Source organism: Dicentrarchus labrax, unplaced genomic scaffold, assembly GCF_905237075.1.
Source record: "Dicentrarchus labrax unplaced genomic scaffold, dlabrax2021, whole genome shotgun sequence".
NCBI classification, from domain to species: domain Eukaryota; kingdom Metazoa; phylum Chordata; class Actinopteri; family Moronidae; genus Dicentrarchus; species Dicentrarchus labrax.
In genome coordinates, this window is record NW_026136723.1 from 23,441,699 (window position 1) to 23,585,877 (window position 144,179).

A 144,179-nucleotide genomic window follows, 5' to 3' on the forward strand; every position below is an offset into this window, starting at 1 on the left:
ATAACTAGAAGAACAAAATATAAAACTATACAAGAGAAATTACATATACATATACATATACAGTATATTTGCTCCAGTGTTTCATGAATACTTAATGTCACTGCAAAGTTTAATTAACTTTTAACCCAGATTTGGCCCAAATATGATTTAATGTACATTTTTATTTTTTATTTTATCCATATCAATGAGGTGAGGCTACATCTGTATAATGCAACACAGTTCAACAGCACCACAAAACTCCGCTCATCCAAAATGATCTTAAAGTTGAATCAGCACCGTTTCAACAAAATATATTAACCGTCATGAAGGTTTTAGTGCAGAACTGTTGTATTAGACTGCATTAGTTTTAGCTAGGTGTACCAAATAAACTGGCAAGTAAGTGTATTATTAACTTTTATTGTCTTGAGAACAAATCTCAAAATTGGTTTATAAGTTTAATCTAAACCACCGAGCACTGATTTATTACTTTTGTTGTATAATTAAAGTTTTTCTGACTATAAAACTGTCTGTTCAGACACTATATCTTGGGACCTGTTTAACATTGAGATACAGTCATTTTAAAGGTCCAGTGTGTAACATTTAGGAGGATCTATTGGCAGATATAGAATATAATATTCACTGGGAATGTCTTTATTAGTGTATAATCACCTGAAAATAAGAATCATTATGTTCTAGCTACCTTAGAGTGAGCAGATTTAAGCAGTAATCGAGAACGGACAAACCAAACACTGGCTGTAGATGGGGGCTTTCATGTTCCTCTTGGACACTGTAGTTTCTCACCTCACAGCCCATTCATATTCCTTGGTCGACAATACAGACGCGAGCAGTGTTCAGTTAGTGGCAATCTGCAACTTCACCACTAGATGCCACTAAATCCTCCACGTGTCCTTTAATGCTGTTGAAACATTGATCAGATAATAAATGTCTTTACTTTTATAACCACATTGAGCTCAGTTTTAACCGAGACTCGTAGACGTCTTCTGACCTTAAAAATGATCTTACTGGGAATCACAGGAAACCCAAAGCAGAGACTATAAATAAAAAGTCACTAAAGTTTACTCAACAAACAGAAGGACTAACAAGTTCCTTCCCTTGTATGTCAGGGCTTTGAGCCTGCTGCCATCTGACTCCACACAGAGGATTTCCACTCTAAAGCCTCTAACAGGCTGCGTTTACCAGAGCAAACACAGAGGTCAAGATGACGAGACATCACTTTTGCCCTCGACTAAAAGCAAACAAGGGAGACAAGTGTTGGAATTATATCGGGTAAACATTTCAGAGGCGAGTTTTTTTTGTCTTTTTCGAGATTTCTGGGACACCACATGTTTCTGTGCGTCAGGAGATATCTTATTCCAGATCTCTGTGCTCATTCCTGATCCCTTCTTAGCTTTCTTTTCCTCTTGACTGCACTCTGGACATGTGTGAAACATTTAACATCACAGAAAAACTCAGCGAGAAAACAGAAAAAACATGAGCTCCGAATTATTCCCCCCTTCTGATAACAACTGCTGAATCCTGCACTCGATCTACACCCGGCTTTGTTTCCCCTGCAAATATTCTTTTTCTCCATCTCGCAGCAAATCTGCCACAGTGAGACACAGTGCAGAAACGCCTCCGTACGCCGCTATAGAGACGGTACATTCCAGCCTTTTGTCCTCCGCTGGCTGTTCAGAGCAGCTGCTTCAACCCGACCGCCCCTTTTTTATATCTCACCTTGTTGTTTGGGGAGTGACAGCGAGGCCCTCAGAGAGCATCACACACATTCCTTCCCCTCGCCCTCCTCCCTCCCCTCTTGATTGCCGCCTTCTTTCTAAGGGGACGTGTACGTTGTTTAATGTCCACAGCCCCCAGAGACAATGCCCCACTTGACCTTTGACCCCGGTGAGGAAAAGGCAGGCTTAATCTGATGTTGAGATCCTCCACTGCCATTGTCTGAGAGGCAGGGGACCCAATGTGGCTCTAGACTAAAAGGGAGCAGGGTGTGGTGGGGGGGGTCAGTCACTACATCTGCCTACCAATTTGTTTGTCACATATTGCCCCCCGACCTCCAACACACACAGAAACACAGCCCACCCAGAGAAGATGGCGCTCTTTCCTGTTGTCTGCTGACCCTGTTTTCACCCTGCAAACTGTCACTCACCCTCTTTAAGGTGCACTGTACCTTTAACAACGAAAGGTCAACAACAAAAAAACAAATAAATGCACTGATACCAGAAGCCAGCGGGATTATTAGTGAGTCCACACTTTCAGGCATTTATATTTAGATGCATACTTTCCACCACTTAAAGGAATGGTTTGACACACAAACAGCTAGCTTTGCTCTGTCCAACTTCCCAAAAGAATTCACAAACAGCACCTTTAAAGTTTGTTAATTATGGGGCGGCTGTGGCTCAGGAGGTATAGAGCGGGTCAATCAGAAGGTCGGCGGTTTGATCCCCGGCTCCTCCCACTGCTTGTCTTAAGTGTCCTTGAGCAAGAGCATCATTGTATGAATGTGTGTGAATGAGTTAGTTTCTGTTTGTGGCAGCCTTTACCATCCATGTGTGAATGTAGCATGTAGTGTAAAGCACTTTGAGTGTTCAGAAGACTAGAAAGGTGTTATATGAGTACAGTCCATTTACCACAACACATTATATTTGTTTAAAAAAACATTAAAACATAATTTATATTGGGGAATATATGCTGGAGTACTTTTTAAACCCGGGAGCTATACCTGGTGATGACACTCTTTGTACAAATTAAACCAACAATATATAACATGCTAATCGGTGAGATTTATTGCTGCCTGTAGGCAGATTTTATTACCGTTGGAGAGAGCAAGGCTAGCTGTTTCCCCCTATTTCCAGTCTTTGTGCTAAGCTAAGCTAACTGGCTGCTGGTTGTAGCTTCATATTTAACAGACAGACATGAGGGTTGTATCAATCTCCTCATCTAACTCTCAGCAAACTCAAGTGAATACAACAACACAAAACAACATATTTCCCAAAACAGTTTCTAAAATAAAATATCTTTTTCTTCTTTGTTGCTACAGTTGGATGTTTGTTGTTCGAGGTTGACACTAAAAGGATGTTTTCACGTTCATCTGCTGAAAGTGGAAAGTTTCTTTGTGCTCATTGAAAATCAGATTTTTAAGGGGGCGGGGCCTATGAGCATGATTTGTGACATCACTAATTGTTTGTGAGTCAGCATGGTCCAGTATGACACTTAAACAAGTGTGCTGTAGAGACTTGAAGCCCGGGTGCACAAACACTGAGAATGGACTTTACAATGAAGTAGGAGACATCTTGTGTCCAGCAGGAAAACTCTCATTTGCATATTCATAGATTCTGTAATGAGTTAGAAGGAGTAGTTGCCTTTTTAAGGATTTTTATGTGGAAATTATAGTATTTATTTTGCAGAAAAAAACACATTAGACACATATTATTGTTCCAAGCAGACTATTTTATGTTGTAATACATGTCTGGAGGGGATCTTTGAGGTACTTTAAGATAGAGGTGTAGACTCCTCAGGTGTAATCGATCTAAGTAGTCCTTTTTTTTCACTTGTGAGCAGCAACACGCTCTTGCTTTCTTTTTTAGTTTGCTGGTTTTTCATTTATTTTTGGTTATTGATAACATACTGTTATTTTTCTCCCTTTTCCCTTTTTTATTCAGTTTTTACTGAGTTTGTTTTTCGATGTCTGTTTTTGTTCTGCTGCAAGTCAAACTTCAGGCAGGACAATAAACACTGAACTGAGTTCTTGAATGAACGCTTTAAATTCAAAGTTCACCAAATATTCCGACTAAATTGACCTTATAGACGTGATTGATAAATAACTGACCTGCAATTAACTTAATAAGTTAAATAAAAAGTATTGTGACACAAAAGGTCAAATTAAGAGCAGGCACCATAAACAACAGTTATAAACAAACAAAAGTAAATTCCACACTTTACCAAGGAAACATTTTAAGTTCAAGACATTTTAATTTGCCTGTTACTCTACATATCTTACAGTTCACACAGTTTATAAGAATAGATTAATTTGGTTAAACAATTTTTGCTTTGATTATTTTACTCTGTAAAAATACATTATCAATTCATTTTCTGCTGTAATTATGTGTCACGGTTGGATGCAGGAGAGCAAAGAGAGGGTCCAATAAAATATAAACATTGTGGGATGACACTGAATTATCCATTTCATCTTACTGACAGTCAGTATAATATATTATTTTCAGATTCCAGTAAATAATGCAAAAACAAAATATATAAGAGACAAAAATGTGCTACTAATGTTTGAAACAACAGTATAGCCTAAAAAAAAAAGAGTTCACCAAATACAAACAATGTTTTTTCTTTGGTGAATAATTATTTTCTATTTATATATACAACAAAAACATGATGATACTACAGTATTTCACAGTCTGTGACCAAAGATATCTGTCACGTTTCGTTACCAAAACATTACCCATATGTGTTTATTTGAACCTGAACATCCAGATGTGTGACTCATGCCGTCTGGAAGTTGTAAGGGAACAAAGCGGACAATAAAAATGAAATAACTTATTCGTAGAACATAAATTATTATTTCCGTATCAAATATTTACACATGGTACCTTTGAAACATCAGTGCATCACAGACAAAATTATGTAACTCCTCAACAAAAAAAAAAGATGGTTAGTAAACTGATGAGGAAAGTTTTTGGTGGGAATATACTGATGGTGGTTCAATCTGAAAAAAAAAAAGGACTTTACATTCTCTCCAACACTCGAGTTCCCTGAGTCATAGGCCATGTCAAGTGCTGAAAATCTGCTTTTTAATCCTGACAGAGACGTCACTCAAGACAAAAAAAATACCTGAAGTAGTAGAAGAAACAAAGCCACAGAGGTGTAATCACTCAATTCAGCTAAGTCATCAAATGTTCTAAAACAGATAGACTATGTTTGATCTTTAGTACCTTGTAATGAATGTCACAATTATGTTGTTGGCCTGCCAGACTGCTTTGAAGACAGGGAGACTATGAAGGATGAACGTAGTGCTAGCGCCCCACTGGCCAAACAATGGGAGGTAAGGAGATTAAAAGGGGCACCAGTTGTTTTGCACTGGCAATAAATTTATAAGAGCAGAGGAATTTTTTTCCTTAAAGGTGGGGGTCAGCTAATGTGGAGAAATACCATGACAAATACCGTGATTTAGTGCGAACAACAACACAGAAAGTAATGTAATCAATGTTGCTGAAGTTGCTGCGGTGCTGCTTACATTGCAGAGAGGACGAGTTTCCCAGAGCCAGAAAACCATCATCGCAACAAAAGCATATCTCGGTAAACTAGAAAGTAAACTGAATATCTGTGGACGAGTGATTTAAGGTTACACACAAATCCTGACTGGAATAACAAGTTAGTGTTGTGTGGCTAAGTCTTGATCCACTTTGTTTCCCATTTGCAGAGCCAGGGCTGCGTTTTAAAGTACACACACAGAGCAGTGAGGAGATATTCGTTGAACTTGAAAATAAGTGAACTCGATTAGAATCGCTTCCCCCTCCTTTAAAGGCCCCGATGATATGTAATGTGTCTCATTTTAAAGAAATAGTTTTGGAAATGATCAATATATAAGATCAATACCGCTCTTTATTATCTTAAATGACAAAGAAAAGCAGCAAATGCGTCCTTTCATAGAAAAAGCTAGAATATTTTACATTTTGCTTGAATAATGACGGAAACAATCCATTATCAAAGTAGCTGGCAGCTAATTTTCTTTCGATCGACTAATCAATTAATCGACTCTAGTACGGTACATATGAAGCTACAGTCAAGTTAGCTTAGCTTAGCACAAAGAATGGAAACAGAGGGAAACAGCTAGCGTCTCAAGGTATTAAAATCTGCACCTCTAAAGCTCACTGAAGAAAACATTATATCTTGTTTCATGGTTTGTTACCTTCGGACAAAGCCGTGGCTAGCTGTTTCCCCCCGTTTCCAGTCTTTATGCTAAGCTATGCTAAACTAACTGGCTGCTGGTGACAGCTTCATGTTTCCCATTCAGACAGATGAGTGGTATTGATCTTTTCTTCTAACTCTCAGAAAGAAAGAGAATACGTTTATTTGTCAAAAGGTTCTTTTTAAACTTTTGTTGATTTGGTGAAAAAGAGATGAGCTTATCTTATAAATCCATGAATAAGACATCAGTGTGGCGTTGAAGTGGCTGGACAGGAATGTACAGAAAAAAGCAAGAAAACAAATGTTTGAGGTATTAAACATGACCTTGTTGGGTGCATGGTTAGAAAAATGCATCCGTAAGTCTCCATCCATTTGCCACCACACAGACTGCAAAGCTGTTTGATTCCCACTAAACAGAGAGCCTGACGAAGATGGAGGTCAACATAAAGCACTACACCTGCCAGATCTACTACCTACAGCCACAAGACTCCACCACCATGTCCTCGTACTGTTTGTAGACCACATTGTTTCCTGAGTCGATGTAGAGGATGCTGATGGGGCTGAGTTTGGACGGGGCGCAGCAGCTGGGCGGCATGTTGCTGGGGTTCATTGAATTCATCAGAGTCTGGATGATGGCGTGGTTGGTGGGCTCCAGGTGGGAGCGCAGGGGGAAGTCACAAACCCCCTCGCAGTGGTACGCTTCGTAATCCAGTGGGGCGATGATCCAGTCGTCCCAGCCCAGATCTCTGAAGTTGACGTGCAGCGGCTTCTTGCTGCACCTGGATTTGGACTTCTTGCCGTGTCTCTTCCCATGGCGGGTTTTGGACGCAGCCGTCCTCCTTCTCCTGCTGGCTTTAGCGCCTGGGCCCCTCTCTTTGGCCTTCCTCTCTAGGCCCAGCAGCGCCCTCCCCTCTCTCCTCTCACTGAAAAGGGTCTGCCTCTTCTTAGACCTGGTAAAGACCACCAAGATGGCTTTCTTCTGTTGAGGCCTGCCGTGCCTGTGCAGGCCCAGAAGGTGCAGGTCCAGCTCCCTCTCTGGGTTGTCCAGCATGGCCCTGAGCTCCAGACAGAAGTGCTTCCCCTGGCTCAGGTGCTGCTGCTCTTTGAATGTTTCCCACACGTCCAACACCTCCCACTTCGGCCTTTGGGAATCCTGCAGGTCGAGTGTTTTGGAGTCGAGCAGCTGCTGGTCGTGGCAGGAGAGGAGCTGGATGTCAACGGGCTCCGTTTCCGATATCCTGAAATTCCCAGACACTTTGGTGTATATCCTGAGCTCGGCTCCCAGCACCTCCGCTTTTTTGGAGAGGGTTGAGACGTCGAACAGATACTGCTGTCTCCTCAGAGGCGAGAGTGGGAGGTCATCTGTGGAAAGCATTAAAACAGAAGGGTCAGACGCATTCTCACGGAGATGATGTGCATACCACAGAGATGTGGAATCTGACAGGAAAAATCCCACTATTGTCTGCACTGAATTAATCTGGGAGAGAAAGTATGAGTCATGGGTCAATCAATCCTACCTGCCACACACACACACACACACACACACACACACACTCACTCACTCACATATAGCAAAGCTCCACATACCTTGTCCAATGTCCACAAAACTTGCAATAGTGTTTGCAGCTTTTGAAGACCGAAAGAAGCTGGCGTTGAGTCCCAGTCTCTCCGCAGTGGAGAAAGTCTTGTAAATAGACAGCATGTAATCATGAGGCTCAATCAGCTCTGTAGACGTCGCTTTATTGTTTCTGTCGATGGATGGCGGCGCGTAAAACTCCTTGAAATATTTAGAAGCTTCTTGTCCATCAAAAATCCTCGCCACCTTGCTGCTCTTCTGGACAGCTGGAGGGAAAATCACAAGAGTCTGACAGCAGGGGATTTCCCAAACAAACGCAAGAGCCCCGCAGAGAAAAGTGAAGTGATAGAAATCCATCCTCTGGTCTCGTCCTGATATCAGAGCCGGAGCCTGAGCTGTGGCCGGGCGGTGGGGGGGGGGACCACGGGCATCCACTGTGCAGCAAGTGGCTGCTCCGCAAAGTGCGCACAGCTCCGGGAGGAGGACAGGCGGTGCAAAGTTAAAAAAGGGGGCGAGAACACGCCCACATTGTACTGTTAACGTTGAGGCTAAATGGAGGGCGCAAATTAAGGCTGTAAAACTAATTGTTCCTCTGTCGGCCGTCGCCTCCCTCCTGGGAACACAGATGTGAGCTGAAAAGACGCTCGTCAGCTTCTGCTGCGTTTGCTGATACTTTTGGTTGCCAACACAGAAAAACCCTCTTGTACCAAACCAAAATGGCTCTTAATTTCGAGTTTTTTTGTCTCCATTTTGGAAGTTTTCTCTCAGTTTAAGCACGACTTTAAATATCACTGCAACTGAAATTGAGTGAGCATGAGTTTAGGATTTACCACGGAGTCTCCTGCCCTCTAGTGAAGCGCAAACATATTACCCTGGTTTAAAAAAAGAGTTAAACATTCAGCCAATCAGCTTCCTTCAGCACCATGGACAGCACAGCACTCAGAATTAGACAGTTATTGGATTAATAAAAGAAAAACACGCAATAATAATAATAATAATATTTTGTGGATGTGAATTTATTGAAAGGAAAATAAAGCTTCAAACAATCATTAACAAAATACAAACTTCATGTCTTCCTTCACCTTGTTACAGATTCAAGTTAAACCCTATTGCACCTGTTTTAAAATAGAAAGTCTATATTATAGGACATTTATGATAATCATAACAGACATTTACATATAACAAAACCAAAGAACTCAAAAAAACCAAAAAACAGATGGAGGGATAAGTGCTTTAATTTGGCTCATTGGTTTTCCTCATCAATCTTTTAACCCCAACCCAATAAATCTGTTTAACTGCTTATATAAATTGATATTAAAAGGAAAAAACACCATGTTCATAATATTATCAACAACTACATTCCTTTCATTGAGCAGATTTGTTCAAGTTAAAGTGAATAAATGTTGAGATATCCTTCATAAAACCCTCTTAGCTTCACAGAACTATCTAGCATATGGGGGTGCTGTCTGAGCAGCAGGCTACAGCGTAGATAACGCTGACCAGACACAGACTGCCGGCAGCCACGGCCGAGCCACCGCTGAAGATGCTGTTGTCGGTGGTCTGCGGTTCGGCTGTGGTTAAGGTTGTAACGTTGCTGCTGGTCGTTGGGGCCTCTGTGGTTGGAGTGCTTTTGACCGAGAAGCTGCGTGACTCAGCGCCCCACTCCTTCAGAGTGAAGGCCATGGTGAGGTTCTCACCTTCAGGGAGAGGAAGAGGAATTGTTTGGTGATTCAAATAAAATGAAAAACAGAAAGAGTTGGCACCTGGGCATTAAACTCACTTCATCTGAGAGTAAATACGTTTGTACTGGTCTGTAGGATTCATTTAAAAAAAGACGTACCGCTGTTGAGAATGGACAGGTCGGTGAAGTTTCCCCAGCAGGTGCTGAACAGGATGGTGGTGTTTCCGTTCAGTCCGTCTATGCTGTTCCCGCTGGAGTCCTTCAGGCTGGCTGTTACAGTGAGACTCGTCACTCCCACAGAGACACAGTTACCCTGCAGACAACAACACAGGTCGGCCTTTAGAGACAGCAGCTACTTCCACATAATGTTAAATCTTCTGCTGTGTGTGTCTCCTTTACTTTTCAATATTTTATTATTTACCATCCTATGACTTCAACCTCAAACATGAGCCCATTAACTCCAAAGTTAATTTGATCCAGAATAGAATGGAAATGAGGAGGCCCAAAATAATTAGAAAATTACAGAAAATTACTTTTTGCATTGTATTCTGTTTTCATTTAATCAATTTAATTTCTCATTTAGAGTAAAAAGGCCCAGTAGGCAGTTTCTAAGATGAAATAAATTGAGCATTTTTGGACCAAAAAGCAAACAAAAATCTAAGAGATAAAGAAAAGAATCGAGCACACAGCTTAAAGAAATGAGAAACAAAGACTACACACTGAATCAACATAAAAAATAATGTGGTAGAGCGGTTCACACTGGAGCGGTTTAACCTAATATGACAGAACAGTAACATCCAATCCTGAGCTGATATAAAGCCTATTTTACGTCCTTTCTCTGCCTTCACAATATCAGATTTAGGAGCAGCCATGTGTGGAGATGTATCATTGCCTCACCTGCTCATCCACAGCCATGAGGCTGGGCTGCTGGTGCAGAGGACCCACAAACTCCCCGGCTATCGGATCCGCCATCAACAGCAGTTTGGACACGCCGGACACAAAGCTCACTTTAGGCTCCTCTCTTGTCACTTCCGCTGTGGCCTCCTGAGATTTTAGAGTAGAAAGTCATTGAACCAGTGAGCGCTTATGTCAAATGACACATCATTTCTTTCAGTGTAGTTTTCATGAAGCAGACATCATTATGATTAAGTCTTGAAATCACCTTATTCCAGTCGGGGTCAGATGCTGGAGGAGGAGGAGGGATGACGCCCATCGAAGACACGTTGAAGCCGATGGACTGACTGAGGTTTCCAGAAACTGCTGCCTGACCCAGATTGTCAGCAATGCTCTGCAACAAAACAAAGTCCTCCTCATCTGAGAGGACAAAGGGAACAGAGAGATGTTATATGTATGACTATTAGAAGGCTGGATCTGAATTTATAGGCCAATGTTCACATGTTAGACTCATATTAGATTCCTCCTCCCACTGACCGTTGGTGCTGTTGGTGGTTTGCTGGACTGGAGGTTTCTTAATCTCCACCTCCACCGTCAGGCCAGTGGATCTCTTCCTGCGTCGCCCGCTTCCATCCTCCCGGATGATCTTGGTGATTCGGATCATATTCGGGGGAACTTTGAGGAAGGTAGCGAGGTTCTGGACCAGGCTGTCTCCGAAGAACTCATCCTCCGTCATGGCGGGCAGCTCGAAGGCGAGGAAGAGAACCGGGGAGGTTCGGATTTCCACCGGTTTGGATCCTCTCACCAAGACCTTCAGCATCTTGTTGTCCTGGTCGAAGTAGTTGGTTCCCAAAGTGTCATTCAGTTGGGGGAAAGTATTGACCTGGAGGGATAAAAGAAAGAAATTTGAAAATATGATCCATAAAATCAAAAAATAAAATCTACGTTTTTACTAAGAACTTTGACTCATTTATTATTGAATGCTTTAAATGCAGAAAATCAGGCAGCAATGAGTATTTGTCAGTTACTGTTGCTGCTTTTACAGTACATACAAATTAGCAAACAAACCATTCTGACAGATTCCCTTATCACACATACATACTCCTGCGTCCATCACACACATAAAGCTATAATTTGAAGGTAAAATGAAAAAGAAGACTGTAATATCATGCTCATTTAGTGGGCATTCATTTTGAAAAAACACAGCAGAAAAGACCAGAAAGATCTTAATAAAACTTTCTGGTTGAGCCAAGAGTAGAGTGCTGTTCAAGCTTAAGACAAACATGAGGTCCATCTGTAAAACCAAACTAAATCGAATGCAATGAAACATGACCAAGCCATGTACATGTTCTGGCCTACTCCACATATGTGATTAAACTTAATAGGAGATTATAATGTTTAATAGATACTGTTGGCCCTAACCTGCTTTTTTGCCTGAACTGATTTAAAGTCACATTACTATTAACATTAGTACCTGCTACGATGGGCTTATTCAGGGTATAGTCAGTTTCGTCATTGTTCCACTTAGCGTTAGTCGGAGCGACCAGTTTGTTGTCAACATACACATCCAACCGCTGCGGCTTGGAATAGAAGACCGACACCACGACGCTCTGCACAAAGTAAAAAACAAAAGTGAAAAAGAGAAAAAAATAACTGAGGTGAACCTAAACTGAAGAAGTTTGACTTTTATGTGTAATATTTAGAGCAGAGAGAGATCTCCAGGTTGTGCACTGACCTCAGACGGATCAGCGTTGAGCATCATGAGGCGAAGTTTCTGCGGGCTGACGCTGGAGAAGTAGACGTCGAAGGAGTGACCAGTGGCCACGATGCTGTGGAAGAGAGACACTCTTTTCTGGCAGGTGTAGCCCGAACACCAACCTTGATCCTGAGGACCTGGACACAAAGGCACACAACTAAATTAAAGAGGAATTCTGTTGTTTTTTTTAGAGAGATCATTCAGATTTTTCTGTAGAAATCGTCTTACCGTTGAGAAGATCCACAAAGCCGTCTCCGAGGACGGCAACGGGGGACAGACGTCTGGTCTCTGTGTCAGAGTCAAGACTCTCGATCACCAGCATCCTGTAACTGAGCCCGAAACACTTGTAGCTCTGCCAGGTACTCATGTACGTGCAGTCTTTCCTGATCACACCTAAGGACAAATAAAGCAACAAAGTTATTGTGGAAATGTTCTACTATACTCGTCCACAGAAGGGTCAAACAGGACAGTTAAATGTGCACTTTTAGTAGCTATTATTTATTTGCGGAGGCTGATCTTTTTTACTCCCTCCACTGGTTACCTTTGTGTGGAGCGATCTGGTCCACAGGGATGCGGCTGCCGTTGGGGAAAGTGAGCATGACTTTGGGGATGCGGTAGTCGCCCAGCCCCCTCCTGGCATCACCTCCCCACTCGTACTCAGACTGGGGCACAACAGTTCCCACTGCACCCAGGAACGAGCCGTCCAAGTCCTTCAGCAAGCTCTTCTTCTTCGCATCGCAGTCCATGTCCACGCAGTCAGATGGGTTCACTTTACTGGGGAACAAATACATGAAGTTTATTTTAGCATTCACAACTCAAAATATGAAAATTAACATTATATATATATTAAGATTTTCCTCTGAAAACTATTTTTGCTGTTGTTATTGCATTGCAGACTTATCCAGCTGTATAATATTCAATGAACGTCTTTTTTACTTTGTTCCTGTGGACATTTTTGATTCTTTTCTCACTGTTTGACGTCTGTAGAAATGACCACAGATTTTGCAAGCCTTATATCTGTTGATGTACAATTATTTACCCTAAATCAGCCCTGTGGATGAAGACTTTGGCCCCTTCTGTGCTGTCAACTGTCTTTATGCCTGAAACCTGCACAGGGTGCTGCAAGTCCTCGTTGAGCGGGTTGGTGATGAACATGAAGTTCGTCTCGCTGGAGCAGACGTTACGGAAACCCACAAATGTTGTGTCTAGAAAGAAAAATGAAAAATACGGAATAAGTTCTTCTTTAAATTGTTGTGAAGATTGTTTTCAGAACGTCACTCCGGGATCATAATAATATAACATTTTTTTAAAACCACTTCAGAGCCTGAACTCACCCTTGACTGTCATCAGTCCTTTGATGGCATTGTAGTTGTTGTTCACATGATGAGGCTTAGCTGGAGCGGTGTTGTGCCTAGATCCAAAAGTTGGCCAACAGAGTCCAGATCTGCCACCTGTACAGAGTAAATAAAAGATGTTCAGTTTAACCAGCCTGCATTCACGTGGAAAAAAGGATCAAATTCCACCACTTCTCAATGGAGTTCAAGTTCTTGGTGGTCAAACACAATATGAACCTCCTTTTTAATTTATTCACCTCATGCCTAGAGCTAACCAATCAAACCAATGAAGGCAACAGGTACTAGCCAATCAGAGCTGGAGCAGGGCGGGTCATGACTTTCCTGGGAAAAATATATTGACTTATGATATGCTATCTAGTGATAGGCTCAACTATGTTGAAAAGACAACCTAATTTTGATGATGGTCAAAAAATAAAAGATACATATAGTCACATCTTAGCTAATGCTAGTTAAATGTTACAGGAAAGGAGGAAGTTGACCGAGGTTCTGACCAAAGCTTGCTCAACTGTGTTTGTTTGTTTGTTTGTTTGTTTGTTCATATTTATTCTGAACATATAAAGGAAAAGAGAAAACAAGATAAAATAACATTAAAATGAAATTAACAATATCCTTATACACAAACTCAATGAATAAATCCTCATAACAACACAGTAGTGTAAGTGTAAGTGGTGGTTTGGCAGCATCAGGGAGTTTGCACTGTACCATTGAGAGGTCTCGGTGCTCGATGGTCCTCACTGTTGACAATATTAAAGTCAGTGGCGGGCACAGTGTCTGAACAGTTGAAGCTCGGACTGCTGCCAACAATCAAGGCATTCTGGGAAGAGATGAGCGGGAGGAATATGAAATCTGTTTACTAGTATATAACTTAATGATATGTGATAAGTATGAAAGGAATAACTAACCGAGCAAATATAAAATAAACCTTCCTCACCTGAATATGTACGCTTTTATCGGCGTATGTGTGGGAGACCGAAGGAGGAGCGTAGATGAGAGGCATCACACCCAACCCGTTGTCCACCAGCGTCACGTTGGAAATAACAATATTCATGATGGTCTGTGAGAGGGAGAGGAAGAAGAGGAGGATGGTGATATGTTCTATCTGGATTATGTTATTTCTTATTTGCTAAGGAATCATAAACTCAGCTCTTATAAATCTGTACGGTAAACAAAACTTAGTGATATGGAGAATTATTATTTGAGTAAACATTAGCTTTTACACCCACATGTATTTTAAAAAGACAGCAGAAACAGAATAAACTTCAGTCACTTCTTTCCAGTTACACACAGACTGTAAATGGTGGCAGCGTCACGTTTTATAAATGACTGTTGCCCAAAAACTGCAAATAGATTTGACATTCCTACAAGACTTTTCATTTGTCATTTGTTTTGATAAGTAAACATTTGTCAAAATTTCCTCTCACAATTTTCCTGGCCAAAATAACTGACAATATACTTTAAAAATATACTTAAAACTCTTCAAAATGGCACTGAAACATACTGAAATCACTTTATCTAACAGTTTATTAAGGAAAAAAATATTTATATTGCATCACAGCTAGGACACATCATCTCTCTGTAGTTGGTTTTTTTTGGAATCAAAGTATTCGGTGGTGGATTCAACGGGCAAGCTGAGCCTGTCTCTTGCTGCAGTCAAATGAAGTCAGAACATTGTTTTTGTGGATGAATGAAGCACATTAATAAACTCAAGTGTCAAGAAAGACAAGAAGTTCAGCATAAGAAACCTGGAAGTAGATGCCGTAGTCAAAGCTCCTCCAGATGAAGAAGCCCCTGATGAGGCTGCAGCCGGGCAAACCGTCTTTGTTCATATAGACTCCGTACAGACCGCCGTGCGCCTCGTTATGAATCCACTTCTCATTCTCGTTCAAATAACCTGCGCAGGCAGAAACCAGGGAAGAGAAACACTCTGAGCACACATTGCACACTCAATGAATGGACAGCATGGGGAATTAAGGTGAAACATCCACTACCACTTTGGTTAAATCACTTCCGTTACCTGGACACGGTTCGCCGTCGATGCGATAAGCGACCCTCTCGTAACCTGCCACGATGTTATGTTGCAGCACAACATTTGTCCCCTCGTTGACCTGAAGCAAACAGTACAGATTACACATGCAGCTATAGATATTTAAAGTGGTTTGTCTTTGTATTTTGAGAGGACGGACCTCGATGGCAGCGTTCCAGGCGTAGTTGAAGGGCTCCTCTCTGTCCTGATATGATCCAGGCCACAGCGTCATCATCACCAGGTTCCTCCTCACTGTTATCTTGTCGCCCCAGATCCTGATACCTGCGAACAGAGATACATTTGAATACTTTAAAGACTTCCTGTTCAGTGCTCAGGAAGATTAGGTTAATCTGGCCCCATGTGTAGATTGTACAACATTTGTAAATCATGGTGACAGTACAGTGGTTACCTTCTCCCACAGTGTGATGGACAATGTTATCGTCAACGTTCAGTCCTTCGGTCCCAAAGACTCCAATGGCTGGAGAGAAACCGTCATGGAAAGCACAACCCTGAATGTACGAGTCATCTTCCGAAACCTTTAAACACAAAAACAAACATTCAGTTTACATTTTACAAATATAAAAGATACTTTCTCCCTTTAGTAATAAACTACATCAAGTGTTAACAGCACCTCAAAATCGTGCTCGTGCTGTTACAGATCAAATATAAAAGTTTTTTCCAACTCTGTGATCCAGTTAGTTAGTTTTGCTGTGTTGTTCTGATGTAAAAACTTTAGTTTTTAAATTGTTGTATTTAAATTCTATTGAAACTAAAAAGAGCCAGAATCCTCCATTGTCATCTATTTCTCCAGCAAGAGTGATAGGAAAGTGGAGAGAGAGAGAGAGAGAGAGAGAGAGAGAGAGAGAGAGAGAGAGAGAGAGAGAGAGAGAGAGGATGACATGCAGCAGGTGGTCCTGAAGGTTATTTTCACTCCCTTCATTCTAAAGAACCGTGTGTGTAAATACATAGCATTGTGTTTGTGGTTGTGTATATTTGTTTCTGTACCTCTTCCAGGTTGAGGAAGGCCACGGAGTAACGAGGGTCACTGTCATCGTTCCAGCCTTCCTGACCAGAGTGGAAGAACTCCACGTTCCTGATCTGAGCTTTGCCTTTAGGAATAAAATATCAAACAGTGATAATGTGTAATGTGTAAATAATGTAAATGAGTGTGAAAACAAAGCCATACCAGGGCTGTATAGACAGTAAACAGTGTATACACATCTATGTACTTTGTATTGTTGAAACAAGGAATAATAACAATAATGAATCTTAATTTGATAAAATATATGTAGTAAGAACATGAATGATGATTTATATAAAACAATGAATAAATTATGATTATAGAAGGAAAATGTTAAAAGTCATTACGCTGCAACACTGTTTCACTCCCAATGTGTCACCTCAAACTCTAAAGTTTAGTATTTAAACACAGTATTCTTTATTTACCTTTATAGTCGATTCCTTCCCAGGAGTAGGTGCCAACCAAAAGTCTGGCTCCAAACGACTCCTGCATCATCTGTGCATACTCCTGACCGATGATCTTAATATTTCTGGTCAGGAGACCAACATCAGCCGCCAGAGTGTAGGAGAGCGATGTACCTGAGACAGAGTGAGTCCCACCTGAGGAGAGAGAGAGAGAGAGAGAGAGAGAGAGAGAGAGAGAGAGAGAAGTCAGTATCGATAGCCTGAGACACATAAATAAGTCTTATTCTGATAGCAAATGTTATAACTGGACAATAAGCAGAATAACTAAGGAGACATTTTAGTTGGCAAGCAGCAACATGGATATTAACTCAAATGTAAATGTTACAAATTCACATGTTATACAGACCAACGTGGGTGTGGGTCAAAGGCTGGTTCAGGGTCAGCATGAGGCCGTCCTCTGACACGGCAGTAATCTGGCGTTTTTCTGTCTCCCACGCGTTGTAGCCCGTGGTGGAGATGGCGACCTCTTCTCCAACCTGCACACAGAAGCAGTAAGTAAACAGAACACAAACAATCTTTACAATTCAGTACACAAACAGTTCAAGGTGTAGAGAAACTGCACTGACCTGCCAGTCGACGGACTGCGACAGGGTCAGAGTGTTGGATCCGGCGGCAGCAGTGGCAGCGAGTTTGGTGTGGTAAACGCTGTGAGGTAGCCCATAAAGCTCCAGAGTACCAAACACACCTGCGGCACAACAAAACACACACCGAGTCAATAAAATAACAGAGAATTAGAGTACAATCATCAGTTGCATGGAGCACAGTAGCAGCATTTTTTATTAAATTATCACACAGTCTGAGAAGATTAAAATGTAAACAAATATGCTGATTTATCATTAGTAATATAATGTAATATACTTTTGTACAATAATGCTTAAATATATTTAATAGCACACGAAGTCTGATGTTGTTTTCTCACCGAGGACTTTGGATCCCTGGTTGGGTCCGTCAGGCAGAGGCCAGTCAGGCGTTCTGTGGTTCCCTCTCAGTTTGATGTGCAGCTGACCTCTGAACGGCTCGTCCTTCTTTCCTGCCATCAGCCTGCCGCCCTAAAAACAGCAGGAAACATAAACATTGCCTCACTCAACAAACTGTGTGGGAAGTACTGTGATCTTCCTTTATATTGATTATCTACTGATTTAGTTTGATGTTCTGTGGGTGGCACTCTCTGTTCAGTCATGGTTAAGTGTTGTTGCTGATAGGAATTACTCAGATCTTTATCTAATATCTCCACGGAGTTGAGACATAAACTGACATTTATCAACACAAACCGTTAATAAAACCCTCCTGAAATACATTTTGGAGATAAATAACACTTCAGTCCACCTTTCTTCTTCACTTGTGTGCAGCATTAAGAGTGAGATTAAGTTAAAAATGACGTTAAAGTGAATTATTTTAAAGTGATAATCTTAGAAGTCAGAGAGATTATTGATCACACTAACCTGGATGGAGATATAGACAGCGTTTATCACCACAGTCCTGTATTCAGCTGTAGCCCGAGCCTGTCTGCTGGATGTGATGTTGGTGTCGGGGATCTCTAGGACTCCAATGATAGTCAGCTTGTTGAGGGGAGGAGTGTCGCTGTCCAAAATGACCCACTTTCCTGTGGTTTGACGGAGACACAAAGGTATTATAACAACAGTATATTACCATAAAGTCCAGTTCAAACTGAATATTCTTTTATAATCGAATTGTTTTCTTTCATATTATAGTGAAGGAATCAGACATAAAGTGGAAAAACTCATATGTAAGAAAAGATGCATGATGAAAATGTTCCCTTAAATTGTGTTTTTCTTTGGTTTAGTCAAGATTTTTTGTGTTTTTCTCAGACATTACCTGATGGGATGACCACATCAGCGCCCTCTTTTGGCGCAGAGAAGTTATTTTCAGCTGAACTTGTCCAGAACGAGACATTAGACCACAGACTGCAGAGAAACACACACACAAAAAAGGACATTTTAACTTTAGGAAGGATAAACCAGAATCAACAAAATACCTATTCAAACTTGTCCACTTTTGTCTAGTAGTAACCCACTTCAAATCAACACTGATTGTGTTTAAGAGGTTGGGTTAGTAGTTGGGTTATATGTATGTTTTTAATAGATAATAAAGTTTGTATAAAATCACTACACTACATTTCAGAGAGGAATATTGTACTTTTTACTACACTGTAGATTCTGGTTATTTTCAATACAAAACATGTCAATATGCTGCTTTTAAAACTATATTTACTGTTGCAATGAAACAAATCTCCCTCTTATTAAGTCATATTTAATCTAGAGTTTGAGTTTTATTTTCTATAAAAAGTAGTAGTGGTAGTAGTTTTAGTGCCAGGGCCTGCCGACACTCATTTCTGGAACATTTTTGAAACATTTAAATAAACGGATTGAAATATTTAGTCCATGCTGCAAAAGAAGTCCTTTAAAATTCACTTATAGAGAAATATGTTTTATAAGTTTGGAGGTTTTTTTTTTTTAGCAGATTTAACTACCCAACAAATAATAAAGCATTTAAAACCACACACTACAAAAATACTGCTCACATGTTAATGAATCAGTAATAATAACCCTGTAATATATTTAACGTTGTAACACTGTGAAATGAGCCATTCAATGTAATGAGTACATTTCATCTTTACATCGCAGTAGTATGTTAGTAAGAGAGTAAGTGGTGGAATCACATAAGCTGAAGTTACTATAGCTTGTGAGTTTGGATTAGTTTTCTGGTCATGGATAACATGTTGCAGTGCGGGTTAAACGTACATGAAATCTTCAGGCCGGCCGGAGGGCAAGGGGGCGAGTGTGGCTGGAGGCGGTGGCGTCGGTGTGAGGCAGTCGGTGTAGAAGCAGCGGTAGACCCTCAAGTTCACCTCAGAGTCGGTCATGGAACGGTCAACGCTGGCACGCCGCCGCCGCTGGTTGGTCTTCCCAGAAACTGCAGACACAGAACGATGTCAAACAAATGAATAAGTCAGTCAATCAATTACTGTGATTTAAGATGTGGCTAATAAACAATAATGGTGATAATGAGGCAGGTTTAACTAGTGTTTATGTTAAGCATTATACTGTATATAATGTAAACAAAAGACAAAAAGTGCATATCAGATTAAACAGTTTCCACTTTTTAAAGAAAAGCTCCCTTATTGTGTCACACACAGTCAACAGTCAAAATCAGTCAAATCACAAAAACAAAGTCATTTATTTTTTATCTGCACATTTTTTTGTCTATAAAATGACAAAGAAATCAGTGATCATAAGTTTTTGTTTTGTTTGACCAACAGTCCAAAACCAAAAGAAATTCTAATTCAGTAATAAAAACTGAGGAAAAACAGCAAATCCTCACATTTGAGAAGCTTCAATCAGGCATTTTTGCTCAATGAACAACTTAAAGGATTAATCAATCATAAAAATGAGCATTAAAATCAATAGACGCATATTAGAGTGTGTCTTACTGATGTAGTAGAGGTTGTTGGTGCTTTGGTCGAAGTACCAGTCTCCGTTATTGTTATCGCTGAAGCTCAGCGGCGTCACCGAGCCGTTCCTCTCATCGATGATGCGGAATCTGTCTGGACTCTGGGTTAAGTTGTGGTTGATGATCACATATTGATCGGGCTGTGTGGGGGTGAAAAAACACAAGACAGTGCAAATAGCCAGAAAGCTGGTTTTAGAGTGGTCATTATCATTATTATTTGCTTATATTATACTACGATGTGACGAATCTCTCTTGTTTACCTTGAAGCTGTAGAATTTTGCAGCATATGTGATGTTGGTGACGTGGTCCATGTCGGAAAAGTACCAGTTGTAGGTCTGTCCGGAGGGCAGCATGGCCATCCAGCCATACTTATGAGTCATTCTCTTCTTCAAATAGGGAACTGCACTGGAGCCTGTGACAGTGCGATTAAAAGCAACACTTTCAACAATATAAATGACAGACAAGGACAGTTTATATATTTATATTACAGCAGATATGTTAATATATTTGGTTACACTTTTTTTAGTTAAAAGACAATATTGGAAAATTTTAAGACTTTATCAAAAGTATTTGCAGGTTTTTTTTTTTTTTTTTTACTATATTGTCATTTATTATTTGTTTATACACCAGCTTCTTGCAGCTTATGGGTATCCACAGGAGAAGTTATAGTTGTTAACAGATACATAAATAAATAGGGATGCACGATACTTATCAGGGGCAATAAATAATTGGTTGATAATGGGAAATGTATATTATTATGTATTATTCCACGATAAATTGGTCCCTAATAAAAAATATATTTTGAATTCCTATGCAAAACATTTATTTATAGGCTTTATGTTCTATGAAAGCCAAAGTAAATGTATAAAATTTTACATACATACATACATACATAAATGATTGGTTATATGATCAGTAACAGCCTTAAGAAGGGTTATTGTATCGGCTGAAGAAATATCCATATCGTGCATCCCTATAAATAAAAACTTCAGTTTGCTTACAACTACATTACAGTGTGTTTTAAACAATTTATTAAATGTTTATACACTGCTTATAATGCTAAATAGGGGGTTCAAGTATAGTGATACCATATATTTTATACAATTATTGGATAAGATATTACAAATTGTAAAAATAACTAAAAAGTATCTGTGATCCTTCCAGTGTGGGGGCCAACAGTTTACCAGATTATGTGAGGTAATCTATTAGTGTTTTGAAAGGTGTACAATAATTTTATCAAAGAAAAATTGAAAGAGGAGGGATCCATGAATGTACTAAAACTATTTAAGTGACATAATTATTATTTGTAGAGTAACAGAATTAAATCGCCATGTCACATGTTTCATTTAAGCCTGTAGTGTTACAGTATATGTTTACTAACTTCTCTTGTTTTTATCCTTTGTCATGCCTCCATTTTATACAATTTAACACATTGTTTGTGTTACATGTTATTTATGATCAATATTAATGCATTATTCATCCTGTCCAGAATGCTGAGTCTTTTGGCTGTCAGCATTTCCCACTAATCACCAGTAGAGGTCAGTAAAGGTTACAGATTACATTCAAAAAGTAATAAGACTGTGTATTTTCATACCATGTGAGTTGGTTAAGATGACATCCTTGGCCTTCAGAGAGGTTGGCGTTGGATTGTTGAATGACAAACGATGGAACTCGACGGTGTGGTCGCACACAGCACCAGGGAAACCCACACTCCACTCGTCACTCTGGGAACAGTGATCAGGGTCCAGCAAGGCGCTCATAGGCACAACTTTGTGGTTGATGTCTCCTGCAAACAAGGAAACATAGGTTACAGACTTTAGTTGGATGCAGGGATGGAGAATAAGGATTATGGTGATGCCTGACATGGCTTGAGGTGTAATTTGGAACAGTTATGTATATAAAGAGTACGGTCCAGACCTGCTCTATTTGAAAAGTATAAACACAGACTTTGTACCTGTGAGGGAGCCATCAGTGTCCACCAGTTGCACCTCATGCTCCCACCTGAAGCCGGCCTTGTTGGGTGAGTTGAAGTACTGGATACCACTAAACCTGACAGCCCAGCCACCACACCGATCCACACATGTCCCGTCGATTCTGGCTACCCCGATGGCTGCGCAAGAGCTGCGGTCGAAGTTGATGAACTTGGTGTTAAGGACACTCAGGCCATCGTCCAGTGGCGCGATGATACCTCGGTGCGTGCAGTAGTTATCACCCAGTCCGAGCTCATCCACGTGTCCCACAATGGTGCTGTTGGACACCGTCGCCCCTCCATCCTCTCCGAATCTGCTCACGGCCCACTGCATGATGCGCTTGGCTTCAACGCCGGCTTTCTCATTGTTGACCATGACGAAGCTGTTGAACTGCACGGCGCCCACGTTGACCCACTCAGCACCTTTCTCGCAGTTCCAGGTGGTGAGGGAGCGGAAGACAGCAGGCTCGGGGGTTTTGGAGTTGCAGCGTCCGTTCTGCATGGGGAAAAAGTCTTGGAAGATCCACAGGCCGAACCAGCCCTGAGAGTGCACGGTGTTGTTATAAAACTCACCCAGGGGAACCTTCTTTTGGCAGATGTTTGCGTCATAGGACGGGCCATCGGGGTGCTCGTGCATGCGGTACCAGAAGCCGAAGTGGGTGCCTCCTGCGGCGGCGTTGTGGCGGATGATGTTGTTGGCGTTGGTGACCCAGTAGGCGGCGGGAGTGACGTCGTCGTTCAGCAGGCTGGTGCTTTGTTTGACAAACACGGCCAGATTGTACTGCAGGATGTTCTCCGTCTCAATGCCGTCTTCAATGAAGAAGGCCCCGCCCATGATGTTGTAGATGACGTTGTGCTCCACAAGCAGCTTGTGGGTGTTGTGGATGGTTACGGCCCTGTTGAAGGTCTGATGGATAGCACAACCCCTAACATATGACTTGTAGTTGATGTCTCCCATCAGATGCCAGTGGATGGGATAACGTCCCAGTCTAAAGGCCTGTCCTGCATGGAAGACCTGTGGCATAAAAGCATAAAGCGTTAATCATTTATATTCTTTTCCATACACTAAGAAACAAAATTGAATTAAAAATGTATTAGATTGTGAGGATGCAGCGATCCAGGAGAGACAGGAGTACTCTGATCAATATAATTAACTGTAAAGAATAAGTTAAAGCGAGATGTTTAAGCACAGAAAGTTTTAAGCATTTCACCTCAACATATTCCAGTCTGCCCATTGCAAGATTCTCATTTGGTCTGGGTGCGTGGAACATGATGCAGCCTCCAAACTGATCGCTGCCGACCTCCTCTCCAAACCTTCCTTGGAAACAGGTTTGGGTGGTGAATTCACCTACAGCACAGGAACAGAAAGAGGTTAATGCTGCATCCAAATGATGCTCGGAGTGTACAGTGGGGGTCAAGCCTACAATACACATCATGTTTTTTTTAATATACTGTTTTGTGTCTTTGTTAGATTGCACACTGTTAATTTGTTTCAGAAAGGCTTACAGTCCTATTCAGTGCAAATTCCTGCTTGTTTAGTTGAGCTGAAACAATTAGTGATTGATTTTAAAGCAAAAATGCACAAGCTTTTCTAGTTCTAGATGTTAAAATGTGATTATTTGTTTGTTGCTCTTGGTTTTAGTCACCTCGGGCTCTGGGAGACCAGCAGGTTAATCAATAATGATAATAATGTTTAGTTGCAGCCTTCACCTTGAAGACACAGCAGTAACACCACTCCACGTTTTGTGAGCAAAGGACGTCAATTTCAACTAATGGACCAGTCTACAGCAATAAAAAATAATGTAACAAGCTCTTTCTAAACCAACTAGAAAATATGTAGAATACAGGTTGGTAAATCTGAAGTTGTTGTCAGGGATTTCACTTGACAGTAGAGATTTTAACTGGCTTATTCTTTACTTTAACACAGCATTTAGTGTAAAAATCATCCACTAAAACACAGTACCTGTGTTAAAGCCTTCGGGGCAGGCTTCGATCTTGTCGTTCCATTCTTGGTGTTGGGAGCCTCGTACCACGATGTTCCTGGTGAGGACACCCACCTCAGCTCGGCCCTCAAACACGGTGCCATCAGGCAGCGTGACAGTCACACCGAGGTGAGTGTACGTGAGGGGTTCGTTCAGGGTTAGAGTCTTTCCATCAGCCGACACGGTGACGATCTTCCTCACCTCGTTCTCTCTCTGGCTGTGCCTGGAAACAGAAACTAATGATTTCTACCGGCAGCTCCGTAATTTAGTGTGATCCATGTCAATCTATAGAATATACAGTAATATGTATGTATAAATATGTATAATATGCTAAATATTTAGCAGAAAAAAACATATCACATTATTGTTCCAAGCAGCCTATTTGTATAAGTCATATTACATGTCTGGAGGGGATCTTTAAATGACTTTAAACTTTACATAACTTGGTTACTTAACAGGATTTGGTTAATGTCAGGTATAATCCTCACATCTCCTCTTCAGGTGTTATTCCACTTCACACACAGTGTTATGAAACAACCTGTCACACATCAGCCTAGAGGTGTGTGTGTATGAGGTTTTTGTGTTCATGTACTCAATCACTGAACGCTCTTAGCCAAACAGTGTAACATGTTCAATTTATAAAACCTTCATTTTATGCGATTTTAGGCTGATTAGATACTAATAATTGTCACTAACTTTACATAAAACCTAAAAAAAAAATCTATCTAAAAGGCACTGAAGGCTTCAGCTTTCTTGCCCATTTGATTTAATGAGCTAAATTCATTAAAATGCTTGATTTAAAAGCTTAACCACATGAAACCATAAAAGCTTATTACCTTTTAGTGGGACTACCTTACTTATTTATTTAGCTACTGCTTTATTTATGCCCCATAACAAACTCAATTAGCTATGTCAAAATTGATTTTTCACATACAGGAAACAGGAAAAAGTAAAGGGTGAATTGGTTGTACCTAAGGTTATGTCACCAGCTAGCTGTAACTAGACGGAGGGCAGACACTGCAGTTTGATTTTTGCATGCTGATTCTATTGCATAATAAGTTTTATACGTTAAGGGAAGATGTCTTGTCTTAACTAAAGAGGTTATCACTGTACTTTCAATAACTGTGGCAATAACTCTGGTTTATGCTTAGACGGATATACATTTGAGACTTTGCTGTACCTGTGGCCGGTAGAAGCAATGACGATTTCATCTCCAACTTTCCACGTCACTGCCTTCATCAGGGTCACTGTGGAGGAGCCACTGGTCGCCGTCTGGGCCAAGTGGGTCCAGGGGACAGGAACTGGAATACCTGGAGAAACAGGTTGTCAACAATGATTTATACCTGAGGAGTTGAAGGTGAGGTGTCACTAATATTAACATACCTCCAGGACACATGACTCAAATTACTCTGTCAGCTTACCATTTTGTGACATAATGACATGTGATGAGGGTTTTTATTTTTACATTTGGGTCACGACTATCTCAGTCTGCTGTTGTGTGAAGTTTAACGGAGACGACTATAATTCAGTGGTGAAAGATTTAGTCTCATCCTTTACTGAAGTAAAAGTATTTATACAACAATAAAATACTTAATTACAAATCTTATTGAAGTAAAAGTACAGAAATGATATCAGCAACATTTTCTTAAAGTAACAAAAGTAAAAGTATTAATTAGAATTTAATAGTGTTATACTAGAGGATTATTATATAGTTGGTTGAGGTGGAGCTGATTTTATCTATTATCTATTATCACTTTAAAGTTTTGGGCAGTTTCTGTATCTTGTATCGAAGAACATTATTTTAAATTTAAAGATGTTACAGAAATTAGAAAGAATAAGGCAGGTTGCAGCAGAATAAAAAAAATTATAATTTTTTTTTGTTTTAATTTGCATTTTAAATAAGTTTGAATATTTACACTGGCAGATTTTTTCTCTTTTCATTGGGAAAAAAAGAACTTGAAAGACACTAAAAAGACTTGATAGCAGTGGGATCTTTTCATGGAACAATGTTTTAGAAGGTAATCAATAAAATCAAATACAAAATCAAAAAAGCTAAATGTGCAAAATAACGAGTAACAACAACTGTTTAAATATTTTGTGTTATACTGAGTACAAAGTAAAAGCTTTTCCTATAACTATTCCTTATACTGTTCACCCCTGCTGTAATTATACTATTGGGAAGTGTTGGACAGCAACATGCTGTTTGATGTTTAATGTGCAGCAGTAAATGTTAACAGTTTGTACATTAACAGAGACCATGTAGTAGCATGTTTAAAGGAATAGTTTAACAATTTGGGAAATAATGTCAACAATTTAGCATATTCTCATCTATTTGAATATGTTTGTGTTCATACCATGCATGTCCAGCACTCCCTCTCTGACAGCCAGCGTCTTGGTTCCATAAACGGGGAGTTCAGGTGAGCGCAGGTTTCCATGAAGTGTGATGATGGCTTTGTGCTGGAATGGCGCCCCCTCCTGGCCGATCTGAAGACGCCCGCCGTCTGTGATCAGGATGTTTTCTGCCTGCAGTTCGATGTCCGCTTCATCAAACACCAATGTCCCTCCTGAGCACAAAGAAACAGCAAGTTACAAACTAAATACTGTTGGAAAAATTTGTTTTTATGTTCTTGCACTGAGCAATTATGTGAGTAAATGCTCGTTTTTATCCTAAAAATTAACAAATTCTATAATTTATATAAACTTGAATAACAGGAAGATTAGAAAAAAAAGGATGCAAAACATAAATTAATCTAAAAACTACTGTTTGCACCTTGAATAAGGAGCATTTTCAGCACAGGGGTGCTGGAGTCCAGCAGGATGGTCTGGCCTTTAGTGATGACAGCGAACGAGCCCTTCTCAGGCGGAGACAGACCACCCCACGTGAACCTGGACGACCACACGTCAATGTAGAAGAAATCTGCGTCGTCCTAAAGAAAGAGACAAATACTGTATGAAGACAAGCATCTGATGATATGAAATCAGTCTGATTGTTATGTTGTTAGGTCTGACTGTCCTCTCTCACCATCTTGGCGATGCCTCTGTCTCCGATGCTGACTCTGACTTTGGTTTCCTGAGACTGTCGCTGAGCGTTTGTCACACAGATGATGTGTGTGTTGTTGGTGGATTGAACGTCACACACAGACCCCGCGATCGTCACGTTCACTTCATTCATGTTAGTGCTGTAATGAGTGAATGTGATGACATTAAAATATTAACTTAGACAATACATTGTATATATATGTATATAATAAAACAGAATATGATAAATATAAAATTACATAAAGTAATTGTATGGTATTACATTGTACAGTAATGTATCATATGTGATATACTTTAATATAATATAATATAATGAAATAAAATAGAATACATCTTACTTTAACCATATCATATCATTCTACAAAGCACCAAATTATTATTAATTACATATATTTTAATTCAATGTAATTTATATGAATCTGTGTTGAGGTGTAGCTATGCTAATATTTAAGTGGTTTATAATACTTTTATATATGGAAATAATAATATAATCACATGAAAAATAATCAAATTCTATATTATGAAACAATATACTATAATATAATAAAATACATAATATACCTCTATACTATAATGTATAGTTCAATCTCATGTTGCAATTTATTGTAATATAATACTATATAAAATATAACTATATTAAATTATATCAAAATTACAAAAATGAGATACGAGAGTCTTTGTGTTACTTATGTTTTGTTATTATTATTTAATTTATGTGGCATATCGATATAGTAACTATTCAAACTATATGATACGTTCATTGTACCACACTGTTCATTATAATGTGTTGTTAATGTGTTTTTTAACTATTTTGGATGCGTATATATAAAACTGTACATTGAGGCTTTATTCTTGGCACTTATATTGATTGTTATTGATAATGAACACATGTGGAAATACTGATATTGTTTATTATGTGTAAAATGAACACAGTATTTGTTCACGTTTGGAAACCACTACGTGCCAAAACCGAGAAAATGTCTCAAACCAAACAAAAGCAAAGACGTCTTGTGAAATAAAAGCAATTGTATTTTGTAAGTTGAGCATTTGATTCTCAACCAGTGGTCCAAAATCTGGGTGTGTCTCTTCCATTGTGTCATCTGTACACTGCAGAGTCTCCTCCTTTACTGCACCTGAAACCGGAGCCGGTGATTGTGAGCCGGGTGCCTCCGGCGGTGCCTCCTCTGCGTGGAGAAACCTCAGTGATCACCGGAGTCAACTGAGATTTGTAGGCGAAGCCATTTGATATGTTGACGGTATCCAGCTGGTTAATGACAGCAACCGCACAGCTCACCTCCGACTGAGTGCCTGAGAGCAGACAGCACACCCATACGCAACCGCAGACAAACAACAAAAGGAATGGGAACAATCAAGATGCGTTTTCGGAGATAACAAGCAGGTTAAGGTGTTTCATCGTCTGTGACAGGTTATTGTCTTATCTGATATGTCTGTCATTTTTTGTGTGATTAAAGGACAACAACATTCCTCGCAGAAGTCTCCATTAGAGCATTTCAAGTTCAACTAAAACAGGACTGGTTTGTTATAATGAGCCTGGAACTAAAAATACGAACCAGCAGGCCCACATTCTTTAAAAAAACCTTCAAAAAGAATATATGTAAACAAAAACAAATATGTATCTTTAGTTCCAGAAGTGATGAAATTAGATTAGATGTTAATTCGAACAACATGAAACTGTAATAACTAAAGGTGAATCAGAGTATCAATAATTTTCTAAACTGAGATCTTTTCTAATTTCTGGATTTTGTTTGCTGTCATATGAAAAAGTTTAGTGAGTAAATCAAACTGAAACAAATAGAGGATTTTGCTGATTGTTGTGTCATTAAAGCCTTTTTGGCTGCATTTTTATATCCTTCAAACCGATTAGATTTTTTTTATAATAGTAAATTATTTTGTTTGAATAACAAAAATCTCTTTTTGTCATTAAAAAATATTGAAGCTGACAGTTGAAGTTTTGAATCCTCCTGTTACTTTGGACAGAGGATGACTGAGGTCTGAGTGGATTATCCTGGTGAAATAAAGTGAACGTACCGTTGTTGAATGGAGACTCGCAGTACAGACGGCTTGATGTCGACATTTCTCTGTCAACTTTGCACTCCTCCCCGCAGATCATCACAGTGGAGTTGTGCGGGTCAAACCCAGAACCCTGCACGGACAGCAGAGCACCGCCGCCAAAACTGCCTGAATCACAGGTGAGGTGGAAAGAACTTATTCAGTAAGATGATATAAAATGCAATATGGGTGCATTTACCTTTAAACCTTTATTACCTATCCTGGGTGATACTCTATATTCTGTATGTGTTACCCTACTCTGAGTATAAAATAACAAGAATATGAAGGCACACTAACAAGAACAGTGCAGTGGATTATTTAGACCGTCTCTGCTTACCCTCATTGGGCTGCACGCCGCTCAGGGTCAGCTCGTACATGAACGTGACATCTGACTGGGCTTGACCTTTGACCTGGTGCTGCAGTATGACTGGGTACGCCCCCCCTGGGTTGTCTCCTGCAGTGCACTGGACCTGTGTGTCGGACACTGAGGACACATTGCAGGGGACGTGGTTTATGGTGACGGAGACTCGCTGAGAGTCGGTGCCAAATCCTGAACCTGTCAGTGTGATGACTGCCCCGCTCGGCCCTGTGGGAAATAAACAGAGAGGAAGACGAGGTAATGAGAGAAAAGGTTACGCAGCACTGGATGGATATAATATGACATAATACAGTGAATCTGAACTGAAGTTATAGGGTTACATAAAATTTTTCCATCTAGAAAAAAGTGTATCTTTTTGTGCACAAAGCTGAGAATAACATGCTACTATGACTACAGGATGTAGAAGACCATAATTACCAGTGGTGGGGCTGATGGAGCTGATGACAGGAGTGTTGGCTGCAGAGTAGGTGAAGTTGAGAGGAGGATACTGCACAGAAAAGACCTGGATGTTGACGGTCACCAGCCCCGCACTGTGAGGAGGCGTCAGGCAGCGCAGCAGACCCGGTGTCACCTCTTGAATCTCGCAGGGTTGGCCATCGACCGTCACGCTGGTGTTCCCTGGAGCGAAACCGTTTCCAGTGAAGACGAGAGAGGTTCCTCCTGCCAGACTGCCAGTGTCGGGGTTGAGGCTGGCTTGGGCTTGGCTGCTCAGGGTTACAGGACCGGATGCAAGGCCTTTACTTCTCACAATCACTATGACTGGGTGGTCGCCCGCAGGCAGAGCGCTAACTCTTAGTGAAATGTTGCCATCAGTTACGGCGCTGACTTCCAGCTGTATGGTGCTGGCAAACACCGCCAGGTCATCCACACGGCTGCCAAACCCTGAGCCCGAGATGGTGACGGTGGTTAAATCGCTGATGCTCTCGGGGGAAATACCGGTGACCGTGGGAGTGACGGAGGAGGAGTACATGAAGGAGCAGTTTGAGTGGCAAGAGCTTGGGATCCTGCCCATCTGGAAGACGACATCGCCAGTGTGAGGCTGAGAAGCCGAGGTGTCACAGGTGATACAAGTGTAATTGACTGACACAACAGTGCACGGCTCGCTGGCTACAGTCACTTGTCCTTCAGAGAAACCAGAGCCGTAGATGAGGACCCGCGTGTGGCCGGTGGGGCTGCCGATAGGGGGCGAGACTGAATTAACCACAGGCAGAACCACGAAACGACGGGCGAGCTCGTTTGGTACGGCGATGATGGCGCTGCCAAAGTTGTTGACTCTGAGGGCTACAGGGTGAGCGACGCCGATGGGAAGTTCGCTCTTGTCGCTGAGCTGGCAGTAGATCTCAGAGTGAGAGCTGTTGATCACCTGACAAGGCTGATCTCCCACTGTCACCTACAGGACACAGAGACACCAGTCACGATTCAATACATTTTAATTTTAATTCTATTTACATATGAGCCATAAAAATGCTGCTAACCTCATTAGCGCAGGCAATGTCACTGAAGGCACTGCCCTGAATGTGGATGACCTGGTGGTACGACCCCTGGTTGGGAGAGATGGAGTGGACCGTGGGCGTGGAGCAGGCAGAGGCGCTGAAGGAAAGGCCATCTGAAGTCTCATTGGTCTGTTGGCACTGTGAGGAGGCGACGCACTGTGCGGTGGCTCTGGAGACACGACGTGAACCTGAAGGGGAGACAGTAAGTTTAATCCATTGACTACTTGCAAACTTGACTTGGATCTCAACTGGAGTTTTGTCCTTTTCTGGAGGATCGAGTTGCTGGCTGAAAGTATCTTATCCACATTTGTACATTTACCTCCAGTCACCTGTCTGGCCTCCATGCCTCCCACGCTGACAGAGATCTTGCTGCTCTTCTCCTCCCGAGGCTGGACTTTCACAACTCCCTGCAGCAGGAAGGCGTTGGCATCATCTATGTAGCCACTGCTGTAGTAATATACACCGGGTGTAGTGAAACGGTAGCTGAAAAACCCTGGGGGGGGGGACAGGCAAGAGCAAAAGTTAATTTGTCTCTCACACATGTTGAAAGGTGTTACATGGCACACATGAAATTCCTCATTCCTCACATCCACCTCGTGGTTTTTGGTGGTTTATACATTTTCTTTACTTTTTTATTGGATAGGACAGCTGCAGATAGACAGGAAGGGGGGTAGAGAGAGAGAGAGGACTACATGCAGCAAAAGGCCGCAGGTCAGATTCAAACTAAAACTGAAGGATCAAAATTAAAGAGAGGAAGCTATCTTATTCTGCTCAGAAAAGGATGAACATGGACCATAATTAGCTGCAAGTGTAGCTTTACTATTAGCATTTCTACTTTTCTTGCCATTCATAAAATAAAACTAAGCATATATCTTAAATGTATATTATTAGATTTTTTTAATCTGCCTATGTTGTTATGTTGTTTGCAATGTATTTATTGTCATAATACTGTTTTTGAGCTCCCTTCTTGGCCAGTTTTTATCTAAAAGGATATTTTAATACCACTTTCATCTGATAAATTAAGAGGAAAGAAAAGGAGAGAACATACCAACACAAACCTAAATCACAAATGAATGGTTCCCAGGCACCAAAGCTCACAAATGTATGATATCTAACAGCGCCAAACAATCTAAGGCTGGATTTTACTTTTAATTATTTTTTAATGAGGGAAAAGTTTAGTTTTGTGAATAAGTGAATAAAAGGACTCCTTGTTGAGGAAGAGTGACTCAGTGTTCTACCTTTGGCTGTCTTGGTCTGTCCACTGTTGAATGGTCCGCCTTCATAGGTGGTGCCACTTGGGCTGGAGACACTGAAGACCCGGTACCCGACATTCTGGAAGGGTGGTGCCTCCCAGCGCCACATTACTGTGTCTCCAACAAACACCGTCTGTGAGGCAGGACTCCATGCATACCCCTGTCCATGAGCTGGGACACACAGACAAATGTATAGTTAGACTGAAATATATACATGCAAACAGATAGAATAACACACACAGGAGAGATGTCATTGTATGAGGTTAAGCTACATGTAAGTTAAACCTACAATGTGTAATTTCTGTCACTAGGGGGTCTCTCACATCAAAACAGAAAAAAAAGAGTAGTTTGGTGAAGTCATGAAATAGCGTGGGCTCATGGGAATTGTCTTCACCACCATGCCGACAATGCAGTCAGCTTCAGGAGGTTTCCATCAGGAGATAATTCCTCTCTGCTCCTCTCGAATGAATGAACGGACCCGGTGATTAAACCGGTAAAAATACAGAATAAAGCTGTTCGGCAGACAAAGGACATCCTGGAGGGGCTGCGAGCCGAGCTGCTGCTAACATTAGCTCGGCTTATTTCTCTGATAACTTAAGATCCACACGTCTGATGACTAAAATCCTTTATCCGGTTAAATATAGAGTTAAAAATAACCAAGATCTAAAAAGTATATTGAAACTGCTTGAAACTGGAAAAAACACCAAAACGCATGTATAAATGAAATACTGACTTAATAAACTGAAAAAATGTATCTAAGTTTGAACATGTTGGAAACATTTGGCAAAACTCTTTTTATAGACATTTAAATGGGGACAGGTTACATGCTATTGCATTTAAAAAACGTGTGAATGCTATTCTAAATATGGTTCATTATGGAAAACTGGAGGTCAAACTGGTTTTGAATAACTTTCCTTTTGAAACAGTTTCTAGGTGCAGTCACATTAAATCTACCGGTGACAGCTTCCTTGCTTGCAGCAGTTTTCAGTAAGTTAATCCTCTTTCTTTTCTTTTCTATTTTAGTCCACTCAGATTTAGTTGGACATCTGCCAAAAGGATTGAAATGTAAACCTACTGCGGTGGGATCCCTGGTTGGTGACAATGTGAGTCTTCTGCTCCGACTGAACAACACACTGCAGCTCGTTCTCTGAGGCGTCCGTCACTTCGCACTCAGCTCCTCCTGTCATCAACCAACACAAAACACATATAAGATCATATACACAACGTGAAGCAGCGCCATTATAGTACTGCTTTTCCATATTTGCATGTAGTTACATCACAGTAGATTAACACCAGCCCAGCAAATCCACTGATAAAAATCGAATTGCTTGCTGCCATTTTTAAATAGATTGTAGTCAGAGATTATTGCTGCTGTAATAAGCGTTGTGTTTCAAATTGCTGGGTCTCCTGTTGCTTACCGATGGAGACTTTGTTGTCAGAGGTGTTTGTGCTGAAACCAGATCCAGAAACAATCAGTCTGGTTCCTCCCAGGAGAGAGCCAAACAGTGGGGTGATGCTGTTGATTTCCAGGATGTACTCAATGGTGGCGTTCACACCGTTGCTATGAAACAAAAAAAAGCAGAAAACAGTCCAATTAAGTCTCAGATGAACAATGTTTTCTGCCATTAATAATGTAATCATTTGTTTTAATAGTTGACTTTTTATTTCATTTTGAAGTGTATCATTATTTGTAACAGAACAAAAGTAAGTATAGTATATGTAATAAAGTAATATTGAAATTCACCCCGTTTTTGTTTTATTTATTAGATTTTTAATTGTTTGATTTACTTTATACTGTTGGATTTGTGTGGGTGTGTGTGTTTAATAATCTAAAAAGAGAAATATAAAAACAGGGGACAATACATAATGTTATCTCTATTATATTACCCTTTACCCTTACACAATGTGCAACAATTGACATTTCCTGACAAGTAAAAATTCAAAACACGTGATACTATCAATGCTTTTTCAGCTGGAACGTTGACAAATGCACCGTTGCTCCTGAGAGTTTTTCCAAATCACTGAGACAGTGTGAACATGTCTCTCACGGTAGGCGTACCTTGTCTGGGGGTAGCCATTGTTTCCAACCTGTACATCCACCTTGTACAGACCGGGCGGCAGCACAGGGAGAAGACAGGTGATGTTTGTAGATGTCCACTGGACGGTGACACACTCCTTCCTGCCTACGAACACCATGCTGTCATTGTCTTGGCCTCCCAGGTTCGAACCCTGGATGGTGAGAACTCGATGTCCTACACAAAAGGAGTCAAAAACGGATATGTCAACAGACATTTTCCATGTCCAAGAAAATTAGCACTTGTCTCATCTTGATTACCAAAGTACCATCAATTGTCCTGCAGATTAAGAAGTATTATTGTTGTGTGGATAGGACTGTATTATTTACTATAATTACAGGAGCTGACAGGTTAAGATTCCCAAGGTTTAGCGAGCAGAAAGCAGAAAAAACCTGCAAGTCAACATTACACGACAATACAATATGACTAATGAGATGACAGTGATAACAAAAGGTTTCCACACAAGCTCCTTGTCACAGTAGGGTCGAATGCCAACTCAGTAAAGCTAAAATAAGAAGGCATTTAGGTGATCTATTAGCACAAATTCACACGCCACGGACAGTTACCCAATAGCCCTTATGCTTACTAGTAGCAACCTGTCATATATCTGGTTTTATGACATAGGAGATGGCATGCTAATGTTGTTGACAATTAAAAACAATACAAAACAGTCTATATTTCAGTATTTTCTAACAATATTGCTTTCATCAGACTAATTCTCTAATGACAAATGTACTGTGCCTATAGATTACTGAGTTTGTTATGAAGGGAGGCATTGAAACACAGTGAATAAACTCTGAATCCTTTTCTTTTCATAAACAAAGGACAACTCTATAGTCTGTAGACTTAGTGTCTTTTGCATTCAGTAGACAGATAGGATTTCTATTGACCTTTAAGGACAGAAAATGTCCTCTCCATTAAACTTTTCATTTAACCAAAGAACATAATCCCAGCACTCTTCTTGGTTTACCCATCTCAGTAATGTTTTATCACTGAAAGGTTATTAAATACATGAATACAAGGACAAAAAAGACTCTCAGCTCACCAATCACAGTGGTAGTTGGAGGGCTCAGGCCTGAGATCTGCGGTGTGAGGTTATTATCGTAGGTGAAGGAGCTGCTGGCTGTCTGACTCATGTTTCCCATCATCACTGTGACGGTTTGTGATCCTGCAGTTCCCTGAAATAAGTAATACAAGTATTTATTGTATAATATTTAATAAAACTCTATATTGCTACAGCCCTACTTGGTCTGGTAGGAGCAGTAGCTTATAGATAGAATTAGCCACCATAAGCTAGAAAGATATTTCTGTATAACTGAAATCGCCACAGTAACAATTAGTACATAGGCTCGCTTTAAAGCAGCAACACATAAGGTCATTAATTCAATAATTAATATCAAAATTAGAGAGGTAATTAAGTTAATCTACATGTATAATCAAGAAGATGTTGCACTGATGTATTAGCAATTTCACTGACATATAAACATGTATAGTAAGTGCTTAGTGCCCTGTATTACAGCTCTTTGAGTTGTTAGATACTGCAGGAAAATAACATCCTTAAAGAGCAGCAGTTTGCAGTCTGTACACTTACTGGTGGCGTTCTGCATTTCAGCTCAGTGTCGCTGGCATGAACCACCACGCACTCCTCGCTGCCAACAGTAACTGTGGTGTTCTGGCCGAAGCCGAAACCACTCACTGTCAGCAGTGTGCCTCCTAAGACAAAACATAAAAGAAGATGATGGTTATACTTTGTTATAAAAATAATGAGAGCTACTATTAGCTCAGATTGTATTTTTAAGGTTCCCAATGCAAGCCGAGTGATTCTGCTTTTGAGTTTGTTAAAAATAACAACAGTTTGGGGTACTCAGTTCAGTGTTTTTAGAGTTATGTCTCACCTGCCACACTTCCAGAGAGCGGAGAGAAAGAGGAAACAATGAGCTGGTAGGTGAAGTGGAACATGTTGCCGTCTGGGTAGCGAGAATTACCCAGAGAGGGGAAGCTGACCGACACCGGGTAGGTACCAGCACTGGCGCTGCCCAGTCTGCACACCTGAGTGGTTGCTGAAATACAACTGATCTGATTAAACTCCTGCTGCTAGGTTATAAACAGCCGACTAATTTTAACAAGAGCAGACACAGTATTCACTTCTCCCAACTTTATTCACTTACCGGTGATCTGTTCAACATCACACCTGGCCTTTCCCACAAAGATGGAGGCATTTTCACTACGGAAGCCAGTTCCAGTAACAGTCAAAAGAGTCCCAAGTCCATTAGATCCTGAAAAGTAAAGTAATTTAATTATAGATAAAACATTCACCACCATCACCATCTCTCAATATATTGCATATGTACAGGACGCCGGAAGTTTTCATGTTTTTTTCTACAAAATCTGACAATTCACTAACACTTTTCTTTTTTTTTAAATTAATTATTTTTTATTAGTTAATCAGTACTTGAAAATAAAAATAGATTAAAAAAAACTGCTGTTGAATATTTTACACATTTCATTATCTCTAAAGGTTACAAAGCTACTTGTGTTGTTAAAGGAACTTGCTTGTATATATCAGGTCTTAAAAGTCAATCAATAACCAATAATGTTAAATGAGCACCTTGAGATGGGCTGATTCCAGTCACAACTGGAGTTGCGTCCTCAGACCATTCAAACCCGCAGGCACCAGAACACTTTGAGGGAATGCCATTGATGTAAACCTCCACCTGCAAACAGCACCACAAAACTCCTAATCAGAAACGTCACATTTAGGACGAAGTTTATATAAAACTGGGTTTGAATAATTACTAAGATGTAAAGTAGCATAATGGAGGACTGTAGCAGTCACACACTTCAGTGCAAAGCAGTTATTTATTACCATGCAAACATAATCAAATTCTACCTGGAGGCAAAAAATAGACAAAAACGCTAAAATGTTATGCAACACGAAAGACAAAAATGGAACTTGCTCTATGGGGTTTATAGCAAGCAGACATACAAGGTAATCAGCGGTGGCTAGAGTAGACATTTGACAGACGGATAATGCTGAAACCCAAAACCAGATGTGCCAGAGGCTGTATGAATCACAATTGTACCTGTGGTTTGGTTTCCCCGACACGGAAGAAATCTCCTAAGAGGCCTCTGAACAACAATCCTCCCTTCTTTTTCTCCTGGGCGAAAACATCTACGTTTTTGCCGACAATGGACGAGCCGCTAAGCTGTAATGGGAGTAAAACATGGTTGGAAGAGCAGATGGGAAAACATGTGTGACAACACAACAGAGGTCAAGAAGCTGTTCGCATATACAGCGGTCAGTGATTTAAAAAATAATGAACAGGTCAAATAAAATAAATATAAATATAAATGAAAAAAGGTAAAAGACACAAAAAAATGAACACAGCTATACAGGACCAATCAGTTAATTAATTAGACATCATAAAAGGAAGTAAATATTGACCATGTCTAGTTTTACAGAAAGGCAAGTGATTGTCAACTTCTCTTGTGTTATGAGAATGATTTAAGTTTGCTAAATGATGGTGGTCAAGAACATATATTATATATATATATTTTATATCTATATATATATATGATGAATATGTATGTAAAATTATTACTATGACTGCTGCTACAGCTACTACTTCTGCAAATAAAGTCTTAAGTAATGAAAATAATTTGTTAGTAACAAAGTGTTTTTGGACAATGCGCCAATATTAACTAAATAAATCAATAAATTAACAATGAAATAAGAGGTGGAGTAGGACCTGCATCAGAGGCTGGTCTCCGGGTTTAGTGAGCCACTCGACCCTCCACTTGGGGCGTCTGCAGCTTCCCTGATATTTAACGCTGACCTGACCCATCCCCGCAATTCCCTCCAGGGCGTACTTCAGGTCCTCCTCGCTGATGTCCACTGACAGACCTGAGAACAGGCAATGGTTGTGTAAGACACCTCCCTGCAAGAGCAACTGTTACATGTGTTGTACTGGGTGAATGTATGTAAAAACAGAGGGCTGCATGCAGACATATGTAGTGATATTTCTCGCTCAAAGTCTACATTTTTAACTGTCTCTTTTGCAAGTTGATACAGCGGTCCATCTGCTCTAGTATGGACATTAAAACTACAAGACATCAGTATGGTTTTCTACCAATATCACAAAGACAAACTCCTAAGGGGATATTTATATAGCAATAGTAACATTTAAAACAACTGGTTTACTTACAAGTGGGAAAGACCACCAAAACTAATGTATTTATCCAACTACAGTAAAAACTAAAAGACAAAAACTTCACACATGCATTTTATAGTCATGATGTGATTATTTTAAAATGCGAGAGACATGAGAGATACCTCTCCTTTAAAGGGATAGTTCAGAAGTATTTTGAAGTGGGGTTGTCTAAGGTAGTTAGGGAAGCCAAGAGTGTACGTTATTTTAAAACCATTTTCCTTTGGCACTACACTGTCTCTATATATAATTGTGCAGTCCAAATCCTGAACTCACAGCAGTTTATGGAAGAGAAAACAAATACTAGACAATAAAAATGAGTGATTATGACAGCGGCAACTAAATGCTGTTCACTTTGGAGATAAGAGAATACCTTTAGATATAGAATAAGAACGATTGCAGATGGATACTAAACGGGATGAGGAAATGTAGTGCCAAAGGAGGGCAAGGTAAAGCAGTGAAAGTCCACCAGTTTTTTTTTAAGTGGATAAAATGTGTTTTTATGCTGACACTGTATTTAGCAGGGTGTCGCTCTGCTTCCCAGCCAGGACTCCTGTGTGCTTCTCCAAACTGGGGGTACGCTGACCATGATCTACTGCAGGCAACACACTGACTATGGATAAGTACCTCATACAACCTCACTTCAAGAACCCCAAACTATCTCTTCAATCAGTTCTGTGCTGATGGACACAGTGTTCAATTTCAGTTTGAATATAATTTATAGGTTTCTGTGTGCTAATTTTGTGTAAAAAAATCCACACTTGAGAGTCAAAGAGTCACAATTTTGTCATCTGTGAATTAAAGAAACACAATGATGGATTGGCTTTGCAGAGGAAACACTGTCTGAGGCACTGCTCCAGCTCTCTCTGTGTTTGTTTTGTGCTCATTATGTTTTCACAGTACAGTAGCTGAGAGGATGAGTGACTGCGTGCTTGGAAACTGGCCAAACACCTTGTGAATACCATTCACTTCAGGGTGAATATTAGCCTCTCATTACTACAATAGCAACACTGGCATGCACGTAGCTTAAAAGTTAGTGGTCCATCTTGGGTGACAGGGAGTTTAACCTGTTGAATGATCCTATCAGCGGAACAAGTCGTGCATTCAGCCAGGACAGTTACATCTGTTACAATGCAAATACTACACGTGTCCGTCTGAACTACCTTCAGCTCGGCCTCCATAAATCTCCACATCAAAGGTGCCGTTCAGAGGAGGGGTGGCTCTGTGAGGGCGAGTGATGGTGACGGTGGCTGCTCCTTCCCTGAACTCAGCCATATCCTCGCTGCTGTTGGACATCTATGAAATACAAGGTTTTTTTTATCATTTTCCTAATACACAAGCCCCCTTCTCACAAAATGTCATTAATGTCTTTTATTATCACAATACTGTATGTCTAGACTGAAACAAGCTTTTATATGCTTGATTTAATTGGACAAACTCTGGGGGATCAATATGTGGAACTTGGCTGCAGACGCTAAAGGTTTTAAGAATAATTACAAATACTGCAGGATGAGGAAATGATGGATGAATGTCAGATTTAATTGAAACAAACTTTACAACTGGCGCTACACCCCGCCGTCACACTTTTTTGTGCCAGTCTTCATACAGTAGTTGGTCACTGCTTTCACTGCAATCTGTTAGGCAAATGATAACTGCACAGCATGTTGAGGCACGATCATTGTGGCGCCGCTCTGCTCTGCCTCACTGTAAGTTATATCACATGGCCATGGGCTACAGATCATTTCCTCTGTTATTTTATGAGTCACACTGCTGAAGCAACACTGTCTTTCAAATCTGACATCTGTTTTCTTTGTGTAAAGTTTTCGCTGTCCCAAAGAACTGTTATCAGTAGAACTTGGCAGGTTGTATTTGATGTTTTTGACTATTTTACTGGAAGTGTTTATATTCTGGGCGGCACATCGGCTCAGAGATTAGTACAATTGTGTCACATTTCTGGCCCCAGCTCTTTCTTTGTGTAGATTTTCTTTCCCAAGACACACAAGCTGGGGAAAGCAACATCTTCTCTCATTTACATTCACTATAACTCAATCGATAAAAACAGTTCCTGTCATGTGCGTGTTAATAATACCCCATTAACAAAATATATTGAATATTGAAATGTGTGTTTCTGTCTCTAAATAACAAGATGAACCGATGATGTACTTCACATAAGGATCAATATCGCTTGTCTTTAATACAACATTGTTACATAAATTCAATTAATCAGTTACCTGCAGGAAGCCAACTTCTAGCAGCGGGAACCCAAAGCCACAATCTACCGCCATGGCTTTGATTTTGTAGCTGATCTGTGAACCAGTTGATGTGTCTTTGGTAATAGAAAACACCTCGAAGGAATGACCAGAGCTCTCAAAAGGAGGAGGCCTCCTCTTGTGGGGAACAACTGTTAAGGAAAACAATCAATAAAATAAACTGCTGAACATTTAAGTCTTGATATTGGTGGGCAGCATCTGTTCACACATCAATCAAATGTAACACACAGACAAAAAAAGTGAGGCTATGACATTAAACAGCTATTAAAAAATCAATCTGTGTACCGTTCACATCACTTGTGGTGGGCGTCTTTCCAATGTAAACGGCATCCACATAGAAATCACCAGACTCGTCTTTGTAGAGGTAAAGCTCCAGCAGACTGTATTTGCTCCCAATGTATTCTGTCTGCAGGGAACTCTGCAGGTCCATGCATGTGTAACTCCATCTGTCAAGAGATAATCACACTTATATGCTGCAATCTTTCTCAAAAGTTTGTATCTGACAAATTTAAATCACTGCATGGTTTTCACTGACTTGTGGCCCTTATTGAAGACCGTGTTGATCTTTGCTGTCTCTGTCTTGGTTTGGCCATCGCTGCTGCGGTAAGTGAACTTCATTCCAACTTCATCCTTCAGCATTCCCTTGTATGCAAAGCAAAGCTACAAGGAAAGGAATAAAATATTTAAGATGAAAACTGAAGATAAGTCATAGTTTAATAACCTTTCAGAGACAGTAGATCAGAACGTTTTAGTACATTTGTCAACTACTTTCTTGTTGCATCCAAGTGAACAAGATGAACCTCAGTGAATAAAACAGTTGTGTGTTTTACCGTCGAATGATCATCCAATGAAACTGGTCCGTAGGCATCACCAGACTCTTTGTTGTAACTTTCCTTGAAAAGAACCACAGCGTTCTTCAGCGACCATTGACCGCAGAAACCAGAGTTGTTCACTGGAGTCCCTTCTTCAGCAGTATCGAACTGGAGAGTGCAAGAAATCAAAAAACTGTGAGCAACCAAAACCAGAAGCTCTCCAAAGATTTAAGGTCTGTGGGCTAAATCAAAAGAAGATAAAACAAGTGTTTTTGAGATGCAAGCACAGAGGAATACTTTTCTTAGTTAGTATTATAAGAGTTTTTCTTACTCATGTTTATGCTTACAGACAACAGTCAGTACAAAATGTATGTTTTTAAACACTGACCTGAGAGATATCATTTTCAAAGTCATTGAAGTATTTCACATTAGTCCCTTCCGTTGTCAAGATCTCTCCGGGGCACTCGGCTTTCATCATGTCCTGCAGGGCCGACTGCACCTGTTCACAAAACCACACAAACTGGATGTTAGTATTGTTTCTACACAGTACAGCACAGGCTACAACGACTGCAACAACTTCTGTCGAAAAATGAGAATCTATTTTGACAAAATAGTCTAAGAACTGAAATGAGTCATCATCTCTAAGAGTTTTTGTAAATTCAGCCAGTCAGATATCATCCCAATCACACTGAATCACAGATACGGTGTATGAGCACAAAGAGAGACTTCAATTTTACACAACAGACCTCAGACTCAGTTGCATTGAAGGTGATGGGCTTTGTAGGGATTCCCCCCCAGACCAAAGTGAAGGTCTTCATGTTGCTTGTTCCCTTTGTAACCTCAGCAACAGTGACGTTGGTGTCGGAGCCAAAAACCTCAGAGCGAAGAGGTTTGAAATCCCCTGCAGTCAAAAAAAGACAGATGATCAATTAACTTATTGCTCTTTGGCTGTTAAAATCATAAATACAATCAGGTACACAGATACCATATAACATAAAGTAGTTTAATGTTGATTCATGTGAATGCGGTGTAACAACCACACACTTCATGAACTAGCAACTTGCTTCCTTTTTGTTTCTTCATACCTCTGTCAGAGTTGAATGTGACTATGTAGTGCGATCCTTGGCCATCGGACTGTTTGGTGACCTTAACTGTGTCGGGTTTGATGGACCAAAGGCTGTTCAAGGCTGCTTCCACTATAATTGCTGAGGCACTGACTGGAATTGGTCCTAAAGAAGAAACAGGCAAATGTCATGCACAAACACAATGGCTAGTATACATTTATTATAAATTAAAGGAACAGGTTCAGCCGTTTCCTTAAGTGGCCACAAATGCTAATGTAAAAATGTAAAAGTTGGTATTTGGAGGTAATTAATGCTTTAAATGAACTAATTGTAAAACACATTACCAGTCATTGCTTCTCCATAGCCCAGGCTGAAGAAGGTACTCCCACAAAGATGGCTGGCACAGTTGCTGCTGACGGTAACTTTCTGCACCTCTTTGACTGCGGCGGCACTGCTGGGCCACGATTCAAAGGTCACTGCCTGGGAAACAGTGAGAAAGAACAATGGTGAGGTACAGACGTGACCAAGAGGTGGACACTGAATGAACACAGAAAAATAATTTACAGTTTTTAGTGTAGCCACCTTCCCTCGGCCTGCTACATTTAATGTTACCTCATTTAGTTATAATGACTTTTAAGAAACCCCAGAGAGCAGATTAGGAGTTAAACATAAAGAGAACTTGCAATAATGCTAGCAATGTAACAGCCGGGAAACATAAACTTTTCCTTTGCTTCAGTCCTTTATTTACTTTTAGGGAATAGATTGAGGGGTGAAACCTCTTTTTTCAATGGGGCAACAAAAGATAGATAGAGATAAAACATAAACAATAAACAAAAATGAAAAAAATCATTAAAAAAGAATATAGTAAGGTCTGGCTGTATTGCTGTGTGATACTATAAGCAAACCCGTATATATCTAATTTTAAGAAATAGTCATAGTATAAAGAACTGACCACCATATGCAAAAAATGTGAGCAAAACGATGGGATCAGCATTTCTATGTATCCGCTTTGTAACATCCAACATCATAGCCCTCAGTTTATATTTACATAGCTGCTTTCTAGAAGTTAGAGGTTTAAACACAAGAAACAATACACTGCTTTTGAGAATTGATACAATATCACAAAACAAAAGATTGCAATATAATATTATTATATTATTATATATATTATATATTATATAGCTGAGACTCCAGACATTGGTATCCATGCTTCCACAAGTGTAAGTGGAAAGTTGGAAACAGCCAGAAAGAAGGATTGAAAAAGCAGCAGTGTTGAAATTTTTTAAAATTGATTTTAAAATGCATATAAACGAATATTATCCAAGAGTTAAATAAGAATTAATACCACTTTAATATATGTTTAATATAGATTAATATATGCTCTGTTTAAAGGTTTAAAAGGTCTGTCTACAGTAACACCACCACACTAACTATCTACTATCTTACTAACATTATATCTTGTTTGTTCTCATCTAACTCAGCAAGAAGAGTATTTCCCAGACTATCTAACCAGACTGTGAGGAGTCTGGGATGTGTTTAACAGAACAAAGCCACAGGTTAGCAACTACATACCAGTTCCTCATCGAACACCTCATATTCAATCACGATATTCTGAACCTCATTGACAGCATCGTCCGTCTGGTCTTCAGTAAAGGGGCTCTCCCCTTTGAACAGGGCAACGTTGACACGAGCTTGACCGCCATACTCTTGATGCAGGATTTCCAAGTAGTAGCTGCAGAAAAAGTAAGTTTTTAACTTATTTTCAGGGGAAACTGTAAGTTCACAGCTACAATGAATACAGTTTATAATCAGAGCCATAGTTCTTTACTTACGGTTTTCCTTTCTCTAGAGCCATTACTTCAGACTTTTGTGATACCAGTTTTGTGTAGTCTGCGACATAATATGGTTGAAACGCAATTTTAACCTAAAGTGGAGAGAGTGAAAAAAACATTAGATTCATACAAACTTTATGTTTTAGGATATCTTTGATTGTTTCCAGGGAGGATCTAGAGAAATAGACAAGAGGGTGTCATGGAGCATTTACATGAACAATCACATGTATCAAATGAAAATATCTGAACTCAAAAACTTTGTTCAAGCATTGAATAAGGATATCCAAAAGTGGAATTAGGAATCAATAAATTGTTATATTTCCAAATGTTTAGACATTTTGAACTTTTACTGTTACTTAGTCTAAAATGTGGCTATAACAAATTATGATTTTTTTGTTTTTAAAACTTCATTTTACAATATTTATCTACATTAATGTCTTAAATTTGACAGAATTTGACACCGAACTGGACTGGCAGCTGAAGTGACCAGGCATTTCATAGGGGTGTCTCTGGATCTGCCTCTGATTGTTAGAAACGTGATTTCTTTTGATTTTGTACACTCGGATGATCGCAGTAGGTGTAATTCATTTCAAACCAAACTCTCTGCTCGTACCATATCCTCTGGGCGGCTTGAGTTGCTGAAGTAGAGCTCACATCGGTCATCACAGTGGAAGTAAATAGTGTAGTTGGCGCTCTTTGGAGGGACGAAGAAGCCTCTGGTTCGAGTGCTGATCAAATCCAATTCAAAAGGAAAGATGTGCGGCATGGAGTCGATCCACTGTGCCCAATATCCCGTTGTGTTGTCATTGTAGTTGCGAATGTCAGTCAGGTATCTGGGTCTTGTGTCGTTCCACACCTCCATCTTCAAGCCTCTTCCACCTGGGTTTAAAATGGGAATAAATGGTGGTGCATCACAATTACAGCTGAAACGATTAGCTGATTAATCAATGAGTCGACCAGCAGAAAATTAAACGGCAACTATTTGATAAGCTGCTAAAATGTGAGAATTTGCTGCTTTTCTTTGACACGTGATTGTAAATTGAATATCTCTGGTTTAAATATAAGAAATTTGAAGCCTTGGAAATTATTGTGACCATTTTCACCAAATTCCTTGTACGTGTTTTCAACAAACGCTCCTAACTTCAGATTTCTGTGTAAATCAGCTGTGTAAAAACGATGAATGCCACCTGTGCCTAATGGACTCATGAAATCTACACAACTAATGTCGCGGTGATACCGTATAAAGGCTACACGGCATGTCCCATGTGTGAGGAAGTTGTTTCATGAAAACGGAAAATGTAAAAAGTAGAACTTTACAAGCTCAGAGGTTGAAGTTCTGGTCTCAGAGATCAACAAAGGTGGAAGTAAAGGACCTGCTAAAGCCAATGAGTGACTGAGAAGAAGTGGATCAGTATGAAAATCGAGGCGATCGATGACTGCATCGGGGTCGAGCGGGTCAAGTCAAGGGGAAGTCTCCATCACGGAAATAGACAAAATAATATGTGCCATAATAGGTGATGCAACAGAGGATGTCCCTCTGGACAGTGACCTGCATACACCTTGAGAACCCCATCAATGGCCAATTTAATTTAATGATGATATTGTCATGATATTTATTTTATGATATTGTAAATTTAGAATTATATTATAATTCAAACAGGAGGATGTCAGTGTAATTATGAAGTGTAATTTAAATAGGAAACTCAAAATTGCTTTATAATAATGCAAAGTACAATCCTTTACTGATAAACGTACCACTCGTAAATTGTGTTTGTACTTAAGAGAAACTTCAAAAAAAGAGAAAATTGGTGAATGACGCAAGTTCTCCTAAATCAGTCGTACGAGCCACTAAAGAGTATCGAAAATGTTCGTACATTGAAACTGTAGTGAAAGGTCTGTATGATGCTTCTATAGTGTTGATATGACTATAAACAGACTCTTTTCGCTGTCTATTTTTGCAGGGAACCAAACGACTCACAGAAAAAATAGGTGAGACCTCAACTCTCTGCTGAGATGTGTGACTGACTTTATCATGGGTGCCAAAATAAAACACAAGATGTTCCCCTGCTTCTTTTTTTTTTTTTTTTTTACAGAAACCTGAAGCAAAAGGTTGTAGAAATGAAAAAAATGGTGTCTGTATCTGCTGTTGACGTCAGCTCTACGAGAGGTCTTTTGTCAGCTGATCAGAAATATGTGCTTTTGTCAGAAAACAGATTATCTGGTCACAGTACACAAAACATCAAACACCCTGAGTCCTGATGAACTGTGACAAGTGATGAGATGAGATTGTCATCTTCACAAGAGCAGTTTTGTTGGTGGAAAGATGCTTTAAATTCTTCCAGTGATCAACGTGTTGTTCACATAATGACACAGCACAAAATACAGCAATGGGACGGATCGAGACAAGCGTTGGTTGCATGACATCAAAAGACAAAAGGATAGAAGGAGAAGAGGAGGAGGAGGAGGAGGAGGAAGAGGTGTGTTCTCACCTGGGTAGACTGTCATGTTTTTGTCCATATCGTGTTTGGCAGTCCTGCACGTTATTCTGTCATTGGACACACTCTGGATTTCACAAGGCAGGCCTGAAGAAGATTGAACACACGTCTTAGTTCACATTACACTTTCCACTGACACAAAAACACAATAGCACAGGCTTTACTTGAGGGAGTAATTAACTACAAAGTGAAAATTGACTCATTATCTTCTCACCTCGTGTCAGCTGAAACACTACTGAAAGTAGTCCCAAACACTGAATGATTTTTAAAGACGAGTTGATTTTAGGGTGATATATTTCTTTAAATGCACATTTATGTCCTTTGGTTGCATCTTTCCACTTGTATTCTCATTTCATCACATATCTAGTTTCATAATACACTTTGTAGTTACAAGAACCATTCATTTTTGTTGTCCAGTGTAGTCCAGCTTTTTTCTAGAGAATTTTTTGACATATTTTACCTCTTCAGGCCTCTTTTGTCTCAACCGGTTAACATATTCAAGCAGTAACAAGGATTCACAAGTAGACGTTGCTTTACTTTAAGAGTCTCTAGCAAAACAGGTTGGGAACCCCTTTTGTAGATGCTCGTAATATGTATAGTATTATAGTTCTTGTTCAAGGTTACTATGCATATTTTCCCTCCTTTTATTGCTTACACTGTCTAATTTATACTACTTTATTGAGGTTGACAGATTAAATAATATTCAGGAAGAAAAGTGTGAGCTCTGCGATCTGTTAGAAGTGTTCTTCTCAAATTCAATATTCTGATGCACCTTCAATCAGATTTTGAAATGGTCATTTAACTTGATTGCTTTTAAGTTTTCTAATTTGAAAGCATACAAGTAAAGACAAGATGGATAATCTGAGTAGAACTGATGGTACTTATTGGTTGAAGTCACTCAAGCTTTCTGTTTAATCATCTAATGTGAAAATATGGAAGAATAGTGATTTAATTGTATGATTGTGTCAAACATTCAATCACATTCACATCCTTTACTGTCAAGGATATGCCAACAACATGCTAAATGGCTCATGAAGTCTTTTAAAAAGACTTCACCACCTCGCTTGTCACGGTCTGTTGTGTCTCTAAGCTTTCGGGCAGATTCTTTCGTCTGACTTGCGACAACTCTGTGATTATCTTTTGTTTGTTGTGTCTTGAAGTATGCACACATTGTGTGCTCTTTACAAGGATTATCACCATCGCATGACTTGAGGCTCCGACAATGTGCCAGTGAGTTTTGTTTTGTGGAGATGTACCACATTCATCCATTCATGCTGAACACTTTGTTCCGTGTGAAAACAGTATCAGGTTGTGTGCAACATCAAAGTTGTCATGGTGTTGTAAACTGGCTAAAGCTTGGTGAGTTTTGGGTAAGTTTCCATTCTGATGGTGGCGATTACCTCCGACGAGAACACGTGCTGGGAGATCGGTTTGGTCGAAGAAGCGGCCGTGGACGGTCAGCAGGGTTCCACCCATGACGCTACCGTTGGATGGTGAGACTCCTGTCACCTCTGAACAGGAGACATAAACAAACATTTCACTGTAACAAGAGTAAATACTACACGCGAAGCACCGTGAACAAATGTTTGTCTGTCTAACGTACCTGCAAAGGTCTGAAACATAGAGAGTTTTTCCAAAGATGAAACTCTGTAAAGCTTCTTGTCTGTCAGACTCCTAAAGATTTTAAAGATATGAACTGATATTATTACAGTTGTTCATGCAGTAATGTGGTTGTTGAGTAAAATAATTTATCACCAATAAGTCAAATCTTCAGGAGAGGTTCCCCAATTTCCCAACTTCCAGTACACAATATATAAAAGGCAACTGTAATCTGTTACAGTTACATTTACTGTAGGAAAACAGGGGGATTATTAGCAGGATTACAATTTTAAAATAAAAAATAAATAAAGAACCATAAACAACGAGTTTTCAAGAGTCTTCACGGGAACGCCACTCTGGTCTCGAGTGAAACGATAGCTCATCATTCATTATAATGGCCTCTACACCATTATTTTGTCTTTAAAGTAGAAAAGGGGAACAACCTCACAGTACAGTACATTTACCTTGTTGCTCTGAAAATGCTCTGCCTGAATTTGCTTAATAAATGCAAATTTATTTCAGCATAGGAGCCCTTTTGTTTGCTACAAATATCCCCAATTTTCTAACATTATGTCGTTTTATAGAATAACTAAAGGTAATATTACTGATATTTATTTTCTTTATTTGCATATTTGGTACTGAGGTAAAAGGCAACAGAAAGTAATAAAGTTACGTTACTTTTATATTGTAATACTTGGATTAGGTTACTGACTACATTTCTTAACAGGTAATTAGGGATTGTATGAGATTACAGTGTTAAAGTTACCCTCCTAAACCTGATTGTTAGAGGTCTTTCTGAAATCATAAAGGTGTGTGTATGCAAAAAAGGTACTAAAAGGTATTTTACCTTCCAAAATCGTTATCGAGAATGTAACTCAAGTTGTGATGCCCTGTTGGAAACAAAACATAATTATTTAAGGAGTTTTAAAATTGATCTTATTTAAAATATACATCAGAATCAGCTGTCATTATGAAGAAAAACATCGTACCAACATACGTCCCCGTCATTTTGCAGCTCATGTATCCCCACTGAGAAGTTTCAGAGTCCAGTTGTAGGTTATACCTTTAGAAATATTCGAAAGTTTTAATACTTAGTACAAAATACTAATCATATATATTTGTATTATATCTTTACTGTATTTACATCAAGCAATCTACATGAAGACAAAGTACTTACAGTTCATCTGACTCCGGTTTAAGCAACTCGCATGGCATCCCTCCCATGTAGGATCTACAATAAACACACTCATACTCATTAATTCATAAGAGTGTATACTTCAGATTTAAAAGTATACATTTAAATGTTTAAATTAAATTGGGAGTTAATAAACAAACAAATACACTTCTTCTGAAACCTTCAGTGTTTTTAATGCAGACTAGTTTCTTTAGTCATTATTGTTGGATCAATCTGCCTTCTGTTATAGGATATTGACAGGATATCATCATATAGCAGTCAGAAATGTCCCTCATTTAAAAAATAAACAAAAAACTTTATAGCTTTGGTGGGACAAAATGCTTTACAGTAAAATAAATATTTAGAATTTTAATCTATGCTTCATTTTATTTTTCTACCTCAGAAATCTGACGTCGAGGCCATTGGAGCTCTTGTCGGTGTTGCTTCCATACACATCACTGAAGGTCCGTCCTCGCAGTGTCACCAAGGTGCCTGCAGTGGTTTTGAAGTGGCTTTAATATAAAGTTCAAACTGGACTCTGTAACTGTATGCTATAAAGTAATCTGTACCTGGGGGACCAGTGACTGGACTCAGAGTGGAGATGGTAGGTGTGCGGTACCAGACAGTCTGAGGACAGTAAGAATAGAAAAAGACGGTTAGAAACCAATCAAAACAAGACTGCAGGATCAATTGATGTGTAAATTAAGGCGTTTGTATTGCATTCGTTGAAAGCTTACATATATGCTGCAATGGTATGATTTGTAAGCACCACGGCATATATTGCTGTCAGGAATAGGAACACCGTCCACGCTGACACGGACCACATATTGATCAGACGGCATGGCACTGTGATGGACATGATAATTAAATTAATCATTTTAGATACATATATAAAGGAAATGACTTTTAATAAATGTGTATATTCAGTTAAGAGTCCCTTTGGCCCTTTGGCTACCTGGTGTAACACAGGATCTGGTTGCCGTGTGTTGAGTCTCTCTCCACCTCACAGGGGACTGACCGGGTGTCTGACACCAGGGTCACACGGTTGCCAAATGTGTCGTCTTTTGGATTCAGCTGGAATTGTTTTTCCTGAGCAAAACCTGGAAGAAACCCACCAAAAATATTCATTTTTAAAAACATTTATCGCCGAACGAGTCCTACTGAAGGAAAGCGTTTATTAGCGCAATAAAAACAGGTGAAAATTTAGCAGAAGTCCCAAGTTTTAGATCAAGAGTTGACTTTTTTTTGACAGATTATAAACAAATAATCCACAGCTGCACTGCAGAAACAGCCCTTCTGGAAACAAGTCACTTTTGCTTGGCTAGAATCTTAAAATTAACATAAAAATCTATCCACTGAAAGACTGTAATGGACCTTAAAACTAGAAAAATCTAAGAAAATAATCTTGTTCCTCTGCTGGGATATTATGCAAACCATTGCTGAAACTTGTAACTGGTTAAATTTTGCTCAATATTAGCTGGATCACGACAAAGTTAGATATATTGTCTTAAAACCAGATTACTTTTCTAATGCAAAACATACTTGACAACATTATTTTTCCTTTTAGACAAAAGAAACAACGCTTTCTTGAGATTCCTTTTTTGCAGTGTGCAGCTACTATAACTATTTCTTCTGTTGTATCTGGTTGGTTAAACAATATCATAACATGATAACAGCACAAACAAAAGATAATTTGATCACTTTTTGACCATTCTTTCACCAATATATATTTAATTTACGTGTTTAAAGCCTCAGAACTGAATTAAAACACAATATTCACAGTCATTACAAGATAAATTGGGTCTATATCACTATTGAAGCATCTAATCTGTCTGAGGATCCAGTCTCTTACCGTCGCCATTGATGGTGAGTCGTGTTGCTCCATTGACGCTTCCTCGATGTGGCCATATGTAGTTAACGCGTTGAGCACCTGAAATATAAAACAATATAAAGGATGTATGTTCCCCCCCAGTGCGCAGTGGAGGGTTGTGACTTGTTCCAACGTTTTTCCGCAATTAAAAAGGCGCAGACTTACATCTAAACTCGATTTAAAACAAATGCAGATTTAGTCAACTTTGACTATGATTGCACTTTGTGTCTGTTCACTTACTGCAGCAGCACCACAGAGCCAGGAGGAGAGCCGCCGGCTTCAACTGGGACTCCATCCTGGAGATTTCCCAGACTTCCCTGCTGCCTCACCTGCAATCTGCTGTGATGAATGCTCTATAAATGTTGGGAAACGGTGCATTTTTTATTATGTTAGGGTACTTCTCTGTAAATGTTAGAAAGTCCACATATAGCAGAATTAGTCTCATATCAAAGTGCTCTGCTGGAAGATTAAGATACTGTGAAGGGTGACTAGTTTGATTTGATTTATTTGACTTCTAAAATATATTATACACGTATTCTCTGTCAAACATTGCGACACATCCATACATATTCATTACAAATGTCGAGAGTAACACAAAAAAATTTGAAACTTATTTCAATATAGAATGTGATGTAAAAAAATAAAATACAGCTACCTGTTGAAAACGCCGTTTGCTTGTTAAATGACTCAGGTGTTCGGAGAGGTAGAGGACAAACAGTGCATGCGCCACAGAGCACCACCTCCTTATAAAGCTGCTCAGTGTTCCGCCTCTCACCTGAAACTGGGAGGAGGAGACTGACCAACCCTCCGGTCGAAAAAGGACGATGAGTAAAAGTTCCATGGAGAGGAACTGAATCTATAAAAAGTAGATTTGTCAAAGGGTGTGCAGGGGTGGTGGACTGTAAGTTTTCTGATCTTTTACTCAGGTAAAAAGTACAAATATCACACTGTAAAAGGTGAGGGTGTGTAAGTATAATCAGGAAAATGAACCTCAAGTGTTAAAACATGAAGGAAAATGTTATTTGTGACTGTTATACGGTTATATATTCTATCATTAGATAATTATTACTCGTGAAGTCATGTAAAAGCTGGATTATTAATGCTGTAGTTGGTTGAGGTGGAGGTATTTTGTATAGGATTGCAACCAATGATTATATCCACTGATTAATCTTCTGATTATTTTCTACATTCATTGATTGGTTTGTAAAAAATTCCCAGAAAATATGGAGAGATGCACAATTATATTATTTGTTTTGTACAACCAACAAAGCAAATCCTCACATTTGTGAAACTGGAACCATGAAATGTTTTTACATGACAAACCATCATCAAAATAGTTGCTAGTTAATTTTTTCTGTCGATCGATTGATCAGCTAATTGTTTCAGCTGTGCTTCAGAGACGCATTGAGACAACTCAAGAAAGAAAAAGGGGAAATGAGCAAGAACAGGCCTGAGAATAAAGACAATCCTAATAATAGAGGATTAGTAATGATACAATGATGGGCAGCATATTACATCATTATCAGAGAGGTCATGAGGGGGCCCTGTTTAATATGTTACATCATTAAGCACTACAAAGTTTGGATAAAAGGAAAAAAGACATATGAATAAAACATGTAAACAATGTAGTTAGTGACTTTTGTATTGGTTTATTTATATGTATTTGCTTTGTAATTCACTAAAACCACCTTTTAACTCTCCCTTTGTTCAACAGTCACTTCATCAGTGACACTGTTAGTACCGTACGCAAGGTGTCAAACTATGCGGTGCCTTAGAAACAAGTGGACTCTTGTGTCAATAAACAGAGTTAAAACACTCTGCGGCTCAGGAATGTTTACAGCCACAACAACCAATGAGCGCACCAACGCAAAGACAGGAAATATTTGACTTTTCATACCATACAAGGCAAATATCAACATATAATTACTTTACCATGGCATACTGAAGAGGCAGAAATCAGACTATTTCAATAACCTCAGTGTTATTCATCGCAGTCAGTCGGAGCTCTTTTCACTTATATCCTCATCATTTCCTTCAGCACAGATCATAAGGGAGGGTTACATCATCAGACTTCAGTGATTTGAGCTGAGTATGCAAATAAAGAGGTGCTGCCGTAACCCTAACCTCTCCACCATATAATAAGGCAGACAGCCACAGGATAGCCACGAGGAGGTTTGTGAGATTAATGCTCTTTACACACTAGAACAGCAAAGTCTCTCTATTGAGGTTTTCAGAAAATAAGACTGAATGTAATAAAAACCTGAGTAAATTCTGCAGGAAAGACAGCACCTTTTCTACAATACGACCACTTAAGCAACACGCGTAAACAAAGTAATCAATCTCTCCACATTAACACCCATATGGCGATACTTTTGCCTGGTTCTCTGGAACATGGGGAACTTTTCCTCTGGTGTTTTTGTCAAATCTATTTTTCTTGGCCTAGGACCAGTTCTTAAGCAGCCTTCCCATTGAAACAAAATAGGCACAAAGATAACCAATCCCCTTTCCACACCAAATGGATTCTTACATTACAAAAGGTTATATAAATACTGTGAAAAACAAACACAATGTAGTCATTAGAAATACTGCTCATAAAACATCGAACATTGAGAGACAGAAATCTGATTAGTTGATGAATGAGAGAAATATAGTGGGAGGAAAGTCTTGCAGCTTTAGCATCCTCAAGTGGTAATGAGAGATTACTTTTCATTTATTACCACAAAAATCACTATATTACTATAACATCAGTAAACTATCCTCTCTGTCTGGGCTTACTGGCTGCTGGTATAAGGGTTCATTCTGAAATACAGGATCTGAACACTGAACAGAACTTGCAGAAAAACGCAGGACAATGTATAGCAAACGTCTGCAAATCAAATGCTATAAATGGGTAATGTGTAATGTTGAATTGCTCCATAAGAAGACACTGCCTTTAGCCATTTGTTCTCAGTAGATATAAAACTTGTGGTGGTTATGTACGTCTCAGTAGGTAGATTGTTAATGCTCTGAGGCAACTGTGCTGAAAGATGGAACAAAAATGGAAAAAAAAGATAAGCTTTCATTTGAGAAAATCCCACTGTTCCAGAGAATTTACTACATTAATAAATGTGTTAAATGTATTATTTTAAATGTGTTAAATCTGTGTTGATGATAGATGACTAAGACTAAGAGGTGCCTGTTTGAATATGTCAGTAATTCTTCAGGTAATCAGAATGGCATCTTCTTTGATTAGAAAGACAGATGAGATAAAGTTGAGTAGCTACACAGGAAAAAGGTGAGAACGAACTCAAAAACATATTTTATAGCTCCACATTTTTCAACTACTTTCTTTCTTCTTTTCAAGGTATGAAGCAAACAGGAACAATAGATACAGACATACAGCTAGAAACATGGATAACAAAGCTGAACAAAGATAGACTCATTAAGGTGAAAAAATAGGTGTATGCACATACATATAAAAGCAACAATGACCAACAACATATAGTGTCCATACACATGTGAAGTGTTTCTGTAAATTGTAAACAATGCTCTGTACTCGCAGTAAATCATGATAGAGTGGAAGAGAGAAGACAAGCATAATACCAGGACCCTGAAACTGAAGGAGCTAAGTGGAATCCAGCCATCATTAATTTCATTTACTCTTGAGCTTCACTAACTGTGACATGTCCAAATGTCTTCAGTTAGACCTCCATTAGCCTCTATTCACAAAGTATTGCATTGGAAGAGGTGGTGTTTTCTTACATAACGTGCGTGAGAACCACTGCAGAGCTCCACATCCCTTTCAGTCAGGAAGATAAATGCAGTTCTGTGACTGTCACTGTTTTTAGCTTAAACCATCAATCAAGTTGATTTACAAGAAAAATCACCTGCATCGTGGTTGTGAACGCTTCGCTCATCATCTATACCTTCATTGCATCATTCAGAATAGAAAAATTAAACTAAACTAAAATCTAAATAATAATACAATAGAGTAGAGTAGAGAATAGAGTATATTCAACTCACAGACTCACAGACTAAGGAAGGAATGAGTGACACAGGGTTGAAGCGACTTTCTATTCGGTGCAGCGCAGCCACAAGAGATGAGAAAACAAAATGAGCAAGTATCACACGACAAACAGCAACTCTGGTAACTTAGAATAGATCCTGAGGAAAGTGTGGTGCAGGTTTCAAAGTCACATCATTTATTATCACACTGTTAGGTGGTTAGATCATATAGTGGTCAGATATTAAGTTGAGATTCAAATTCTTGAGGAATTATAAAGACCAGCAAAGAAAAATCACATCTCACGACCAAAGTGCGAAAGCATTTCAATCAGGAGACTTCATTTTTTAAATGAAAGAATATATTTAACTGAAATTAGACCCTATCAAGATGTATTCTGAGGGTTGGTGAAGCCGTGATTAGTATGTGAAACACCCCTGATGGAGTGGTAGTGGTGGTGGTGATGAAGGAGTGAAGAGGATGCTGAAGAAGATCTGAATGTGATGAGGACTTCTGATGAGCTCAACCTGCACTGGAAAAAAATAAAAAGGATTTAGGATTAACACCCTAGAGGGCACTTAATGTTCATCCACTGCATACAAAGCTTTTTGAGGTGTTTAACAAGAGGATTTTTTCCCTTCTTCCAACATATTTTATAATAAACAGTTATGTTGTTTATTCAGTTGATAAAATGTCAAAATAGCAGATAAACATGTCACATTTTAGCACATTGTTAGGTAATGTCTCAATATTGTTGTAATCAGCAGCCAAAAGCAACCAAATTATTAGTCTGTTAATAGCAATGTAAGAGCAGTAAAATGAAACATAGAGCAATAATAATAATAATCATTAGCTGTGAGCTGAGTTCGTTTTTTACGCTTCGAGTTTTGTACGATTAAACAAACAAGATATAACGTGTTAAATAGTGAGACTGAGAGCTGATTCTCATCTAGGTCTCTGCAAGAAAGCAAATAACTCTACTTCTCAAAATATCACTGACTATTTCTTTAACTTAAAAATGGAAGAAAATTAAACTTAATTATTTTGAAACGTCAACATTACTTTTATAAAACACCCTTTCAGTTGTCATGATTCTTAAAGTTGCTTTAGATATGAGGAGGAAAAGTGAAAGAGTCTGATTAGTGGTGAGAGATGTGGGTTTCAGGGATAAAAGTTTTGTGACACCAAAACTTCAGGGTTTAGTGTTAAAGTGAGTGAGTTCATTCTTTCAGTGGTGTTAAGACCAGGACTCTGCATGAGCAAGTTCCCACTAGGCACTGACAGCGATCAAACACAAGCTCACTGTTTACAGTAACTCAATATTCACTCTGCCCACACACCAAACGAAAAACTCAGTCTAAAAATAAAAAAAATACCTCTGTCACTTACAGTATTATTTAACTTACACGCTCTTTCCATGAAGTCTGTAATCAAGACACAAAAAAGGAACACGTATGTTGTCCAGCGGGTTGAGGCGGTGACGCAAGAGGAGCATCTGGCTCGACTTCCTCTGAGTGACACTGAAGACAACTCAAAATATAATTCCTGAAAGGGCAAATTGTGTAACTGCAGCAGCTTTTATTCAGGAAATAACTTCTATCTTAAGAAAGATTGGTGATTGGGGTTGATTCACCAACACTCATATAGAAATACATACATATATATATATTTACAAATGTACAGTTTATCAGTAAGTGAACTAAATAACACACATATTCAGCACTTTGTAAAAACATTTAAAGTATTCAGACACAAATATTTTCTTATATGAGGCAGATAAGAAAAGCTGTCTCCATTTTTTGTTTGAACAAGAAATTAAAGTAAATTAAAGCATCTTTAGTAATTGCTCTATATCCTCTATAAGAACTATACCCTAGAGCAGAGGTATTATTATTATTAAGACTAATATATATATATATATATATAAATATGTAAAAGAAATAAACTAAAATGATATTAAAGAAAAAAGTCAGGACCCCCAGTGACCAAAATAGGCACGACTTTATTCATTTTTTTCCAAAACTGCTGCATAACAAACTAAAATCAATATGAAAACACAAAATACAAAATAAAAAATAACACTTCAGCGTCGCTCACAACGAGAACAAACATCAGTTTGGATTTTAAATTGTGGATCTACGGCGAGTAAAAAAAATGTCTAGACGGGGAATCATCTCTTTCACAAGGTGGCGTGTTGAGCTAGAAACGCTCTGATTCTCTGCAGGAGCTCTTTCTTCACGCTGTCCGGTACGAGTGCTGCACGGGAGACACAAGAGAAAAAGTACAGTAATACATTATTAAAATAATACAGATTATTATTATTATTGTGAAACTTTTGGTTTGTTTGTGATGTTGTTGCACTGGATCTATCTGCAGTTTAGAGCTGAGAAGAGACATCATTTATGTTTTAAATCGTGAAATGAAGAGTTTCAACTCCCTTAAAATCAATAATCAATGGTTGAATAGGACGGTCGGTTGTGTTTTAACCTCTTAAAGCCTCCAGTTGTTTCCTCGTTCAGCAGCTTTAAAGTTTAAAAAAGTCAGTTTGTTATTCCATAAAATGTAAATATTGATTTATTATTTATTAAATTATAGTTTTCAAATGTTTAACTGTATATAAAGTCTGTGTTCATTATGTATATAGAACTTATCAGTGTTAAAACTAAATGTTTTTTATTACTTATTACTCTTTTCAAAAGTAATATTGTTACTTTACTTATTACTCCCCGCTCACAGTATTTAGTTACACTACTACGGTAGTTAAATTACTTTTCTACTTCTCCCCACACGTTTGCTAATTGTGCTCATTTTCCACAAAATTCAGACTTCCGACGAGTAAAATCTAGTTTTGTTTGTTAAAATCAAAGTAATGTGAATATTTACAGACACTCACTGTCAGTGTTTCCATCTTCTGAAGTGGTTTCCTCCACGATTACAACAATAAATCCAAGGATGTGATTAAATCAGCAGGGAGGTGCCAACAAAACTAATTATATAGTGTAATATTATTACTGTATTAGAAGTTATTTACTATTATTATTACTGTAATTTAAATGAGTTACTGCCTAAAACTGATACTTAACACCTTAATTTCTCTAGGTGGGGTTAATAAAGCTCTTCATACCTTATCTTACCCCCCCGCTGCTGCTGCTGCTGCTGCTGCTGTGTATGTGATGAACTGTACCTCTGCCCTTTGGTGTGACTTCTGTGACCAGGTCCTCCACTGTGACATGCTCCAGACCTTTCTCTTTGATCACATCTGGACAACAAAAACAATCACAATGACTTCAGAGAACACACACACACACACACACACACACACACACACACACACACACACACACCAGAGAGAGAGAGACAATACCTTTGCAGTGTGCTTTCAGCTGATCCTTCCATCCACACTCCACCAGCTTTGCCCTGAGCAACTCTTTCAACCTGCGGACACACACACACACACACACACACACACACACACACACACACACACACACACACACACACACATAAAAAAAAAAACCCTATTTCACAATCAAATCCCTGAAGAGAAGAAGAGAGGATGGGCTTGCTTACCGCTCCCGTTCCCCCATTTCTATGAGCTTCTGGTTTATTGCAGCCCTCATCTGCGAGTCTTTGCTCATGATCGGCCGGAAATACAACAGACAGCGGGTTGCATTCAGCGGGGCTTTTAAAGGAGGGTAAATGTGTTGAGATGTCTTTATAGTTTGCGAGCTCTCAGGTAGACGTTGCCTTTTGTCGAGATGGATTAGCCGGGGAACACACAGTTCGGTCAGGAAACCGCACCGTGGAAAACCGTGAGAAGCTTAAAGGTTCCGCTTTGGCGGACGGTTAATTGGTCTCACACAACACAGCAACTTTTTTTCTATTTATTTCTCATAATAAAGAAAGTTACATGGATACAAATGTGTAAAAATTTTTTAAAAAAATATACAAATATATATATATTATATATAATAATATAAATAAATAAACTATCAAAGAAACAAGAAACAAAATAAATCTAAAAAATAAATATATAAAAGAAAAGAAGAATAAATAAAAAATAATAAAAGAAAAGACAAAAATAATGCAAAAGGGGGAGGGTCTATATATAAAAATGTTTTATTATTTATTTAAAAATATAATACAGGCTGCGGTGGTTTTTAAATTAATTTAAATTAAATGAATAAATTAAATAAAAATAAATAAAACCTGGTCGGATAGGACACGCTATCTTCACATGAATAAGTTTTATTAGCACGACTATAAAAATAAAAAAATAAAAACATTAATTAAAGAGTTTGAGAGAAAAAACAAAAACTCAATCTCCCATGAGCACTCGGGCCGGTCGTGTCCGCTGTAAAATGTCTCCGTGTGCGCCCCCAAACAACAGGAAACGTGTGTCTCACTGACTTCTCTATCATCATCATCATCATCTTGCCTCAGATAAGTGAAGTGACACTTTTTAAACAGACATGGCTGCGTCCAATTACTCCCTGAAGGTCAACCGAGAGCTGCTCGACCCAAACTTTGAGAGTTACCGGTTGTCTCTGGACGCCATACCGACGTACAACGTTGAGCTGGACGCTGGTGAGGAACTGTACACTTAGCAAGGGTGGTAGCCTAGCACTGACACACCACTGCTGCTGCTTGATGAAGGATGAATGTAAGAAATACAAACACAGCTTTATTTATGCAGCTGGCTACTGGGAGCAGTAGTTAGTGGGGGGTTCACACAAGATTCAGGGGCTGGTTGCATGATTTAGTTTGTGATAGAGGCACAAGGAGGCTGTGCATTCAATATTTTAATTGCATTTAGGCTGGAATGACTTGCTGCACACAATAGTGGTGAGTTGTACTTGTCTGCAGTGCCAATGAATACATCACACACACACTAATAGCAAAGTTAAAAAAGTCTCAGTCAAATTGACGTTGGATAAAAGTGGAGAAGGTGTGAAAGTAAAGGTTCAAGAAGGCTCATGTAAGCAGAAAATGACATTACGTTTGTTTTCACTGTATATTTTGCAGAATAACAGTGATGTTAGTGAGGATTTATGCAGCTGGCTACTAGAAGCAGCGTTAGTGGGGATTCTTTTATCGTTTACAGTGTCATTATTAGTATCATTGGCTTCACCGCACGCCATCAAAAACAACACAAAATTACATTTAAATCCAGAAAAAAAAAAAATAGAGAAGGGCTGGTTGCCAGATTTAGTTTGTGAAAGAGGCACAAGGAGGCTGTGCATTCAATATTTTAATTGCTGGGGTTAGTGCTGCACAATTAATCAAAATATTATCGAAAATCACAATTCAGCCAAGTCCAATATGCAAATCACAGAAGCTGCACTTTTTGAATAAAGGTAAAATGTGTGACAAAACATTATTATATAGAAGTACTGCAGTAATGAAGAGATGTCCTGGACTACAAATCTTGTTCTCCAGATTTAAGAAAACATGTTTGTTTGATAAAGAAATGATCGTTGTCACACTAATTGCAAATCGTATATCTTAATATCTGTCAAAATAATTGCAATATATTGTTTACTGAAAGTTATTAAGTGTCAATAAATAAATCACACACAAAAAAAGCGAAAAAAAATCTAATCGATGTTGGATAAAAGTGGAGAAAACATGACAGCAAAGGTTCAACTAGACATATAATTTCTATATTTCTTGAATTTCCCTCGGGATAAATAAACTATCTATCTATCTATCTATCTATCTATAATTAGAAAATAAAAGAATGATAGGAAGGGATTCAGAAACACATTTTTTTAAGAACCCCAATACAACAGGTCAGCCTTTTCTTCTCTCAACGTAATTAAGTTGCTTTTAAAACCCTTTTTTTATATATATGTCATATATGTTAAAAATTTCACAAGCTTCATTTATTAGTCATTTAAAATTGCTATTAATCCGGTACTGAGAAATCTCACTCTTAAAGCTGATTTAAAAATAGAGTCAAGTGTGTCATTAAACCTTTTTTGCTTTTTCATCTGTACTGCAGCTGTGGAGGAAGTGAAGTTGAAGGATACTCAGTACACCCTGGAACATATGCGGGCTTTTGGCATGTACAATTACCTCCACCTAGACCCCTGGTATGAAGACAGCGTTCTGTTTGTGGACTGCAAAGGACGGGTTCTCAGTCTCACCGTCACCCTGGTAAGCTTTTAAAATCCTCGTTCATCCCTGATAGCTATTTATGTATTTGTGCTGCGGTTAAAATGTGCTGTTTGTATTAACTGTCACCTAGTTTTCCCCACCGCTACATGTCTAAGAGGCAAATTCCTGCATATTTCTCCTTCCAGATAGAAATAGTTGTGATTCTGATGTTGTGAATTGTTTGTGTGCTTTAATGCTTCTGACACACCAGTAGGTGGAGACCAAATACTTGTGTGACAGCAGCAACGAGGCATTTCTGGCAGGTGGTGTCAAGAAAAAAATGCAAAAATTCCACAATATTAACATTTTACAAGCTGCAATGTTAATGTGAGTCATTATAATTAACCTAAACCTGCTGTTCTGTTGTTTGTGATGCTTCAGATGGTCAGAGGGGTAAGGGTTGCCGGTTTTTGGCGGAAAGTAAAACTTTTTATTCCATTTTTTCACCCATCGAATGAATCAGCACAGAGGGTAATGTCTTGGATGAGCCCCTTGTATGTTTGTGGTAATTACATAATTGACTCAAGGTAGTGATACCTAATGCCAAGATGCTGAGACAAGGAGCAAAATCAGCTCAGTGACCTTTTCAACGGAGACTCCTTTTATGTCTAAGACATTATTGACCATGATTAGAGATAATTGGTTGTTGTTTTTTACATGTAAACCGGCCTGAAGAAGGATGATCATCAGACCATAATCCTGTGAGACAGTATTTCTGGCTTTCAGCCGCATAATTAAATGACTCTTTATGAAAATGTGTTGCTCAAATTCTAATTACAATCATCACACGATAATTATCGTCCCTGGAAAACGTTTCACGTACATTTGCAGGGTAGTGTCACTCTTGCACATTGTACGTAGGTGATTCACCCCTCTGTTCGGGGGCATTAACGACACGGATGCCGGAGAAAGCGATCTCAAAGGTGCATCGTGCATTAGGTAGGGATATGATACACGGTGTCACGCTCCATAGCAACCACAGGGCAGCTGTTGCATAGTCCTTTTGAAAACCTGTTACTTTCACAGAATGAGTAATTGATGCTCATGTGGTGGCATATCTGTCCATTACTAATAAGGCTCTAAGAGTGGTGAATCACATGTGAAGCCAAGTCACATGAGCGGCCACATGACAGTTGGTAACTTGGTTTCTCCTCGATGAGCGCACGTTGTTTCCTGCTATCCAGATTTTATGTTGAAGGTGTGTTTCTGAGTCCTTCTTTTACCATGGAAATTGTGCTTTATTGCATTGTTTTGATATCATATGTGCATCGCTTATGGGATTAGAGTGCCACGTTCAGTATGAAAGCAGTGACCTTTCTCTTCTCCTGTAGTTCAAAGCCGTTTGTTGTTAAGTGTCTTTATGAGTCATGAGGACTGGACTGCTTAAAGGATATAATTTGATAGTTTGGTAGCAGCAGTAAAGACCCATTTTACATTATTCAACAACCTTCTCCTCAGTAGAACTGTAACTTGCAATGAAGTAGAGACAATCAATTTTGTACCATTCTGATGCTTTTCTCAGAGCATAGTATTGAGACAAGTAGTCGATTACTCTGTTAGTTTATCGACATAAAATTGGCTTTTGAGTCACTTTTCTAGTGAAAAAGACTTCTTCTGCAGATGTGAATAAATAAGTTGTAGCTTACATTGATGTAGAAACCGTTACATCTGATGCTGTACTGACTGATGCTTACTGATGGGTCTGTTGTGTTGGATGGATCTAGGACACTGCCCTGGGGAAGCCCAGAGAGGTCTACCGTATAACTGCTGACTCCAGCCAGTGTGAGGATCGTCTCTGTGCGTCCCTCAGCCTCACCTCAGCGACCTGGGCGGCTCTCTCTGATGGCACCGGCCGACTGCACCTTCTCCGCACTGGCAAGAGGGGAGACAGCTCCCAAAACAAGTGGGAAGTGAGTATAACAGCTCGAGTTACTGCTTTAAGTAAGACACAAACACAAACAGTTTCAAACAATATTGTGTCTTTCCAAAAATCTAGACGTCTTCGCAGTCTGTGTGAAGGTCAAAGGCTCTATTAGTGACTAAATGGAAGTGCAACAACACTGATTGAATGTACTCACATAGTTAAAATTAAAAAACAATAACTCAAATGTTTGTTGAAGAGGAGGTATATCACCAACAACGCTGCTTTGTCATCACATTGTTTCGACTCGACACCACTATTTATTGGCAAATTATACTTCTTGTAATGTGATTTGTTCACATCTGTGAGATGAATGTCTGGAGAGTGAGTGTCTAAAGATATCTCAACAACTGGTGATATAATCGTTGAGTCACTAAATAACACACACACACACACACACACAGAAGCAGAATTGCAGAAGTTATTAAAAAAAAATAAAATAAAATTCTGACGGTGACAAATAACTTTGTCTGTCCAGCTCTTGACAAGCCAACGTTTGATATTTGGTTATTTTTTTAGGCGGCCGGTAAAATAGTTGAAAGATATTTAAAGATCAAAACCAACAATGTATTGATCATAATAAAGAGTACTGTCTGTGTATCCAAAGCCTAAAATATTTAATTTCTCCGTTCTATAGAGCTCCACTGTTCCATAAAAATGATTAAAGACACATCAATGTATTAATCCACAGCTGAAAATGCAATATTTACTTCTGATTAAGTGGAGTTTGGTAAAAAGCGACAGTGCCCAGCTGTTCTAGTGTTGTTAAAAAAAGAAACTGTATATTTGTGACCTGAGCTTGAGGTCTGAGTGCCACAGAAAGGGCAACAATATTTTGAGACACGGACACGAACACACTGTTGGTTTTAGGCTTTCAGGAAAAATATATAAAATTGGCCAGCCTAGGATTTATTCTTTAACTTGCCTTATACTGTAGATTCATATCATCCAAGAATAAAAAGCAGCTGTAAGGAAGGTATGTACAGCGTATGTTAAAGTTAGAAATATTTATCAGAATGAACCAAACCAGACAACCATGAGTCATGTTTAGAAATTGAAATTGAAGAAATAAATGTCCTCTTGCATGATGACATGTCCTGTTATTCAGCATAGAAACATGTCAAATGAAGCATTTTTTGAACTGTTATGCAGCTTTCATACCAGTTTTAAAAAGCTTAGCTGGCCTTCGGAAATTGGCTTGCGGTAGTGAAGGATGAAGCCTTTGATAAGACCGGTCTTTGTGCCCTTCATCCTGTTAACAGGCGTGCAGTTGGGATTATCTACAAATGAGAGTTCACGCTCTGAACAAGCACACTTGATGCGGTTCTGAAAGCAAAGTTCAAGAGTGGAATTTGTAATGAAGATTTAAGCCCTCGAGTCTGTAACTTCCAATGTTCTAAGTTTCAGCATTCGTGGGATGCCAGCGAAGCTATATTGTCTGTGTTGTAAGGATATCGGTAATAAACTGACTCATATACCGGATATATTATGCAGTCACATTAAAGTCGGCGTCCCAGCTTTCACATCACCTTCTTCAACCAGACAACTGTTGACACTGATTTAGAAATACTAGTTTGAATAAGCATTTTATTGATAAAATAAAGACAAATATCTTCTTTCTAAATAGTATGGACCATTTAAATGCATTTGATGTTACCCAGTAATGTTGTGGCTTCTTATTAAGGCATCTTTTACAGCTACATTAGCATGCATACAGCACTTAATCGTTATAACCATTAACCTTTTATAGTTTATTTAAGATAAATTCACATTTTTATTACTGAATAAGGGGCAATTCTATATTTTCATTCAGACACCTTCTCTAAACTGCTTACAAATGCTAAATGTTGCCTTTGGGAAACGGTTAATATAATATAATATAATATAATATAAAGCATTATCTTGTGATTTGATTTCAGTTTGTTTATAGTTTTATATATTTAGCTGGCCAATCTCCAACCTAAATATCCCCAGTGAACACCTCTCTGCTTACGTACTTTAGGTTTTAATTAAGGAGTCTGCCAGATGTAAATCTCTTTCTACGTTTTGGCAAAACCTCTTCTCCTAAGCACTAATTTCTGTTGTATTTTACTGTCTTACTGAGGAGACTTGGCTTGTGGCTTCACCACACAACATAAATAAATAAAAAGATTGATATAAAGAACAAAACATATGCAGTTAGAAGAGTCATTACAGATACAGAGATGTGAAATTTTGTTGGACACGGGGGGTATAAATACTCTGAGTACTGCTGCATCCGGTCTCGCACCATCAGGCTCAGGGAGCGCTTCATCCCGCAGGCCACCAGACTGTTTAACTCTCAAGCTCTCAAGCTCACCCTTGCACCAAAATGTTCACTTTACCTTATATGAGCACTATTAATGTCTTTTCACTTTTATTTCCTCATCTCTAACGTTACCTGTGTGATTCCACTGGGTATTGTTGGAGCGAGCCTGACAACAAGAACATCATTGCCAACAATTGCTTGACTGTAATCTCTGTGCACATGACAAATAAAGAACTTGTGTGTAGCGCCCCCTTGAGGATCAAAGGTCAGAGTAAGAGCTGCGTGGGAAGCCTTTTTACCAATCTGTTTCTTTGTGTTTGAGGTGTTTCTCGCTCAGTTGCATCTATGTACTTTTATTGTCAAATTTCAAATTCTTTAACTTGCTGTGTGAAATAGCACTTCAGCTCTTTTCCGTAAAGATTTATATCTTATAATTCTATTTAATTCACAAGATGTAAACAGAGGTGGTCTTCATTTTGAGGTGACCCACGGCTGCTATAAAACACTGTAAGAAACCCTGACACAGTGGTTAGCTATTATCGCTCACTCTGAATAGCCCGTTTTTTTTTTTTTATTAATTCCAAATGAAGGAAGGTTACGGCTTCTAGTGAAAGTAAAGCTAACTCGTCAAGTTTTAAGAGATATATAAATAAAAGCTGTAGGGCTGCAACTAATGATTATTTTTGTTATTTGTTTTCCTGTATAATTATGAATAATTGAGTATGCTTTAAAATATCACAAAATATTGATCAGTTATCAAAACCAAATTTAGTTTGTTTCAAGGTGACATCTTCAAATGTTGATATATTTTCTGTTTTCACCAACCATTCAAGAAGATATTCAGATTACAGTCGTATAAAACAGAGAAAAGTATCACATTTGAGAAACTGGAACTAATCACTGATGATTTAATGACGTTTTTGCTTGATAATTTGCTTAAATTGTTAATCACTTGTTGGAATTGTTGGCAATTAGTTCGATGTTCATTGACTCATCAATGCCTAGTTAATCGTTCAGCTCTAGTCAGTACTCTTGTGCTCTTGCTATCAGTTAAATGACCATTAATGTTATATTAATCTGTTGCAGATGACCAAATCTGGCATTTACTTTTACCAAAAAAAGATTTATTAATGCCGGCCAACGGATTTTGCCCGCTGTCGACTTGTGTCCCATTATAATATTATTATGTGATTCTGTGCTTGTAGCCACTCTTCAGTGAAGACATGGGAGAGCCTTTCACCATCCTCCACAGCATCTCACATGTCCAGGCTGGAGTCCACACCATGGAGGTCCTGCTGCTCCGCATCCAAAAAGACCCGCAGGAAACCAAAGGAAGTGGATACTCTGTGTCTCTTGAGTGGATCACAGTTGCCAACACTGCAGGACATGGTGGGTGGCGCACTGAGCTCTCAGAGTTTGGGTAATTGAGCATGAAGTTAGATAAAGCAAGCGTGCCATACATAATTAGGTTTGAATTAGAATCTAAAGCCTGTCATTTCCTTTTCATGTTTCATTTTTACAGTATTCAGACCCGGTAGATGCCAGAAATCCTCGTTAATTAAACCATACTGGGAAGTTAGTCATAGTTTGCCATTAATTGAGTTTAATTATTTTGTCCCAGATGAGATTACTGTACTCTGAAGCAAACATTGGCAAGAAGGATTTTCATTAAAGTTCCTGGCACTTGCTGAAAAAGAAAGACACCCCGACTAATGATTCAAAGATTGGAAAGACAAAAAAAAAACCAGAAGCAGCCTTTTGGAGAGTGGCTTCCTCATTTATTTGGATTTAAAGATTCAGCCCTTTGATATCTCCGAGCTCAAGAATAATCTTTTGTTGTTTTGTTTAGCGTCTCAGTGTTTGTCTAAATTTACATTTTGATAATCAGCTGTGCCCGGTCTTCACTTTTAATCTAGTTTTACAGTTTTTATCAGTGAGAATGGAGCGAATGTCGCTGTAGAGAACAAAAATCAATCAAGATTCTCAATATGCCTATGTAGAGTATTCTTAAGGGATTAGTTACTCAATATTTGCAAACAAAGGCTTTAATCTGTGATTCTATCGAAGGTTCCTCACTTACCGTTACACTGAGCTCTAAAGGGACTCTGTGAATATTTGTATGAAGTAAAATATATTGTCTCACTTTAAGAGAGCCTGCCATGGAAAGTATGTGGCATTCACTATCTAAAATAAAAAAGATACAGTCTGTGTTATAAATTGTTAATGCCTCATTTTCCCTCAATATTCATGTTTTATTTTGATAAAATTCAGATGAAGAGACGAACACAAATCCATTTGAAGCTGATAAACGTAAAAAAATGTGTAAGTATAAACATATTGTGCTATCTTTTGGGGGACTATATAACATCTGTCATATTTTCTTTTACTATAATTTATAAAAATGAAATAATAAGACTCAGCATTGAAAGACTTTTAAGCTACAATCACTAAAAATGTGAAATATGAAGAAGTACTAAAAGAAATAGCTGAATAATTGATTAGTAAATGGTTAGAAAATGAATTAGTGGTCATTTTAATAATTGATGGATTATTTAAGTGATTGTCAGGTACAAACTAATTATTAATTGAATCAAATCTCATGTGAAACATAACAGCAGGAGATTTACTGCAGTATAGAGCATTGTAATGTTTTACTTCTTCCTTATTCTTTCCCTTATGATTCTCTGCTTAAAGGTTTCTTAAGTTCGAGATATTGTAATAATAAGTGGATGACAGGGAGGTTAGAAAGCACAGTTTGATTTATTGTTAGTTGTCAAATGATGAATAAATAGGAAAACACACAACAATAAATGAAACAATAGTGACAAGTATGGAAAAATGCACATTATACAAAAGTTAATTGCATCAAAAAAATCTAACCAACAACAAAAGGAACCAGGACTCACCATCTTTACTTTCAGGGGTTCAGAACAGTTGCATTTTGTTCAAAGAGCTGATAGCAGATGGAATAAAAAAACTGAATATTCCTCTGGGGAGGTAAAACCTTCATCCTGATGAAAGCGACTTGAACTCATTGTGCACTGGGAGTTCAGTAAAATAACCCGAGCTTTCTACATAGCTCACGTTGATAATACAGTGCCTCTTGGTCTCTGTCAGAGTTTAATGGAAGACAAGATTACTTTACACCTTTTTATGACATGCAGGTCAGGAGAAGAAGTATGAGACGACGAAGAGGAGGGTCCTCAGGGGGAAGTCGGTGCCTCACTACGCAGCGGTGGAGCCGCAGGGGAAGGGGCTGATGGTGGCCTCGGAGAAACCGTTCGTCTTCACACATGTGGACGGTCGTCCTGTGGAGCTGCCTGACCCGGAGCCTATGGAGGTGGAGAAGACAGGTGGGTCAGAGGTGCTGCGGAGAGATCTGCCAGCACACAAACAAAGTTATTACCGTGGTTAGGGGTTTCTCTATTTTACATCACAACTCTACGGGGTATTTTGACCCTTTAAAAAAACATTATTTAGCCATGCCACTACCTGTCATTTTCCAAAGTGGATGGTATACTGCGGTAAAATACCATCATCTGCAGCTAGCGGGTAAAAACACTCTGGCTCAAGCTTAGTCATTTTAAAGCTGCAGTAATTCTGTTTTGGCAAATGGGGTGAGAGGGTCTCCACAACAAAGTGAAAGCACACAGCCCCGACATAATATCACTTTATAAAGTTCTTATTGGCACTTGTTTCCAATCTGTTGCCTATTTACAGACGCTGAGCAATCATCCATCTATCCATTATTTACTCTCCTTGTAGCTCTATCATGGTCTCCACCAACTCCTTGGAGAAATATCTGGACTTTATGCTGCTAAGTGCTCCACATCCCTCCCCAACTAGTTGCTAACTTTGTCAGTCTAGTATCTGGTGTTGTGTAGGTAGTGTATATTCTGTTAAACACTGTTTTCTTTGCTGTAAACATCTGCCTGCTGCGGTCGTCGCTATGAGCAACCTTTTTCACATTACACTTTTAATAAATATGGTTCTATATGATACAAATATACCAACAAGTATCGGCACACCGTCCTCTTGACACATAAGGAATGCAAACCAATAAGAAGTCTGTCACACACATCTGTGTTTAGGTGAACTCTTATACATACACTACTGTACTGTACATGCAAGTGCTTATTATTACAATGCACAAGTCTTTAGGTCTTTACCTCAGTACGACTATTATAGAAATGAATAATGATTATATTTCAACATTTTTAATAAATCAAATAATTAAGAATTTTAAACGTTACCTCCTGACCTGGTGCCTTTTCCTCTTTATTTTGCCAAACCTCAATAGCGGTGGCTACTAGTCTTGAGTCTCCGTAGCTAGTCTAGCTATGTAAAAAAAGGTAAACAGAGAGTTTAGTAGTGCGCTGAAAGACTTGTTTGCTTTCATCTCCCATGCTGCTGTCTTACCAGTGTGCTTGATATGCTTGAATTTGAGACGAATTACACGGCTCAGATATGTTTTGTGCCTCCAGATATTTTTTTTTTTTCTCATCCAAAAGTGGCTCTTCTGATAGTAAAGGTTGCAGAGCCCTGCACCATTAAATTCAGAGGCTTTCTGTATTTGAGTACAGAACTGATTTACAAAAAGTTGTGATGTCACATCTGAAGACTTGACACTCTCATGTTTGAGAGTTTGAGAAAACACTAAAAGGGGTTTTGACATGCTTTGGCATGGATCATATTTATAGTGAGAAAGTGCCATCTTTATTTATTTATTTATGTATTTTTTTTTCTTGTTAAGATCGCAGTCTGAAACTGGCCAGAGAGCGAACCGGCCTGTCTGTAAAACTGTTGAAACAAAGTGAAACACAAACATCATCTGGGTCTCGGAGCTGCTGTCCTGCCTCCCTCCCTGAAAAGATATGACATCGCTGCACCACTCATTTGTTGGCATTTCTGTGATGAGACTGTTTCCGGTTAAGATTCATCACACGTTCACTTCCTCCGCTCATTACCTTTGAGAGGCAAAAACGGAGTAGTTGGATTGTAGTCATAGAAACGCCTGAGCAGGCAGCAGAATATTTGCAATCAGACCTGGGTCAGATCTGGTCGTCTGTGTACATAGATATATTTATTACTGCTCCTATAGACGTTATGTGTCTGTGAAACAACCACAGCATCATTTTATTCCCTCACCAGCAGTGACGGATCGAAGTGTCTGGTTAGTTTAGTGAGTGAAAGAGTGAGAATGGGGGATTTATGTTTAGGCCTGCAATTGATAAATGTTGTTAATTAATCAAAAAATGTAAAAAAAAAAAAAAAAAAGATAAATTGTGTGAAAACTAGCAGATTCGCACATTTTAGAGACTGAAACAAAGAAGTATTTGTTAGTCATACTCGTTAAATGACTGTTAAACAACGATCAAATTGGCAGTCATTTACTTCTAATCAATTAAAGGAAAAGTTTGACATTTTGGGAAAATTGCTTTTTCTCTTTCTTACAGAGAGTTAGACAAGAAGACTGATGCCACTCTCAAAAACAGGAAGTCACCTGACCAATAAATAGTCTGACAGATGATACAGTGGTTTTTACACTTTGGTTTTTGTATGGATCGAACAACCAAAATATACTGGTAATAATAATGAGCCTTAGAGATGCTGGTACGTGGGGTTAACCAGAACTTTTTGTAAACTCACAAAACATTGTGTCTGAACTGAAACAAACATTCACATCCAGCTGTTTTTTATTCATTTTCCTGCTTTTACTCTCAGTTATACTCACAACCTCTAAACAGCAGCCACCCTCTTTTTTTAAAAGATATAAAAACCCTTGGGTGCCACAGACAGGGCTGTGTGTGTAGGTAGGTGTGTATGTGTGTGTGTTTGTGTATGGTGCAGAAGCAGAATAATAGCAGCTTTTTAGCCAATCCTTTTATCAGCACTCTGCCTTTCTCCTTTTGGGAGAGGAGGAAGGGGATTAGATGTCAAGAGAGGGGGCATCTTCAAACAGCCTTGTAAGTGATGAGAGAGGGAAATGCAAAGGGGGCGGGAGAGTTGAATGTGACTTAATGGTGTGCTGGGGGAGAACAGGGTGCAGATGCATACATATACTGTAGTATAGATACTGTATAGATACAGAAAATGTTCAAATGAATGGTTGGAAAAGCCAAAAAACTGTTATAAATAAATATATTCCAAAAGTGTGACTGTAGATTGTTTATGTAAGTGGATAGTTTCTAAATGTTCAGTTTGCTGTGGATGCAGGTTTGGCATTATATGTGTTTGTTCAGCAGTTTGGCCAACACAGAAGTTCAAATGGAGGTAGGGAGAAGATTGGGAAATGAAAGATTTGGCAGCTCACCTTCTCTCTTTCTCATTAGTTTCTTTGTTGATTCAGTCGACAACAAAAGGTGATAATGAACATGTCTCAGTTCCTCACATCCCTGCCAGATATGGAGCAGATCTGTTGGTTCGGAGCATCATAATTGGACCAATTTCAGTGTTCAGGCTTTGCCAGTAATCACAGAGTGTTGTATGTGACAGTTCTGGCACATGATTCTCTCTATAGGAGTGTTGTACTGTATATCAGAAAATTGGCACAGAGATGTCTGTGTATGAATCAGATAATTCAGGTCGGGTTGACATTTTCTTTATGTCTTTATCTAAATATCCTCCATAGTTCCTTTGTAGGGATGGATATTGTTAAGATTTTATTGATACCGATACTAAGTGATACTCTTATTGATGCTACTCGCCATAATTTGGTGCATTAAATAAAGCCGTGACATGAAATGGTTCAACTTACATTTTATTACTTTGTAGTCAGTACATTCAGCTGCATTTTTGTTCAATTTAGTTAAGTCTCCTCACGCTTTTGAACGTCCTGCCCTGTCAGCTGTTTATTTAACGTTACATGAATACTGACAGCAGTATCATTTGTCCAGGAGCTTATTGATATTTCACTACTGACCAGGAACCAGTACTGGTTTTGTACCTGTCCTCAATACCCATAGTTGTATTTTAACAGAAACACACTTGTAACTTGTCGTCTAATTTACTTTGCTGTAGTTCTTCCTGTTTAAGGAATATTAATATTTTCTAAACCAAAAACTAAGAATAATCACCCTCCACTCAAGTATAATACAACCATGTAAAAATAAAAAAATGTAAAAAGGGTCACCAGATAAATCTTAGATGTGTAATTCGGCAGGAAAAAGGCAAAAAAAACATTACTTTACCTATTTGAGTCGCAAAAAAGTTTAAATTAACCCTGTTGGTGAAATCAGTGGTGGTCTTTGGTGGAACTGCTAACAACTCAGAAATGTGACAAGAGGCCCCGTCTACAGAAAGTGCTAAGAAGCAAAAACAAAAGCTGTAAACCAATGGTTTTATTTTTTTTGACATGATGTATTTTATAAATGTAACATATGTTTTTATGTAAAATCTTCATTTGTAAAGTAATTATTAACTATAGCTGTCAGATAAATGTAGTGCAGTAAAAAGTAAAGTTCCCTCTGAAATGCAGAGGAGAAGTACAACTAAACTTTTAATAAAATAAGATAGATTGCTGAAAATGTAATTTAAACTAAGTTTTGCATTTTTTGTAATATTTAGTTTCAATATCAACTTACTACATGCACGTAGAGCATGTACACAAACATGACATATTAGATAAATTGTGATGGCAAGATAGTAATAAGTAAAATGGATGTTTCAAAAACACTGGAATCGTGCCTCCAAACAGGAACTATTAGGAAGAGAAGTGTGGACCAGGAGGACCCCCTTTTTTTCACCAATCTGGTTCTTGCACCGGTTCCATTCAGGATTCAACAACACGTGAATAAACCTGCCTCCTGTGTGAACTGTTTGTAGCTGAATAGATAATAATGACAGTAGTTTCTGAGGTTGTACGTAGTGTAAAATTGTTGAGAAACACTAAACTAAGCTGTATTTTTGAATTAAACTTGGATTCTTGTCTCCCACCTGAGATAAGGTGAACTGTTGAGTGATGGATCACTGTATTTTGCTCCTTTTGTAAAATCTTAGCAGCTACATTACTGGAAGGAGGAAACCTTTTCACCTGAAGCAAGGACTTAGAAAAAAGGGGAGAAAAAAACTGTAGCCTGAAAGAAAATAATGAATGAATCTCCCTTCTAATCACCAACAGATGAAAAGGACTTTGTTCCTGAAAGAATGATTCAAAAGAGACTTTATTCATCAGTGAACAACGTAGGAGTCCTTCTTGAAAATGTGATTCAAACACGAGGCTGCAGAATTGTTTCCGCCATCAGTTTTGTGATGGGATTGTTCGCTCCATTTATGATTATGTGCTTGGCAGCCAAAGTCATTTTTATTAAGCATCTGTGGACCGTTGGAGAGACGTTAAGAAGGACACGAGGCCTGCTGTTCGTGCATTTTCCAGCAAGGATTTTAACAAACATGGCCTGCTGACTTCCGCTTCATCTGTTCCCACCATCGCTGTCAGTATTCAGAAGACAACCTTCTCGGTGACTTATTTTTTGTTTCATTATAGCGCACCACACACTATACCACACACTATAGGTGTCGTTGGAAAAACTAGAAAAAATAATTTGATTTCAGATCACAGAATGCTAACAGGCCAGTGGAGCTGCTGAGTCAGAGGCAACAGAGAGTTGGCTTCTAAACACTGTGGGCAATGGTGAGAACAGATTTGCTCCGTGTTAAGAAGAAGCGGAAATGCAGCCGTGGTGTTTGTGAAAAGGGTCTGTAGAGGAAGTAGTTGAGTGCCAAAGCCGGAACATATTCAGCGTTCTGTCATAAAGAATAACCGTAACCGATTACACTGTTGTTAATGCTTATTAGATATTAATTTCACAGCTCAAACTCAGAGACAGCATACCTTCTCCAACCTGGATCTGAACACAAACACAGTCTGTATATATTACTGATGGACAATCATGAATACACGTGCCAGATTTTTTTTTACTCCAGTAAGAGCAGCAGGTCATGAGGAAAAAGCCTTATTTACCATCGCAATATTGAGTAACCTTTTTAAAAGAATCCCGAATCAGCACTTTGCTTGGATCCGCACCAAATCCAGCTAACCTGTTCCTTGGCCGCTGGCCTGACATTGCACTAAATTTAATTGAGATCTGTCAACAGGGTTTTGAGATTTCATTCTCACCAGCACATAAACAGGATCTCAGATCTATTCTTAGCAGAGGTAATCAATCATTTGGGCCAAATAAACTGGCGGGCAAATTTGCGTGAACGACACAAGGCGGAAATTCACATCACTTTCTATCTGAACGCTGCTCTTATGATTCAAGGTTGTTTGCTTATGTTGCCAAGACACTATCGAGCAAATCTGATCAAACCACACCCACACAGTCCCCGGTAAAGAAGTTTCTCTGTGTTAAACTTAATTGATTTGTTTTTTTGTTGCCTATTTAGTAATAAATATTTAATGTTATAAAGAAGTACTTCAGTTTTGACATTTGTTTCTGGGCTTTAATACCAGAAAAGGGCAAATACGTCATTATTAATGTTGCTTCTTAAACGATCTATTCCATGAAAATCCTCTAGGAGTTGATATTCAGTGTGCAGAATTGAGACCTAATCATGGAAAAACATTGATTTGAACCGTCCTCTATAACTAATACGTGGTGTTATTTTCACAGTTTTGTTAATTATGCAAAATTGATTCTTGTTATTGGAACTAATTCTCATACATTTGACATTTAATGTTTAATTAAGTGCTTTGTGTACAGTAATCTGCTAAATCTGAAAATAAAACAATATTTTAATTACTACCAGTAGCAGAACAAAGGTTTAGGGGTCTGATTCTGATTTCTGTGCAACACCATTGGTTAAAATGGCAAACTGTGCAGGAGAATTGTCTTAATGGCTTCACTTTGAGCTTGGTCCTCATAGTCCTCCCTTGCAATATAATAATCAATTTATTTTAATAGTCTTCCATCTGCATTGTCACTGAATATTCAACAGTAATTCCCTTCAATTCCTGCACTATATTAGATGTTTTATGTATGACTCTCTAACAGCTGGCCCAGGACTGTCATTAACTTAAGCGCCATACATTTCTCTCCCGTTTGAATTCAGATCCCATTTACTTCTGGCAGCAGACAGCTGAGGACATCACAGTGTGTGTGCGCATGCCCGAGGGTGTTACCAAAGAGGAGGTGCAGTTCAGGCTGACAGCAGACAACATTAGACTTGGAGTTCAGGGATTCCCTCCTTTACTGGAAGGCCAGCTATATGCATCTGTAGACACTGAGGCCAGCGCTTGGATCATCAAAAATGACAAAAGGTTTGTTTCTGAATTGTTCTTTGATTTGCTCCAAGGAACAGTTTCCATCTCCAGTCCTGTTCTCTTGTATGTTCTTTAACGACCCCATATCAAAACCATAGATCTCACGTAGCCTCAGGAATCTCAGAAGAGAGAATTACTTCACATCTGTATGAATGTATGGAATATTCACCATGTGCAGTATTCATGCACCATTCCAGGGCTTTAAGAGATGTGAGACTTGTTATGAGCTTGGATCTCAAGTCAGATTAGTTCATCTTCATCTATACCGCTGTAGGGCTAAATATATAGTCCAGAAATTCAGGTCTTCAAAAGGTGTCAAAGTATGAAATGGAAAATGTTTGACACTGTGCAAAGCATCGAGTACTCCAGTTGATTTATTCATTGCCCAGAAAAAAAGTATTCAGCTGCCTTTCAGGGGTTAATATTTTCATGATTTCTTTTTTTACCACACTCAGTCACATGGTGTGAAGCTAGGATTGTTCTTGACACTAAACAACAGAACCCGTCTGTAAATTGCCACCTTATTGCGTGTCCCCGTGACCCTGGTCGCGCTGTCGTCTTAGGGTCTCTCAAGGCAAATTGGCCCCAGGTAATGAGCCAGACCCAGAGCAATTCAAGAAGCCTTACACATTAAATCAACACTACTGAAAAGAGTCACCTCGCCTGGAATAGGAGACTGGGACACAGCCTCCTGTAGCCAGGCTTCGGGAGTAGAGCACTCAGGCAAATATCAGACATCTCGGGAAGGGAAAGCAGAAACTCGCTCCGGCTGTTTTCAACAGGGGAGGAGAACTGCTGACCTTGTCCGGGGATATGGTTGGTCAGGAAAGGGAGAACTTTTGAAACTTCTGTAACCAACTTACATGACCTGTTTAGAGAAGTCAGAGTCGGAAGGCTTGAGGTACATTCGGAAAAGATTTCGCCTGGAGCAGTGTACTCCCATGGTGTGGCCAAAAGCAAGGCAGCACAAGAAATAGCATGAATATATAAACTGCAGGAGTTAGCATGGCTAGCGTCTTAATTTACAATAGTGCTGTACATTATACAGCTTCTCATCAAACACTTACAACATAGTAGCCTGGCACCATCCTTGTTACAGTGATGTACAGGTGTACACAAGGGACCCTGTGACATCACTTTTTTTTGTTGCGGTCACAGGTGCATCGTGGCACATTGGCAACACTGCTTGTGTTCTTCTGCCATGCAGTTCATAAAAATGAGAATGCAATCAATATTTCCTGGATGAGTAGTCAATCTCTCTCCCACTCTCAAACTGGAGGGACATTGGAGAGCCTCGCTTTTCAAAATTTCAATCAGGTTGAACTCTACACTCGGGGGTTGGAAGTGGTTGCGTCTCACTCCATTCTTCATTTCTTTCTAGAAAGGAATGGGGATCAAAATCCAGTCAGACCGCTCCTTTAGGACAACGCTTTGCCCACCTCCCTGGCAGTGGTCATTGTGATATTAAAAAGCTCTGTGGTGGCAAGGCGCCAGGGTAGGATGAGATTCACCCCAAGATTTTTGGTTAGTTCACACTCCTCTTTAATGCGGCATGTAGTTTTGGGACAGTGCCTGTGGACTTCCAGATGAAGCGGTGGTTCACATTTTTAAAAACGTCACAGAAGGACCTGCTCCAATTACTGCGGTACATCGTAGAACTGGAACTGGAAGTTAGTGCGACTGTTGAACACCAGAGGCCCGGGATGTTGTCCTGGTTGTGGAACACGGGACCAGCCCAGTGTTTCAAAATAATAAAACATATAAAAGACAAAGGGGGTTGAATACATTTCATAAGCATTGGATTTATGAATGCAGTAGTCAATATGATTTGAGTCATATCCGCCACTTGAAGTCCTTTTTATCTGTGCCTCATTCAGTGCTCCATCTCTGCTTCCTGTTTCTTTAATACAATGCTCCATTCACTGTAAAAGCATGTTATATAGCCTATTTGTTAGTTTTCTGGTAATCCTTGAGTTTAAAGGCTTGTGTGTGTGTGTGTGTGTGTGTGTGTGTGTGTGTGTGTGTGTGTGTGTGTGTGTGTGTGTGTGTGAGAGAGAAACAGGGAGAGAGACTATGCCTGCGTCTGTCTGGCTGTGTCTTTTGCTCAGAAAGAAAAATCTAAAAATAATGTGGTCCGGATGAGAGGTAGACATGAGTGTTTATCCTGCAAGTTTGATTTAGTTTTTCATCCATCATTTGGCGTTTGCTGGGTTATAATTCCATACTGTGCCAGACTGCTGTATGCTTCTAGATGCCCTTTAAAGCTGTGAATATCTCAGAAAATCACACCTTCTTTCTACATGATGACTGTGTTTTCCCATAGATATACAAATTATATTATGGTAGCCAAACAAAAAATATAATAGCTGTTTCCACAAAGAGTAAATCTAGCATGTATGTTTGTCTGTGTGTGTGTATGCATGCAGACTGCATCTGGATGGCCTTTTACAATGTAAATACTTACAGAAAAGACTCCTTATTGTTCGTATTGAGCATGTTTTTCCATACCAATGAGTTATGCTCTTCATAGACTAACAGCTGAGCACCGGCTCTCCTGAATTAAGAAGCTGCCCTTTGTGTCTCTTTTATATCTTCTCATTGTTGTCCAAATATAGACCTGTTTTGTGACATCCAGCAGTATAATAGAGATGAATGAATGAATGAATGATACATGTTTTTGAAGGCCCATGTTCATATTCTTAGAAGCTGCGACATGTGCTCAGCATGTCACATTGAAGTAGAAGGTTACCTCATTTTATGGCTAGAAAATGATTAAAATCGGAGGGAATTAATGATTTTCCTCCAGAATGATATTGTTGATAGAACTGAAACCCAAAGTAATTCAACTTCAGGGGGGGGAACAGGTTGTGAACATGAAGCTGCCACTAAAATCTAAAGTTGGTAAGTTTGTTTTAGTTATTTATAATTTTAGTTACTTGCAAATGTTGAAACCTAATTAAATTTGATACGGGATTTGATGAAAAGTCCAATCCTAAATTGGACAAAACTGGTTCCAAGGCTCACCGTCGTGTTCCTGGACCATTTTATGGCCAACAAAGAACTCTTTTAAATTTAGAGTGAAGCTATAAAAGAAGTTAAGACTGGAAAGAGGGAGATACAGAGAAGTCAAAACTAAAGACAAAGAAAAAAATACCATATATTAAAAGTGTTTATTACAGTTAAATTAGACTAAATGATACAGTAAACGTACCTAAACTCCAAAATGTCAGATCACATGCTCCTGATAGTTTGCACATGTGACCTTGCACGCTGTGATACAGTTACTGTTACAGTTTTCCTTTTCATCATTCAGCCCTATTCAGTTGGGGGAGGACATGATACATTCAAATAACATGGAAACGCACAAACATACATTAGTTCATTATGCTCGCCTCCCTTAATGGAAAACAGTAAATGGTGCACTGTGACTGAATATACTTAGAACCTTTACAGAAGCCCACAGGAAAACGTGAGATTAAAACCGCCTCGGGCAAAATGCACATATGCAAACATATGTATAACAAGAAAGACAATATTATAGACAATATTATTCTAATTTTATTCTAATTTATTAAAAAAAAAATATTTGAATCCATCCAAGACTGATCTTCATTGCCATAATTTAGTGAAACACAGAGTTGTTGATGAAAAGGCTCACTTGTCCTTGCATTGAATTCACTGTGTGCCCTCCAGTGAAACAGGTTTGAGTGTATAGATTTCATGTGTAGAAAGACATAATAACATTATGCAGACTAAACAGCTGCAGCCTATGAGTAGCATCTGAAATGTTTATTGTCATTGTTATTTAATGGCCTAATGTTAAAATTAGCCACGTAGAAACAACAACACCTAACGATTATATTTGTTATAGATTCATCTGCCAGTTATTTCCTTTTAATTAATCAGTTTATTGTTTGTTCTTTAACAGCATTTATAAATCTATAACAGTCCAACAGCACAAACCCCCAAAATATTTGATGTAAAAGCTGGAAGTTGTATATTAAGAACACATCTTACTATATAACATTTTAGTAAAGATTCAAGTTGTGCATCCTTCTGTTAACTCATTTCAAAATAAGGCTATATGACGAAAGTTTATTTTGATGTATCACAATTTTAGTCTAAATGTCAGTACAAAAACCTTTATTTTGTACTTTGTATTGTACAGAGGGCAGACGCACAGAGTACGGTTTTGGCCTTTTACCTCTCAAATAAAATAATAGTGATTTAAAAATTCTTTCTTTTTTTTGTGTCTCTTCCTTGATTTATTCTGCAGCTGAACTTCAAACACCCCTCACTTGCTACTGAGGAACATAATTAGTGTCAAAACCAGATCGGCCACAGTCCCGTCGGCCTGAATAACTCTTCAAGTTCTCCTCTGACCTTTCTCATCAAGACTGCATTTTAGCACACTAGACTGCTCCTGATTGGATGTTTACTGGTTGATTGCATCATTCTCATTTTAAGTACATTTTCATCCTGTGGTTCATAAAAATCAGGCTCTCAGGCACTTCTCGAAGTTGTGGAACCAAAGCTTTTGGCTTTTGGTTGCTTGAAGCAGCTTGCCAATTGTGACATTTAGGAAATCAGTAAGTGAGTGTACTGATGCTGCATGTCTGCATGCACCTAAGGTTTATCATTTACATATATATGACTCACTGATCATCCATCAGCACTTTGAATGAGAAGCAACGTGTTTATTTTTTTGTATCTGTATGTGTCCTTAGCCTGGAGGTGACCCTGCAGAAGCGCAGTGAGGGACCCATGTGGTCGGAGCTGGTGATGGGTGACAGGAGAGGGGAGTGCGTGATGAGTGACGAGCAAGCCGCCCTCATCCACGAGAGACTGACGTACCTCACCGCTGAAGACTTGGTAGACTCACCCTTTATATTATGCTGATAACTTCAATACTTAACATACTCTGTTTTTTGTGCAGAGACAGAAAGATTAAAAAATGGTTGAGCATTTGAATGAAACTGAAAGTTATTTTTCAATACTCTTTGGAGGTTTCAATCATATTTTTGTATTTATCAGAATTTTTTTTTTGTATTTTATAGCAACTATGATATTTTGAGTAATGCTTTATTCTACACGTCCATAATTTAACATGATTATATAATAATTATTGTAACTATGAATGATTTCCTTGGAAGTTTTGTGGAAAGAGCTATGTAATTTAGTACAAATTATACCGGAAATAGGAATGTAAGAAATTAACCTGCACAAATATTTATGATTGGTGGAAACTATATTCTCAATTACTGTCGAATTGTGTGTTTGATTGTAGACACATTTTTAATTTTTTTGTCTTCAGCTGACCTTTGTACTGCTTAAAACGCTCTTTAGGTTACAATGGGAGTGTACCGATTTAATACTATCTCCATTTTCCTTTTAATCAGGACAAACTTGAAAAATTCTTACTTGGAAAGGAAGAGAAAGAAATTATTCTGAAATTACGGGCATGTAAAGTAAAGTCTTCATATCTCATCATACTTACTCAGTATATATTGCAATATAGTAAAGTAAGTAGCAATACTATCTGGCACACGATTTTTAAGCTGCTCCAGTGCTACTAGATCACAAACTTCTCTAAAAGTATTAACTTTATGATGCAGAACACCAGCGATTAAACTGTAGAACCAAATCTCGTACAAACTCAACATGAGTCTGACGTTCCTTCTTCCTCACATCTCTAAAACGTTGCCGATAGACTTCGGGAAAAAGCTCATATGCCCGCAAAACTGCAGTCTTAACAACATCCTCATTTTTACTTTCCGCTACAGTCAGAGAAGCATAAGCCTCCAGTGCGAAATTAAGCTTAAGACAAACAAATTCAACCAAACCAAACAGAGTGGAAGCCAAGGGAGAGAGAGATAACTAACCGATCAACCCCCTATAAAGGCCTGTAGTCAGGGAGGAATCAGGTGTAGCTCATCTTATAGCCACACCCCTGCCACAAATACACAGAACCACCAGAGTGGGAGGGGTCATCACAATATCTTGGTTTAAACCATATGGCAGTTAATGGAGTTCAGTTCATTTTCACAGTATGTATTGCCATGGTGCCCGACCTCATTGACAAATGTGTAGTTGAATCACTGCGGTATTAAATCAATCATCAGTATGTGTTTGAAATTATTCCTCAGACCGAAAACTTTCATGAAGCATATCTTTGGTTTGTTTTCTCAGGAGGTTTTTTTTCATGTCCTCCCATACATTTTTTATTTAAGTCCACCCTTTTAGCTTTTAGCATCCCTCCCTCCTCCGAGGCTTCTTGTCTCTGTTCTTTCCCTCTTCAGCTCCTCTGAGCCCTCCTCTTCCTCCTGACGTCTTGTACACATCATCACACGCCGGTCACCAGAGTCACTCTCAGTCTCATGTTCAACAGCATTTTTAGGCACTTCCTGTCTCGGCCTGGTGCTTCATTAGTATCGTCTGGGCCCACTTGAGGCCCTCAGTGCAAATCAAGCCTTTTACATGTAAATAAATGCAAAACAAGTGTAACGGTAGCCTCTGTCTGGTTTCCCCTGTCCCTTCTTTTTTTTAATCCAGAATGGAAACCCTGACAAGGACAAGCCCCCTTGTAACTCTCAGGAGCTGGAGGACTGTGACGGGTTCCCAGAAGACAGCTTCAGCCTCACACACTTTGACGGCGAATCGCTCAAGCCCACTCAGGTGGTGAGTAACACCCCTCTCCTTCACCAGTAAACACTTTGATTCTCCAATCCTTCAAGCCTGAGCCCTCACATTAACCATTTTCAGTCATTTCTGTCAGCTCCTTCCCTCCTCCATTCCCTTCAAGTACACTGTTAGCTACCTGATGCTCACTACCTTTATAAGAGCACGTTTTTATTCAGCCCTGCCCCCAGTTGGCGAGCCAGCGCCAGCCTTGCCCTTTAACAAGCCACTTGACCAGAGAGCTCCACAAAGGCCCAGTAAAGAAGGAACAGGCACACCCACTTCATTTCTCACCTCGTGACTCGAATAGTAAGAAGCTGAACCGTTGTAGCTGACATCTATCTTTCTAAACACTCATTCTGAGAACGTATTTGTCAGGTAACAACATGTTGCCTGGCAGAGGTGTCGAGTGGTTAGAAAGGCTGAACTGTAATTGAAAATCCACCGGTTCCCTTCAACAGCCAAAGTTCTTAACAAGGTGTGATGCATCAAAGTGATGTCAGGTTTGCTTTTTGATGTCCAGACTCTCTTGTTGTTCACCCTCCATATTTCATGTTGTTGTCTCCAGGGTTTCTTTTTTTTTTTTTTTTGTATTTTTGTGGAGGTCACAGCTGAGTCATAGATCAACTCTTTGTACGGAGAGAGGAGTGGACTTGTTGACCAAAGATGCAGTATCATTTTATCTGTTAAAAGCAACTGGGTGAAATAGATATTTTCCTTCTATATTCTGATCAGTCCTTATTGGACTGCGCGTTTCAGTTGCAGTTAAGCGTTAGCCTTTTGAGCAAAAGGGCACATTTGCTGGCATTTAAAATAGTGTTTACAGTCTACCCCCGGCATATTCTCCAACAAACAATAATTATTATCTTTAGTTTATATTATCAACACGACTTTACAGCCACACTAGCTGCTCTTTGAGGCTTTGAGACGAGGCTAACTTGATTTTTAGCTGGTTTAATGATTACCACTTTTACCACCGTCACATAGCGTGTAATCATGGGAACATTTAGAAATTAGCAATAAACACAAAGTACAGCTGAGGCTGATGGGAATTTCAATAGATTTCCAGGTGATGGGACATTTATGGTCACCGAGAGGAAAAATTCATTAAAGAAGTGAATAAATTAAGATTCTGACCCAACCATGGTGCTGCATGAAAAGTAAAGGCATAACCAAAGTTTTTTAGAATTCATCCACAGGGGAACATCAGTGTCTGTGTCAAATCAATCAATTCATGGCAGTCCATTCAATAGTTGAGATATTTCAGTCTGGACCAAAGGGGTGGACTTGAACTTGAACCCTTGAGCCACGCTGTTGGCATACTGCCTAGTTTGAGATTTGAGTGTCGTTTTCAGTAGAAGAAAATGGACATATCCTCAAGGTAGCAAATAAGGGACTTGTCTTTTCCATTATTTAACAAGGGATATGAAAGCTAAAATACTAAATGTTCCTCCTTCTCTAATGCTTGTTTTACCAGGTGAGTTGAATACGGCAGTAGCCTTCAGGAGAAGCTGTGGTATGAAGGAGATTTGCAAACATTTAAACTGGAATGCTGCACATTTATATCTCAGCCTTGTACTATTTGTAATTTTTCAACTTCTCTCGAGCATGAGGGGGGGATTTGTTCAAAAACATCAATTACTGAGGAAGATGGGAGTCCGCTTTGCTCCTCCATCCGAAAGGGATGTGTGAGGAGGAAGCAGCAACTGCCATAAACATTCTTCCTTTGGCATTATTTGCCCGAAGGTGAAAAACACACGTCAGTTGTTGCAGTCTTTCTGAAGGACAAGGTTATATTTTTAAGTGGGATTCAAACATGGCTTTATTAACAGTTCCTTGGAGTTAAAATTATGTTTTTCCACTCATCTTTATATTTACAAAGTGATGCTTTTATGATAGGCATAACAAGCAGAAAAAGTCAAATTAAAAAATACTCTGTGACGTAAGTATTTGCAAATGTGACAACCTTACTGCTTTATTTTGGAAATACAAAATAATAAGCATAAGTGAATTATTTTCTTTTCCTGAAGCAGATATATAGCAGTTTGAAAAAGCTCTATTCATTTGCGGACATTAGTGTATGTCCATCACCGAGGCTCCTCTTTCAGTTTGTCTGTTTCATTTGCAAAAAATAATTTCCCTGTTTATGGTTAAGAATCCCCCATCACAAAAACTCTCACAAATAGTCAAAAATAAACCCTTTCATTACGTAATGAAAGGCTAATAATGAGTATTGAATATAAGGTACAGTGTTTCTGCCCAGGCCGTGATGTGAATACAAGCCCTTTAATGTTTCTCCCTCCATTTACTCTGCAAATAGTGCAGCCAGGCAAGCTGCTGCCCTTAAGTAAGGTGGATTGTAATCGTCCCTATGCCATCGGCCTTTTGAAGGACAGTTGGGCCATGTGTGTGAACATGTGAGTGTATACAGGTGTGTGTGTGTGTGTGTGTGTGTGTGTGTGTGTGTGTGTGTGTGTGTGTGTGTGTGTGTGTGTGTGTGTGTGTGTGTGTGTGTGTGTGTGTGTGTGTGTGTGTGTGTGTGTGTGTGTGTGTGTGTGTGTGTGTGTGTGTGTGGATGTCTGTCTGTGTTTATCTGTATCTCATCCAGGAAGCCTTACCTTTCTATTCTTCCCTTCCCACCCTCATTGTATCCACCTTAATGCTCCAGTTGCTTGCCTGCCCACTAGGACATATGCTGACCTTTTTTGTAAAAAACCTTTCAGCTTGAAATTGTGGCACCTTCTATTAATTTGGCACCTTTGTCGATGTGCTACTCTTTGGTTCCGATCCCAGTTGAAAAGACGAAGAATGGTTTTTATGCTCGTTCCCCAGAGGGAGGCTGTGAGTCATATCCCTCGGCCATATCTGTAATACCTTTTACAAAAGAGTGTATCTTTACGTCTTTACTGGAGACTTTTGCTGTCAAGGCTTTTAAGGATTTAGGAAACCTTGAAAACATTTTTCCTATGATTACTGATAACACTATTGAAAATCAAACAGTAATCATTTTATTATTTAAGTTTATATGTTAAAAATCAATCAGATTTGAGTTTATTCTGAAGTATATGGATTATCATGTAATTTCCCAGATGATGTTACCTTTTCCTCTTGCGGGGACGGGCTGTGGTTTACGAGGTAGAGCGGGTCGTCCACCAATCAGAAGGTCGGTGGTTCAATCCCCCGGCTCCTCCCGCTACATGTGCTTGAGCAAACTAACTAACTGCTCCTCTACAGTCCATTTTTTTATGAGATTTATGTTTTAGTTTTTTGTGAAATATTAACTAATGAGTGGATTTCCATGACATCTAGTACAGACAGTCCTGTTTCGCGATCCTCTGACTCATCCCTAAAGATTTCAGTTTATCCAAACTGTTGTTTTATGACCAAATACCTGCAAAACATTCCCATCAGTCTCTGCTGTGTTCAGTGCTAATTAGAAAATGATCACAAAACACAAAACTAAGATGGTGAACATTATACCTGCTAAACATCATCATGTTAACACTGTCATTGTGAGCATGTTAGCATGACTGTAGAGATATTCAAAGCTAAAATCCGTAACCCCCTCCACTTTGTTAACCTCCTCGGTGGTGAAAGTCCACTGTTGGGTGATGGCGTGACACTGCTTGTTGATTTTTAGTGCTTGAAGAGAAGAACGTGGTGTGAAACGTGTGAAACGTGTTAAACGTGCCTCTTTCGTGGTGTTGGCACTGTCAGCCGGAACAGGTGTGACTCCACAAGCTGATCAACATCTTACAGCAGCAGAGCACAGACGGCATCAGAGCTTTGTGTAAAATACATAACGAGACCGGCTTTAAAATAATATTGTATCTTCCCCTTTGATCCAGTGATGCTAATTAAATGTGATTTAGAAGAGGCTGACACAGTGAGGCAGAGTGTCTTTACCATCATATATTTATTATCACATATCAGACCGAATGATATCAAAGGTCATCATGTCTGACTGTTATCTTTACAGCCAAACAAAACAGTCTTGTGGATTTAAAAGACAAAGTTCAGCGTTGTGGGCCGATGCAAGGGTAAATAAACAAAGATTTATCATCTCGCTGTAAAGGCGAGTGAGCGGCAGCAGGAAGGAGGATGACGGAAGCGATGACAATGATGAGAGGGACATGGCATTTTATCTGTTATTACAAGCATCTGGCCTCCACGTCCAGATGCTTTTGCTTTCGTAATACCAACCTCACTCCTCTACAAAGCCTATAAACCCTTTGATAAAAAAGAAGGCTATTCACTAAAATATCCTTTTGTCGGACTGAGAAACAGGTACAAGTAATTTATTCTGAGTACTTGCCTGTACAGAGTGTAATTGTAGTACTTTAGATTGGGTGCAGTCATGCAGCCCATACAACAAGACAATATATAGTATCTTAAAAGGGGGACTTATATAGCAGGTATACTAAATACAGTATATATTTATTCAGTATTGACCCTGAAGGTTCATTCTTGGCCTTGAAGGTCTCAGAAACAACAAATAAGAAATGAATGAACGTTCAGGATCAATATTCAGTATATACTGTATTAATATGCCTGCTATAGAAGTCCCCTATTTAGAAAACATTCAGTATTTTGTTTTGTTAACTGGGACCGTAGCTTAAGTTGTCAGTCAAATGGAAACATTTCCACGTAGACATTATTTTTTTAAATAGATCCCAGTTTGCTGGTTCCATATTTCCGAATCATCTCCAATCATTTTCAGCGATTTAAAGCTGAGGTAACTAGCAAGAGATGGCTAGATTTTGAAAGTATCTAACAGAAAGCAGAGGCTTACAGATGTCAAAACCGCCAGGAAGTTTATAAAACTCAGACACAGGATTTTTACAACCCTAGAGTTATCTCTGTAGTAACTATGGTGTCTGTTGTCATGCCGATTGTGAGGTAAATAATAGTTATATGACATTTAAGTTACAAAGTAATCTACCAGGAATGTGCGCTTGCATGTTTGTGATTGGCCAACGCAGTTTGTTTATTTGGTACATCGCCGGACTGAAATCATTTAACATGAACTTAATGTTTGACTAAATAAAAGTGAAATAAAGTGACAATTTAGTCTGATCTTTTGGCATCGACTCATTAACCTTGCACTACATATATAACAGATTATAACATATTATTGGTTTTAATACCACAAGGTTCAAAGCTGACATAAAGGAACCAAAATGGCAAAACATGTTCAACCCATTCTGTGTCTGTTTCCGCTTTGCCTTAAATACATTTAACAGCAGTATCCACAGCCTTTAATAAAAAACTCTCTGGTCTCTAAGAGCTGAGCTTACCTTTCATGTTTTTTTTCCCCTCTATTTTGAATAGCGTATCTCGTGTTTTACAGGACACATTAGCAGGAATTTAGATTCTGGATTCAAGAGGTTAATCCGATGCTTTGTTCTGCTGCTGGCAGTTAAATCCTCCTCACTCAATAAAGGCTGTGTGAAAAAAATAAATAAAGTAGAATAGCAATTTCTGTTATGTTTATCTTGTTAGTTTGGCTCTGATTAACTTTTTAATAGAGTTTCTGATTCTTCTGATTTCCCTGGTTTGTAAGGTAAGACCTGAACCCTCTGCATTACATATAAGACAGAACAAGCATCCTAGAAGTTGCTGGGAAAGGTGTGCTGTAAAATAATGAGATAAAAGCCTCATGATTGGATTTTTTTCCTTTTTTGAGAATGTGACCATTCACAAGCCACAGAATATTGGAGGAAATTGTTTGACTTTCAAAGACCCAGGCCAGACATAGAGTACTCTATTAGTCACACAATAACGCACAGTCGCTGACTTGGAAAATGTCTTCAGAAATAATATTGCACAGTATCTCGCTGGTGTCTTTGAGAATCTAGTTGTATTTTCCTGGGTATAATGTGATTCTGTTGTTGGCAGAGAGTTGAGTTTGCCTCCAAAATAATTAGTTTCCAGTTCCCAAATATCTTTATCAAACAATAACCGTAATACCTGAGTTAATATCCTCTGCCACCCAGCATCTACGAGTGAGAGCTGAGAATATTATTATGTCTCAGGTGTCGGATATTGACAGAGAGGTAACTAGATTTTCTGAAAGTATGAAAGCTCATCCATAAAGTTGTATCTTTTTCTTTACAGTGGGGACTCTGTGTGTCAAGTTATTAAGCTACATTTCTGTATTGGTGCCTTCTTCTTCCTTTTTAGTGCTACAGAAGCAAGACTTGGATAAAAAAAAAAAGAGTTTGGGGTATTATTTAGTTTTAAATGTCACCAGAGACTCCCAGAACAAGAATAAATGGTGGCGGCGGCGGCTGTACACTGACTCTTTAAGGCCACTGTGTGTTGAGTTTTTATGTGATCATAGCATCTCTAAATGATTCTGATGACATACATTTTATTTATAAGAAGACAAAGAGTGTGAGATCATTTGTAGGGGTGTAGGTATCATGTTATAACACAGATGGAATAAGATGGAAGTAGATTTGCATTTCATTAAAACTACTTTCCACTAGGGCTGCAACTAATGATTACTTTAACTATCTGATTAATCAACTGATTATTTTCTCAATTAACCCTTTGGTCTATCGGATGTCAGGAAATAGCAAAAATGCCTAATGAAAGTTCCCAGAGCCCAAGGTTATGTCTTATAATATGTTATTTTACCCCTAAAACCCAAAGATATTCAGTTTACTGTCACAGGAAACAATTCTTTTCTAACAAAAAATATTCAGCCTTGAGTAAGTGGAGCCAGTTTCCTGAAAGAGATGTTGCTGTTAAGTTTTTCTGATGTATTTTATCGACGCTCTGAGGAGCACAAATGAAACACCTCCTTTTTATGGGTGTTGTGACAAATGTTGACGGTGGTGATTGTAAAAGTTGGATCTCAGAATTGTCAGAAACAACCACAATTTTTTGTTTGTTTGTCTGGTTTTGTCTTTGTTATTTGGGTTTACTGACCCTGTAAGGCAGGGATACTCAACTTGACAGGAGTCCAGGGAGAAGCTAATCAACAAACATTCTTAATATTTATCAAACATTGTTAATATTCATCAGAATAAACATTTGGATAATTGATGTGGCAGAATAAGATGACATCTGCAGGCCAGCCGGGATCTGACCCACAGGACTTGAGTTGAGTATGACTGCTGGAAGGTCTCTCACACCAGGAACCTATCTTCAAAAGATGACAGAACCAATTTGGCCTTTAGGGGAAATAGATAATAATAATACTCACATTTGCAGCTTTTCTCAGTGCAGGGAAAGGAGGAACTAATCATTGAAACTACTTGCAGGAAGTTTGAGTTGAATGAAACCTCCATACACTCTGCCCTCCATGACATACAAAATCATCTGGTTTAAGTCAGTTTAATTCAGTATATTACTTTTATATTAATGTTTTCTTTTTTTTAATGTTCACAAATCAGAACCAGGGCACTGGTGTCCTTGTCAGTCAACTCGCACACTCAGGCTCTACTAAAGCATGAGAGAACGTCTGCCATGCGCTCAAAGTCAAACACAAGTGGCAGGAAAATGAGTTTTAAAGTGGAGGAGTGATGGCTTGGTGAAAGCCTTGTCATTGTGTGCACCCATCAACCACCAACATATGTGCTGGTCTGTGCTGAATTTTCAATGCCTGTCAAGTGCGTATTGAGATGGGGAGGACAGCGCTGCCTGACAGCCTCTGAGACATGTTGGCAGTTGGATCCGTAGGATGTGTGTTGACTCCGAGCGAGGGATCGGTGTGAACAGTCGGATGTCGAGGAGCGATTATGTCACCACGACGGTCATTTTCTTTCCAAAACAAATGGAGTCAGACTAGAATAGCACCAAACCACACACATGCAATTACGTCAAGCACATTCATCAGAGTGAATGTGGGGCAAATATATTGACTTTTATGGCTGTTATCACATACTCCAGTTTCTACTCTGGACAGGGTTTTACCTGTAATCATGCTGAATTTCAAGCTGGAGCTCTGCCACAAACTAAATTTAATGATGTTGCAAACCATGTGGGAAGAAGACAAGACATATGTGCAGAAACCTTTTAGATATTTTCTAGCTTAGATATTTTTTTAAATCAATCAACAGAAAGGTCAAAACTATAAACATGGGAATTAAGGCCAGAGCAAAGACTCTGAAATTGCTTACATCCATAGCACACATAATCTGACAAAAATATAGAATTTGTTGATCCCACACAGGAAAAAAGTATTTATAAAATCAACCAAAGATAAATTTACAAATAAACAGGAAGGAAGGAAGGAAGGAAGGAAGGATACAAATATATGGAAAATAGATCCATAGTCATGCCATGTCAATCAGTGTGTTTGCATGTGCATTAGTATTCTGTTTCTGAGTCTTATCCTGGTTTTTATCTTTTTTGGGATATGATGTTTACATGTAAACATTGAATAATCTTTTGCATTTTGGAAAGTGAGGGCAAATTCTGTCTTGATTGTATGAATTTTATTTCTCAGCTTGGTGATGTTCTGCTCTGATCGATCTGTTAATCGACGATTGGTTTTGAGGTTTATTTTTTGGCATTTTATGTATGTAATCACATTGTCAATCACCCCAATAAACTCTGGGTAAGATACAAGAATGATGGGAATAGTGCTGTAATTCAAGCATTGCATTATACCTGCTTTATACAGTGTAAAAGAAAATCACCTCTAATATAATTAGAAAGTCACAGGTTTTATCCTCAAGTGTCCATCACTGTCCCCAACCTGCTCCTCGGTCTCAGAGGACTACGTGTAGAGAATACTTGTCAATAACTGTACAGTAAAATAGGATGACTGAGAACTAACTTTAATTCACACCTTCACCTTTCCATTTCTCTCCAGGTGAATCTGGGCAGCCACCAGTACCTGTTCACAGTTGACGTGAACCCATGTGATATGCCATGCCTCTGCCTCAGACACGATGTGGACGCTCTGGTGTGGCAGCCTCGTCCCGACCAACCCAGTAACATGTGGGAGCACATTGCCACATTCAACGCCTTGGGTAAGAGCGTCAATTAAAAACACAGTTTCTGATGCTTCTTATCAGGCTTCTGAATATGTTCTACAGTGTGTCCCAAAAAAACCTACAGAAATATGTCATATTATTAGGCAGTGGTAGAATGAAACTAAGCTCATTTACTCAAGTACTGAACTTCAAAGTAAACTTAAAACTTTAAAGGTTATGTATACAAACTTGCTCCACTAGATGTCGCACTAAAGCACCAATATCTCAGACCAAAACAGTGGCTAGTACGGCAGACCAGACTTCATCGACAAAACCAGTAATTTTTACCTAGCATGTAATCGTAAAACACTCTTCAAACTGGACAGAAACAAAATAAATACCTTTCGTGGTCCTTTCAGTCTTTTGAATGACCACCAACGCTGGTTTGGTTGAAATAAACCCTTAATTCACGGAGGTAGATGGCTGTGAAATGGGCTGCTATGGCTGCCCAAGGGGCAGTTTCTGCATGGAGTACTTTGACTTCCTAATTATATTTACATACTTTTATTTAAGTAAACGATTTAGACAGTATTAATAATAGTAGCAGTAATATTAAGTCATATTTTTACAGTGCAGTATTAATACTTTTACTCAAGCAAAGGATCTAAATACTTATTCCACCACTCGTATTAGCTGTAATGTCGGATTCATTGGTGACCTTTAGGAAGTGCAAACTTGATATATTGTTGAAATAAAGACAAAACATAAGACCCTGAGATTTTAATTTTAATGCTGTGAGATGCTACACAAGTCTCTTTTTACTGAATGTCTGATCTTGACTTCTGTACTCGGCAGAAATGTGTGTTGCATTACCTCTGCACTCTTGTGGATGAGCTGGAAGAATACATATAATTAATATGAGGACACGCTCATGAAAACATTACTCTACAGTGCCCCTAGTGCCCAAAACCTCCACAGGGTCTCTTTAACATAATTAAAATGTTACGTTAGTCACAGTATGTGGGAGGGGTTTGAAGGTGTAAACAGCGTTGTCAGCAGAAGCCTGTCTTAATTTCCATTTTTGATGAATCATGACAACTTGAGCTGAATTATTCATTCTTATAGCAATTAACATTGTTTACATCCACTGTCATGCTGCCACTGTGCCTCTAGTGCTGCAGTGGATAGATGACAGACCCTTTTCAATGGCTGCAATAAAACTGCAGTTAATGACAAGAGGGAGTTTACTGACACTGCTTGTCGCCTACAAGGACACCCAAAGAAATATGTCAAGATTGTTTGAAAACAGGTTCATTAAGGGCTCTCTCCTGTGCTCTGCATATAAACCATTCAAAGAGGTCTAGATGACTGGATTGTATTGTGCCTCATAGCTTAGTCAGTGACTGACGTGTCGAGACTGTTGTGTCAATTTAGAGCCAAACCTCAAATCAAATACTGGAGTGAGCAGCCAGTGTGTGCCCATTTCCAGAATCGCTTTTCTCTCATCTATTCATCTTATCTTATCTATCTATTTCTCCTGAATGACGACATCTGGAGCAAGTTTTATTTTAATTTTCCATTTTGACAGGTCCGACATCTTCATTTGTCTTTTTTTTTTTTTTTTTGTAACACCGCAGAGTTTTACCAATCTGTCCATCTCTCATCATCATCCATTTTGAGGGAGCAGATGGATCCCAGGTGATGTTTTCAGAAATGATCTCTGTGAGTCCAAATGAGGTTTAGAGGAAAATGGGCTCCATGTGCATGAGCATCCAAATCAAGCTTGTTAGGTGCGATAGAAAGAACCGCATTGTTACGAGCATTTAGCAGATCACTCAACGTTTGTATTTTCTCATATAGAAAATATATCTTCTGCACTGTTGAAACAAATATTAGGTTAATGTATTTAAAGCGGAGATAATGAATTTCAGAGTGAAGAGAGATAAAACTATACAACGCAATAGTGGGTTTGGTAATGATTGTGCTGGTCGAGCCTCTACAAGTCAACTCCATTTTGTAAAACTAATCTCATCAGTCTTAACTACAACATTGAGCGGCAGTATTGTTGAGTTATTGAAACACCCTGGTGTCAGATGGGTAATCTCAGGACTCAGGAAGTGGCTAATCAGATTGTAAGAGTGGAAGATAATGTGCTTTCAGAAGCAACGGAGACCAAACAAAAGCTCAATTCACCAACATCGGGTCTTTTGTCCTCTTTTGTCGTCGTGATATGAAGTGACCTTCTCTTTTTTTTAAGTGATGTCTTCAAATTACTTGTTTTGTCTGTTCAGTGAAAAACCCAAATATATAAAATTACACTGATATAAAAAAAAAAAGTCTACAAATCCACACATTTCAGGAACTGGAAACAGCAAATGTTTGGCATTTTACCTTTGTAAACAACTTAAACAATCCGTGGGTCAACATTAACGATTAATTTTCTATCCGTTAGCTCATTGTGTTGGTGTTTATGTTTTACTTTTGAGTAAAGATCGAGGAGTTCAGCTACCTGGGTAGCTTTTTCAATACAGATCTTCTCCTTGTTCAACAAAATCAAGAGAAATTATTCTGTTAGCACGATATCTCTTCTGCTTTAAGCTCAGCAATTTAAATTTTCCAATGCACAGTGTTGCCTAGTGCAGCAAAACTATGCACCAGAAAATAAAACACATCATACACTTGTCTCAGCCAATCCTCACTAAACCATTGAGATGAGTCAGTGGTGGCCTAAATGTTATAGTTGGCTTGTTACTGGAATCACTCCCCAGACTGTCAGGATAGATCCAGATGGCGAAAGAGTAGCACTTGTCCATATCTTATTACCATACAGGTGCCCTTCAGTAAGGCCCTGATACCCCAACTGCTCCAGTGGAACAGCATTATTGCCTCTGGGCAGCTGTTGATGTTTATAACTGTTTGCGGTCTCTGATCCTACCCTTCTGTTTTTATAGGCTACGTCCAGGCATCAAAACGAGATAAAAAGTTTGCGACCTGCGCTCCGAACTTCTCCTATGCTTCCCTGTGCGAGTGTCTCCGCCGCTCATTCATCTACCGGCAGCCGTCGCCGGTGGAAACCGTCCTCTTCAACAGGAAGCAGGGCCGTCAGGTAGGGCAGGTTGCCAAGCAACAGGTGGCCAGCCTGGACTCCGATAAACCAATCCTGGGCTTCAGGGCAACCAATGAGAGACTGTACATCCTGACTTCCAGTAACCTCTTTGTTCTAAAGGTCAATAATAATTAGATTTGGGATTTGTTAGTTTTAGATGTTCAGCTGTTTAACCCCTCAGACTGCGATCATTCCAAACTGAAGATGTGTTTCCTGCTACAACCGGAAAAAACTTCATCCATCTGAATTTTGTTTGTTTGATTTTCCTTGTGTCTCCTCAAGTCTTCTGTGTTTTGTCTATAAGATTATAAAGTAAGGAACCAGTTTCTGAAAGACAAATTATGACAATAAACATTAATGAGAGCTGAACATTTCCAGGATATTCATTAAGAATGTAAATGATTAAATAATCAGATCACATCTTTGAATGCTTTGATTCAACACACTGAATGTTTCATGAATATAAACTTCATATATATGTAGTTCTCTATTGATGCAAACTGCATTATTACAGACATTTGTAATTCCATGAATTCCAATTCATAAATACAATGGTATACATTTCTCCAAATGAATGGCTGACTTTTTGAAGCTGGCTTTGTTGCACTGATGGTCCATTGTAGTATTTCGTCAGATGGTCAGTGGGGAGGAGGACGCTGAGGAAATCCCTCTCCTTGGCTCATTTTACAATCATTTCTTTGGAAGTATGAAAGAAACATTAATTTCCATAAATTTACATAAACATGCTTCACACATCTCACTGGCTCCTGTTGCATTCGCCTCAATCTTGGACGGATCAGATGGACTTGAAGTCTAAAATCTCAAGAGTCCTAAAAATTCAATCACGTCTGTTCCTGATTCTTTTCTCTCTTTTTTTTTTTTTGTGGTGATGAAGGTTTAAAGGGAAGGTTTCTCATACAAGGAGTGTATTTATAAATACTGGTGATGTATTTTTCCTCTGAGCTATTAAACTAGAACACATGCGCTACTTAGAAACCTGGGGCGGATAATGGAGGAAAGTTCATGTTTTACACTTTTGAACATCTCCAGTATTGAATACAGGAAGAGCTGCAGTTTGCTTCAGCTGTTAATTCACAGTTTTCACATCTTTGTGTCAAATACAAAAAAATCCTGCCGGAAAACCATTTTCAGCAGTGACATTTCGTCTTTTTCCATTTTTAAGAAACCCTGATGAAGCCCACTCATCCAATCGACCAACTAAATACAAAACGATTCAACAGAGACGCTAATGGACTTTTTTTTCTTTTTTTTTAAGAAAAGGATGGTCCACATTTTCATTTTCATATTTTCTTTGATTGTCTCCCAACAAGAGGGGTGAGAGAGACATAAGCAGTAGCAGGGGAGCTGTAGGGATGAAGGTTATTGCAGGATTGGATCCAAAAAGGCAAGAGGCCCCATCACAACATCACCTCTGACTCATATAAACTCATCTGTGTCTCTTCATGTTCGACTGATGGCAACAATAAACAGAAGCCAGCCAGCCTGTTTTGCTGTCTGGTAAAACTTGGAGATATTCAGAATATTATAGAACAGCTCGAACCAATTTATTGATCAAGCTTGAAATTGTTGTTGTGTGAACGGGAACAACCGAGGTGCATCAGTGGGAGTCCCAGTCAAAGGCACTTTGGCTTTCAGTCGTCTCCGTCTGGAAGGGTAATTTTGTGAAGACTATCTGCAATTTGTGTCCTCAGCTCCCCCGAGTCCTGCCGGTTTCTGAGGCGATTTGTTTTTCTCTGCTAAGCCACACTATAGGCCATGAGTAATCACCCTTTTCTCTTTCTCTGTCATTGTTTTGCTCAGGAAAATGCAGTTTTACTCTGTTTTTTATTTAATTATTGGTGTGCAATTGAATTAGGCTGCGCCACTTGTTTTTATTAGCTCTACCAGCATCCCTAGATTACTTGAAGGCAGCCTGTCGGAGCCGAAGATGTCTCTGAGGACAGCCTCTGTCTACTCAGACACACACGGGAAAAAAAACACTTTGTCAAGCCATCTGACCACAGAGAATTGGATAATGAAAGATAGTTACAGCTCGCTGTCTGCATTTCCCAAAACTTTATATTGCTGCTCTCAGGTAAACCCCACGTCTTTAAAAGTCGTCTTTTTGAGAACTTTATTAAAAGAGCATCTTCAAGATTGACAGCCGTGGTTTTTTAAAATATAATCAGTCCTTCTGGATTCATTGGCTGCAGGGTCAGGAAACTTGATCTGGCTCTAAATTAAAAGTTTCCTGTGACAACAGCAATCTGCAGCTGGCTCGTATTTCACCGCCACTGTTTGTATCCATACAGGCACACATTCAGTTATTGAATACAAGATAAACTAGTACTTTTATGAATCATAATCAAATAAGGAATTGGCCTTTGTCAGCACCGCATAATCCTTATTGAGTCATTCCATTTCAGTATAATTACCATGCAGCTTTAATATATTTAATTCAATTCAATTAATTAGACTTATAAAATTGTCAATTATGGTGTAAAGTAGAGCTGACTGAGATATTTGTTACATAGAGAGGGTTTTCCATATTGTGAAGTATGTACATTATGTTGGCAGTCTGAGAGCTTTAATAATGTTTAAAATATGTATTAGTGAAATTAGTACACAGGTCATCTGGCAAATCTCATTGATTCTTGAAAAAGCCGCAGCAACAAAAGGAGCATCTGCTGATTTATCTTACTGTTTTTGCATTTTTACACGGCCGAGAAGTACAGTACAGTACATCACAACAACAATACAGGGACAGACAAACAATACACGGCACTGCACCACAAAGCACTTTTCAACAAATAGATTTAAGATTCAATGTAAAGGCAGAAAGACATTAAGACCAGATAAAAACAAACTAAAAGTACAATAAAAAGGCACGTAACTATTACTTAAAACTATTAAAATATATATTTTTTAAAAAGCTAAAACTGAATTGATTAAAAAAAAAAAAGAAAAACCCTAAATGATGAAGCATATGTTCAGTTTGTTTCCGGATTGTTTGATGTGCACAGACACTGAATGCTTCGGTTCATAGCGGTTCATAAGATGACATTCAGGGCTTTACAAACCAATATTTAACTACACCTAATCAATCACAACAACAGTACAAAGCAAATACAATCAGTGTCAAAAATTCAATAGCACATTGTAATAGAGAAAGTATCAGTTATTATCTCAATCAATAAAACAAATTTCATCCACAAATCGACCTTGTGTGGACTGGGTATTGATCCACATAAAATACAGTGTTTCCATCATCAGTTTCCTTCATGTACTTTATTCTGAATGAGATCCACATATCAGCAAATAGTTGTAGTCTCAGAATCATGAGAGAAAAAGGTGAGTCAAAGTAACTGAGATATTAAAGCATGTAAACATCATTTATCTTTCTTTCTGAAGTGTGTGTGTGTGTGTGTGTGTGTGTGTGTGGGTGTGTGGGTGTAGGTGTAGGTGTTTCTTTTACTCAAGTTATGTAGTGGTTCTGTCAGTAAAACCCATAAATATGATGCTAAACAATGTCATTATGATCTACATGCTGATATGAAAGTGAAATCCAGACGGCAGTGATGGTGTCTTTTGTTCTCTTCTTTCATTTCTGGTCAAAAGATAGTGAAGCCAAATCCAGCAGAGTGATGAATGCAGGCAGCTAGAAACCAGAGTGGGTTCATGGTCAGCGGCTGAGGTACAAAACTCAGTCAGTGCAGAAATGCTGGATGTGGAGGAGAAACATGGATCATTTAAAAAACATGCACAGAAAGCATGAAAATGAAAGAAATGTTTCTCTGTGTTCCATATGAACATAATATATCCATAATGATCAAAACTGCGATACTAGTGTGTATGTTAACACACTTTAAGTCATAATTAATACAGTATGTTATTGAAGAGCATTAATTTAACTGCAGTGCAGGGAGGGGTTTTATTCACCATAAATATTACTTTAGTTTAAGTGTATATTTATCATTGCAGTGTCGGTATGTAAGAGTGTCATTGTGTCATCTTAACTCAGCCTTAAAAAAAAAACAATCGGTTTGTGATTAAAGCTCAGCTCCTCGTGATGAGGCTGCTTCTCTCTGCAGGAGTAATTGGCACCTTTTTAAATGATTAAACGATTAAAGTAAACAAACCCACATTTCTGCGGCAGGAGAATCGTGCAAGTGAAATGTTATTGAGTTGATTGCACATTCTTTGGTAATGAATAGAGCTCCTCCCCGATGGGATCAGGAGATGGAGGGGAAAGTAATTAGATGTTGAGGATGTCGTACCAAGCCTGGTCGTCTCTCCACAGGCGGCGAATGTTACAACATCATGGAAGACGGCAACATCTTGAAACGAGGCAGACTATAACGTAGACACGCGTTAAAAAAATGACCTTATATTCATTGACAGATTTGTGTTGGCAACCTTTCATGTTTTTTAAATTTTATATTGTTTAAAGTAAAAACTACAGTCTACTGGCAGTTTATGTAAGGTGTGTAATAGGGCAGTGGTTCCCAGCCTTCTTCCTTAAGGGACCCCTTTTCTATCATTTACTAAACTGACGACCCCTCACTAAATTATATATTCTATAGATATTTCATATTATATTCAATGCATAACAGTAACAGTAGGGAACAACTGTAAATAGTGAACACATAACTGCAGGAAGTAGCAGTAAAATGAGCGATTTGGATGAATTTTGAGCAGCATTTTTTCCTGTGAGAATCAGATCAGAGATGAGTTTCCTATTTTTCTCATTTTTAACAATCATACAGATTTAATAAGCTTCTTTTTTGACAAATTCAATGTTTTCTTCTCCCTGACGCTTGTTCTATTAGCTCTTTGGTTGCAGGTTAATGAGACATAGGCCTACCGTGTATATTTTTAAAGTTTTCTTGCATCCCCTTAAAATCAAGAAGGCCTTGAAGCTTTGGTGACCATTAGTGGGGGTCGCAACCCCCAGGTTGGGAACCACTGTAATATGGCACTGTAAAGGTTTCAACACTGTCTTTAAATTACCTAAATGCAAGCATTACTATTATTTAAAAATATTGATTAGGGCATAAGGGATAAAGCTGGTGGTTTTTCTTATTGGAAAAAGTCCAAAACCAACCTGATGTTAGCCTGCCACTTAAAACTTTTTGACACAAATATGTGTCAGGTTTGCTATAGGGACTATTTTCATCTGTGGATTAACACACATTTTGGACAGTGTGTGTGACGGACTCAAAATAAACTCCAGTGCCCACGTTCCTCTAAAAAAGGGACAGTGCAGCAACGTGGCTCATGGATGTGTTATATAAGTATATCAGGCTTTGGCCACACAGACAATACGTGGTAGTAGGATTAATTCCCTGTTGTTTTCTGCTGTTCTCATGAGATTTGTTGACAAATTGCCAGCCTTATCCTTTAAATATACAACCATGTAAATGGCCAAATAAATTCCTGGCTGAGGGCTTTACAGCACTTGGTTTCATTACTGTAGCTGTTTATGACAAACTGTAATTTTCCATCACAATTGTTGGAGAAAAAGTGACTTCTCTTTGAACAGCCACTCGACACGGCGCGTTTTCTTCCACGTGTAATTATTCATAAAAGCTGAGGCTGTTCCGTTGTTTCAGGAGAGCTGTAATTACACCACCCCTTGTCTTTGTTGCTGTCTCTGTCCGGGGTGTCATAATGAACATTACAGTCCCATTATCGGCGAACAACCTCTTTTTATTGTGCTGAAACACATTTATTTCAGAGTTAATGAGGCAGAACGTTTCTTATCTCTTACCTCTCTGCATCTACCTGAATAATGTTCCTCTGTCTGCTCATCCTCTCTCATTTTCTGTTTTTCTGATTGTATCGTATTTCTCTCAACTTTCCTCTCACTTCATCACTTCCTCATTTGCACCTTGTCTGTTTTGACACTTGATTAAGCAAAATGAAGACTATTTAATGTTATAGTGGGACTTCCAGAGGGGCCACTACTGTGTGTCGAGGCCTGCGTCTTGCAGACTGGATGCTAATTATAGCCTGTCATACAAGGACTTAATCTTAAGTGGTAATATACTGGCTGGGGTTTTTTTTTGTCTTTGTTGCTAATGGATAATTGCTGTGGTCTTTCTACTCCGCAATTGCCAATAATCACCTGTCAGTCACACAGTGTTGGTGGCACTGCTATGTATTTTATTATTATTATTATTTATGTGTTAATGAAGTTTGAGTTTCTTTAGTGCTCATTACCAAAATAGTTTGAGTACCACTTATTAAGGTTAATTCTGGGCTAAATTTAGTTTAAGAAACTTGAGTATTAATACAGAACTAATGCTGAATACACAAAACGATAATGAACTTTTTTTTAAATCCTTTTTTGGGAGGTTATCGTAAGAATAATAATGGCTCAGCATTTTTGGGAATTTTGCTTGCTTTGCAAAGTGACTTCCTGAAGTCTTGTTGTCACAGTGGAGTTGCCAGGCAACCAGCATTGACAGAAGGAAAATCACTGTTCCCAGCCAAGAATTATTCCAGCACATAACCCTCCCATAAAATGGCAAATAATTGTTTTTATACTTCAGGTTTTAAAACGTGTTAATAAGTGAGTTTTACAGGTGCTGGTTGACAGATTGTTTGCCCTGAAAGCGGCTCTCGAGGTCGTTGGTCAGTCAGTCAGTCAGTCAGTTCACCACTTTGGTGTATACTAATGTAGCTTGACAGGTATTGGTTGGATTCTCATGGTCTCAAGAGGATACATTTTAATGACTTTGGTGATCTTCTGACTTTTCATCTAGCATCTCCTTCAGGTCACATTTTTCACTTATTCGATGAAATATTCATTGTTAATTGATATTCATGTTTCCCACAGGATGGATCCCACTGAGAAATAAAATACGGAGAAATAAAATGATAATTCCTTAAGATACAAGGGGGTCCTCACAGCGGTTCGCCGCTCAGGCCCTAATTATCTGTCTTTTCTTCCAACCCACTCAGGATGCTGATCAATACCACAGTCCCACAAAACATGTCAGATTATCACAGGTGGCATTACAAGTGCTTGGAAAACACACTGCCATTGATTGATATTGCAGATACACAACAGCTGCGCTGTGAGGGCTTTTAGTTGGAGCCGAGTTAGAGGAAAAAGCTGCAGGTCAGTCCAAACACCCATCTTACTGTATCTCCGTTCAAGTTTTCAAAGTGCACGGATGTCTGCAAACACAAGAGCTATTTGTATCCTGTAAGGGCTGTAAAGGATCAGTTCATCCCAATTACAAGACATTTTTCCACCTACAGCTACTGATATCTAGACTGGAACTTCTTTCTGCTGAAGAAAGCGTTCTGTAGCCGGACCCAGTGGCCTGGCTTTGGGTCCAGACTGAAATATCTCAAAAGCCGTCTCAAAAGATGGATTATCATTCTTGGTTTTCAGAGGATAAATCCTGATGACGTTGGTGATCCTGTGACTTTTCTTCTAGCGCCACTATGAGGTTAACATTTTTGGATGGATTGCTTTCAAATGAGCTGCAGATATTCAGGCTTCCTACAGGATTCAGAGGATAAATCCTAATGACTTTGGTAATCCTCTGACTTTTAGTTTATTGTTGATATGGTTGACCAAATACTAAAGAAATCCTCCTCAGACTCTTCAGATACTTAGTGTTTTGTGTGCTAATGAGGCTAAGCTAAGGTGTAGAACATTGTAGACCTCATAGAGTCGTTAGCTTAGTCTTATTCAGATGTCATTGCAATGCTTTGAGCACCATAAACAAGATTATATTCACCTCCATTGTGTTTGGGTAATGACATAGTGTATCTAAAGAGATATCCAAAAGCCTTGGCACATAACCTTACCACTATCTGCATGGTAACTAATAATGTATTATGTTTTGTTATTTGGATCCCTTTAAATCAGCCAATGTAGACCGAATACAGTTACAGGATACTAAGTGGTGTACACACAGAGGAAGCTTATACGACTGTGTGGTTGTAAGACTGGTCTATATCAGGGAACTGGTTGAAGGTAAATGTCTCCCTGTGGACTGCCTGTCTTCTTTCTAAGGTGTTTTATAGCCATTCTCACCTCTGAGTCGACAGCAGACCAACATCTGCGTAAAGGGGAGGAGGGCTCACATCTAAACATTATTTACACTCCACAGAAATTGTATGGACCCTTTTGAAATTCCACTCACGCAGTTTAGTCCCGGCGATGGAGATAAATTAGCATTTAACTGAAACTGCTCTCAGGCTGAGTTTATATTATGTATTGCTCGGTAGATATGGGAATAGAATTTAAATTTATTGGGGAGGAATGAGTCTCCGCATACTCTCGTGAATCCCATGTGTGCACAGTGGTTGTTGTTAATATCTACTGTGAATTGATGGACTGGTTCAACATATTTACATATCAGCAAATTTTCCATTCTCAGATGTCAAAATCAGCTGTCTGTCAACAAAACACTTATACACATACTGCAGGAGGGCCGTGGTTCGCTGTTACGACTCTTGTTTGATCCAAGAAAGAAATTTAATTTCAGAAACTTTGGTTTCCTCCCTGCTGTCATTTGACTAAAGCCCAACCCTACCAAGTGTGGGTGGTTAGTGAGGAGGTGTTATGAACAGGAAGAACAGCTAATAGAAAATAAATGGATGAAATGAGAATCAAAGATTTCTTAAATGTTTAAAATAGAAAAGAAAGACCCCAAATGTGCACTTCTGTGAGCAAAATAATTTAAGAAAATTAGTAAAATCATCTAATTCAAGAAACAACTTTATTTGGAACAGAAAGATAAACTTTACAATTTTATACATAACCATCAAACATACTCATAGATCACATTATTCTAAATAGCAAGACTATGGCAGCAGCTTCCAAATTGTACATCACAAAATAATATTTCTGATGTTTTAACGGGCAATAATGAAAGCAAGAGTGGCATAAAAATATATAGATAACTTGTCTTTCCCACCTCACAAGCAGAAGAGTTACCATAAATAACAATCACTTGAAATACACAGGGAACGTACATGAGTGAATCTACTGATATGTACAGTATTGGTACAATCATTGAACAAAAATTGCAGCGGTCATTTGACATTATTTTCCTTATGCAGTCATGAAAGAAATCCTGTTTGAGAGCGAGAGCTTCATCTTCCTCTGCTGCTGCCCAATTATATTCCCCAGTGTGGTAGACTGTGCTCAGAAATTCATAACCAGTCACTGATCTGGCAGAAAGCGCCACAAAACAACAGCATATCTAAACATCACACGTCCGTCAGGCCATTTTCACCGGCCTACTGGAGCCTTCACAACCAAAAAAGCAAGACGAGCAAAGCCATGGTTTGTTAAATCCACAGTTCACATGATACAAAACACGGACCAAAACATTCACTTCACTTTGCTTCAACTTGAACACTGATGCTTGGATGGAACTTATAGTGCTGCAGCTGAAATATATCAACGTATAGTAAATGTCACACTGAATCTCTGTAACACTATATACAGTCTTTCACACTGTAAAACATAGAGGTTTACAACCACCGCTGCTGCTGTTAGTGAGGGAGGTACCACTGTCTAATAAGGCATATTTTATATAAAGGGTTTATAAATTGCAACTGAGGCTGCATTAAAATATATGCTGACAGTTTACTAATATTTATTAACTGTAAATGTGGCTTTTAAGAAAAGGAGAGTCGTCAATAAGGGCTTTTGACTTTCTTTATAAATTAATCCGTTGGTAGTAAATGTATTAATACGTTTAATAATTAATTCATAAATGTTTGAGAAGCAACTTAACAGCAGTGAAAGTCTTGTTTGTGCTGACTTTTTCTCACCGTGCTGCAGTGATGTAGAAGTGTACTCTCAGTACATTCTGACATCACTGGTGGGTGTGGTTACAGGTGCAACTTTCAACTAAAAAGAGCAGTGAAACATTGCTTTTGACCATAGTGTTAAATTAACCTTTAAAGGTCCAGTGTGTAACATAGTTGATCTATTGGCAGAAATGGAATATAATAGTCATAGGTATGTTTTCATGAGTGTATAATCACCTAAATATAGGAATCATTGTGTTTTGTCACCTTAGAATGAGCTGTTTCTATCTACAGACAGAACTGGTCCTCCACAGAGGTCTTCATGTTGAACCACAATGTTTCTACAGTAGCCAAACCAGCTCTAGATAGGGCCTTTTGCAGCCACTGTAGTTTCTCCTTTGCGCTTGAAAGGCTGAGTTGTATTCAAATGGTTGCACTCTGCAACTTCACCACTAGATGCCACCACACTACTACTGCTACTATTACACAGTGGTCTTTTAAAGGTTTCTCTCATTATAGTTTTAGCAAGTAATAAATATTAATACGTTTTTAATAGAAGAATTTAGCTATAGACTTTCCAACCCAGAGGTGTCCATACTTTTTCCTTTGGAGGGCCAAAACTGAAAATTCATGGTGGGCCACGAGCCAGAAGCAAAACCTCTATTATTTAATATTGTTAAGATGCAAAATGGAACAAGGATCCCAAGTAACCTTAATTCACAGGCATCAAATTAAGTGTCACTCTGCTGGTCATGCTAAGATTATGAAAAATAACTAGGGATAAAGTTAGTTATTATTATTATCATTATTTTAATTAAAACATTTTTTTTGTAAGAATCATTTGGTAGGCAGCCCTGCTCTAACCAATCATTAATGACTCGTGGTTGCTAAGAACAGTTCATCTTGGTCTTGTTTATCACACTTACAGTCCCATTTTTGTTTTGAATAGATTCTGGCATTGGCACGGAAATAATATGCCCTGATTCTTAATCCCTCCTCGAAAACTAAATGAGATAAAATTAGAAAGAGTAACGCAAGATTACATGCACGCATCATTTCCTGTGAATCCCTCGTGCGTAGTTGTAGTAGACAATTTCCTGCGGGAGCTAACAAGTAAACTACTATATAGAAAGGTAATTACTGAATGGAAATACATTGAAGAGCTGTTGCTTAAACAGGGTTTGATTGCATGAAAATTAAAGAGTCAAAGACATAGAAGAAGAAGACAAATCAAGTGAAATCAACCAGAGGTTTTTCTTACATGTGGCTTTATCTATTAAGCTTTATACAATGCTTTCCTGCCTATAAATTAAGCGTTAGTGACAATTTATAAACCCATTGAATATAATATTATAGATAAAATATAAATAATGCCTTATAAGAAACAGAATGAAGCTGTAACACATAATAAACATCATTATGGCACTTTTTTAAATTCAAGTTACTTTATATAGTCTTGTGTCTTCTCTCTGTCCGTGAACGCTCTGTTCGTCATTAGCGTTGGAAAAGCTCAACACGCAAATCCAGAGACCTTATGAAGACTTAACCCCAGCCACCAGAACACACTCAGCACAGTCTGTCTTGGTTTCCACATTGTGTTCAAGGCCACATACACAATAAAAATAGGGCCTGTTTTGTCTGTGAAGGTTCAGGTGTGACTCACCCTTTAATGGACCACCTGCTCTGAACACAACAGGGGGGCAGGATGGCATTCAGTTATTAAAGCCGCACAGGGTGAGGTGGGTTTTTTTTGGTGTGAAAATAACTCTTTTTCTCACTTTAAATCCAAAAGTCTGTCTGAAACTGAGGAAAATGTCCCATTGTGAATTTTAGTATGTACAGTACGATCAGTTCACTCTTGGAATATGGTGAATGAAAACTGAATTCCAAGCCGGAGTTGTTGCTGTTATTTTGGCTTCTGTCATCTCTTTGGTATCCTTTGGTATTAGAGCATCGCTGACCGGCCGTGTTGGTAGACGTGAATGTGTTTAGAGCAGTTTACTGACTCTCACACTGCAGGATTTCTGGGTAATGGAGTTCACATTATGTCAGACCTTGCCAGTTCTTGCCATGCTGCCCTGTGCAGCTTTAAAGATCAGAAAATGAGTCCGTCCTGAACTGCACTGTGGCACAACACCAAATGTCTGAGGTGGAAATTATGTTTATTGTTCACATTGTTCACATGTTTTATTGACTCATACACACTATATTACGTGGGTAGGTCCGAGATAAGATAACAGCTATGCGATAAAAGAGTGCTTATCTGTCGATGTTTGTTTCTCTACAATGTCCGGTATCTTTCTCGATGAAGAGCGTGTTTGGCTTTGTGCCTCAAAGACTGTCAATACGCATCGGTGGCTGTAATCTGTGTTTACATCTCTAGCTACAGCCACCTGGCTTTGAAAAGGTCAGCAGGCACTCAGGAAACAATGTCCCCACTTAACAGACTCCATTAAATAACATTTTAAAACTCTTTAATCCTCCATTGACTCTCAGGCGTCACTAAAATTCACCTTCCCGTACACACAAGGGTCTGGGAACATCATTTTCTGATCAGTCAGCAGTTCATCTGTGACGGTGAGCTCCTCCAGCTCCGTTGTGAAGTGATCAGTGCTCTCCACCATCGACGTGTCCTTCACTGCGCTGTACGTGAGGGCCACACTGTAGGTGGTGGGTTTGTCCAAGCCTTTCCTCCCACAGCGGCAGATCTTGCGGAAAGCGGCGCGAAACTTCTGAGACATGGCGTTGTAGATGACCGGGTTGATGGCGCTGTTGAGGTAGATGCAGATCCGGCAGAAAAGCAGGAACCAGTTGTCCAGGTAGGCCTCGTCCAGGAAGGAGTTGACCACCACCAGAGTGCGGTACGGCATCCAGAGTGTGGCGAACAGGATCACCACCACAGCCAGCATCTTGGTAACCTATAGTGGGAGAAATATGAGAACTGCTGCTGCAATAAACAACGATCTATAGTGACCAAATCAATACTGCTGAGCTGTTAACAAGTATCTAAAAACAGCAGACATGGAGCCACCCATTTTATGATTCATTGACATCTAGAAAGAGGCAATAAATGTTTTGTTGAAAACAAGGGAGGTCTGTCCATTTGTAAGCTCAGTTGTTAAAGGGTCATTTCACCCAAACTCCCCCCAAAAAACTGCTTGACTAAACACTACAAGAAGTCAATTAACTGTTTTCTAATAATTTATTTTAGAGCTGAAACTATTAGTCTATTAATCAATCAGAGGGGAATTAAGTTATTTTTAAGCCATTGTATTTTTATTCTATTAGTTAACTAAGCCATTGTATTTTTATTCTATTAGTTAACTGAATATCTTTGAATTTAAAAACTAGGACTTTATATGTTATAGTCCAAAACATTAATCAAGGAAATAATCATCCGATTAATCTATAATGAGGATAATTGTTATTTGGAGCACTCATTTATTTGTTTGTTTGTTCATTTATTCATCCATTCATTAATGATTTTGTAATCTGGGTGAATCAACACATTTTTTATCAGAAACTGGGGCAGCAGTAGCTCAGTCCATAGGGACCTGGCTCAGGGACCAGAGGGTGGCCTGTTCAATATGGAGGTGAACTAGTAGCTGGAGGGACTGCTGAGGTACCCTTGAGCAAGACACCTGACTCATAACCACTCAAGGCGCCGTACTGCGGCAGACCCTGTCGCTCTATACTTCTCTCCACATCAACTGCACGTGTAAAGGTTTCTGTGTGAGTAAAAAGAAATGCTAGAGTTAAAAGATGAATTTCCCCAAGAGGATAGTTAAAGTAATTAGTTTAAATTAATCAAAGCCAAAATTGTTCTCTTTTACAAAGTTTTTTTTCCTGGAAGATGAGCATTAACTTAAAGGAAATTAAAGAGGTTACAATATAATTTTGTGTTTTGTAATTAATATATAAGGTTAAGTGCAAAGCAACAGATATTCATCTAAAGCCATTGACTAACAATATTTTTTAATTAAGACAAGTGGATGAATGCTTATGCACAGAGAATGCCAGTAGTTTTTTTTATTTATTTATTTTATCTAAAGAGATGGAGGACATATTCAGATCATTTCTTTAAGTCCTGCACTGTAATTGTTTTACTTGAGTAAAGTATTTAAATATTAATAAATGAATTAATGAAAAAACTATTCATAAAAAAACTGCCCCTGTGAGTGTTCTATTATAGGTTATTTCAATAAATGTGTCAATTGCGGGGAAAACTAGATTGACTTTATTGTTTTAAGATAAGTAATGTGTGACTGTCTGATTTTTGGATATACTGTTTGAAGTACATGATGTCAGCCTGGCTGTCATCCTCTCCAGCCTCGTACACCACCCACCCACCCACCCACCTGTCTGCGGGAGGTTGCGGTGGAGCTGGAGTGACGGGAGTTCTTGCAGCTGGTTCTGTTATTCATGTTGTGGTTGTTGTGTCCGTTCTTCTTCTTGTCTTTGGGGTCTGAGGGCAGCGGGTTGAGGAAGAGGATCCTGGCGATGAGTCCGTACAAGACCGCAGAGAGCAGCAGCGGCAACACGAAAAAGACGCCGAAATCAAAAAAGTAAATGGGTAAATAAAACTTCCTTGGGACTCTGTAGCCGCAGGTGATGATGGTGATGTTGTCGTACACCAGCTCCTGGATGTCTGACAGGTAGAACCACATCACACAGTAAAGAGAAGTAAAAGCCCAAACGAATAAAATGATCTTTTTTGCTCTGGACAGGGTGCACAGAAACTGAGCTTTAATCGGATGGCAGATGGCGATGTATCTCTCTATGGTGAACGCTGTTATGGAGCAAGAGGAGGCGTTGATCCCGAGATACTGAAAGTAGGTGATGCAGAGGCACCCATAGTGGCCAAACACCCAAGTTTCGAAGATACTGTCCGTGATGGAGGGTACACCAGCCGCAGTCAGCACCATCAGATCAGCCACAGCCAAACTCACCAGGTAGCAGTTGGTTGGAGTTCTCATGTGTTTGGTGGTGAGCACCACCAGGATGACCATAACGTTGCCAACGATTCCTAGAGCACAAATCACGAAAAGCATCACACTGCTTATCACTTTGTACTGGATACTGTAGTCCGTCCAATTCCCAAAAGTGTGGTTCAGCTCTGGAACTGTTGTAAAGTTTTCCATCTTGTTGTTTTAGCTCAAATATCCGAGGAAAAAATAGAACCGATCAGCGGGTTTGTTGCTTCCTGACGCACCGAACAGGTTTTACGCGCGACAGAAGCGAGAGATTAATCAGCTCTGCAGGTCCGGAAAAATGTACATCGATCTCAAAAAACTCATGAAAATGCAACAAACGGTGTGCTGCACATTGAAACAATCATACTGTGACAAAGAGCTGCTCGGACTCTGGTGTAACTCCGCGGTCGTGTTGTGCGTAAAAAGCGATGCGTCGCGGTGTTCTCGTCAGGACAAACTGTCTGTCAGACAGATGGCGGTTTGGTTTTGAGCCTTGCTCTTGGCACCAGCTCTCATTACGCATGCGAGGGGATTAGCCCATCATTACATTTTCAGCACCAGACCTCTCCCCATCAACAAAGCTGCTCAACCGAGAAAATGTAGCAACATATTTGTGCGTTTCTGTTATTCTAATATGGTTATTGTTTTGCTTACAGAAGGCTGCAGGAATCATATATATATATATATATATATATTATAAAGATTTAAAACACGCAGGTGTGTGTGTGTCAGTCTCTGGAGTGTTGAGCTGCCTCTTCAAAGCATATTTTAAACTTAAACTTAAACTTAGAATTCATTATTATTCATTATTCAAGATTTGTGTGTTTTTATAAGAAAGGCTCACCTCTGATGGCCTGCTCAGCTCAACAGGCTGCCACTTTAATAAAGCAGACTGCATTATCGAATGAACCGCAGTCTCTGCAGTATTTTTATGCCTTTAGGCGAAGCTACGAGCACTTTCTCCTTCAGTGTACCATTTGGAATTTAACTTAAAAGTGGAAACTTGTTTGGAAGATGGCGGAGGAGCCTGTACAGCCTTCTTTTGCATGACTGCATTCATAAAGATGTGTCATTACATAATCCTAAATCATTTTGTAAAATATGAATTTGAAGTTTATCTGGTACATTTCCAGGTTACAGCTGATGGATGAATTCTTGGTTAATCTAAGATCAAGACAGTTCTGGCTAACAAAGCGTCCATATCATCACTATGAATAGATTTTTTTTCTCTTACAATATATATCAAGGCTGCAGTCAGTAACCAGAGCAGAAATCCTGAGGTCATGAGACATATTTTATTGTAGAGTGCATAAATACAGAACAGAGGTAGACTTTTTAGATGAGAACATTTTACAAGTCATCACCCAACAAAACCCTAAATTTAAACAAACACTTATATTAGAACAGAAAACATTCTATTAATAACAAAAAAAATTTGCAAAAAGGCCAGACAGCTACCACTGCTATAGGGTCAGTTAGGGGACAAGTGTGAGCGTGTGTGTGTGTGTGTGTGTGTGTGTGTGTGTGTGTGTGTGTGTGTGTGTGTGTGTGTGTGTGTGTGTGTGTGTGTCCTTGTACATCCATCTTTATAAGCACCAATTTTAGTTTTAGACCTTCGGAGTGAGGACATTTCTGGAAAGGGGGGAGGAAGGAAGATTGAGTTGTGATGTTATTAGATTATAATCAAGTAAGAAGGACTTCAGACTAAGAGAGAGAGAGAGAGAAAACAATACAATAGACAAAAAACAAAGAATAATATTTATAGTTTAATAACTATTTAATTCCCTGTATGAATAAAACACCATTCTGCTGGAGAAACACTGAATTATTCTTATCAGAGCCAATTGTAATTGACTTAAAACTAGTCAAATGTAGACATATGGAGTTTTAAAAAAAGCCTATAAAATACCAACCATATCTTAAATTCTCAATAAATTACAGATAACATGTCCTCAGTGTCTTCAGTGGTAGCTACAGTTCAGATTACAAAGAGGAGATAGATTCAAGGAGGATTCAGTGGAGATTTATGTGAAATGTTAATGTGTTTTGCATTTAATTGTTTCACACTTTCAGTCTTATATGCTGCGAACACCTTCTGTCCATTTTTCAACACCAGATTCTGACACACGTCTTTAATATATGTTACTTTACTGCCGCTCCACTGTAGTAACAGACATAAGTTCCTGACACATATTGCACTTAAAGCAGCAAATAAGCGCTAAAATGTGAGATACACTTCACACTTCAAAAGACTGTACTGACATTTTTTGATTAATTAAAGTGCTAATTAGAGTTTAAGCACCTCACTGTCAACATCGCCTGCTATACTGTACATTAAACTTATTTCATGCTGTGTTTCGCTGAATATGATCTTTTCTTAAAACTAAAAAATAAGCCAATACTCTATTGTAAAGCCAACATAAAAAGCACAAAAACACAGATCTGCAGTGACCTGTATTAACTGCCATGCTGTCCAGCAACATGGGAATCTGCAGTTGCCTGTTCTCTGCACAACACTGTGGAGGTGGGAAACTCTCCTCCACACCAACTGTGCACATTCTCCAGAACCTGAGCTGAGAATGGCGATGATCACGCCAACACGCACTTTGTTCGCGAGATTGTGCTGCGAGCTCTGAAGTTGCCAGCCGTCCATTCCGAGCAACAGGTGGACGGGGACGACAGGGAATTACATAATAATTACGCCGCCGCCCCCCCTTTTTACTCCCATGATTCCCATTATCTACCACCAGTCAGTTTTAGCTCAATTACTTGTAGCCATTTTTATTCATCTGTTGTTGTCATCCTGGGTGAAGTTAGCAGATACAGAGCTGTGGAATTTAAAGGATTGTATCTCCTTACTTTACAGTGAAAGTCAACCATACTTAGAAAAGGTTAAGAATGTGAATTTAAAGGTCCAGTGTGTAGGATTTAGTGACATTTAGATTGCAACTCCCTAGCTTCACCCTCCCCTTCCAAGCCTGTAGGAGAAACTACAGTGGCCGTGAAACTCGCAAAAACTACAGCCAGTGTTTGGTTTGTCTGTTCTGGGCTACTGTACGAACATAGTGATTCAACATGGCGGCCTTATGGAAGGCGACCCACGGCATCTGTAGATAAAAACATCTCATTCTATGATAACAAATACACAACAATTCTTATTTTTAGACCATTATACACAAATGAAAACATATCTATGAATGTTTTATTCATTTTCTGCCAATAGATCCTCCTAAATGTTACACACTGGACCTTTAAGAAGCCATTTTTTGTGCCAACTGGATTGTAAAATGTAAAATGGCACAAAATAAGATTTTAACAGTCAGACTTACCAAGAGTAAAAGGGTCTGTCATGTCCTCCAAACAGCTAAAAGCAGACTCTCTGCCAATGAGTTATACTGTTAACAAATAAATAAATAAATAAATGGTAATTATCAGACTCATTATAATTGTTTTACATTAACAGTTCCTGTTTAAACACCTTTGCTTGATTACATTATTCAATTCAACAGCAGTGATAAAGAAAATCACTATGAAAGAGAAAAAGAAGGAAAGAGTTTTACTGCCACCCAAAGGACACATCTGACCATTGAGACTGAGAAAGACATTTATCTCAGTTTCTTCATCCTAAATGTATATTTTTGAGAAAGAAAAGCTTGAACCCAAAAAAACGTTTTCCTTTTATTTTGACAGAGAGCGGTACAGAGGTGAAGAATTGATAGATGGAGAACGACGTGCACTCCTTTATAGACATCTATACATAAAAGTACAGTTGTCATTTCTGTGGCTTGTTATTGTTGTTATTCCAAACTGAGTGAGATTAAATGGATGAGTGAGATTAGAATTGACAAATAATTAGTAAAAATCTGGTTTTATTATTTATTATTTATGGAACAGTTATACTGAGGAACTGAAAATGTGCAAGCACACTTTTTAAGTTTAAAAAACATTTAGTCTTTACTAAAGTAAAAGTAATACCACAAAAATATTCTATTACAAGTAAGCACTGAAGTCTTATCAGCAAATTTTAAGTATTAAAAGTAAAAATATTCATTATGCAAAACAAAGTTTTATTTTATGGGGTTTTATTTCATATATAACTGAGTCTTGCAAACCTAATTTTCTTTAAAAAAAAGTGAATATCTTTTAATTTAAATAAACTTGTTAAAGTAATTTCTGTCACTTGAAACCAGATAGAATAACAGTTTGCTCTTCACTGGTATTTTCTTACAGCACTGGTAGATTTTGTCACTTTTTTGTCAAACAAAATAAGAGATTAAGGACTGAAAATTACTCAATAAGTAGATCTTGTGCACTGAAAAATATTTAACAAACTATTTATATGTTTTTATCTTAATATGCAAAATAACTTCAGGTGTCAAAACAGTATAGTGAAGTATGAAGTATAATATTTATAAGTAGCAGAACAAATAAATGCTAGATTACATTTTCAATTAAATAGTAAAGTACCTCAATAGTTAACTTAAAGTAAATGCACTAAGAGCTATCACACAACAATCTTAAAGGGAAACACCTCCATAATGAGGACTTATGAGAGACAGATTGAAAAAACAGAGTTCGATGCAGCAGATGGCGACGTATCATGACTTTTAGTCACTGAGTCAAGCTCCAAAAACACTGAATCTCTGAATCCTCAAAAAGCATCTCAGTTGTGTCATTAGACCCTTTCTGCTTGGTCTTTCTTTTTTTATATATATATATAAAGCCCCCCAATATATATATATATATATATGTGTGTGTGTGTGTGTGTGTGTGTGTGTATTGGGGGGCTTTATGGTTGAGAGGGACGTCAACAGACTCTTTAACTGGCAGAACCCCCGCAAAGCAGCCGGACCAGACTCTGTCTCTCCATCCACCCTGAAGCACTGTGCTGAACAGCTGTCTCCAGTGTTCACTGACATCTTCAACACTACATGTCATGTGCCAGCCTGCTTCAAAGCCTCCACCATCATCCCTGTCTCCAAAACAGCAAGGACCACAGGACTCAATAATTACAGACCAGTCATAACTGACCCACTCCTGGACCCCCGGGCGGACGATGCAGTAAACATGGCCCTGCACTTAATCCTCCAGCACCTGGACTCCCCAGGAACCTATGCCAGGATCCTGTTTGTGGACTTCAGCTCTGCTTTCAATATCACATCCCAGCTCTGCTACAGGACAAGCTCTCCCAGCTCACTGTGCCTGACTCCACCTGCAGGTCACAGACGGTCTGACAGAAAGCAGCACATGAAGCTGAGGAAACATGCCTCTGACTCCTGGACCATCAGCACCGGGTCCCCCCCCCAAAAAAGGTTTTTTTTTCCTTCTTCTTTTTTTCTTCACCAACAGCTGCACCTCCAGTCAGGCTCCTGAAGTCTGGTGGAGATGAGTCAAACATGAGGAGATTGACCGTCTGGTGACCTGGTACACCTGGACCCCCCCCCCACAATCATGTGTGACTCCCTAGTTAACAACAGAGGCCAACAGAGGAATGTACTTCCTGTGTGGCTGAGGAAGTTTAACCTGCCAAAGTCAGTGATGGTGCACTTCTACGCTGCCATCAAGTCCACCCTCACCTCCTCCATCACCATCTGGTACGCTGCTGCCACTGCCAAGGACAAGGGAAGACTGCAGCGTATCATTCGCTCCACTGAGAAGGTGGTCGGTTGCAATCTGCCATTCCTCCAGGACCTGTACGCTTTCTAGTAGCACTAATCCGAGTACGGATTAGAATAATAATTTAGTACTCGCTCATCCCTACTTTGTTTCTAGCTCAAGAGTGACAGGAAAGGGGAGTGAGAGGGGATGACACACTGCAAAAGGCCACAGGTCGGTGTCGAACCACTGGCAGCTGGATTCAACCATAAAAAAATAAATAAATATATATTGAAAACAATTGAAGTCCCCAAACTGAAATAACCCTCAAGACGTCAGTGTGACATCACCATGGTTACTATTTCAGAGTTGACAAACCTCCACCAGAGCCAGAGGAAAGATACAACTGTTTTCAGAGGTTGAGTAGTTCTAATCATGAGTAACAATCTTTAAAATCCAGTTAGTGCAGGAAAGTACAGGAGAACCGATGGTGTGAGATTTTGTTCCTGTCAGATTTATTTTTAGAAATGGGAAAGGAGGAAAAAAAAAAAAAACAGAGGAGGCAGATTAAACAGCCTGGTTTCAACCTTAAGCCAGCAGGGAGAACATGTGTGACTTCACAGCTGGGACTTGATGATGTCTGCGCCCACAGATCATTACCTTTGACAATAATAAAAACAGTCAGCGCCATGTTTCTGCTGCGGTTTCACTAACATTCAACACAAGTACTGCTTAGGTCTGACAAAAATACCATAAAACATCACAGCAGAGGAAAGATATCCTCTGCAGGTACCTCATGAATATGGATCGACTGAGTTTGATGATATTTTGCACCATATACTGTATATCAGTGTGTCTGTATCTCTTCCCAAAGAGCTATAAACCATAAAATGTGTCAATTCCTTTGAGTTATAATGTTGTTACACACTGTGCACAGCAATTGAACACATGAGCTTATTCCTACATTGTATAATAAATCAAAAAAATAAGTATTTGTTGAAAAATTGCTTCTGTATTATTTGTCCAGACATATACTGTTAATGCATAATAACTCAGCAAAAACAGTAAAGTGAAATGTAAAATGACCGCTGTGATTCATTGAGACGATGGCAGGTCATTTTAAAGCAAGTCAGGACGAGTCAGCTGAGACCCATATGGCTGTCAACCTCTCTCTCTCTCTCTCTCTCTCTCTCTCTCTCTCTCTCTCTCTCTCTCTCTCTCTCACTCACACACACACACACACACTAAAGACCCATGACTCAAGGTCAGTCATAAACAAGCTGCCCGCTGCTCCGACCCTGACCTCCCTCAATTAATGGTAAGCACACTGTGGGGTCCAGTCCATAACCTCCACTGACAGAAAGCATCACTCCTGCTTACAAGACAACTCTCTGTCTTCTTCACCACCCACCACCTGTTTCCTCACAGTTTGGGCTGTTCCCCAGCACGGCACTCACATGCAGATAGTTGCTGCATAGACATCAAGGGAAGCCTGATTGTGCTTTCGACAACAGCAGATTGTGCAGTTTGTTCAGAGCAGCTCCCAGGTGTGACTGTGTGGAGGGATGTGGGTGTGAAGGTGCATCACATTCATAATTCATCAGATTCTAACCAAGGTTTTAAAGGTGGAAAGTAGTCATTTGAAGGTAGCCTATTGTTTGAAAAGAGAGAATTTGAAACTTTGGACGTCTGTCATCACTGTTTACTACAGCAGAAGTAAAAGTTCATATTCTTTACTGCAGTAATAGAAGTGATTAAACTTATTTATTCAGGTAAATATAGTATAAAAGTAAAAAGTACCCACGTATGCTAGGGCTGAGTCCAATTTATGGTTTGAGTCCAACCTTTGCTGCACTCTCTCTCTCTCTCTCTCTCTCTCTCTCTCTCTCTCTCTCTCTCTCTCTCTCCCCCTTTCCTGTCTCTCTTCAGCTGCCACTATTGATTAAAGGCAATAAAAGCCCAGAGAAAAAAAGGACTCTCTTAGTTTCTCTGAAGGACGTTTCTACTGGCTGTTTCTATGCAAAGCTAACTGAGACTTCAAATAGGGTTGAGTCTTCCTCTCTTGTCTTGTTTTGCCTTGTTATGTCCATTGTGTGTGATATATACTGGATTTGATGTTGGAAAGTCGTGCAGTGAAAAAAACAATAATAATAAGAATAAGTAAGAATCGTTAATTCCCCTCAAATGCATAAAAATAAAAAGTATAGGAGTAGAAAGTACAGATATTTGTGTAAAAGTAAAAAGGTGTCCGAAAAATGAATACAGATACCTAAAAATCAAGTACAGTAACAAAGTATTTGAACTTCTTTGCTTCCTTACTTCTGGTTTACAGTATAATTAAAGCACCACTTGGTCAGCTATACAACAAAAATCTCTCAAAATAAAACAAAATCTCTTACTGACACGGTCAAAATCATGCAACCCTTGCTGTGTGCCACACCGGTAACAATTAGTGTACTTAAGAAGACTATCATGGCCACCCACAGCGCCACCCAATGACAACCACAGATAGATAAATAACAAAGTACCACAGTAGAAAAATCATTAAAAACTACAACTACAGAAGCGATGTGTGCTCAATGGAAACACAACCATAAGTGTGTTTTTCAAGATTCAAAGACAGAGTGAAGATAAGAGACACAGCTGTGGAAAACCTCATTTAATTTTGAAGTGGGAATTTTATTTTTCTTCAGATCGAAAGTAAAGAAGCACACTTAGATCCATGCAATATATCAGAGCAAACAAAATACAACAATGGACAGGCAGATCACATAGTCCTAACCATTGTGTGTGTGTTTTCTCCAGAAAGAAAGAAAGAAAGAAAGAAAGAAAGAAAGAAAGAAAGAAAGAAAGAAAGAAAGAAAGAAAGAAAGTGTAGCCTTCAGCTACAGCCAGGCTGTGGCGCCACAGTGCAGAAATCTGATGATTTTACCTCTGAGAACAAATTGCTGCTCTTGTGACTGAATTAAAATATCTGTGGTGGACCTCAAATTTCTAAATATTTTGCACTTCTGTAACCTCAGGTACTGCACACATTTCATTTGTGGATTATTTCAGTTATTTAAATTTACAATACTAATTTCTGTTGCTCTCTCTCTCTCTCTCTCTCTCTCTCTCTCTCTCTCTCTCTCTCTCTCTCTCTCTCTCTGCTCACCTGCCCATCATTTCCATCAAGCACACCTGTCCGGTATGTAGTCCCCACTATAAGAACCCCATGCTGACATCCAGTCCCTGTCAGGTCATTGTGCTATATGCTGAGGGGCTGCACAGTTAACTGAAATATTATGGGAATTGCAATTTGGCCAAGTGCAATATGCAAATTGCTGAAGCTGCAATTTTTTTATGAAGGTAAAATATGTGACAAAACAGAATTAAAATGAGGTACTTTAGAGCTGGACTGGTCAACAAATCTTGTTCCCCAGGTTTAAGAAAACACGTTAACAGACCAAAATGTTTGCTACACGCCTCCGAAAATGTCACATAATCATGATTTTAATTGTTTTTTCAGTGGAAATTACACAGTATGTTTATGTCCCTCACTTCAGCTCAAGATTGTTTTTAATCTACCAGTTTGTTTGTTTTCCTGTCTGCCTGGAAGAGCAACTCACACCGGTTCCGTCTGTCTCCAGGATCACTTGTCTGCCAGCTCTCCACACCAGTCAGCCAACCTACCCGCCAGCTCTCATTTTCCAGTTCCCCCCGCAAGCCCTCAGTGCTGGATACCTTCCCTCAGCTCAGCCACCGGCTCACCTTTCTCGCCATGTCATAAAAACAAAAGACTTGTTTTCCACCAACCTGCCAGTCAAGAATCTGCTTTTGATTTGTGAGACTTCTGTCTTTTTTGGTCTACATCAAAAACATGCAGAAAGTTACACATTTCAGCGTTAAACCTGGTCTCCTAACTTGGTGACTTGAAGTCCTTCTAATTCATATAACAGCTTATTTTTATTTTGTGATGTTCAAGAAATAATAAGCCTTAAAACAACATGTTTTCTTGTGTTTTGATGTGTTTTACACTCATAGTAAGCTGATACTGACACTTGAATTTCACACTGGCCTGGTTTTGAAACAGGATTTGTTTGGATTTTGCAAAACTGCAAGCAAATAAAAACTTCTCAGAAAAACGATGCAGCAACTGTTTAGACAGTCTGGCTCAAGAAAGAAAACAACAGAAATTGGCCTGGTTTCTTCTGTGCAAGCCGAAAACAAAACTGCCCTCCCCAGACAGAGCTGAAAGTTCAGTAATGTTATCCCAAAACCCAGGATTGTAATCAGGAACATGTCCAATAATTGATGTGTAAACTGTGTAGATGGAGAGGTTTGTCCTAGACGGCTTACCGGTGAGATTTGAGGAAGTGAACTGGGGCCTTCAGTCTCCTCATGTGCACTGTTGCCTGCAGTTTAGCTGCTCTCCTGCTGTCAGGGCAAATGTTTGTTCGATAGGTGTTGTTTTATGATTTACCTGTCTGCACATCGTCCAAAATATCCTTTAAATTGTGCTGAGTGACACAATAGGGAGAAATCCGACTACTCAGCCTCAGCTTAGCATTGCAGCTTGACTCAGCTCTCATGCGCCCTGCCTCTGGTTAGTGACCACAGCACACACACCATCCAGCAGACATATGTGCCTTTATGTGTGTTTATTCCCGCTCTGTCCAATCAGAGACATCCTCCTGGCCCAGCTGAAAGGCCGTCTGACTCAGTTGTGTCCTCCTGTACGTCTGCTTTCCTGTGTCCTAGTCTAACCTTGGACCGGCGTCTTTGCCTCTGCTGCTGCTGGCTTCCCATCAGCTATTCTTAGCTTTACTTGTGCTTCGGCTTCACAGCAGATCTGTCAGTGTAAAATGCCACACTTTGCCGGATGGCGCAAATAAAACAGACCTGCTGGTTGGGAGCATCTCTGGAGGAAATGACAAATCATTTTAGATCATAAACAACAGAGCAGCAGTGTGACTGGAAGAATATCTCATGGGAATAGTCTGGTGGTTTTCTCGGATTGTGATGGAGCAGAATATTTGCAGGCCCTCATCTCAATACGTCTCTCAGTGGATAGTTTTAATTTCCCTGCAGCGCTGCACTTAAAGTCGTAGTTAGACAGATGAATTTTCACTTTTTCTGTTTACCGCCCAGGGGGGAATGTGGTTGCGGGGAGAGATTAGGTTACACACTCTCGCATCCTGGGAGAACACATCACTACCAAAACACTGTCACTGTCAGCTGCTGAGAGGTTGCAGCTGAATATACTGTTTGCTGCTTTGCTCAAGGGCACCGATGGCAGTTTTTTTTGCAGATGCAGAGAGGGCTTCATCTTTAATCCCTGCTCTCAGTTTGTTGTCTTTTAAATCAGATACCTATGAATATTGATGTGGTTAGAAGTACGACCAAATGTATACTCACATTCTCTTTGGTTACACATTAGACTAATGAACCAAGGTTTCGTCCTCGACCTCCAGCTGCAGTTGAGCATGTGGACCATGTTACGTGCTGTGTTTAACATTGAACTGATGACAGCGATACCCTCAGGCCCCTCTGTGTGTGTGTGTGTGTGTGTGTGTGTGTGTGTGTGTGTGTGTGTGTATTAAAGTATGCGTGTGACTCTTTCTGACATGGCACAGTCATGGTTATGTATTACAGGCTGCTATAGGCAGGCCAACAGAACTGTAGTGGCATTAATGTTGCAGCATCATCTTCATATTAAGGGTCATTATATGTGATGCTTTAGTGTACCCCTGCAGAGATATAAGAACCCCTTATTTGGTGTTTATAAGTATATAATTATTTATACTATAATGTGGTTGTAAGCAGATATATTTAGTTTTTATTATCTATTTATACAGTAGCCTTCAGTTATAGTTTAGTTGTTGACAAATGTATCAATAAACACTTATACCAGCTTACAGCAAAATTATAGTGCGTTTTAAACCCTTTACCAAATGTTTCTATACTGCTCATAAATGCTTAATACTGGGACAAAAGGGAAATAGTCTAATTACAGAATCTATTAGGGTGATGTTGCATTCTTTCTTATCGGATGCATTTATCTCATCTCATTGTTACACTCAACAAATATGAAAAGTGACATGCACACCCTGATTTTTAACCAATTTTTTAACCAATAACCATTTTATGTGTGAATTCCTTGCAAAATGAAGACATTACATTACAAACTATATTATGACATCTCAACACTGACTTTTTGCAACACGAATACACAGACAGAACCCATACGATTATATTTATGTGTTTACCAACTAACCACCTACAGTGAGTATTGTCTTCAGTAGGTTCACGTTCAGTGTTGACTGTTCTGTGTTGACACAAACTGCTGAAGGTTGGCCCTAATCACACAGCCACATAACTGTTTATTCTAAGCACATACTGTAAAATACACAAAGCTGTAAGACAAATGTACTGTAAACAACGACGAGACTGTGGGCTGTGTGTACAGCAAAGAAAGAGAGAAACTTTGACTGTATCAGTCAAGTATTGCCTGGAGTGGAGCATTAAACCTTGGTTATCGCCCACATCGGTACGACCACGTGTCCTCCAATGCCCGGAGAGCCTGTTGGTCGATTTCCTTCCATCACCAGACTGTAAAGAACTTTTCTATCAGATTCAGAAGTGGACAGTATGGAAAAATGAATGTACAAGTAGTCTGCTTGGAACAATAATGTATGCCTCATGTTTATCTCCACAAAAAAAAAGTCTAATTTCCACATTAAAACCCTTAAAAGGGCATCTACTCTAGTCCAGAATCTATGAATATGCAAATTATCTCAATTTTTAAAGTTTTCCTGCCTGACACAAGACGTCTCCTAGTCTCCGCTCTCAGTATATGTGCATTAGTGGCTTTGAATTTCTACATCACGCTTGTATAAGTTGCAAACTGGACCAGGCTCGACTTACAAACTAGTTATAATGTCATAAATCAGGCTCGTATAGGCCCAGTGCCTTAAAATCAGATTTTCATTGAGCTCAGAGAAACTTTCCACTTTGAGCAGATGAATGTGAAAACATCTTTCTAGTGTCAAACTCTGCACATACATCATCCTGCACAGTGAAGCTCAAACATCCCACTGTAGGAACAAGAAGAAAAACATATTTCTGAGTGGAGGAGGACTTTAATGTATGCTGTAGCATTAAAATTTCCCTTTACTGGAACCAAAGTTGAAAACATCCCACGACCAAAAACAGATGGACAGGGGTGTCCACATATTTTCATCCATATTGTGTTTTTATTTATTTATTTATTTGATATATTTTATATTTGCCAGTGAGATTCATTTCTTCTTTTCATTTTTTTGGTTATTTTATTTTTGTTTGCTTACTCAAGGTGTATTTATGCTAGAGCTTTGTCTTCAAAATGTGAAAAGCTTTTAATCTTTTAGTGTAAGTATGAAAGTCGGTGAGAGACTTTTTGAATGTTGTCTGCAATAAGCATTATTTAAAATACCAAACTGAGTTCAAAGCAAACAAAAAAATACTTGTAGTTTTAATTACGATATTGATACCTGAGCTTTAGATTTCAGTAATGTTGTTTTCCAAACACTTGTTTATAAATGAATCAATCATTTAATCAATAGAGGGTGTCAGAGGTTTATGATCATTCTTGCCTGAACCCTCCACAGAATATACATCTATATGCTGTGCTGTACAGAAATATCTTCCTCTTTCTCTGTGAGAAATGTTAAAGTCACCCTGAAGCTCTCATTCTCTCCTCCCTCTGAAAAGGTCCTGACCGCTAAATGTACAGCGAGCACAGTATCTATTCAGTACCCACAAGAATCATGGTTAATGTTAAGTAAAAGAAGAAATTGCATTGAATTGTGGAGCACTGAGGTGCTTTATAATCATGACCTTTGGCTACCTATAGCCTACATATGCTCCAGTGCTCTGCAGAGACCGTTCAGTGCAAGCAGGAGGATTTTCTATAACAGGCTTAGCCAGCAGAATATCTATATTCCTGCATATTGTGGCTTTTATGTCAGAAAGGTATAGCCCTTGGTGTATGTTACCTTCTGTTTAACTATTTAATATATATGATATGATGGCGAAGTGGGTGTTTTTGTTGGTTCTTGAGAAGCAACCAGTTTGGATATATGAGCTTGTCACTCAGCATTGACTGTATAGGATTTGACACGGTTTTGATTTAATATCAAAACAGAGCTTTTCTTCCAGCTTCATGGTCCTCTTTTGAAAATGGGCCAGTCAGGAACATTAATTTCAAGGGAGGAGAATCCCGTTTTCTGGACTTAAATAAGTTTCTTTGTTGCAGTGATATTGTTTGAACGCATATTATACAGATAATGATGTTAAATGTGTTCCCGGAAAGAAGGATGCTGCAGTGATTAATGGGACTGTTCTTCCACTAGAGGATCCCTTCTTGCTGATAGGCGGTTGATGACATAGCAGATACCACTAAGGACACTGAGATCAGGTCATCTGTATATGTTTCTCTGAGACCCTTCATATTTAAAGGAGTATTTCAACATTTGGGGGATGAATTAACCTTATTCGCTTTCTTGCTGAGGGATTGGCAGGGGCTTGTCTAAACGTATTTGACTGGGGTGAACCTAGTGGGGAATTGACATATGCAGGGGTGGCATGAAGTACGTGCCTGCAAACACACACACAAACACAAGTTGGAACAGCATTAATTTACCATTTCTCATATCTACTTTAATTGCTAACATTGCAGTATCTTACAGTTTCTTACATTTACGTGTTTAAAATGATTATTTAGAGGATATTGCCCTACCAATCAGAACACTACACAGTATATAGTATAAAACTTCCATACTTTATTATTTCTCAAAAAGGAAATATACCTCCAAAAGTAGGCTGCATGCAAAAGAAATAAGTGTAGGCACGCACATTCAAACCAAAAGTGCTGAGCCGAAAGTAAGCAAATATAGAAATAAACAACTCACACACTGCCGGGCTCCAATGTCCACTTAAATAAGTGTAACAGATAAGTGGACACTGAGGGACAGAAAACATAACTGAACATTTAACTGAATACATAAACTATAAAAATCCAAGTAGCTTAAATAAATATAAAGGTGGCTGTAAGGGGTGTGTGCATTGAAGGGGACTTGAAACCTTGACTTCAGTATTTATAAAAATCCTGCAGGCTACAGCTGTGGCTGAGCAAGACAATGTTTTCAAAAAAAAGGGGGGCAAAGCCTGAAAAGAAAGCGATGGCCGATCAATAAAGCATAAATCACATCACTACTGTCTCACAAAAATACGCTAATTTCTGCTTGTCGTGACAAACAACAGCTACGCATACAGGAACTCTTTAATATGTTAATTTCTCTTCTTATAAACCACTAAAGGGTGAGTAACTAAGACTTTATTTGTGGTTGATAAATTATATTGATCAGATATACATCATCATTAATAACCACTTTTGGTTGCCAGGTTGTGAAAAATCTCTCCAGCTGGTGTTTTTCCTCCTCCAGCAGGCTCTCATTTTGTTTGTTTTAGCCCTTTAGTTCATGATTCATTGTGTCAATGGGCTACTGACCTCTGACCTCCTGCAAAAGGACTGCAAGGCATCTGAATGAAAATCAATGTATTGACATTGCCATTTCCATGATTTATTGTAAAAGCCCCTATTAGATCTACTAGCCACATTAGCAGCGTGGCTGTATGTAAGTATGGGGCCACTTTGGTCCTACCTGAAGAATCTCAACAACTATTAGATGGATTGTTATGATATTTATTACAAACATTCACGGTTTCCAGAGGGTGACTCATACTGACTTTGGTAATCGCTTTGACTTTTCCTCTAGCACCACCAGCAGGTCACACTTTTTACTTAAACTGTGAAATATCTCATCACCTACTGGATTGGCACTAGATTTTGTAAGGATGTTCATTGTCCCCAGAGGATGAATCGTAATGATATTAATGATTGTCTAACTTTTCCTCCAGCGAACCTGTTCTGCTTTGACTGAAATGTCTTCATAACTATTAGCTAGATTGTCATGAAATTTGATGCAGGCATTCATGTTCCCCTCAGGATGAACTGTATAAACTTTGGAGATTTTCTGACTTTCCATCAAATCAAAAATGTAATTTGTTCAATACTTCGGTTTTGGAGCAAATACCTGCAGAAATGAATAACATCCCCATCAGCCGCAGCTGTGCTTTTTGTTTAACACTGATTAGCAAATGACAACATGCTAACATGCTAAACTAAGATGGTAAAAATGATAAATGATTTACCTGCTACACACCAGCATGTTAGCATGCTTTAGCACTCAGCCTGGCAGAGCTGCTTTATGACTGTGGGCTCCTGTGGGCTGATTGCAGATGATTTATTAACTCTTGCTGGTGACTTACTAGAAAGTGAGAAACTCGTGACCCTTCATTAATGATGTTATTAACACATCCTGTCCATTACATTACTTATTTGCATTTAACTGCAGCTTTGATGGTTCATTTAGAATGTGAGAACATCGTGACTTCACCATTAAATGACTCACCAGCAAGACAGATCTCTCACAACCTGGCAACCCAAAGGTTGATCTTATTAACGGCTTATAGCTGATCTATGAAACATCTATTAACTATGGATTCAGCCGTCAGGTGCTGCTCATAAAGCCTTTGCATGGAGTGTCTTATGAGAAGGTGTTGCTGTAATTTGAAATATCTCCACTCTCTTTGCCTACAGTGCAGTCTGCCGCCTGCTGACTCTCATCTGATTAGTGTGCATGTGCCGGGGAACAGTAAAGTTGGCTCTGTAATAATAAGCATTATAAGGCGGTCTGCCTGAGCTCAGTCCGTGGGAGGGGTCTGCCAAACCTTTCCCTCTAATTGACCAGGGAGCAGAAGCAGTCGGGGATGCGAGCAGCCACAGACGGAGAGAGAGGTACTCAGAAAACCGCATTTTGTTGTTTAATAACCGACTATTGAAGCACATTAGATGGAATTAGATCTATTGGCGTGTCTTGTGGTTGCTAAGTGTTTTTGGAAGCAGCGATTTGAGAGCTTGCAGAAGCTCCGAAAAGGCAAAAAGATAAAGTGTTACTGAGCAGTGGAAATGGCATTGTGTATTTTCATGGGAATTCGTTTAAGACTTGCTTAGCTGTACTTTAAAATGCTTGCTGTGCACCCAAGAGACAGCTGCGTGTACATTTCGCTTGTGCAAATACTTCGTGTGCAGACATAAAGTGGCTTGCAGAAAAAAATGAAAGTGCTTTCAGGTAGTTCAAACATCATATTGTTTTCTCTCTTTGTGCGTGTTTTACTGACAGAGACGGACGCATGGGCTTGACACAACGGGAAACCCAGCCCGATGTTCAAATGGCTGATCTCGAACTGTTTTACTTTGATCAACCCGATCCGAGAGACGCCTCCCTGGTTTTAAATGAGCAAAGTATCAACGAGCTCGGCTGCAGCGGCGGAAAGTGTCCTCATCCCGGCGGAGGAGACGGTTCAGCACCCTGGACAGAGACCGGGAGAACCGCGTGGCCGGAGGAGGAAACAGAAACATCTTTCACCTGCAAGCACCGAGAGGATGAAGAGGATGATGATGTCCAGCTGATAGGGACATGTCCACAAACATGCAGACTGAGTCAGAGCTCCTCAAGTGAACTGTACGAGGAGGAGGAAGAGGAGGAGGTGGGGGAGGAGGGGGAGGAGGAGGAGGAGGAAGAGGACATCCCGGAACTTTACTTGCTGTCCGACGACGACCTCTCCTCTGACGACTCGGGGAAGTCTGTGGATTACGGCTTCATCATCGCGGTGACATGCCTGGTGACTGGCATCTCTTTGGTGGCCATATCCTACACGGTGCCCAGGGACGTCCGGGCGGACCCCGACAGCGTGTCCGCCCGGGAGATGGAGCAGCTGGAGAGGGAGAAAGCCAGGGTGGGGGCCCATCTGGACCGGTGTGTCATAGCGGGACTGTGCCTGCTCACCCTCGGGGGCGTGCTGCTCTCCACCCTGCTCATGATCTCCATGTGGAAAGGGGAGATGATGAGGAGGAAAGCCTTTGCCTATTCCAAACACGCAGCAAAGTTATACGGCTCGATCAATTTGAAAGCAGGCTCCAGCCCGACTCGGGAATCCTGCTCACATTTGTCAGTGGCTGATGAGGATTTAGAGGTGCTCAGCTGAATTTATGGACAGGACAAGCAGAAAAGACTCAGAAAAGTGCTTAGGAAATCCTACCAGTGCTGTTCTATAATCCGGGATGTTGTGTGGTGTTTAATTCCTTTTTTATTTCTAACATCTGGGAGCGGTTTTGGTTGATATAGACCTTTTTTTAAAAAAAAAGTCTGTCTTAATACAATACACACATGTCCTTATTCATTGAAAGAGCTTTTGTTTTCTGTATTTCAGTGTTTCTTCAATTCATATTGGCCCTGAAGAAATTCCAATCTGAGTGATTGGGGACAAAATCCACAGTCTTTCTTGAGTACAAATGCATTTTAACGCTCATCTGAGGCAAATATGAGGCTTTATAGCAGTTGGATTTGCAGGAGTTCAGATCAGAAACAAGAGCCGAGGCTGTGTTGGTGGGAGCGTGTTGCTTCAGTTACTGGTGAAACAATTCAGGCCCAAACTGAGAAGAAATCTTGATGAGCTGAAGACTTATCAGATGAACAACTCTGCAAACTTAGCACAGCTGCAGCTGTAATTATTATTTTATCGTTTCCTCTTCCATCAAGAGAAAACAGTAGAAATACAGTATTCATGTTACAGTACCAGGAATGTGACCTTGTGTTGCCAGACTGGGCTCATTCAAATGAATTAGGAAGCTGTGTGGAGGCTAAAGTCGGTCTTTTTAAAGTGACTTTTTAGTACAAACTTATCTCTTTGTGTTATTATCCCTGCACAACAAACACAAACACATACCAACATGTCAGATAAACTTTCAAATGTATTAAATTTGATCTTTTTACAGCCAGTACGGACAAGAGGAACAATTAAAGCAACCATTAACTCCTGTACATGTGGGCATGTTAGTGTTGTATTAAGATTAAAACCTATACATTAAGTTCAAAGTAAACGATGCATCACGTTGAGTTGTACAAAATTAATAGGATTTTTTTTTTTTTTTTAAAGGTAAAACACAAGATATGTTTTCCTGAAATATATATTTTGTTTACATTGGTGGTTGGTGGTTTGCCTTATGATGATCTCAGACCCATCTTTCTGTTCACCACTGCATCCCCGCTTCTAACGATGCTGCTATTTCAGTGACTCTCATGTTTACATGCCTGTGCAGACTTGTATGTTGAAGGCCTGTGTGTATACCGTAGCTGCAGGGGAAATCAAACCAGGGGCTGGTGTCTGCCTTCATTTTTCCACCTCGCCAGCAACAGCACTTCACTGATTTATGCAGCTAACGAATCTGCGCTGATCTGGTTTACAAAAACAACAACTGCATGTTGAACTCCAAAGAAGTTCTGCTTAATATTATTGTGACACGCTGAAGTGATGCTTGTATTTGTCGGATTTGTTGAAACACAAATAGAAATACCACAGGAGGCGTAATTAGATTTTGTGGTTGAGCACCGACGACAGGGAAGCTCAGTTTACCCCAAATACTCTTGGGGGGGGGGTTTGACTGCAGATGTTCAAAAGCGTACAGAGAGAGAATCAACAAACCCCTGGGGTGAAGCTCTCCTGGTAATTGGTGTTACTTAATTGCTCATGGGAGGCCTGTGAATCAGTGAAAAGGAAAAACAGCATTTTAACAACTGCCTCAATCAAGCCCGCTTCACCCGCTTATCAAAAAACAAAACCACTCCAGCTGCTGTATTGGAGTGAACTGTTACATTGCATTCAAGGGGGAGGAAGTCATGGATAGCCTGCTCTGACAGAAGATGCTGTGAATGAACAATTGTATCCCCTGCTTACGGTGCGCAGAAAGCTGTGCTGTGCACCCTCTGTAATTGGAAGTGCTTACGGCCAGCAGGATCGCATTATCCTCCACACGACCTTCGCTCACTCTCGCCTCGTTAATGTAATTAATAGGTGGAATCAGCTTTATCAGCCCCTCATATTTATTGTTTTGGAATAATTACATCTTGAGGGTGTGGCTGGTGTCTCCCTTTGCTCACATGAAAGGAAAAGTCCCTTCTCAGATGAGTTATTTTGTGATGAAGCGTTTTGAGAATTCCCCACTTCTCTTCAGCCTGACTCATCTGCTTCTCGCAGTTTCTTCTTACACTTTGCCTGATTTACGTTTTTGACAGCCATCAGAGAACAGCTGTGAGCTTGCTGAATTAAGTACGTGGGTTTGGAGAGACTGGTCTCGCATAGTAAAAGCAAGACAGTGAGTTCTCACAATTTTGGAGAAACATGGAAGTCAGTGATCTGAATTAAAAACCCAACCTGCAGTGCACTCTGGCCTGTTGAGGCTGCTGTCTGCGGGGATCTCAGTCTTTCCAGCTCAGTACAAAAGATTTCTCCCAGTTGATGTTAATTAAAAATTATTCAGTCATGAGAGAAAATGTTTCTCAACAACACTTGACATTTACTGCTATAGTGTTACATACTTGGAGATTTGTCTGTATCCATGCTGGAAATGTCTAATTTTGACATCACATTATCTATGTTTATTGAAATTATAGCCAACATAATGGTCCTGGAAATAAAATAATGACTTTTTAACAACATGATGTCTATCTTCTCCATTAAAGCAAAAAAAAACACAAGGTCCATTTAAAGGTCCAGTGTGTAACATTTAGGAGGATGTGTTGGCAGAAATAGGATGTAATATTCATAGATATGTTTTCATTATCAGTGTATAATCACCTGGAAATAAGAATTGTTGTGTTTTTGTTACCTTAGAATGAGATGTTTATATCTGCAGAGGCCACCATTGCTAAGTTTCTACATTGGCCCAGCAGGGACATGCCAAACACTGGCTGTAGATATGGCTTTATTTATTTTATATTGTGAAGTGAGGGAAGGAGAAACTACGGTGGTTGCGAAAAGCATCCATTCTTGGCTACTGTAGAAACAAGGGGATTAAACATGGAAGAGCTCTTTCTAAGGTAACAAAAACATAACAATTGTTGTTTTCAGTTGATTATACATCAAAGAAAACATAGTTATACATATTATATTCCACTTCTGCCAATAGATCCTCCTAAATGTTTCACACTGGACCTTTAAAATCAAAACTATTTAATATATGTGACTCAATAAGCAACTTATTTAAAAAGTTATTCACAAATCAATTACTAAATTCCCTTCTAAGTTCTCATAGTAACGGTTAACGAGTGTCAAACTACTGATTGTACAAAATGCAGCATTAAAACTTGAAAAATGTCTCAGCTAGTAAAGACTTGAAGTGTATTCTGTTGCCAGGAAACATCTAAAGCAATTAACAAACAGGAGGTCATTGTAGCATCACAAGCTGTGGCTAACAACTTAAAAAAAGCACAGTTTATTTATATCTGCATAAGTGTTTCAGTCTCAGTAGTCTTTATTCAGATTAGAGTGAATGGGAAATATCTGAGTCTGCTGAACTAACTGATGTTATTTGGTCATTTAGGTTATTGTTGTTAGCATAATGTAATTTGTGGTGTATTGTGGGTTTTTTTGAGGGGGGGATAGGGGCAGAATTTGGTTATTATTAAACCACATTTTTATAATTTTGTGTCTGAAGTTGCATAAACACGACTCGACTTCAACATTATGCAAATGAAGTCCACCCGTCGCAACAGCAGCAGACTCACGAACCTCAGATCAAACTGTAAAATGAGTCAATGCTGATTAAATATGAATCTAGAAGACTCTACCTATTTCTCGCTTCACATCTTTTCAGAAACTATTATTTTTAATATTATATTTTAGTCTGCTGTTAATATGTTAACGATTCTGGGCTATGGCCAGCCACGTTGAAAGACGCAGATCCAAAACCCAAGCACCGCCCAACTAGCAGTTTCTTCACCCACCAGCCGGACCATTCAGCGTCCTCGAAAGGATTCTGTGTGTCTGCACTGTCACACCTGGAAGTTCTGGGAATCTCTGGGGTGCCTTATGGCTCGCTCCTGGTTGGAGCTGGTGCCCCATTTACCAAGGCTGAGTCATGGGTTCAAATCTGACCTGTGGCCCTTCGCTGCATGTCATCCCCCCCTTTTCCAGTCGATCTTCAACTATCCTATCTAATAAAGGCAAAAAGCCCCTAAAATATATTTAAGGCCTTAAGTTAAGAACTACTTTTAATTTAATAATGTGTAAATTTCCACTTTATAAACATTGATTTTAACTAGGCCAAGTAACGAAGAGCTGGTGCAGCTGGCAGCACTGTGTGGGCGTGCTTTGATCAGATTTTGATTAACAGTGGTGTTTCCCTGGTAACGTAAACAAACAATCAAAAAACTGTTATCAGATTCTGATTGGTGCATGGAAAAAGCTGACATCCCCTTTTCCCCAATTAGGAGAAGCACAAATACAGACCTCTTTCATGTGAAATAACCAGTCTGGTTCAAACTTTGACAGATAATAGTGTGTTCATATTGGGGGGGGGGCGCTGAGGTGTGGGTGAGTTTGTTTCTTATACAGGCACATTATTAGTGATGTAAAGGGGCTGGGACACTGCAGCAGCTTTAATTGGTGTCTGTGTTTGTTTTGCCAGGGGACTCTCCCAGACACAAAATCAAACCTGTAATAAAAAAAACGACACACACACAAAAACTGCCAAGGCACCGAACAAAATCCCATGCACACGAACACACCGTGAATCTCAGGCTTGTGCACAAAACGTGCGTCTCTTGCAAAAACACACCCTGACAGCCGGACAGACACACACACACACACACACACACTCTCAAACACTCTCTCAGCTGGCACACACACACACACACACACACACACACTCATAGCCTGCGGCCCCCACCTTATCCCCCACTCTTCCATGAATGGAGTTAGTCAGAGTAATCATTCAGGGCAGCTGGCAGCAGGAAATGGAATTGGATTGCTGAAGGGGGTCACTCAGGGTCAAGAGCTGGGGTGTGGTTCTGGACACTGGGGACCAGGAAGAAGAAAAGCCTTTGCGGCTGTGCTTTACATCAGCGTCTGGCAGCCACTTATCATCAGCTGTCATAACCACTCATCACACTGAGTGGCAGAGCACCGACTGCACTGCTCATAAACTCTCTGCGGGTATCACACAATCCTGCATACTTTGTTCTGTTGGTTTGATAAATTAGGAGTAGGATCGTGTCTCCAGGTCTGAAATGCCTCTCTTGAACTATTGCCTTAAGTTAATGACTTATTCAATAATGATTCTCGTTACTCCCGATTGTTGCATAGCAACGGCAGGCAGACTCAGTCACAGCTCGAAGGAGGAAGGGACTGAGCAGAGCTTCGACTGAGAAAGGGAAAAAAAAAGGGAGGAGAAGTGGAGGAAAGTTGGAAAATAAAATCACCATCCACCATCATTTATCAGCTTTATTCATTCAGCTCAGAGGTTTTAAAACCAAAATCCTACACAAACTGACATCCCCCCTTTCAAGCTGTCTTTCAGGAGGTTTTCAGAGCTGAAAGCCGTTGAGGCGGATATACCTGTAGGCTGCATCTTAACTTGGCACTCTGAGGGGAGAGAAAAGTCAGCTATCTGCAGGTATTCACTGATCAGCCTCAGTTTAAAAGCTGAATCATCTTTGTTTGAACTTGCTACAACCCCTTAACACGGTGCACCACTGAAAGGAGATGTGAGCTGCTCTGTAGGTGCAGGAATTCACTGATCCCACACCAAACTCACATTTATTAACTGCCAGTATCTTCCTTTGTTTGTGGTGATTAAGTAAACCACCTGCTGTAGGTTGAGCAGCGCCCACATACTCATGTCCCCTTTTTTTTTTCTCCTTTTGCCATCGTTGTCCTGGAAGAAATGCAGAAGGGACACCATAACCATAGAAACGGGGTCAGCCTGTTGCTACGGAGAAATGCCTGTGTGCCACGGTGGCTCAGTGTAAGGGAGTTAAAGATGCTCTTCTTTTGATTCTCCACTCCAATGGCAGCCGTGGCGTGTGTGGAACCTGACACATTCCCTCTATTATACCCGGGGTAAAGAGGATTTTTTGAACTACACACCTCATTTGAGCAGACGTGTCAGGTGCTGTCACCATATGTCTTCTGTGAAATGTAAGGGAAGACAGAAAATACTTCCTCTGCAAACCCGCACTCTGTTTAGATCAAACATTAAGCTGGAGTCTGGAATGCTGAATAGACGACTTACAGGGTTTCGCTGCACCACAGCATTTTCATTTATAGATTTTTATGCATACAGACATGCTAGACCTTGGTCAGGACTCTGGAGGACATAAAACTGTCACTCACATTCTTCTCCTATATTTTTATTGTACTCTTAAGTACATCTTATATTTTATTACTTCTCTCTGGGTGAGTGGGAAATTGTTGGAGTGTAGCGGAGAATTAGATTAGATTTCTTTTTATTGTTGTTTGCATTGAAAGCAAACCGATGAACCATAAAAAAACAATAAAAAGAGTTTAAAAAATGGTGGTCTCTCCCTATCATTAACTATGCTAAGGATATGAAGCATCTGGCAGGTCTGGAGTCAGCCAGAGTTTTCTATATTTAATAAAATGAAGCAAAACCACCAAAAAACGTCCCTAAACTCTTTGCAGAACGTCTCATTTTGTTCCACTGCAGCAGTGGTTCCCAACCTGAGGGTCAGGACCCCCACTAGGGGTCACCCAACCTTCACAGGGGGTTGCAAGGCCTTCTGGATTTTAAGAAGCGCTAGAAAATGTAAACCACATACACAGTATTTGCAGAGTAGGCCTGCATCTCAGCATTTCGTTCACTTCTGTGAAGAAAAATAAATGTAGAGTAAACTGTTCTGTCATTTGTCTAAAAGAACAATGTGTCAAGTGTCAGGGACAAGAAAACACTGAATTTGTCAAAAAAGAAGCTTAGCAAGTCAGAATGATTGTTAGAAATGATAAAAACATACACAATAGACAGAGAATTGTATAAAAAGTTCCCTGTTCCTTAACAGGAAATAATCAAAATTCATCCGCCAACCATACTCCCTCCCTCAATCCACACATTTTTCAACATGTATTTCTGCTGCAGAGCATTCCCATAGGATGATGTGTGCAGTGGTTTCCATCTACACGCATTGTTGGGTTTTTTTGTTGAGTCTCACAAAAAGTCTCACAAATGATTTCCCAGAAGGCCACAAATTCCCATACCTTAGATATAATGTTCCTGGCTTCCCAGTAGAACTAAATTAAGAATTAGGGGGTGAAGTTAATTATCAATAATCATGTAAAATGAAAACCCAGATCCAAAACATGTATGTATGAAGGAGTTGTTTTTTTAAAGGATATAGTATGAAGCCTTTTCCTGGATATACAGTTTGAATCAGTGAAAACAGGCAGTAGGGTTATCTAAGGTCCATTTACTGACTCTGAAGATTCATCAGGGTTAGTTTTAGGGTCTTCCTCGGTGGACATTTGTCACAGAAACAGTTGTTATAATGCCATTATAACAACTGTAAATACAGTGGCTGGTAACTCCTTCAAACCTGCTACATTTTTGTTTTAATCTCTGAATAATCTCTGAGTCTGATGGGAATTGATCTAAAAGGGTTAAGCCAGAATTGCTCAGATTGACTGGAGCAGGAAATTTGTCTATGGCAACGGTTGGCCAGCTCCTTCAAACTTCTCTGTTTTTGTTTTAATCTGTTACGAGCTTTATTGCTGACACAAATATTACCTTTTACAGAAACAGCCTAAAGTCATTGGAAAAAGCAAATGTGGGGTTTGGATTAAAGAGCAGTGGATAGGAGATAATCCACCCAGCCAGATTGGATAGACCAGTACCGCCATGGCAGGTGCTGTGATTGTCCCAGGAGGAGAGGAAGAGAGCAGAGACAGGAGCCATGCTGGCCCAAGTTGGACTTAAGGCTGCTCCTGGCTAATGTCTGGCTTGGACAAAATTGGACAAAATTGTGCCCACATCTTTACAGAGACCTGCTCCGGATTAGCACTCAATGGACAGACCATGTTGTGAGCAGACAGAGCTCACAACACTGTCTCTCTTTATGTGAATTATTAAATCATATTTTCATCACTATTATGCAGATATGTAGAATGATTTCCTGGTTGTATATGGGTATGTATTTATGTATATAAATCACTTTGAATGTTGTTTTTCTATTTTATGTTATTCTGTTGTAAACTTAATTATCATTTTCTATGTGTATAGGAAGGGGCTGAGAACATTTCATTTATCCTTCTGTTGTATAAGGATAAATAAATGTCCTTGATCCTTGATCCTTGACCTGACATAAGTAGTTAGTATTAGTATTAGTATTAGTATGAAACATAATGACAACGGATCTATTTCCATGAAAACTGAGCAAGCTCTCTCCACTGAGGAAAAACTGCTGCTTCCAAGGTCAAAAAACGTTTTGCATTAAAATGTGCTTTTAGAAAGGTTGTCTATTGTTGCAAATGAAGTCATGCAATCATTCCTGCAATACACACTGTATGTACTGTGTGAGTAATTTGCAGTGTGAAGGCTTTTTCTAATATAAAAATTACGTGTATTAGTTGGAGTTTTTAAGAGCAGAATCATAAAATGTCCATTGACCCTCAGGGGTACTGCTGACATGGATGGATTCATGATTCATTTGGATTATTGGGTAATAAAAAGTATAAATGTTGAAAATACTGTTGAAAATACCTGATTAAGCTATGACTCAAAATGATTGAATAAGTGGGATGTTAATGTTTAAACCAAGGCTAGTGTTATTCACAAGTTTCTCAAATCCCCAGACATAGTTTAAGATAGAAAAACACTGATCCATCAAATACAGATGCATCAAGATGGGACATGTGAGCATTTGCAAGCACCTCTCAGAGAGGAAAAATGATGCAGCCTCTGTCTGTAATTCCACTGAATAGATATTTCAACACTTTGGGGGGTGAAGTGAGGGGAGGAGGGTAAATTAATCTCGCGGCAGGACAGTTTTGCTTACCTTGTCTCTGATTTATGCTACAATTTATCCTGCGTGCCAGGTTTTCAAATCTGTACAGATTGTACCTGAGCAAGAACATAAAAGGTTGCTACTGAATACTAATTCCATTTAAGTTGTTCTGTAAGACTGGATGTAAATCTTCAGGAGGGCTTGACGTCACCCTCCTGCTATGGAGGTTTCTCAGAAACAGGCAGACACAAAAGCCTTGGATGGTAAATCAATTGAGTGCAATCTTTCAGTATCAAACAATATAAGAGGCTTGTTTTTTTTCTTCGTAACATTGATTGTTTCTATTCTTTCTGTGTTGCTCTATCAGAATCAATATTTTTATATTTCTGACCGAGGAATGCTGTGTCTGAGCAGTGGCTTTTCTTGACATCTGACACATCATGTACAATTACCTGGAAGTTTAAAAGCCTACTTTTTATCTAGTGCTTTGATGTCTGCTTTTCAAAGTGCATTGTCAGGAAGCCACATAGTAACTGAAATAAATGAACTGCCCAAAGGTATTTGTAATTGCTGGCTTCCTGGTTTGTTCCATGCCTGAAAATTTGTTACAGAAAGTCTACAAAAATCTTTTAACATCATGTCCGTTTCATTCTTAGGGATCAGGTCACCTAATTTACCAATAAACATAGGTTCACGCTTTGCCTTATAATTACCGAGCAGGTGGTGGTGGAATTTAACATTTACAAGTACTATTCTTTCATTTGATTTTGAAGTACTTGCACTTACGTGACTTTTTCCATTTTTCTGCAACTTTACTTTTCTACTCAACTGTAATTCAGAGGGAAAGATTTTACAAAGTTCATACTGAACCTATAATGAACTTTTAAGAAATGGATGCCTTGCACTAGATGAAACAACTCAACCGTATAGAAAAATATGTATAGAAAATGAACTCCACATATGAAAATGCACCTCATACATTGATGCATTAGTAATCCATCCATTTGTAACACTCACAAGGTCCATTTTTCTGCATTAAGGGCTTTTACTTTTCATACTTTCAGTGCTTTTTTTAACATGTTTAATGCATGGTTTTGTAATGCAGTATTTTCACAGTGTGGTAATTGCTACTTTTATCGCTAGGACCCAAATAGTTCCTCCACCACTGCAGATACTGAGAGATCCATCTCTGAGATTTCTGTTTCAACCACATTACAATGGAGGTAAATAGAATTTGGTTTGCTCACAGCACTAAACGTCACTGTGAGCGGCTTTCATATGAAACACTACCCACTGAAGAAATAATCCCTGTGACACCTGTTGGCAGCGTGTTTTGTGGATCATCAGTAAAGGCAACACTGGTTCTGGAACGAAATGTTGCTGTTGAATTGTATAAATGTGATTTATTTTTCAACATTGTGAGCCACACAAATCAGATTTCTTTCACCTTGATTGCATGCTGGGGCAGGCAGATATTTCAAATAAAACCAAAACTATTTTCATGGCAAGATATCATTAGAGGTGAATGAGAAAATATATTGTTGGTTTTTTTTGTTATTTGGGTGAACCAATTTTTTGTACTCGAAATGCTCTCAATATTTACATGATTTTTCTTCACAGGCTGATGTTTGCGTTCAGTGCTGCTCTGTGGAGTTCAAGATGTGTCAACTGACTCAAGAGCTTGTCAGTGACTCGTTGTGACAACATATCCATCACTGTGCTGCACACAAAATAAAACAACACAATATGTGATTGTTTATGATAGAAAAATCTTTAATAATTTCAGCAGTATTGGCTTTAATTTTAAGTAGCACAAGTACACAATATATAATGATGTACACATTTCAAGTCCTCATCTTTAAATACATACTGTATATTTATGTTTTTACTGTGGCTACATGGAGGCGGGATATCCTTTAATGAAGACCTGAAGATGAAACGTTTCAGGATGCAAATCCCGAAACAAACAAACATCAACAACAAAAAAAAAACAATGATTCTTTCTTCTTGTATACCCGACCCCATCTTTTCTCCGGGGTGCATTATTGCGCCTGTCATTCAAACCAGATCAAACTGAGGTGATTCACATCTGCATCATGAACAATCACAAGGCAAGTGATGCAAAAAATACACGTGCTACACTGCACTTTGTTTCTCCTCCTTTAAACACAAAAATAATGAGCCTGCATACCAAGCGGGAAACTTCACAGACCTCTTTCAGTCCCAGGTTCCTGTTTTTAAATCCCTTGTAATGCAGATGACAGCATCTTGTTACTTTTCACTCTGATGTGCATCCTCCAGCAGCAAAATTGCAAATATATATATATATTATTTCAACCCAGTCGAGATGAATTTCTCTTCTGCATATATTAACTATTCTACATGATGATTTATGTCATGTTTATTGGAATAATAAGTTATTAGCTAATTAGAGTTACTGTCTTATTCCAGAGATGTCAACAAGCTTTATTTTTATTTCTGCAGCCTCCTTCAGGTCATATTCTGACGGAGAAATAAAAACTCTTACTGAAGGATTTATTTTCAGTTGTTATTTTGTCCTACAGTGATGGTTGGTTTTCTGTAAATGGTGACATTTCGTAAAAACATTATTTCACAAAATCCATAAAGTTGTAGGCTATACTTGGAAAAATACACACAAGAGATACACTGTATATTGATTTTTCAAATGCTAGAAGGTAGCCTCTAAAGATCCCTGAGTTGTTGTGAGAATTTAGAAAATCTAGGCAAGAGGCTTGTATCACACAGAGAGAATGAGGGCTTAAAACGTGTAAGCCATTACTTTTTGAGAGACTAAAAATTCACTAATAGCACCATTCAAATCTTCATTAAGCCCTTGTGCTTTCATTTGGATCCAAACACATCTGCACATTACAACCTTTGCACAGAGAAAGAAACTGAAGGCAGACTTGGGGGAGATTTTATTATGAAAAACAGATTGTATTTGGAAGAAATAGTCAAATCTGACATTACTTTAAATGTGCAATAGTCAGTGGTGGATTATATCATTGGCTTTGTATAATGGGAAAGGTGTTTCTCATAGTGACAAGTATGACAGTTTCACTCTCACTGTCAGCGAACACGCAGCTGTTTCGAGTCACTGTAGGCTACCTGTCTAGCGCCAAACAGCAGACAATAGTTAGCAGTCAGCTGGTGAATGTAGTGGAGAATTCTGCAGCTAAAGAGCCAGATATTTTCTCCAGGGGTGGGTGGAGAACAAAAACAAAGCTAAAAGAGTCTTATTGGACTTCTATTTGTCAAGTGGCCAGGAACACGTCTTAAAATGAATGCTAATGTGGCTTTCTGTCTGCTGATTGTGAAGGTACAATCTCACGTTAGCAGCTTGTTCTGCAGCCCCCAAGCGGTCAAAAGATCAATTACTGCTGCTTTAAAGTCATTAAAGCTAAATAGTAATCAGAGTATGTGGCTGTGATCTTTAAAGATCCCCTCCAGACATGTATGAAGACATTTATACAAATCTGTTGGAACAATAATGTGTGTCTGGTGTGTTTGTTCCTGCAAAATAAAAGTGCAATTTACACATCCTTAAGAAAGTCTTTTCTCTTTCTACCTTGTTAAAAAAAAAAATCAAGAATCTATGAATATGCAGATTTTGTTTATTTCTAAAGTTTACCTGTCTTGTATAGGTTTCATTCTGGACCAGGGTTGACTCACAAACTACTTTGCGATGTCACAATTTATGCTCTTAGGCCCCGCCCCTTTAAAGTCAGATTTTCAGTGAGCTCAGAGAAACTTTCCACTTTCAGCAGATGAATGTGAAAACATCCTTCTGGTGTCAAACTCTGCTCATACATCATCCTGCACAGTGAAGCTTAAACATCCAACTGGAGGAAAACAACAAAGAAAAATATATTTTTGACTGAAGGTGGTCAAAGGTGAATTATTCTGCTTTTTTTTTTGGTTTGCAATCTAAGACCTGGAACAATTTACATTCTCATGGTCAGTACAAAATGCTCTGCCCCTCAGGCTGCTGCTACACTTCCACCATGTCTATGTCTTTCAGAAAAATTGTACAGGGAATCACAGCATAATAGTGAGAGGAATAAATATGAGCAATGTTCCCATTTGTAAGCGTGTAACTACTATCAAAAAATCATTTATATGGATTGTACGCCCACTTTATTGCACATTGTGAAGCTGCCACTCTCAGGGACTGCGGTTCATTCACAGTCTAGGCCACAAGTCAATAAGTATTTTCACACTGAATTACCTATTTTGCCTCTATACACATAGACAATCCTTTAGGTAAACCCAGCGCTGCCTTCTACATTTTGTAGCACACATTGTTATTGTGTCTGTGTGTCTGAGTGTGTCTGGTGATGGTGGCAAGTCATCACATTGGAGGAGTGTTTGGGATCAAAGCACTGAGCACTTGTTTTCCCACTCTAGAAACACTCAATGTTACAAATAATTTACTAAGAAGATGACAAAGTGCCTTAACTCCAGTCTCAATTCACACCCTGAGCAAACAACTCAAGGAGCTCAGTTCATTTTATTCAGCTTAAAATATGTGAGGACAGGGCAAATAAAAACATGTCAGCTGTGTCTTCTCTGTATTGACGTTCAATTACCTTTCCTGTTTTTTCTCTGAATGTCACCAGTCAGCTTTCCTTGTCAAAGCTAAAACAAGTGCAACTCGAGACACGTTTGTGGGTTTTGAGTCTATACATAACACTGTGATTCAGACAAAAAACAACGATTTTGTATCAATCAATTCCTTTGTCGTCATTACAGATATTATATTCACCGTTTGAGGGCTTTTTGTTCCGTTTGTTTTTCCAGCTTTGTTGAATTGCTGTGTGTTTCTGTTGAGTTTAGTCTTACAAATGAACTTGGAGATGAATTTGAATGCACTTCCTTTGCAGTAAATCTATAACATGACACAGTGAGCCACACTATATGGCTCTGGAGATGCTGGTCTGTCAGTGCTGGTCCAGACTGAATCATCTTAACAACTATCACATGGATTGCTGCTTGTAAAGACATTCATGGGTGAGTAGTAATGGATATAAACAAAAAATAGATAAAGTAGTTTAAAGGATCAAGTACTCTCCATGTTCCTTTTTGGAAACTACACTTATACTCTTTACTTTAGTATATTTTTGAGCCAATAATTGACTTTTTCTTCACTACATTTCCATTTATACCGTTGTTACAACTCTGCTCAGAAGGTGAGAGTGTAAGGGGGTGGAGCCAGGTGTGACGTCACCCAGTTTAATTGATGTTGTGTTATATTGTCAATGCACGGCCTCAGTCGACCAACTCTGCAATCACAGTTGTCAGGTGACGTGAACACTCGCAACCATGACATGACGTAGCTGTAGACTCGAGTATTGTTTTAGAAACTCATTCCTACCTGCTCACACGTTCATGCACAAACACAGACATCTTGAAGATTCATTTATATGTCTTTGTTTTGCTGTAAATCTCTGAGACACACTAGTGAGACAGACTCATAGAGTGAGATTTGTTTGCCTTCTGCTCTTTTTTTTTAAAATGTTTTCTCTTTTATTTCTCTTTCATTTATCTTAACTTGGCACTTTTTGCTTTCACACCACGGACTCTCCTTAGTGTGCTCTTTCTGTCTCCCATGCCTTGCTGGTGATAACTTATGACTGTGGGTGAGTGTGCACCCCCCCCCCGAGCTTTAATTTCCTTCATTCCTCATCCGTATATATACATACAATATTAATACACACAGTATGGATACTATAGAATACACACAGGACCTACAGTAAAGGTCTACACACAGTACATTAGCATTATTGTATTGATTTTACATATCAGTGTTATTAACAAATAGTCCATCATTCAGGAGATTGGCAGCCTTTCATGGCCTCAGTCTCCTTGTCTGCATCTGGGTCAGATTTTACAGGAAATGTGCAAGAAAAAAAATAAATGCTCTCAACATAAATGGAGTCAAAGCTTTCTGACTTTATGAGGCTCTCAGAGGAAGATTCTATTCCAACGTTTTCTTCTTCAGTAAAGAAAAATAGAAAACAACACTAAAGGAGCAGCTTATTGTTGAGGGTGACAAGTAGCAACACTGTGTTTGTGACAGGAGAAAATAGTGTTTGTGTGAAATGAGTTTAAATTTTAAGAAGTATTTGCACTTCTACCTGCTGCCTCAGCCGTCTGTAACACAATTAATATGACAATATATACTGTATAACCCCACATTCACACCACAACTAACAAATCTGAATCAATTCATTGGCCGAGTATCTATGCAGACATACAGCTAAACGAAGACTGCTGGAAATTAATATTACAGTATATAGACTTATGTTTTTATTTATGCACATATATTAATAAAAGAGTATGTGGAGCATATATTGTCTTTCAGGCTACTATTATATATTATACATGTGCATGTTACAATATAACATAAAGAGGCCTCATCAATCTGATGATTTAACTGTACAAAATCAACTCAAAATCTACACACTCAAACAAATCCATTACGTATTAACCAAATAAAAACGACTACAAGAGTGGAAAGTCCTTATTTAAACTTCCATAAGTTGTCTCTGTGTTTGGCTCTCAGTTATTATTTGGGGCGGAAATGCTGACAGTCCTTAACGGAGAAATTGGTATATAAATTCCTCTGAGCCCCTGGTAATGAAAACTGAGCACGGAGATGCAGTGAAACTCACAATATAATTTTTTTTATTCATGTTTACAAAATGGTATGGCCATGTGTTGTTCAGGCTTGTGTCTACTACCTTCCTCACATTCACATCATAAGTGCTGCGTGCGGCAGCAATAGCAGGCGGACACTCCGCAAGCTTCAAAGCTTGATCCTAAGTGCACCTTTGAATTAGATGATAGACGACATCTCCTCGAGAGTGAGCTCAGCCAGCAGTGTGGCGGATTATTTATTTATTTACTTGTTTATTGGGTTTAAATCTTGTGTAATTCGCAGTTTGTGGCACATCTGATTATTGTGTAGTGTAACTGCTCCGTTTTATTGCATCTAGGTGAAGTCTTTCTACAGCAAGAGAAACAAGAAACCGGAGGGGCAATAACACTATATTACCCAGTGTGTCCTGATAAAATTGCTTGAAATAAGGTTCTAGCTCTGTTTTCAATGATGGTGATCAAACAACAGTCAACACTTAGTGTCACTTGTATTTACAGGGCTGGGCACTGTGAGAAAGTGTCTCGCTACTGTTGCCTGGTGACTGCAGCAGCGGCAGCACACCTAACAAGCCACAAGCCATCGTTGGTCTTGTTTTCCACCAGTTCACAAGTAAGCATCACCTAGCAGGCTGTGTGAGCTGGGAAACTGTGTGGAAACTGAAGTGGATGTTCAGGGAGGGGTGGGAGTCCCCAGGACAGGCTGTTGTTCCTGCTGTCTTATTTCCACTGCTTTAATGTCAGAGCATGGAAATTCATTCGCTTTGACACTTGTGATCCTCAGCGGCTCCAGAGAGCAGCGGTACAGCAAACCACCTGGTAGAAAGCAATCTCACAAGAAGGCACCAAATTTGAATTATCATCAAAGGGAGGATATTACATGTGGCATCACAGTTTTTATAGAATGTTGCTCTTTGTCTGTAATGAATCAGTTTTTATTCGTGCCTCTCGCTCTTATGTCTTTATTAAATTCTTGGCTTCTTCCCTCAATCGCTTCACATCCAGCTGGCTCTTGTTCTCGTAAAAAAAAAAAAAAAGGAGTGGAAGTGGAAGGCAGCCAGCCCGCTGAAATGGAGTCCGGGATATGTCCTGGCCTCGAGGATAGGACAGAGAGAAGGAGAAAGAGTGAACGGGGAAGGGATGGAAATG

At 39.2% G+C, this 144,179-nt stretch overlaps 6 protein-coding genes across 6 annotated transcripts; 2 read left to right on the forward strand and 4 right to left on the reverse strand.

Annotated features, from left to right (window-relative positions):
• Window positions 1–3,943: 3,943 nt before the first annotated feature.
• On the reverse strand, window positions 3,944–7,936 carry gdf6b (growth differentiation factor 6b). Its single transcript, XM_051391214.1, has 2 exons — window positions 7,498–7,936; window positions 3,944–7,272 (listed from the first exon to the last, which is right to left on the reverse strand). The coding sequence occupies exons 1-2, from the start codon at window positions 7,841–7,843 to the stop codon at window positions 6,380–6,382; spliced, it is 1,239 nt and encodes a 412-aa protein (XP_051247174.1). The 5' UTR covers window positions 7,844–7,936; the 3' UTR covers window positions 3,944–6,379.
• A 548-nt stretch (window positions 7,937–8,484) lies between these two features.
• pkhd1l1.1 (PKHD1 like 1, tandem duplicate 1) lies at window positions 8,485–52,473 on the reverse strand. The gene is made up of 77 exons (XM_051390039.1): window positions 52,391–52,473; window positions 51,976–52,088; window positions 51,718–51,795; window positions 50,821–50,965; window positions 50,603–50,711; window positions 50,435–50,492; window positions 50,264–50,357; window positions 49,869–49,922; window positions 49,681–49,754; window positions 49,539–49,581; window positions 48,696–48,766; window positions 48,493–48,603; window positions 47,087–47,179; window positions 45,211–45,476; window positions 44,598–44,689; window positions 44,338–44,497; window positions 43,110–43,245; window positions 42,787–42,930; window positions 42,448–42,602; window positions 42,090–42,200; window positions 41,720–41,869; window positions 41,425–41,549; window positions 41,175–41,335; window positions 40,851–41,020; window positions 39,783–39,915; window positions 38,161–38,315; window positions 37,495–37,617; window positions 37,020–37,125; window positions 36,580–36,687; window positions 36,307–36,471; window positions 36,003–36,124; window positions 35,457–35,589; window positions 34,396–34,588; window positions 33,755–33,897; window positions 33,412–33,516; window positions 32,322–32,507; window positions 31,403–31,576; window positions 31,066–31,271; window positions 30,008–30,980; window positions 29,549–29,797; window positions 29,191–29,340; window positions 28,275–28,449; window positions 27,125–27,281; window positions 26,873–27,029; window positions 26,457–26,666; window positions 25,283–25,412; window positions 24,084–24,325; window positions 23,332–23,468; window positions 22,106–23,135; window positions 21,746–21,937; window positions 20,412–20,563; window positions 20,132–20,291; window positions 19,443–19,614; window positions 18,517–18,605; window positions 18,123–18,283; window positions 17,600–17,729; window positions 17,247–17,365; window positions 17,027–17,156; window positions 16,642–16,815; window positions 16,201–16,304; window positions 15,605–15,731; window positions 15,356–15,477; window positions 15,187–15,277; window positions 14,915–15,063; window positions 14,104–14,226; window positions 13,875–13,986; window positions 13,152–13,268; window positions 12,857–13,022; window positions 12,359–12,591; window positions 12,046–12,210; window positions 11,797–11,954; window positions 11,528–11,671; window positions 10,599–10,944; window positions 10,330–10,481; window positions 10,065–10,211; window positions 9,327–9,480; window positions 8,485–9,183 (listed from the first exon to the last, which is right to left on the reverse strand). Exons 2-77 carry the CDS (start codon window positions 52,028–52,030, stop codon window positions 8,933–8,935), a joined length of 12,657 nt encoding a protein of 4,218 aa, XP_051245999.1. The 5' UTR covers window positions 52,031–52,088; window positions 52,391–52,473; the 3' UTR covers window positions 8,485–8,932.
• Window positions 52,474–57,699: 5,226 nt separating this feature from the next.
• On the reverse strand, window positions 57,700–59,520 carry LOC127358456 (transcription and mRNA export factor ENY2-2). Its single transcript, XM_051391576.1, has 4 exons — window positions 59,288–59,520; window positions 59,082–59,152; window positions 58,902–58,976; window positions 57,700–57,973 (listed from the first exon to the last, which is right to left on the reverse strand). The coding sequence occupies exons 1-4, from the start codon at window positions 59,353–59,355 to the stop codon at window positions 57,897–57,899; spliced, it is 291 nt and encodes a 96-aa protein (XP_051247536.1). The 5' UTR covers window positions 59,356–59,520; the 3' UTR covers window positions 57,700–57,896.
• Window positions 59,521–60,081: 561 nt separating this feature from the next.
• On the forward strand, window positions 60,082–95,633 carry nudcd1 (NudC domain containing 1). The gene is made up of 10 exons (XM_051391516.1): window positions 60,082–60,304; window positions 61,722–61,876; window positions 63,601–63,786; window positions 67,290–67,473; window positions 69,249–69,437; window positions 76,138–76,345; window positions 81,076–81,220; window positions 82,901–83,026; window positions 91,854–92,013; window positions 94,908–95,633. The coding sequence occupies exons 1-10, from the start codon at window positions 60,190–60,192 to the stop codon at window positions 95,195–95,197; spliced, it is 1,758 nt and encodes a 585-aa protein (XP_051247476.1). The 5' UTR covers window positions 60,082–60,189; the 3' UTR covers window positions 95,198–95,633.
• Window positions 95,634–107,270: 11,637 nt separating this feature from the next.
• trhrb (thyrotropin-releasing hormone receptor b) lies at window positions 107,271–110,014 on the reverse strand. The gene is made up of 2 exons (XM_051391534.1): window positions 109,207–110,014; window positions 107,271–107,766 (listed from the first exon to the last, which is right to left on the reverse strand). The coding sequence occupies exons 1-2, from the start codon at window positions 109,987–109,989 to the stop codon at window positions 107,341–107,343; spliced, it is 1,209 nt and encodes a 402-aa protein (XP_051247494.1). The 5' UTR covers window positions 109,990–110,014; the 3' UTR covers window positions 107,271–107,340.
• A 16,138-nt stretch (window positions 110,015–126,152) lies between these two features.
• Window positions 126,153–130,055, forward strand: LOC127358443 (transmembrane protein 74). The gene is made up of 2 exons (XM_051391553.1): window positions 126,153–126,295; window positions 126,681–130,055. Exon 2 carries the CDS (start codon window positions 126,691–126,693, stop codon window positions 127,543–127,545), a length of 855 nt encoding a protein of 284 aa, XP_051247513.1. The 5' UTR covers window positions 126,153–126,295; window positions 126,681–126,690; the 3' UTR covers window positions 127,546–130,055.
• Window positions 130,056–144,179: the final 14,124 nt, after the last annotated feature.

What these genes read in the sequence shown, in the direction of transcription:
- nudcd1 (XM_051391516.1), top strand. Translation starts at nt 60,190, where the DNA reads ATGGCTGCGTCCAATTACTCCCTGAAGGTCAACCGAGAGCTGCTCGAC. An exon ending in GCTCCCAAAACAAGTGGGAA is followed by an intron (nt 63,787 to 67,289) that starts GTGAGTATAACA and finishes CTGTGCTTGTAG; the next exon opens with CCACTCTTCAGTGAAGACAT. An exon ending in TGCCACATTCAACGCCTTGG is followed by an intron (nt 92,014 to 94,907) that starts GTAAGAGCGTCA and finishes CTGTTTTTATAG; the next exon opens with GCTACGTCCAGGCATCAAAA.
- gdf6b (XM_051391214.1), bottom strand. Translation starts at nt 7,843, where the DNA reads ATGGATTTCTATCACTTCACTTTTCTCTGCGGGGCTCTTGCGTTTGTT. An exon ending in TTTTGTGGACATTGGACAAG is followed by an intron (nt 7,273 to 7,497) that starts GTATGTGGAGCT and finishes TGCTTTCCACAG; the next exon opens with ATGACCTCCCACTCTCGCCT.
- pkhd1l1.1 (XM_051390039.1), bottom strand. Translation starts at nt 52,030, where the DNA reads ATGGAGTCCCAGTTGAAGCCGGCGGCTCTCCTCCTGGCTCTGTGGTGC. An exon ending in CACATTCAACTCTGACAGAG is followed by an intron (nt 42,603 to 42,786) that starts GTATGAAGAAAC and finishes TTTTGACTGCAG; the next exon opens with GGGATTTCAAACCTCTTCGC. An exon ending in AATGGCTACCCCCAGACAAG is followed by an intron (nt 33,898 to 34,395) that starts GTACGCCTACCG and finishes TTTGTTTCATAG; the next exon opens with CAACGGTGTGAACGCCACCA.
- LOC127358443 (XM_051391553.1), top strand. Translation starts at nt 126,691, where the DNA reads ATGGGCTTGACACAACGGGAAACCCAGCCCGATGTTCAAATGGCTGAT.
- LOC127358456 (XM_051391576.1), bottom strand. Translation starts at nt 59,355, where the DNA reads ATGAGCAAAGACTCGCAGATGAGGGCTGCAATAAACCAGAAGCTCATA. An exon ending in GCTGAAAGCACACTGCAAAG is followed by an intron (nt 58,977 to 59,081) that starts GTATTGTCTCTC and finishes TTTGTTGTCCAG; the next exon opens with ATGTGATCAAAGAGAAAGGT. An exon ending in AGTCACACCAAAGGGCAGAG is followed by an intron (nt 57,974 to 58,901) that starts GTACAGTTCATC and finishes TCTCCCGTGCAG; the next exon opens with CACTCGTACCGGACAGCGTG.
- trhrb (XM_051391534.1), bottom strand. Translation starts at nt 109,989, where the DNA reads ATGGAAAACTTTACAACAGTTCCAGAGCTGAACCACACTTTTGGGAAT. An exon ending in CCGCAACCTCCCGCAGACAG is followed by an intron (nt 107,767 to 109,206) that starts GTGGGTGGGTGG and finishes CTCCCACTATAG; the next exon opens with GTTACCAAGATGCTGGCTGT.